At 52.7% G+C, this 130,246-nt stretch overlaps 2 protein-coding genes and 1 pseudogene across 2 annotated transcripts; 2 read left to right on the top strand and 1 right to left on the bottom strand.

Annotated features, from left to right (window-relative positions):
• The first annotated feature begins 30,536 nt into the window (after positions 1-30,536).
• Positions 30,537-45,764, top strand: LOC143696418 (serine/threonine-protein kinase pim-1-like). Its single transcript, XM_077192548.1, has 7 exons — positions 30,537-30,582; positions 35,528-35,634; positions 35,742-35,792; positions 35,996-36,362; positions 37,007-37,183; positions 45,366-45,607; positions 45,741-45,764. The coding sequence occupies exons 1-7, from the start codon at positions 30,537-30,539 to the stop codon at positions 45,762-45,764; spliced, it is 1,014 nt and encodes a 337-aa protein (XP_077048663.1).
• Positions 45,765-45,851: 87 nt separating this feature from the next.
• Positions 45,852-67,702, top strand: LOC143696417 (synaptonemal complex protein 1-like; annotated as a pseudogene).
• A 10,836-nt stretch (positions 67,703-78,538) lies between these two features.
• LOC143696416 (serine/threonine-protein kinase pim-1-like) lies at positions 78,539-95,936 on the bottom strand. Its single transcript, XM_077192547.1, has 6 exons — positions 95,924-95,936; positions 91,894-92,000; positions 91,724-91,774; positions 91,154-91,520; positions 90,331-90,507; positions 78,539-78,561 (listed from the first exon to the last, which is right to left on the bottom strand). Exons 1-6 carry the CDS (start codon positions 95,934-95,936, stop codon positions 78,539-78,541), a joined length of 738 nt encoding a protein of 245 aa, XP_077048662.1.
• Between the last annotated feature and the right edge of the window lie 34,310 nt (positions 95,937-130,246).

Genomic DNA, 130,246 nt, shown 5'->3' with positions numbered 1-130,246 from the left:
GGTCTCAGTGCCAGTCCTTGGAAAGAGTGTGGGGGGGCCTTTTCACATAGGGATTTCATGTCTCGGTCTTTGATGGAGAGGCCTTGTACATCTCAGTCTGTCTGTCACGGCGGTTGTAAGACAAGTGAGGGGTCTTCTGTGGGGGACCACCCAAAACTCAGGAGAAGTCCAGCCAGGCCGAGTGGTGGGACAACTTCCAAGGCTATTGTTGCAAAAAAGCAAGGGGCCCCCTTCTTCCTTTCACTGGGTTCAGTGTAGCATACAGCAAACACACCTGTGAACAATAGTTTAGCAATGCCAGGAGCTGTGCTCAGGTCTTGGGGCCCTTGGCATGTAACTTTCTCCACCAGGGCCAGAAACTTCAGACAAGGGGCTTTTCTTCAGTGGTCCCCAATGACAATCGTGAGGCAGATGAGAGAAACTTTGGACAGAGTCTCACACCTGCATTACATGGACGACGTACTAATCTGTGCTTCCACCAAGTCTTACTCAGACGCAGCACTTTCCAAGGCTGTCGCAGCTGTCGAAAGCGCGGGGTTTCAGATAGCTCAGGAAAAAATCCAGCTATGGAGCCCATGGAAGTACCTCGGGTTTTTAATCACAGGAAGGACCATCGTGCCTCAACCTCTGTCCATCAACGAGCACCCCCAGACATTAAGAGACACGCAACAGCTGTGCGGCGTCATCACGTGGATCCGACCTCTCCTGGGCCTCACCACAGAAGAACTGGCACCGCTCTTCGACCTTCTACGAGGAGACGGCGACCTGGCTTCCCCACGCTCGCTAACGCCAGAAGCCTGGGAGGCTTTGGAGAGAGTCGCCAGCGCCATCAAACACCGCCAGGCACATCGGACAGACCGGTCCCTTCCCCTCAGCCTCGGTGTTTTTGGTAAGTGCCCAAACTTCCATGTGCTGCCCTTTCAGTGGGATGACACTTCAAAAACCCCACTCATCATCATCGAGTGGCTTTTTCTGCTGCACCAACCACATCAAACAGTTACCACCCCACCAGAACCTGTAGCCAAACTTATTATTAAAGGCCGCCATTGGCGTCTCTGGGTCCACCCCTGAGTATTACTGAAAACTCTTCCTTAATCCTTCCAACCATTCAGTGGGGGTCTCATCTTTTCCTTGGCACTCTTTGAATGCCTTGCTTATACTTTGTCCCCGGGGCACAGCCTCTCGTATGCCCTGGGTTATGATGGTTCTTAAGTCCTGCATATGACCACGATGGTTGGGGTCCTGCTTGTTCCAGTTGGCATTTTGCAAGGGCCATTTCACATCAGCCGCAGGACCTTGAACATGTTGGGTGTCCCAAATCCTCATTCCTGCCCTTCTAATCATCCCTCTCTCCTCTGTTGTAAATAGGATGCCTAGAATGGATTGCATCTCTACCCAAGTATATATGTTTGGCCCTAGGAACTGATCCACCCTTTCTGCTACTCCTATGGGGTCTTCTAATAATTTTCCCATCTCTTTCTTAAACTCGCGGACATCTCCCGAGTTCAAGGGAACAGTGACAAACCCCATCCCAGCTTGAGGTCCTCCTAATGCTATTTCCCTGAGAGGGAACAGCCCACTGCTCTCTCCTTCCTCAGTTACTGTCCTCATCTGACTCCGAGTACACCTTCTGCAATCCGGGGAGTCCGTGACCTGCTGTCTATTAGGGGCCGATACCAGGGGTGCGTTTGGGAGGGGTTCAGGGGGAGCTGGTGGTATATACGGGGGAGGATGAATAGGAGCATATTCCTCTGGTCGAGACTTTTTCTTTTTGTCTTCCTCCCCTTGACTTCCCTTAAGGGGGAACAACCTAGCCGTTTGCTCATTACTTCCTACCAACCATAATTTAGCATATGCACTCTCCTCCGGGTTCACTGGCTCTATAGAATTCACATAAATGTTCAGGGCTTGACAGACCCAATCCTCAAAGGATCCGAAAATGGGCCAGTATATACTTCCTGAATCCAGATTCTTACCTCCCCACACTACCATGCAATAATTTATCATTTTTGCCTTATCCTTCACCTTTCTGGAAGGAAAGTCATCCCAAGACTTGATCATTAATCCTAACGGACTGTCCTTAGGTATTGGGGGTAACTGGGGACCCTCTCCCATGGGATCAGAAGGCTTGCTCTTCTTCTGCCCCATCTTCCAAGGCACCTACACACACACACACACACACACACACACAAAACCCCTCGGTCGTGGCTCGCTCCCTCGCGGGCTACGAGAACCGCACTACTAGAGGGTCCCTCTCACGTCGTCCGCAGGTGGACGTCTCATTCACCGTGCCCTGGGATCCCAACCCCAACCGAGCGGTTCACCTCGTATACTCACGCGTCCTGCGTCGTCGCTCGGATCTTCGTGCACAAAGTTTACAGGGTTACCGGTGTTTTCCTCGCTTATTCCCGAATTTAGGTTCGTCAGTCCAGATGAGGGGTCGGGTGAGAAGGCCAGGGCCACCAGGTGGTGGGGCGCCCCCCCAGGATTCTCAAACCAACCCCGTTTTCTGGATCCGAGTCACGGCACCAAATTGTGATAAACGAGTCCACTGGATTTAAGGATCATATCATTATTTTTATTATTATGCAAGCGAGAATAAGCAAAGTTCAGCGCTGGGCGGCCGGGAGTCTCCGCTCCTCTAGGCTCGCGCTGTTCCTATCCCCAAGGTTCGCCTTTTATTGCCTTCTTCTCCTGGGTTCAGGGATGACGTGGTCTGTCTTTTGCACTTGCTCGTTCACTTTCTAGGGGGTCTTTTTCTGCCTTCTGGTGGTCGTGGGATGAAGGCTCCAAGTCTTCCTCTTTAACCGCTGAGTGAACTTTCCCTTATAAGGCATATCTAGACAGTGGAATTTTCAGAACACTATATGATTCCTGCAAGCCTAAGCAATTCTTGCAAGTTTAAGGACTGTTGTTACAGCCTTCCTCTGTGACCGCTGGGTGAACTTTCCCTTATAAGGTATATCTTTACCATGGAATTCCCAAAGCACTATATATAGGATTCCTGCAAGCCAAGCAACCATGTGTGGCTGCACATATAAGAATCAAGCGGTTTTAGCTATTTAGTTATTGCTTTTATATTGTATAATTATTTAGCTATTGATTTAATTAATGAACAAACATATTGCTACTTATTACATCCAATTTGTGTAGAATTGGAGCTGGGTTGGGAATTGTTGTTTTGGGGTGAGTTGATGGGTGTTTGTTGTGGGTCCTGGGGAGGGGAGGTCCAGGGTTTGGTGGGGGTGATAGTCAGAGGGGGGCGGGAGGTGATTGGACAGGGGACTTGACCAATCATTCGATGCCCTGAGAAAATGATTGGTCCAGAATGAATATCGATAAGGACCAATGAGAACACCGGAAAATGACCAATCAACGTGCGGATCCAAACCCCACCAATCCTGGACCTGAGAGGGGTTATAAAATGAGGGTTTTGATTGGGTTGGGGTTCTTCTCCTTCTGGGGGATGTACTATATGGGGGAGAACCCAGCGTGTTTGGGACACATCATTATCTTTGGGTTGTTGCGTGGGAATTTGGGTTTATCTCAAACTCCCTGTCCCCTGTAGTTTGTTTTGATAAAAAAGAGCTTTTTTCCTTCTCATAATCTGGCCTCGTTCGAATTCATAACAGCATGGTTTTTCACCAGCAGTGAGTGGGTTCTTCCTTGTCATGGTTGGGCCTTGCCAGGGTTTCCTCTGCCCTCTTCTAACACCAGTGGCTTCTTTCCCAACCCTAAGTCTGTGCACAAGTCCCAGGTGCTGGCGAGAGGGCAGTGGTCACCCTGTGTGCCACTGATGCAGCCCCTGCAGGCCCAGGGATGCTGGGGCCAGGCTCTGGGAGCAGCAGCATCCCCCTGCTGAACTCCATCTGTATTCCATAGGAACACTGTCCTACAGCCCCCCGGAATGGACCCACTTTGGCTGGTACCATGGCGAGGCAGCAACGATCTGGTCCCTGGGCATCCTGCTGCACCAGATGGTCTGCGGGGAGCACCCTTTCAGGAGGGGCCGGAACCTCAGCTGGGGCCAGCTCCCGCTGCCACAAGGGCTCTCTCAAGGTGGATCCTCTTCTCTGGGCACGGGGGGAATCCCAGGGCTGGGAGCCAGCAGCGGGCTCGTGAGCATCCCGCTCTGGCAGCTGCTGAGGAGGTGGCACATGTCCTGCTCTCCTCCAAAACAGGGAATTGATGGGAAAGTTTAGGCCCAGCTCTGAGCACATCCAGCAAGGCCTGGGCATGGGAATAGTGGGGCAAAGCAGACAGGAGCCTTCTCCAGCTGTCCGGCGGTCTCTGGTTTCTCTGCCCAGAGTGCCAAGATCTGATCAGGCGGTGTTTATCCATGCTGGACTTGGAAAGGCCCTCATTAGAAGAGCTGTTCTGTCATCCTTGGGTGCAGGATATTCCTCTGCCGTAGAAGAAGGGAGAGAGCCACAGGCACACTTTGATCCAGGGCCCTGGTAAGTTACAGCTCCACACATGCCTTGGCAATGAGTAGCAAAGGAACCCAGACTTTTTTGTGTTGCCTGTGTCACTGCCCAGGGCTCATCAGATGGGAACACACAGCCCTTGTGCTGGAGCTGAGCTGCTCTGCCCAGCACTGGTGGCCGCCATCCAAGCTGGTTTTGCTTGTGCTGGTTCCCTGACAGCTGGGGCCCTGGGCAGAGCCCTGAGAGCCTGGTCTCCCCCCAGGGAAGGAGAAGGAGCCCCTGGAGAAGCTGTACCGGGTGGGGATGCTGCTGCTGGAGACAGGGAAGATGACATCAAGGATGAGAAGCTCTTCCTGGACCTGGCTACTGGCCAGCTGAAGATGCTGGACTTGGATTGGGGCACCTTCTTCAAAGCCAGGCTCTACAGGGAATTTGCAGATGAGTCCACACACAGGGGGATGCTCCCAGATTTGGGCATTGCACAGCCTTGCCAGGAACCAAAGGTTCCCCCTTTGCTGGGGCAGATGCAACTCATCCTTCAGTCGCTGCCCAGCTGCTTTTGGCAGGGCTGGGGCATGGGCTGGGCTGGGTACAAATGGGAGTGGGCTCCTGGCCCTGCCAACAGCCCCCAGCAGCCACCGTGGCCTGGGCTGGGGCTGGGGCTGGGGCAGCCAGCCCGACACAAACAAAGCCCCATGGTGGGAGCAGAGGTGGGACTCCAGAAGCTGTGCAGGGGCTGCTTTGCTCTGCAGGCAAGGAAGGGCTGGGCTGCTGCACTGCCCTTGTTTGCTTTGGGATCACCGTGATTTTGGGGGGCAGTGCAGGGGGGAAGGGAGAGAGACTGGGCCTCCCTCACCCATGGCTGGGTTTTTCCCTGGAATGCAGGGGTTGGGCCTTCCTCAAGGCCCTGGCAGAGATAAGATTTTTGACCTTGTTTCCCCCTTTTGTCTGTAATCTATTTTCCATAATTTGTTGTTTGTTTTTCCAGAGGAAGCGTTCCAGGTGGGCTCTAGTCTGGATGGGGAAGTGCTTGGGAGCAGCTGTGGCGTGGATGGGCGGTGGCCTTGGAGAAGGCTGAGGCCATGGTTTGGGAGCAGCTTTTCTTGCAGCCGTGGCTGGCGTGAGGTGGGTCCCTGTGTGCTTGGCAGGGTGGGATCAGAGCTTTTGGGAGATGGCAGCGAGCACAGGAGCATCCTGCTCTGGGCAGCTGCTGAGGGCTGGATGTGCCGTGGCTGGCTGCAGGCTGGGCACATGTCCTGCCCTCCTGCTCTGCTGCCAAAGGCAGCAGGGATGGGCAGCTCTGGGCACAGCTCTGGGCACAGCCAGCATGGCCTGGGCCCCGCAGGCCTTGGCACAAGGGCACAGGAGCCCTCAGCTGATGGGCACTTTCTGCTTTCTCTCCTTGCAGCCGGGCTCTGCGGCTGCTGAGGCTGCTCTGGGCTCTGCCAGGGCTCTGCTGGGCTCAGCACTGGGCTGGAATCAGCCAAAGAAGAAATGGTGTGACCTGCAGCACAGACTTGCTTGAGCATTTTGGCAGCACAGCCCAAGTTTGCAGAGTGTACACTTCCAAGGGAAAACATGACACCCCCCAAAAAATAAACTTGTTCACTAACTTGTGAAATGAAATCAATCTGGGATGACCCCAAATGACATTTTTCAGCTTGCTCAAGCTGTAGCTCAGCCCTTCTCTGAACAGTTCTCTCCCCCACCTGCCTTTTACTTCCCAACTGCTCCCTCTTTTCCCCCAGTGAGTTCCCAGCCCATTGCAGTCTCCATCACCCTGTTGCCTTCCTTGGTGCCCCTCACCATGAGGAAGGCAGAGCCCCAGGCTTAGGGACTCATCTTGTGACTGGCTGAGGAGCAGCAATGTCTCAGAGGTCCAGTGGGATTTTAGTGTCATTCAGAGCCACTCTCCAGCCCTCAGCTCTCCTCACTGCTGAGCTCCCTCTCCCTTTTCCTCGTCCTTGCAGCAGGATGAGCTCTGTGAATCCCCTTGAGCCTCCCCACTCTTCCCAGCCCACACACCCACCTCAGTTAGGCTGAAGCTGAAGCTTCTCTGTCTCCTGTGGCACACCAGCCCAGTGCCCTGTGTGGGGAGCCCCAGCCCCAGAGCACAGCACACAACAGTGCAGTCCGGGCTGCAGCAGCTGCCCTGCAGCCCTGGCTTGGCTGTTTGTGGCAAGGGAATGCTCCCTGTGTCCAGCTGTCCCTGCAGGATGGCCCCAGGGCAGAGCCCAGCCGGGCTCGCACTGCAGCCCCTGGAGCTTGGGGCAGACAGCGCTCCCAGAGCTGAGGTTCCTGGGGAGCACCCGGAGCTGTGCCTTGCACTCTGTTGCCGTGTGTCACAGTGCAGGCTGGCTCGTGCTGTGTGAATGGACCAGCCCTGGTTTGACTGCCAGGGGCCTCGCCCAGTCACATCTCTCCCAGGGCTGCAGCATTTCACTGGCCAGATTCTGACAGGGCATAGAGATCAGAGCAATGAAATTATCCAGACTGGGTTTTTCAAAGGCGTGTTAGAAGGAAGGGCGTGAGAATAAACGTTTTCAGTTTGCCAAATGAACATCGGGGTGAGTGCTCTCTCTGTCTCCAACCCACTCCCCCTCCAGCCAAAGTTACAGCCACCCACTCCCTCACACATCCCCCTCGTGCCTTCACACTGCCGTGTCCTGTCAGAGCTTCCCAGCCCCTCATCCCTTCATGGCCCCATCCCCTCAGGGGCTGCCCCAGCCCGGCCAAGCTGCCCAGCAGCAGCGCCGCAGCCCCACAGCAGCTCCAGAGGAGCCCCATCCAGAGGCAGCCGGGAGCCCTCAGCAAGGCAGGCAGCAGCAGACGGGCAGGAGGACACAGAGGGCGCTTCCTGCCTGGCCCAGGGCTTGTGGCCATCTCCAGGCACCGCTCTCACAGGGATCCCCGCAGCTCCGGGCCCTGCCCAGCCGCTCTGTCACCAGCACAAAGGCTTCAGCAGAACCACCAAAGGCCAAGGGGCTTCTGGCCATTTTCCCTGCAACACTGCATGCCTGGACAGCTGGCTGAGCCCAGGCACCCTTCTCCCCCTCTTCCCCTATGCCCTGCAGAGCCTGGGTAGCAAAAGAAAGCTCCTGGGAGTCTGGGTATTAAAACACACTTTATATTCATATAGGAAAGAAAAAAACAAAAGAAGAAGAGAATAATCTTAGGGAAATGGAAAGTTCCTGCTGGCTGAGGTGGCCCCAGCAGACAGAGCCTCTGGGATCAGCTCTCTGCAGAGCTGCAGCAGCGCAGCCAGCCGAGCCTGGACAGATGAGGCCGAGTCCTCCATGCCCTGCGGAGCTGATCTTGCAGCCTCTGGAAGATGGAATATGGCTCACTCTGCAGTGCCTGGAGGACATCCAATGTTGGAAGTGCCACGTCTGACACGGCACTGCTGGTGTCCTCTGTCAGGTGTTGAAGGGCTGAAAGAGAGAGGGACAGAGCCATGGTCAGATCCCAAATCTGCGGGGAGTCGAGGAGAGCCCCCTGGCAGGGCCATGGCAGCCGGCTCTAGCAATGGGCAGGAGGGAGCAGGGAGCAAGGGGACCAGCCCGACGCTGCTGGCCACGAATGCCCCGGGTGGCCCTGAAATCTCGGTGTGCTCTGGCCACGCCGCCCCTGGTGCGCACAGGGAGCAGAGCCCTCGGCAGCCGGGGCAGGGCTTGCAGCTGCCCCTGCAGCCCCCGCTGGCCTCACTCACCGCTGCAGATGAGCCGGAGCTCTTCCTTCTTCCCCCTCAGGTGCCGCGCAGCCGTGCCTGTGAACACAGAGCCTGTCACGGCGCCAGCGGCAGAGCTCCCTGCCAGCGGCGCTGCCGGCGCTGCGGCCACACGGGCTGCTGGCCCGGCAGGGCTCAGCCCGGCCCTTGGCGCACGCTGCCGCCCCAGGGCACGGCTGCCAGAGGGCGGCAGCAGCAATGCCCAGGCCAGGCGGGCCTCCACGGCGCCGGGCCCGGCTGGCGCTGCCAGGGCAGCAGGCAGGGCTGGGGCCGAGCTGCGGCGGGCCGGGCCGGGGAGGGAGCCGGGGCTCGTGGCTCACCCATGAAGCTGATGGCCGCTGCTCGCAGGGACTCCTGTGGGCTCTGCAGGTAGGGCAGGGCCCGGCGCAGGTGCTCGGCCGCTCTGCTGCTGTTCTCTGCCAGCTGGAGAGAGCGGCAGGAGGGAAGGCTTGGCGCGGGCTCAGCCCCTGGGCCGGGCGCTGCCTGCGCCCAGCCCCGGCCTCCCCTGGCCCCACAGCCCTGAGGCGCGGCCAGCAGCCGCCGGCGCCGGGCTCCCGAGGGGAGAGGGCAGAGCGCCGGCTGCTGCCCGGGGAGCCACGGGGCCGGCCCGCCCCGCAGCAACGCCGGGCCCACGGGAGCCTGGAGAAGAGCCCGCGCGGCCTCTGGCTGCAGCAGCGGGCAGGGGCACAGCTGCCATCCCCGCACTCTGAGCACCACCCTCAGGGGGCTTCTCCGGACTGAGGCTGGGGCTTGCAGGCCATCCTTACCAGGCACTTGCTGAACTTCCACAGATTCTGGCTCTTCAGCAGTCTTTCAAGATCCCTCCTCTTCAGGAACTTGGCCACACAAAGCAGCGTTTCCTGAGAAGCCTGGAGAGCAGCAGAGCCGCGCAGATGGCCCCGCAGCCCAGGGCGCAGGACTCGCGTCCCTGTGCCAAGGCCTGCAGGAGGCTGCAGCCCGGCAGGCGCCAGGGCAGGAGGCAGCCGAGCCCCCTGCCAGGGGGACAGCAGCAGCCCACAAGTCCTCACCTGTGCCACAAGCCGATTGTCATCATGGCAGTGGAAGAAGAGGGGCAGCAGGCTCTGGCGCAGGGGTGTCTTCAGGGTCTTTTTTTCCCTTTCCTGTGCAAGAGTCACCAATGTTCGGAAGAGCAGGATGGAGATCAGCTGAACCTGCCAATTGTTCTGGATGGAAGCAAGAAGACAAGAGCTCAGCATTGCGGCTGCACGGGGCTCAGCTTGGCGCAGGCCTGCAAATGCACAGGGCACCAAGTGTCCGGGCAGCAGCCAGTGGCCGTGGCTGGGGGCAGTGAGCCTTACGTGGTCAAAGAGTGGCAGGAGCGCCTCAAGCAGCTGCAGTGTGATGGGGCCGGGCATCAGCGTGGCATTGTCCTAGATGATGAAGCTGAGTAGCATGACTGTCATGAAAACTATCTCTCCATCTGCATCCCACAGGAAGTGCACAAGACTTTCAGTCAGGCTCCACATTTTTTTGGTCTGTGCGAAAGACAAGTTGGTGAAATGCCATCCTGCTGCTGCAGGGCCCAGAGGCCAAAGGCCTGTCGCCAAGCACTGGGGCAGCTGAAGTGGGAGGCAGGAGAGCTGGGAGCAGCTGCCGCAGCGCCCAAAGCCCTGCCAAGCCCAAGCGACTGCATTGCCCAGCTCAGCCTCAGCCCCTGCCTCCTTCTCACCATGAAGGGCTCCTCAATGAGCTCAAGAAGGGCCCTGAGCGCCAGGCGACGCCTCTCTCTGCACTCGCTCTGCAGCTGCCTTGACAAGATTTGCAGGACTCTTTTAGCACCACGTTCACTCAAGTCCAGGAACTGGAGGACCTGAAAGGCACAGGCCAGTGACAGGGGAGCCGGCCGGCAGCAGCCCGGAGCCGCACAGGGCTGGGCCCAGGCAGCAGCACAGGGCGCGGGCACCGTCCCAGGCAGCGGCGGCTGCGAGAGGGCAGAGAGCTGGCAGGCAGCTCAGCCAGGTGGCGCTGGCCATCAGGCTCACCTCCACAAGGAAGGCCAGGGCGGGCAGCTGCCAGCGTGGCTCCTGTGTGCTGAGCAGCCGCAGCAGGTAGCGAGCGATGCGGGAGCACAAGGGGATGGAGACACAGCACATCTCCCTGGCAGGAGAAAAAGGAGCCAAGGCTGTGGGCCAGGGGGACAAACCTCTGCCAGGAGTGACTCACAGAGCTCTGCTCTTTGCCCAGCATCCTGCAAGAGGCCCTGGGCTATTTGAGAGGCAGCTCTTCTGGGCACCCTCCTCTGCCAGCCTTTTCCAGTCTGCTTGGCCATCCCTCGGTGACAAGGCCCTCTGGCCCACGACTCGGGGACTCTGTGGAGCTCCCTGGGCACACATGTCAGAGTCTGTGGGGAGAAGAGGCTCTCACCTGGCCAGCAGAGCCACGGCATAGTGGTGGGTGTCAGCACATAGCAGCGTGTCCCAGCCACAATGGCTTTCCATTGCCACCACCACATCCTTGTGCTGCATTCGGCAGAGCAGGGACTTCAGGGTCTGCACTGCAAACCTGCGTGCACAGCAAAGGCCAGGTCATGCTGGGAGCACTGGCTCCTGGCCAGGGACATGGCAGGGACAGGAGGAGTGGGATGGAGCACCTGTTGGGGCTGGTGGCAAGGCCGTATTCCTCCTGGCATATCCCCTTCCAGAAGGCATCGACCTCCTCTGGCATATCCAGAGTGCTGAGGAACACTTGGGAGAGCAGATGCACAAAGAGGCGGGGGAAATACACCGTCACCATATGTGGCACACAGGGCACCTGGAGGATCTTCCACATCACCACGGTTGCCTGCAAAGGACAAAGCCCCCCGAGAGAGCGCTCAGTGCCCAGGTGTCTGTGTGGCAGGGCCTGAGCTTGTCAGGGAGAGGCCCGGAGAGAGGCAGCAGGAGCACGGGGCCTGCTGGGCCTGGAGCTGCCCCTGGGCCAGGTTTCAGGCCAGCGCCTGCAGCAGGGAGATGCAGTGAGGGAAGGGGGATGGAGAGCTGCTGGAGAGGCGGCCTTGGGGCCAGCAAAGGCCAGTTAGAGAAACTCACAGCCAGGCCAAAGACACCCGTTTTGTCCCCATCGGCGGTGCACGTGCTGTGCTTGGGCCAGCTCCCCAGCACGTGCAGCAGTATCAGCAGCGCCGGCTCTGCAGTCCTGGGCGAGCACATGATGCTCTTCCACATGGTGAAAGCAGCTCTGTGGGGTTAGAGCTCTGTCTCAGGGGGGTCTCAGACACAGCAGCAGGGCCTGGGCAGCAGTGGGGAGCTGAGCTGGCTGCCAGCTCTGCCTCTGCCCAATGCCACTGGCCAGCAGCAGCCAGGCAGCCCAGGCCTGTGGGGACAGGCCCCTGAGGGGCAGCGAGGGAGCATGGCAGCAGGCTCGGGGGCTGACGTGCCAGGGCTGGCAAAGGGAGCAGCCAGAGGGCCCTGGAACTCTCTGTTGCTCACGCCAGGCTACAACCTGTCCAACCTGGGCCAGGCTGTACAGGCTGATGGGCTGGGGAGCCCTGAGCCCCTCTGGGCACGTGGGCCCCATACCTGTCACAGGACGGGGCCACACGCAGGAGCGTCATGACTACGTCAGCGGGCTGTGCTTCCGTCAGATCCAGCAGGCTCCTGTTCAGCCTGTGCTCAGCAAACTGATTGGCCAGGAGCCACTGGTGGATGTACCTGACCATGGCGGGCACCTGGAGAAGGCACGGGGAGACTTGGAAAGCTGCCAGAGGGAGGAATGTCCCCAGCATCTCCAGACAAGTGCTTCCCTTGCCACCACGCTGCCATGGCCTCCAAGAGTTCCAGTGAGCAGCAGGCATGGCTTGGGAGAGCAAGCAATTCCTGGCAGGATCAAAGCCTGGCCACAGGCTGCTTACTTGCTTTGACTTGGAAAAGCCCTCCTCGACAAGCATATCCAGCAGAGCAGCACTGGTCTTGGTTTTGAAGATGTGCCAATAGGCTCTGAGCCCAGTGCCCATGGTGCTGGTCTCTTCCGCCCGAATTTTCTTGATGAATTTGCAAACCAGCTGTAGGAGAAGGGCAAGAAGCCAGGCATGTTGCAGGCAATGCTCCAAGCACGGTGCCAGCAGGCCCAGCCCAGGTGGGGATGGCTGCAGCTACTTGCGCTGTTCTGCGGAAGAGGCCACGGGCGGGCTCCTGCTCTTGTGTGCGCTCCAGGGCTGCACCTGGCAAAGAGCGAGCGCAGCCAGAGCTGAGGGGCTGCGGGAGAGGCCGGAGAACACGGCCCAGCCCTGCGCTGCCCAGGCAGGGAGAGCCCCGGGATGCCCCAGGGGATGGAGCACAGCCTCTGCGGGGTGTCTGCCCAGCCCCTTTTCTGTCCTGTCCATGGGCATGGCCCAGCGGATGGCATGGGATGGGATGGGATGGGATGGGATGGGATGGGATGGGATGGGATGGGATGGGATGGGATGGGATGCAAAGGCGCCAAGCTGGCTGCAGGCACCAAGCCTGTGGCCCAGCTCTGCCACTCACCCTCCTGCAGCTGCTCAAATGGCAGCACCTCTTTGGTCTCCTGTGCTGGGGCAGCTGCAGGGCCTTCTTCCTCCTCTTCCCCCCAGGGCACCTTGGGCACTCTCAGGGGTCTCTGCTCCATGTTAGTGCCTGGATTTGTGGCTACTTGCAGGAGAGATGCCTCGGAAAAGCTCTGAGTCAGCAAGTCCTGCAGTTGTGCCTGGAAGGCACCTTCAAGACAGAAGCCTCCGCAAGGCTACAGGACAGCAAGTCCTGCACTCTGCTCTCGAGGGCTCCTGCTACAAGGACAGGAGACTCCTGTCAACAATTGTGTTCGGGCCTCGAGGGCACTGGTGGCAGGGATGGGAGATGCCTCTGGGGCACCAAGTCCCACACCCTGCCCTCGAGAGCACCTGCAGAAGAGAAGTCTCGGCAAGGCCACGTGTCACCAAGTCCTGTGGCCTGGCCTGGAGCTCAGCTGCAGGAATAAGGCCTCGCAAAGGCTGCGGGTCAGAGAGGAACGAGTGCGCTCTGCGGGGGCTCCTCACGGCACCGCTCTGTCCTGTTCTGCCCCGTTGCGTGCTCCCAGCAGCCGGGCAAGCTTCTATTTCCCACGTGTCACAAAGGGGCCTTGGTCACCGGGTTCCGTTCCATGGCACGCTGAGCGTGCTGCAGCGTGCCAGCCAGGGCCCTTGCACACACTGCCTTCTGCCCTGGGGCCGCCCCCAGCCCAGCCCAAGTGGCCCAGCTTGGAAGGAATCCCTGGCACCAGGTGTCTAAGACAGCTCGCACAGGATCTTTAGCAAGGGCTCAGACCATCAGCAAACGCTGCCCGGCTCTGGGGGCTCAGGGCAGCAGAAGGAGCCCCAGGGCTGCTGACGCAGCTGTGCCTGGAAGGTCAACGGACCTTCCAGAGAAGCTGCCACAGCCTCCTTGGGAGATGTCCCAGCTGGTGGCCGTCCTAAACCCGCGGGTATGACATGGACAGGGAACGTGTGGGCCAGGGCATGAATGCTGCTGTGACCCCTGGGGCCCAGGGAGTGCTGACATCAGCAGGTGTGGCAGAGTCCCTGCCCAAGCAGAGCTGCCACCCCCCGAGCCCTAGTGCCCATCTCCTGCCCCAGAGACCTGTGCCCCTGGGGGACTTCTGTGCCACAGGGAGCCAAAGCCCACGTGCATTGGGGGCTGTGCTCCTTCCTGCAGGGGCTGTTGGCAGCAGCACCTGGAGCAACTGCTGGCAACACTTGGTCTCTGCCAGAAGGTCTCACTCCCTGCTGAAATTATTTTCTCATTGAAGTCATTTCCTTCAGCACAAAAACACCTTACTGAAGGCACAGAAGAATCGGGCGTTTAAGACTCCTCAATTCAGAAAAGCTTTACTTCCCATTGCTCAACTCAAGGAGTTCCAAAATGTTGCAAACTTCCCAAATCCATTGGGATGGCCTGAGAAGGTGAAGAGTTGGAATTTTGCTTTCCATTGTTATAAATGATCAAATCGTGAGCCAAAATTATCAAAAATTTAGCAAAGATTTACTAATTTGTCTGCGAGACCGAATTCCGATGTTCAAAACCACCACAGCCAAAGAGACAGCGTCGAGCCCGAGTTTGGCGCTGGGTGAACCTGGACCTGACCCCTCGAGTGTCAGAGTCTCCCCCATTCATGCACGCTGCTTCTTGCAGCGAGGTTTTATACAGTTCATTGTGCCCGAGGCAAAGATGACCAAATTTCCTTTGTAACTCTTCACACGCATCGCTGTTTCTTTCCATGTGCGGAGCTGGACAAAAGCCGGGTCCAGGTGGGCCATTGGTGTCAAGCGGCTCCGGGGAAGCCGTGTATGCAGATGTATCAGTTTGGCGCCGCTGACTGTCTTGAGAGATGCAATTGGCAAGGCGATAATCGCTCTTGGGTGGCTCCTGAGGACTCGGGAAACCGGTGATCATCGCCCTGGATGCTTCTATCCTTACGTTAAGGCATCGATCGTTATCTTAACATGTGTCCGGGAACTAGTTGAATCTAAATAGACAGCTGCTCCCGGCTGGCATGGTCAAAGACATGCTTTTGGATTTCATAATATTTTTTACCATACATTAATAGCATGAATTATCCCTACCATATATTACAATCCCTCCCCTTTTATATCACTAATTTAATTCATGCTTCTTTTATAGCCCAAATTGCTAAATTCTTTTTATATCTACTTCTATTTGCCACCATTAAGGGTCTTTCACAAAGAGAGTAACCTCTATTAAACTATTCGGTACTCCCCTTGTGGAATACCCTGATACTCAGTATTGTTTACACTAGTTTTCGCTCGTTTCTTAAATTTTGCCAATACTTTGGCAGCATTGCTGGCATACTTCTTTTCTCCCAGGCTGATGATCTTAGGTGTGTTGCTTCCGGAAGCCAACTCCGGGTCCACGGGCACTATTGCTATCTGCATCCCCTGTACGACGGAGTGGATCAGTCTAATAAAACAAGGAATTACACATGGCAGGAATAGGATTATTCAGAATAGCTACTGAACACAGCACAAAGAACATAATTGTATTCCACCAGGCCCCATCAAACAATTTGTCCCACCATGAAGATTGCAAAATTGAATTCCATATTTGAACAGGGACATGGTGATACACGACAAAGATCGATTCAGTTTTTCCCCCAACCCACATGGTTCGATTGCATTGGTTACAAACGGGGATTGACATTATTTCTGCACTCTGTTTCCGTATCTGATGCTTGTGCTCATCTGACTGCCCGTTCCTTGACCCTGCCTCAGAATTGATACAGCAAATCTCCTTGTCCAATTTACATAATTTGACCCTTGTGCCGTTCACCCAACAGTACCTGCCAGGCTCCTTGATGCATTCTTCCGGGGCTTGGTATGCTGAGGGTTTCCCATCCCCTTGCACAACTGGGACCACCTGAGTGCAACTTCCGCACTCATCTGCAGAGCTCTCGTTTCCGCCTCTCATTGGGACCTCAATGTGCAGCCTGCGTCCTGCACATGGCCAGGCTCAGGCCAATCAGGATTCCCACCAGGCGTACTCCTCTGCCTTTGCCTCCTCCCCCTGGGGTGCCACCAGCGGTGGGGCAGACCATCTTCGCAGCAGCAGGAGTATTCTTCAGGGAACACATTTTCTGACCTAGCCGCATACCTCCTTTTAAAGGCGCCTCACCGTGAAACCTTGACGGCATCTGAACTGCACGGTACCTTGATTGATTTCCGGCACTCCACACCCAGAATCTCTGCCTTTGATCTAAGCTTTCCACGCACGCCGTTCTGAAAAATCTGAAACCATTCCTGTGAATCTAATTCAATGATTCCTAGATTTGTGGCTAGGGTTAGGATTTGGTCAGTCAGCTCAAGCTCCTCCTCCAGACACTGAGTGCACAACCCCTTTGGCCTCTGTCCCCTTCTACAGTGTACAACAAACACCCCCTGACAGTATTCACATTTGAAATGTACAAACAGATAGCATACACAGTCAGACAGTATACGACCTGTCCGATCACTGTTGGTCATTTACAAGGATGTTGGAGTCTGAGTTTCAAGTCGCCTGGGGAAGAAGTGACCTTCCACTCGGGCGCTTCCTCCTGATGTTGGACTTTCTTCACCCTAGATGCGTGCGTCCAGCCTTTCTCCGCCATCCGAATGGCTGTGTCTGTTGTCAGGAGCACAAGAAAGGGGCCTTCCCAGTGAGGGGAGAGGGGTACATCTTTCCACACTTTCACAAGCACTCTGTCACCCGGTTGGATTTTGTGGATAGTGAATCCCAGAGAAGCACTCTGAGATATTATCCCTTGTTTCCTGAGTTCTTGCAAATTTTTGTTGATTGTAACCAAATATGGTTGAATCTGACAGTCTCAAGCCTGGCGTGTCCCACCGGCATTCCATGTCTATATGGCATCCCATACAGCATTTCAAACTGTGAGAGTCCCGTCTCTGAATGAGGCATCATCCTGATATTAAGCAATGCTAGAGGCAGGCATTTCAACCAATCCGAGTTTCTAAAGTTAATTTAGACAACTGCACTTTCCAAGTCGGATTCATCCTTTCCACTTGTCCTGAGCTCTGGGGATGCCACAGAGTGTGGTATTCCCACCGAATGCCTCGCACATCAGCCATCTGCTTAATAATCTTTGATGTAAAATGTGTTCCTTGGTCTGAATCAATGCAATTCACCACCCCATATTGGGGTACAATTTCCTCGAGTAATTTTCTGGACACTGTCTGAGCCCTTGCCCATGGGCTAGGAAAAGCCTCCACCCAATGGGTCAATTTGTCCACGATCACAAGCACAAATTTGAATCTCCCCACTTTTGGCAATTCTGTGAAATCAACTTGAATTCTTTCAAATGGTCAGTACGCTACGGGGCGATTCTCCAGGATGGCCTGTTTTGCCCTTGTCTTGTTGACTTTCTGGCAAATCAGGCATCCTTGTACCTCTTGTTTGGCCAATTCATAAATTCCCTTGCACCCGAAAAATTTCAAAAATTGCTCTGCCAGGGCCTGTGCCCCCAGTGTGTTCGCTGGTGCAGTTTCCACAAAATCCTCCTGGTAAAACCTTTAGAAACTAGTTCTCTCCCATCAGGTAATCTCCGCTTACCTTCTTTCAATTTTCCTTCAATCTTTTCATAACATTCAATCTCCTCTTGAGAGGGCTGTGGAGGATCATCTGGGACCTCAGTCCCTTTGATCTCCGGGGGATTCACCGTCATCAGTGCCATGGTCTTGGCTTCCTGGTCCGCCAAATTGTTTCCCCTGGTTCGGAACTGAATTCCTGCCTGGTGTCCCTTTACATGGAGCACTGCAGTTTCCTCCGGCCCCCTTAGAGCTTCTAAGATTTGCTGGATCGATTCTCCGTGCATCAGTCCCTTCCCCCTTGTGTTGATCAGCCCCCTTTCCTCTCAGATTTTCCCAAAAGTGTGAACCACTCCAAAGGCATACCTAGAATCTGTAAAAATTGTTCCCTTTCTCCCTTTCAGTCCCTTCAAGGCTCTCAGAACTGCATACAGTTCTCATGGCTGTGCTGACCAACTCGCACTCAGGGGACCTGCTTTAATCACTTTTCCTGTCTGTCCATCCACGACTGCGTATCCTGATTTCCTTTTCCCATCAACTACCCTGCTTGATCCATCCACAAACCACTTCTCTCCTTCATCCAACTCTTCCTCTTCTAAATCCTCTCTGATCTTTGTTTGTAATTCAACCACCTCCATGCAATCGTGAACAAGCTCCTCTGAAGCTTCCCCAAACAAAAACTGTGCAGGGTTCTGTGCGGTTGTTGTTCTCCATTCCAAATCCTGCGAGTGAATCAAAATGGCCTCATCCTTCAGCAATCTAGCATCAGTGAGCCATTTCTCTGCCTTCTGCTGTAGTATGTCCCGCACGTTGTGCGGTGCAAATACTGCCAACGGTGCGCCGGAGGTTGCCTTCTTGGCTTCCTCCACCAGCAATGCTACAGCGACAATCGCCTGCACGCAGGTGGGCCAGCCCTGCTGACCGGATCCAAAAGCCTCGACAAGTAACCCACCGGTGTCCTGACCCCTGCCCAGTCCTGTGTCAGCACCCCATGTGCTGCGTGACTGCTCACGTCCACAAACAACTGAAAGGGTTTCTTCACATCAGGGAGGCTCAGCACTGGTGCTGCTGTGAGTGCTTCCTTGACTCCCCTGAATTCTTCTTTGTCTTTCTCCATCCATTTGATTTGTTCTGTGGTGAGTTTCTCGTATAGAAACTTCACCTTTTCGCTGTACCCTTCAATCCACTGCTGGCAATATCCCAACAACCCCAAAAGCTGTCTGACCTCCCTTTTTGAGGGGTGGTAAGGCAATGATCCCTGCCACCCTCTCTGGATCCAATTTCTTTTTTCCCCTGGTTAACCAGTGTCCCAAGTACCTGACATCAGGCTCTGTGAACTGCAACTTCAACACCTTCAACCCCTTTTCCCCTAAAAAGTTTAAAAGCTCAATGGTGCTCACCCTTACAACCTTCTCCCTTGGGCCTGCAACCAACAAATCATCTACATATTGTAGCAATTTTGTCCCCTCTGTTGGTACAAAATGACTCAACACCTGCTCAAGTGCATGCCTGAATAAATCCAGGGAATCCACGAAGCCCTGAGGCAACGATGTCCACCTGAACTGCTGCTTTCTGTTCGTCTCCGGGTCTTCCCACTGAAATGCAAAATAATCTCTGCTGCCCTCTGCTAAAGGACAGGTCCAAAAAGCATCCTTCAAGTCAATCATGCTGTACCACGTGTCCTCAGGAGAAATGTTATTCAACAAAGTGTAAGGATTTGAGACCACGGGGAACAAAGTCTTAGTGCTCTGATTCACAGCCCTTAATTTTTGCACCAGCCTAATGCTCCCATCTGTCTTTTTCACAGCCAAAATTGGGGTGTTGTGCTGAGACATGCATGGCTCCAAGGTTTCTTTCTTTATCAATTCGTCAATCACTGGTTTCAATCGCTTTCTCTCCTCCATGGCGGTGGGATATTTTTTGACCCGTATATTGTTTGACCCGTATAGGGTCTTCTGGTCTCCCAATTTCGACACAAATCCGCTCTATGTCCAACCTCCCAGCTTCCCCTTCGACATACCACACCTTCGGGTCTATTTTCTCCTCTTCCTGAACAGTGAGTTTATACATTCTCACCCTGAGCCGGGAATTCTCCACTGTCAAGCCGATTTCTAGGGCTACCATCATGTCCCGCCCCAGTAAATTAAAATCCGTATCCCGTATCATTAATATATGTCCTGTACATCTTTTGTTTTCCGTTTCTATTTTTACATCTTTTATGATCAGAACCTCAAAGGGTTCCCCTTTTGCCCCGATTACCATCAGTGAGTCGTCACTCAGAGAGCACCCTTGTGGCAGCTGCTGCACCGCTGTCCGTTCCGCCCCAGAGTCTACCATAAACCACATCTCCTGCCTGTGGGGTCCTACTTTTAATTTTATCAAGGGCTCCCTCGGTGTTCCGGACCCCAAACTGAGAAGCCCCTGACACCCCTAAACTTCTTGAAACATTGCCTGGTCCTTGGCTTTGCTGGGACAATTCCTTTGGATGTGTCCCTTTTGCTTGCAGTAATAGCACTCGAAATCTCTCCTCTGATCATTTGATCCTTTTCCTTGGGAAGAGTTCTGTTTCTTTGCCAGCGCCTTCTTCACCGTGTCTCTGACCTGCTCCTGTTTTTGTGCTTCCCTTACCACAGCTACCAATACCTGCGCTTGGATCTTCTGTTTCTCTTCGTCTCATCTCATGTAGACTTTCTGGGCTTCCTGAAGCAGCTCCTGCAACCCCTTTTCCTGCCACCCATGTATCTTTTCTAACTTTTTCCAAATGTCTTCCCAGGAGTTTGCTACAAACTGAGTTTTTAGCAAAACCGCCCTGATCGGAGAATCGGGATCCATGCCCAAATACATTCTCAAGCCCTTGTGGAGCCTCTCCAACCATTCCGTGGGAGTTTCATCTTTTCCCTGGCACTCTCTGAGTACCTTCCTCATGTTCTGTCCCTTGGGTACCGCTTCCCTGATACCCTGAATTATCATATTTCTGAAAATTATCATTTTCTGCCTCCCCTCCTCCGTCTGGGCATTCCAGGACAATTTTTGGTTTGGCCATCTCTCATCCCCGCTTTCCCTGTTGGGGTTTCTCTTTTCCCAGTCTTTGATCACGGCTAGTCTGATCATGTCCCTCTCCTCATTGTTGAACAGCAATCTCATGATCCCTTGGAGATTCTCCTCGGTGTAGGTGCTGGTCCCTAGAAATTCATCTAGCCTTTCTGCCACCCACAAAGGATCATCCATTAATTTTCCCATCTCTTTCTTGAACGCTCGCACAACACTGGTGTCTATCGGGGCGTGTACAAAGCCAATAACTCCAGGAGCCGTCGGCACCTGCCGTAAAGGGAAGAAACGGGGCTTCTCTTCCTCATCCTCACGGTCTCCCGTGGTTGCCCTCCTCATTCGCTGCCTCGTTCAATAGGCCATGGGAGATCTGACTTTTGGGATGGTGATCTGTTTTTCTTCAGTTTTGGGAAGGGTCGGCAGCAGCGGTTGCTCACATGGGAGCGGAGTCGCCGCCGCTTGTTCACGTGGAGGGGAAGGCGCCACAGCCTGCTCTGGTGGGAGCCTGGAGGAGTGGGGGGATCGGCCCAGGTTCTGTGCTTGTTCAGGATCCCCAAGTGCAGCAAACGGGAGAGTTCCCGGCTGGGAGAGGCCCCGCTCAGAGGGAGTCGCTGGCCCAGGAGAGCTCCAAGGGCTCCTTTTGGAGCGCTGTTTGCAGGGCCCCAAGAGAGGGGCTTCAGTCCCAGCAATGCTTCATCCTGGCCGCACTGGGCACCAACAGCTTTCTTTGGCAGGGTGAGAACAGGGATCTTGTGCCACTGAGGGAACAAAACCAGTTCCCAGGGCTGCTGCTAAAGGAACCAGGAGCTGGTTGGGCAGCAGCAGTGCCTGGAGCAGACAGTGTTTGTGATGAGCTGCAGAGGAGCTGAGCCCAGGGGCTGTTGGCCAAGGCCGAGGCCCAAGGAGCATTTCTCAGCTGGCAGGGCGGCCTGAGAAGGGCAGGAGGGAATGCACCAGCAAAGGGCCATGGAACCAAGGCACCATTGTGACACTGTGGGGCCCTGTGAGACCAAGGGACCATTGTGACACTGTGGGGCCCTGTGAGACCAAGGGACCATTGTGACACTGTGGGGCCTAGTGAGACCAAGGGACCATTGTGACATTGCTGGGCCTCATGGAACCAAGGGGACCGTACTGACACTGTGTGGCTCCATGAATTGGAGGGATCATTGCGAAACACAGAGGCCTCATCAAACCAAGGGTCCATTGTGACATTGCAAGGCCTCATGGCACCATGGAGACCATTATGACACTTTGGGGTGTCATGGAACCAAGGGGCCATTGTGACACTGCAAGACTCCATGGAACCAAAGGTTCATTGTGACATTGCTGGGCCTCATGGAACCGTGCAAAGACAATTAAGACACTTTACAGCCTTATGGAACCAAGGAGCCATTGTGACACTGAGGGGCACCATGGAATCATGGAGACCATTGTGACACTGAGGGGCACCATGGAATCATGGAGACCATTGTGACACTGGGGGTCCCCAGAGAACCAAGGGCCCATTGTGATTTTGTGGGGCCTCGTGAAACCAAGAGGCCTTTGTGACACTGCAGGGCTGCGTGGAACCAAAGGTCCATTGTGACACTGCAGGGCCTCATGTCATCACTGGTCCATTGTGACACTGGGCAACCAAAGGAGACCATTGTGACACTGCAGGGCTGCATGGAACCAAAGGTCCAGGGTGACACAGAGTGGCCTCCTGTCATCAATGGTCCATTGTGGCACTGTGGAGCCAGAGGAGACCATTGTGACACAGCAAAGCCCCAGCGTCCAAAGGTCCATTGTGACATTGCAGGGCTCATGGAACAGAGGAGTCACACGACATTGTGGGGCCTGGGGAACCACGGAGACCATTGTGACACTGCAAGGCCTCATGGAATCCTTGGGACCATTGTGACACTGCGGGGCCATATGACACCTGGGGGCCACTATGACATTGTGGGACCCCATCGAACCAAGGGGCCACTGTGGCACTGCAGGTCTTGTAATAAAGGGGCCATTGTGACACTGCTGGAACCCATAGAATCAAGTCACCATTATGACACTCTGGAGCCCCATAAAACCAAGGGAACACAGAACAGCTCTGGCTGGTTTGGCCTCCCATGGCCTGCCTGACTGGTCCAAGGGACCTTTGCATGTTGAGGGTCACTTCTCATCTGCTCCTGAAACACTGGGGCTCTGTGCTTTCCTTCCCAATGGAAAGAACTGTCCTTCTGCTTCAGGCAGCCATGGCCAGAATTGGGATTTCACCTCCAAATTTCCTTCAGCCCAGGGATTCTTCCCATAGGAATATCGCCAGGACAAGTCAGTCTAGCAGTGGTTTCACCTCTCATCTGTCCCCAAAACACTGGGGAGGCTCCATGCTTCACTTCCATGGGAAAGAACTGTCCTGCTTCTCCAGGTGCCCTTGGCCGAGATTGGGCTTCCACCTCCAAAATTCCCTAAACCCACAATCTGCTATTATTGACAAGTCTGGCTGGCCTTGGCCTACTGAGGCTCTCACCTGCCTTCCAAAACTTTGGAGCTCTGTGCTTTCCTTCCTATGGAAAAGAACTGTCCTTCTCAGCCAGGTGCCCATGGCCCCAGTTGGGATTTCACCTCCAATACTGCCTGTTGTGACAGACTGGAGGAGATTGTTGGCTACAAACATTTTGTGTGTGGGGGCAGAAGGGGCAGGTCGGGTCTTGCCCTGCCCTGTAAGCCCAGCCCTGCCCTGCCCTGTGACCCCAATGCCCCCAGGGGCCTCCAGTGGGTTTACGGTTTCTACCTGAACCGCGGCACACTGAACCCCCAGCACCGCCGTCCGAGCCTGGGCACTGGGGCCCTCTTGGCTCTACTCAGTGCTGCTGCTGTACTCGGGGCACCCCAAATCCCGGTAGGGACCCGTGTCCCCCCACTCCAGGGATTGTGCGCGACTCACACTGCCCCGATCCTCCCCGCACCCGGAGCTCCGTTCGGGGTTTGCGTGCCAACTCACCAATTCCTCTGCCACCCTCAGCACGCCCTGAGGGCGCCTACCAAGCCTGAAGGGGGAAGGCCGACCCCTTGCGTGCCACTCACATTTCTATTCCTCCCACGCCCGGAGGGGGGCCCACCTTATCCCCCTGGGAGGCGTCTCACTCACTCAGGCTTCTCCTGCTTCCCTCCGTTTCTGGCCCGTCCCCTCGCAGGAGTCCGGAACCGCGGTACTTGGAGGCCCACAGCTGCTTCGGGGCTCCGAGCTGCCGGGCCCCGTCTCACACACACTTCTTTCCCTTGCCTCCTACTCCTGACACCGCCTTCACTTACCCATGCTCCTCCACACTCTTTGCTCCTAGGCTGCTGCCGACCGCTCCAGATAGGGCCAGATATCCCGCAGGCCCTCAGTCCTCTTCGGGTGTGGCCTGTCCTGGACCAGTCCCCCAGACTGTTATGAATGGCACGTGAGCATCTCTTTAGTGATTTCAGCTTTACTGGAAACAGTCTAGGCAGGGAACCCATGGGGTGTGCGCACACCACCGCTCCTCCCCAGACGGCGTGGAGGAGGAGGAGGTCAGCTCCGTCCTCCAGCAGAGCTGGGTCTTCTTTCCTCACAAGAGTCTATGAGTAGACGCCTGTTGGTTTCAGGTTCATAATGAAGTAGTGCGGGCATTTGGGGAGGGGCAGATTGTTCCTAAGAGGCACAGCTTAGCAACAGCTGAGCTCCAATCCAGTTCCAAGAAAGCAGTCTGCACCAATGGACAGCGACAAAGAGTCAAGAGACAGCCTTTGGGAGGAGCTAGGGCTGCCTGTTGCAACAGCAAGGATATAAAAGGGAGAGCAGCCATTGTGTGGATGAGCCAGCCACGTGGTTACCAGCAACAAAGTGGGGGAGGCTCCCAGCACTGTCACTTTTTCCTTATTTAGTCCCTTTGTTGTAAGTTTTCTTAAGTTTTTAATAGACCTTTCAAAAATTTGAGACGTGAACAGTCATTTCTCACAGGGAGAAAAGGTTTTAAAAGAAAGGGGTTTTTTTAAATTATTTTTTTTCTTTTAAACCCAGGCCATGCCGACTTCTCTCACAGTGAACCACAGCCTTTCTCACCACCTGCACAGCCACCCCTCCACTCAACCCACTCCCCCTGGACTCTGCACAACTCCCAACACACCATTTGTCTGGGGGAAAGCACAGAGTGTGTCGAAGCAGCAGAGCCCAGACCTGGCCTGACTTCCCCGGGTCACTGGAAAGGAGGAAATCCAGACCCATGGACACACACACAGACACAGAGCAAAGCTTTCCTCAAAGGGTTTATTGACTATTGATTGATTGATTATTCTTCAGGGGAAATGGCCCAGGGCTCAAAGGGTTCAGGGGGTTCCTGCAGGGATGATCATCTCCTCATGCCACTGGAGAGGAAAAAGGACACTGGTCCTTGCAAGCCTAAAAGACAAAGCCCAGAAGGTGACCTCTGGAGCCCACTGGGCCATGGCTGGGCTTTGTCCCCAGCCCTGTCCCTGCAGGCACGGCTCACCTAGGCATCCAGAGAGGCAGCCAGGCGCTTCTGCCGCAGGAGAGCCCGCAGCTCTTCAGCCACAGGGGGCTGGGGACAAAGGCAGCGTTAGAGACACACTGGGGGCACTGGGCTGCACTGGGAGGCAGGGGAGAGCAGGGGCGCCTTGGGGAAGGGGCTGTGGGAGCAGAGGGGTGCAGGAGCTGCTGTGCTGCTGCCCAGAAGCACTGGGCTCCTGGCCAAGAGGCACAGCTGGGGCAGGGGCTGCGTCCTGGCTCATCCAGGGGCTCCTGGGCTGACAGGGATGGGAATGCAGCAGGGCCCTGGGCAAAGGCTTCCCTGGGGAGCAGCCCTGGGGCAGGGCATTGTCTGGGCTGTCAGGAGGGGTGCACTGGGCTCTGCTGGGACAGACTGGGATGGCCTGGGCTGTGCTGGCCAGGCAAGGGGAGGGTCTGACAGCAGCAGAACTCGTGGTACCCACCAGAGGCGTCTCCAGGACCGCGACATTGTCTAAATCCAACTGCAGAGAGATCAGGAGACCTCGCTGGTCACTGGGATGTCCCCGGTGCCAGCAAGGGATGGGGGGACACCACTGCCCCCCAATGCCCTGAGGGGATGCCCTCCCATGCCAGCAGCCCACTCACCTCCCGCAGATCATCTTGGGTTCCTTCCAGGAGTGCCTGGAAAGGAGAACAAAGGCTGGGTCTGGACTGGACCTTGTGGGGCTGGGGGGGACACGGGTGCAGGGAGCAGGGCGCAGGCAGAGGGATGGGAATTCAGGGCCTCCAAGGAGATCTGTTTGAGGTGGGGGGAGACCCAAAGACACTGATCTGGGGTCACTTGAGGGCCCAGGGGACAGGGCTGGGGGTGTGGAAGGAGCAGGGTGTGAGGTACAGGGGAGGAGAAAGGAACTGAGGTGTAGGGACATGGGTGGGCAAGGGAGGGACTTGGCAGGGACAGAAGAACAAGGACAGGTGGGGACAAAACCAACGGGACTGGAAGATGGTGTGGGAGTGGGGGTGAGTCAGGGAATTGTACAGGGGGACCCCTCTGCAGTGGCCAGGAAGAAAGGCAAAGGATTGAGGGGGGACATGGAAGCAAAGGCCTCAGGAATGGTCAGTGGGAGGGCGTTTGGGGACCCTGAATGGGACACAGAGGAGAGACCAAAAGGATGGGATGGGAGGCCAGAAAGGAGGACAGGATGTGGGGACAGCGTTTGGCTGGTGCCTCACCTTGGCCTGTGCCGGGGGCACAGCAGGATGGAGAAGAGCAGGGCCACGCTGAGCACAGCCACCTTCATCTTCCTCTGGCTCTGGGCAGCGCTGCCTGAGGCTGCAGCAGGTGAGGAGCACCTTTATCCCTGCCGGGACTCCTCCCTGCACCCTCCCTGCCAGCCCCCAGGCCAAAGCCCGGCTTGGCACAGCCCCCAGCCCTGGCCACAAGCCCAGCCCTGGCACAGAGTCCACCCCACCCCACCTGTGGCACGGATCCAGCCCCCTTGCCCGGCATCCCTCCAGCTTCCTGCACGGGGCAGCTGCCCCTGGAAGGGCCCAGGCACCTGGGGGGCCAAGGGGGGCAGGCAGGGAGCCAAAGGCACCTGGGGACCCTGTGGGCACAGCCCCCAGTCCAACACAATCCATCCTCCAACAGCCCCCAGTGCCAGATCCCCCATCTCCTGCTGCCCCTCCCCTCCCAGAGCTTTCCCTGGGGGACACCCCAGAGCTGAGCCCGGCCCCAAACCCAACATGTGGGAGAACAAGGGGAACAAGGGACATGGGATCAGGTGGCTGATTGGCATCTCAGTCACTGCAGACACTGGGGAGCACTGGGCACTGCTGAGCACCTGCAGACAAGGCTGAGGCCTGGGGAATGCCTCAGGAGTGACAATTCCCACATCCACACAACCCGATAGCCCTTTCCCTGCAGATGCCAAACCCCACCAAGCTCCATGCCCACAGCACTGTCCCGAGGGGAATATGCCCTGCCCTGCCCCTCATCCTGTCACACCTGCAGCCACGCAGCCCTCCCAGAGCACCTGGGTCATGGCCCTGGCTCTGGGCCCAGGCCAGCACTGGCCCTGAGCAGGATGTGCCCATCCCAGGCACATGGGGAAGTGGGCACCTGTCCCCAGGCAGCCACTCGGAGCTAATTGGGGTAACAGAGGTGCCCTCTGAGGAGGAGGGGTGTTGGTGCCCTGCCAGCCTCTCTGACAAGCCCTGTTTACCCAGGCCCTGAGGCACCAGGAGCACATTCAGACATCTTGGGCTTCCAGGAAGGAAAATCCACAGTGAAGTGGTTCCTGAGAGCTGTCCATGGCTGTGATTCCTGTTTGACATTCCAGGGCATTAGTGAAGGGTTCTGCACATCTCTTTCCCCAGGGACAATGTGCATCCATCAGAGAAGTGTTATGGCCCAGCTGGGAAAACATTTCAGGCCACTGCCTTGATTGTTTGCTCTGGAACTCACCCAAGGAGGCGCAGGGCCCAAGGGGGAAGATTTCCCTTGGGGGTTTTGATGCTTTGGGCCTTGGAGGAGACACCAGAGTGTCCCTGTGGGAGATTCTTGACCAGATGGACAAGAGCTGTGATGTCATTGGTTTTCTGAGGTCACCCTGGAGAGAAATTGAGGAAGTGTCTGCAAGACCCTAAACAGTGAATGAATGGATGAAGGAGATCCTCACTGTCCTGACCCACTATCCAGCAAAACCACAGCCAAGGGAAGAGGCCTGGTGGAATCAGGGGGGAAGGAGACCTTGTTGAGCCTGGTGCACACTGGGCACTGTGGGGTGATCCCCTGCTGGTGTCCCAGCTGTCAGTGCAATACCACTGCTCTGATAAGACTGGGTCCTTAAGAAACAAAAGAAGTGTTCAAGCTCAGGGGAGGGGGGGATCTGGTCGCACTTCTCTTCTCTGGCAGTTTCTCTCCCAGGGGGGACATTACATGAGAATTGGGATGCGGTAAAGGACAGGGCTGAGGGCAGCTGCTCCCTCTCTCTCGGGGCTTCGCAGGAGGACGCTGGGAGCTGCTGCCTGGGAAAAGGAATTGGTTGCTGCGGGTGGCCAGAGCAGCTTCCCCAGGCAGGCGCTGTCAGGCGCCTGCAGCACCGAAAGCGTCTCCACTTGGGGCTGCCTTGACAACTGCCCCAGCCCAGCAGGCGCCTGAGCCCGGATGGTGCAATCAAAGCCTCACCAGAGGGACGAGAGGACTCCTCGCAGAGCAGATCCAGCCGGGTTTATCAAGGGAAAATCCAAGGGCCCGGGTGAAGTGAGGGGGAAGAGAGAAACAGGAGCAAGCAGGAACACAACCTCTGCTGAAGGGAACCAGAGGCAAAGAGCCAGGAGCAGGGCTGGGGCCAGGGTATATAACTGGAGGAAGGCAGGAGGGCTCAGGGTACAAATTATCCAATGGGGAAGGGAGTCAGGGCTGGAGTTAAGGTGGGGTGACACGGGACACACCAATGGGGGAGCAGAGTGGGAGGGGTCTCTCAGGGAAAGCCAATGGAGGAACGGGGAGTACAGAACTTTCTGGAACTGGGGGACGAGCAGCAGTCGATTGACAACAGCACATTCACATTAACAAGCAAAGAACCATGGGGAATTGCACCAGTCTCTCACCTTAACTTAAACAGTGGTGTCCTCCAATGACATCCCAGGTTTGTCTTCTCCATGGCTGTGCCCCACATCTCCCCCTCTTTATTTATTAAATAAACATTTCTCAGTGTTTTGTCAATTCTTTTCTGAAAACACATCAGTGCTGCTGAAATGATAACAACTATGAGAAGGACACACAATAAACTTTTAAGAATGGGGGCACCCACACAGGAGCACTCCACTGCATGAGCCATTTGTCCATCATGTCCACAACTTTATTTTCAGTAAGAAGAGTCTTCATTTGCTCTTGCATTTGTTTGATGGTGGCCTGGATCGATGTGCTTTTCCATGACAGGTTAAAACAACAAAGTCCTTTGAAATCTTCACAACCATGGCCACGGGAGAGCAGCAGGAAGTCGATGGCCGCTCTGTTCTGAAGGGTGGCATGTCTGGTGGTTTCCTCGTCCGCTAGAAGGTCTGATAAGGCAGCGGATGTAGCCTTGGTCTGCTTACTAAGCCAGCACTCCAGGTGAGAAAGCTCACCGAGGGCCTTCACAGCTGCAACCCATGGTAGAAAGATGGAAACAGCGACCCTCTTCGTCTTCCCCCAATTATAAAGTTGGCCATCACAATTTTGATTGAATTGGGAGTACGATCTTTTCTGGGGCACCAATTGAGTTTCTTGTTTCCAATTTTTATTTTGGGTAGTGTTTGGGGTGAGGGTAGTAAGCTGACCAAGACTGCAGGGGCCCCCTTTGATCTTCGAGGGGATCCCTGCCCACACCCTGTCACCACAGATGAGAAACACTCCCTTGGGAAGCACTCTGGGAAACGGAGAGGACTTAGATAATGTTTTGGCAGTATAATTGCACCAGTCAACATCATTGTATCTCTTATCATTTGGTGATTTATCTTTTCTCACTATCATCTGTGGTTCAGATTTCTCATGCCAATTTTGTTGGGGTGGCTTGTAGAAAAAGTTGACACAAGAAGTCGCTTTGAGGAGCCCGGTAGGCCTAGTTCTTGGAGCTCCTGTGGTGCATGGGGTAAGATCTTCATCCACTCGTCCCAGGTGTCTACCAGGGTGGGCTTCTTACCTGCACAGGCATATTCATTTGGTGACAGGGGGATTCCCACCAGACATGTAGACAGCGGGTCTTTTGCACCTCCCATGGCCATGCAAAAGTTATCCTGCTTGAGAGATTTCCCCAGTGTGACCCATAGGTTTTCTGTTGGTTGTGGCACGACCCATCCAACCGCTGTTTGGAGGCACAGGAGCACAGTGACCGTGGCAGCAGCTGTTAAGGTATTTCGGGGTGTCCTGGGAGTGGCCATCTGGTCCTCCAGTGAGTCAGGTATCGACTGTTCGAGCACTGATAGAAACATGAATGGTCAAGTTAGTTGTCACTGTAATTTTCTTCATTTTGTCCCCATGGTAGGTAGGGCGAGGGATTGGCAATTGGGGCAGGTGGAGACAATTGCCTTGGCTTGGTCTCTGGAAATCTTAAATTGACCTACTAAAGCTGGAGCATTCTGAGGAAAGAATGCATGGCTTAGACGAGCCTGTTGAAAGACATGTGGTGCAGCGGGGGAAATGTGGGTGGCACTTGTTGCCATTGCTAACAAGTCTGCTCTCCGGCTGCCCTCAGTGATGTATCTTGGCAGCTCTGTGTGCGACCGGACGTGCAGGATGTGATAAGGTTGCTCTCTGTGGGAGATGAACCAAATTAATTCAGAGAGCAAGCTGTAGAATTTTTTATTTTGGACTTCCTTGATCAGGGCACGCTCTGCCCGCTCTGCTATCCCGGTGACATATGCAGAATCTGTGACTGAATTGAAGGGTTGTTGGAATGTTCGAAACGCCCTCACAGCTGCAGCAAGTTCTGCAGTCTGAGGGGAACCTTCAACAACATGGATATCAGACTCCCACTTCTGAGTGTCCGGGTCCCTCCAGGTGAACACTGACTGGTGAGATTTGCCTGAACCGTCAGTGAACTTCGTGATAGAGTTTTTGAATGGGGTTTTACTTTTATCTGATTTTGGGGCCAAATGCAGTGAATCTTGAAAAAGTCTGTGTTTAGGATAATGAATTGAAGTTTTTCCGGGATAGCTGTCAAAAGAAATTTGCAGATGATCATTTGTTTGTAATAGAGAATCCAATTGTTCCAAAGTATAAGGGAGGTAAATGCACGCCGGATCGCAAGCTGCGAGGGTCCGGAGGCGATGTCGGCCTTTAATAATAAGTTTGGCTACAGGTTCTGGTGGGGTGGTAACTGTTTGATGTGGTTGGTGCAGCAGAAAAAGCCACTCGATGATGATGAGTGGGGTTTTTGAAGTATCATCCCACTGAAAGAGCAGCACATGGAAGTTTGGGCACTTACCAAAAATACCGAGGCTGAGGGGAAGGGACCGGTCTGTCCGATGTGCCTGGCGGTGTTTGATGGCGCTGGCGACTCTCTCCAAAGCCTCCCAGGCTCCTGGCGTTAGCGAGCATGGGGAAGCCAGGTCGCCGTCTCCTCGTAGAAGGTCGAAGAGCGGTGCCAGTTCTTCTGTGGTGAGGCCCAGGAGAGGTCGGATCCACGTGATGACGCCGCACAGCTGTTGCGTGTCTCTTAATGTCTGGGGGTGCTCGTTGATGGACAGAGTTTGAGGCACGACGGTCCTTCCTGTGATTAAAAACCCGAGGTACTTCCATGGGCTCCATAGCTGGATTTTTTCCTGAGCTATCTGAAACCCCGCGCTTTCGACAGCTGCGACAGTCTTGGAAAGTGCTGCGTCTGAGTAAGACTTGGTGGAAGCACAGATTAGTACATCGTCCATGTAATGTAGGTGTGAGACTCTGTCCGAAGTTTCTCTCATCTGCCTCACGATCGTCATTGGGGACCACTGAAGAAAAGCCCCTTGTCTGAAGTTTCTGGCCCTGGTGGAGAAAGTTACATGCCAAGGGCTCCAAGACCTGAGCACAGCTGCTGGCATTGCTAAGCTATTGTTCACAGGTGTGTTTGCTGTGTGCTACACTGAACCCAATGAAAGGAAGAAGGGGGCCCCTTGCCTTTTTTTAACAATAGCCTTGGAAGTTGTCCCACCTCTCGGCCTGGCTGGACTTCTCCTGAGTTTTGGGTGGTCCCCCACAGAAGACCCCTCACTTGTCTTACAACCGCCGTGACAGACAGACTGAGATGTACAAGGCCTCTCCATCAAAGACCGAGACATGAAATCCCTATGTGAAAAGGCCCCCCCACACTCTTTCCAAGGACTGGCACTGAGACCCCTAACCTGGGGGAGGTGTGTGGGGGAGGCAAGCTAACCAAAGCAAGATGGATGTTGCAGGTGCGAGCAGTGGACCAAGAAGACGATGGCTCTCACCCACTGCAGAGAACATGGACTGTGTGTACCCTTCTCTAAATGCCATTTTTTCCCCAAAAAATACAATAGACTACCTTTGATATGGTTTCAAGTTTTACCCCTTCCCCCATCAACAAAAAGAGTATAATAAGAGTTCGGATGAACTGCAACCCTGAGATCTCCCCAGACGTGACCTGGTGAACTCCATTGGCTGGACATCAAAGGACTTTGCCATTTCTACGTTTGGTAGCTCTATACCTTCCTTTCTCTTCCTCCCCCTTTTTCCCTTTTCCCCAATTCCTCCCCAGTGCATTTTCTTGTGGTTATTCAATAAAGGTACATTTGTTTTGATTATCACTGCAGCCCCCTGTACCGTGTCGGTGTTTTTTGCACTCTGAGATCAACCCACGAACCATCACAAAACCCGTTCGTATGGATGGATGGTGACACTTGCATACATACTATAGAAACCTTCTATCAAACCTTAAAAATTCTCTACAAATTCATTTCCAACATTACTGGGTCTGGCACTGCCCAGATCTGGTGTTTGCTGCCACCTCCAGTGCCCAGATCTGGAAATTCCCTTGTTCCGGCAGAGCCAAGTCCAGCAATTTTCTGGTAAAGAAAGCCAAAATCTGGCAATTTCCCACTGCTGACACTGGCAATGCCAAGATCTGGTGTTTCCTGCCACCTCCCGTACCCCAATCTGGAAATACTCGGTTCCAACACAGCCCATGTGCAGCAGTTTTTTGGAAAAAGAAGACAAAACGCAGCAATTTCCTGGTGCCAAGACTGTCACCACCCAGACCTGGTGTTTGATGGCACCGCCCATGCCCAGATCTGAACATTTCCCTGTGCCACCACAGCCCAAGTCCAGCAATTGGCTGGCAAAGAAAGCCAAAACCAGGCAAATACCTGGTGCCTACACTACTCCGAACTCGTGTGTGCTGACACCGCCAGTGCCCAGATCCGGAATTTTTCAGATGCCTGCACAGCACAATTCCAGCAGTTTGCTGGCACAGAAAGGTCACATTTGGCAATTTCCTGGTGGTGGCAAATACCCCACCAAGATCTGGTGTGCGCTGGCACTGCCAGTGCCCTCATCTGGCAATTTCCTGGTGCCAGCACAGCCCAAATGCAGCAATTTTCTGGCAGAGAAAGCCAAAACCCGGCACCACCCAGATCTGGTGTGTTGGGCTTGGTTTAAAAGAAGAGGGAGACCTCAGCTTAAGGCCGTGGGAAAACCCTCTTTAGTTGGGGTCAGCAGGAGCTCCCGCCCATAATCCTCTTGTTCAGTTATGCAGATTGTTACTAGAAAGTTCTGAGTTCTCTTTGCTACCGTTGGTTACATTTTACTGCAAAAATTGTAATATTCATAATCCTTCCTTCCTCTTGGATCCTTCCCTCAGATCCCACCTTAACCCCTCCCCATATATAAATGGATAAATATCCCTGCAGGATCCTGGGCCCAGGCTTTTTTCTGCTTTGCTCTCTGTACTGTGCACGCTGTCCTGTTTGTTTTTGCCTGCATTAAAGTTCTGTTTCCAGACAAGCAGATGAAAGCAGTCTCTGTCTGTAAAGTGGCCAGAGCTGGTTCTCAGGGAAACCACTGGCCAATGGTCCGGACGAGGACCAGAAGGTTTCACTGGTGTTTGCTGGCACCGCCAGTGCCCAGATCTGGAAATTTCCCTATTCTGACACAGCCCAAGGGCAGCAATTTGCTGGCACAGAAATCCAAAACCCCGCAACTTTCTGCTACTGGGTCTGGCACTGCCCACATCTTGTGTTTGCAGTGCCAGTACCCAGATTTGGAAATTTCCCGGTGCCAGCAGAGCCCAAATCCGGCAGATTTCTGTCGCTGCCAACGACACCACCCAGATCTGGTGTTTGCTGCCAGTGCCAGTGCCCAGATCTGAAAACTTCCTGGTGCCAGCACAGCCCAAGTGCAGTGATTTGCTAACACAGAAAGCCAAAAGTTGGAAATTTCCAGGTTCTGGCTCCAGCACCATCCAGATCTGGTGTTTGCTGGCAGTGCCAGTGCCCAGATTTGGAAATTTCCCGGTGCCTTCACAGCCCAGGTCCAGCAATTTGGTTTTAGCTAGCTTAGGCAGAGAAGTTCCTGGGACTGTGACTTTCCTTTTTCTTGGAACTGTTTAAACCTGCTCTGGACTGAAAACCCAGAAAAACACCTGCAGCTCACACCTGTGGCCCACCGAGGTCTGGGACGCTGCATTCCAGCACCAGAGGGACTTAGAAGAGACCGAGTGAGCCAACTACAACCCACAAAAAGCACCTTCTGAATGTGCCAACTCTTCAGTACTGTCAGAGGTTTCATTTAATATTATTCGTTTTTCATGCTTGGGAATACTTTACTTGTTAAATAAACTAGTTTCTCCACTTTTCTCCAGGGAAGTTTTTTCCAGAACTAGTAGGTGGAGGAGCCTCTTGAACTTGCTTTCTAGACGGACCCCTTTTGGAGGTTTCCTCCCAAAATTTGCCCTAAAGCAGCACAAACAGTCACAATGGAAAATTTCACCAGTGGCATAATTTCCTGGGAGCAAATCTTGTGACAGAAGCTTGACCTTGTTCTCCAGGAGAGATTCTTGGCAAGAGCAGACAGGAGAAGATTCCCGGAAAACTGAAACAGCTTTCCAGAAGGGAAATTAAAATGAAAGAAACAATCCAAGATGTTTTCCTCTATTTATTTCTATGCTCCCCTTTTCCATGTTGCACTACTTCTCCATCCCAGGAATTCCAGATGCATTGCACCTCTAAGATCGGTGGCTTAGTCATTTTTAGACACTCTAAAATACCATGAGCCACACACAGTTTTCCTTCCCCTGTTTTTACTGGAAGGCAACACTGGAGATGTAAGTGCAGTGCTGGGCTCAGGTAGGAATCCTAGCCCAAGGGAAGGTGTCCCGCCAGTGTTTGCCCCTCAGCCAGGCCAATGCAGAGCAGCAAGCGAGGGGATTGCTGTGCCAGTGTGCAGGAGTCAGGGCTCTGCACCTGGGCTCAAGGCTGCAAAGTTCCCGTGTTTGGACAGACTCAGGGGCTGTGCCCGGGGCGCGCGGGGCTCGAACGTGGGGCTCGTGGGGCGAGCGGGGAACGGACACGGGGACGAACGGCCCCGGTGCTTCAGTTGCAGCGGCGGCAGCAGCAGCGGCGGCAACAGCGGCAGAAGCAGCAAAGAAAATAATCGATAAGGATCTTTCTCTTTCTCTCTTTCTTTCGCTGTCTCTCTTTCTTGGTCTTTCTCTCTTTCTGTCTCTGAGTCTCACTTTCCCGCCGTCGGGCACCCTTCTCCCGGGGTCCCTTGCCCGGCGTCTCTCTCCTCTCCCCGCCTCCCTCTCCTCTCCCCGCCTCCCTCTCCTCTCCCCGCCTCCCTCTCCCCCTGCCGGGCCGGGCCATGCCCCCGGCCCGCCCCCGGCCCCGGGCGGGGCTGCCCCGTGCCCGGCCCCGCCCGTCCCGCCGCGGTCTCGCCTCCGCCCGGCTCTGGCCCTACTGGCGGTGGCGCTGCTGGGCGGGCATCAGTGCCGTGTGCGGGGGCGGCATCGCCGCCCTTTGCCTCCGCCTGGCCCGAGCCCGGCCCCGGCCCTGAGGCAGGCTCCAGCTCCGAGCCCGGCCCCGGCCCCAGCTCCTCCCGGGGCCCGCGGAGGACACAGGCGGCGCGGCCGCTGCCGCCGCCTCCGCTGCGGCTTCCCCGGCCCGAGCTCCGCCGCTCGGCAGCGCGGCCGCCGGCCCCGAGCCTCCCGTGCCGCGTTGCGAGGAGCGAAGGCCTGGGCATGGCCGGCCCGGGGCGGCTGAGGGGCGCTCGGGGGCCCTTGCTGGCCCCGGGCCGAGCGCTGACAGCCGCGTCCCGCCCGCAGGGACGGCGCCCGAGGCCCTGCAGGAGCGCTACCGCCTGGGTTCGCTGCTGGGGCGCGGAGGATTCGGCAGCGTCTTCGCGGCCACGCGGCTCTCGGACGGCGCCCCGGTGAGCGGCGGGGCCGGCGGCGGGCGCAGGAGGAGGGGGCGGAGGAGGAGGATGGGGCTGGGCAGGGCGGGCGGGGAGCTGAGCCCGCTGCTGTCCTTGGCTTGCAGGTGGCTATCAAGAGGGTGCCACGGAACCGCGTCCGGCACTGGGGCGAGCTGGTGAGTGAGCGGGGCCAGCGGCAGCAGCCGGGGCTGCCGGGCGGGGATGAGCCGAGGCCCGGCACGGTGGAAGCCGCCAGGACGCCTCGAGGGGGAGCGGGCGTGGGCGCAGCGCAGGGCGCAGAGCATCCCGGGCTGGCTCAGGGCTTGCCCAGGCCTGGCACGGCATCGGCCCCACTGAGGGCATCGTGCTCCTCCCTCAGCCCGACGGCAGCAGGGCCCCGCTGGAGATCGTGCTGCAGACCAAGGTGTCCACTGGCTTCCCCGGCGTGGTGCAGCTCCTGGAGTGGTTTGAGCTGCCCAACCACATCGTGATGGTGATGGAGCGGCCAGAGCGGTGTCAGGACCTGCATCGTGTCATTCGGGCACGGCAGTTCGTGCCCGAGGAGGTGGCGCGGGAGCTGTTCCGCCAGGTGCTGGAGGCCGTGCGGCACTGCACCAGCTGCGGGGTCCTGCACAGGGACATCAAGCCAGAGAACATCGTGCTTGACCTGGCCACCGGGCAGGCCAAACTGATTGACTTTGGCTGTGGCACCTACCTGCAAGAGACAGCCTACACCCACTTTGCAGGTGAGCCCACATAAGGGTGTACTCCTGGTCCCGGGATCTCATGGCCCAACATCTCCCAGCCCAAGGTGGCTGTGGCAGCGGGGATTCTCCCTTTTGCTGCCAGTCAGGGGAATGAGTCTTCAGCTGAGTTGCTTTAGAGCGGGGCTGGGTGGGGAGCCATCTTCCAGCCCTGCTGGCAGCCTTTGCCAGCCACTCTGCCCAGGACTGGGGCTGGGCTGGGGCAGCCAGCCCGACCAAAACCCCCGTGGGTGGGGGTAGCAGAGAGGGGGGGGAACCTGTGCCCCAGCCAGTTTGGTGTGCAGGCGAGAGGAAGGGCTTGCACTGCTCCACTCGCCCTGTTTGCCTTTGCTTCCTAATATTTTTGGGGCAATGCAGACAGGGAGGATAAGGGCATGTTTTCCCCAGCACAGAGAGGGTTTTTCCTTTGCTTGTCATGGTCAGGCTTAGCCAGGGCTTCCTCTGCCCTCTTCTGACACCAGTGGCTTCTTTTCCAAGCCTTAGTTTGTGCACAAGTCCCAGGTGCTGGCGAGAGGGCAGTGGTCACCCTGTGTGCCACTGGGGCAGCCCCTGCAGGCCCAGGGATGCTGGGGCCAGGCTCTGGGAGCAGCAGCATCCCCCTGCTGAACTCCATCTGTATTCCATAGGAACACCATCCTACAGCCCCCCGGAATGGACCCACTTTGGCTGGTACCATGGCGAGGCAGCAACGATCTGGTCCCTGGGCATCCTGCTGCACCAGATGGTCTGCGGGGAGCACCCTTTCAGGAGGGGCCGGAACCTCAGCTGGGGCCAGCTCCCGCTGCCACAAGGGCTCTCTCAAGGTGGATCCTCTTCTCTGGGCACGGGGGGAATCCCAGTGCTGGGAGCCAGCAGCGGGCTCGTGAGCATCCCGCTCTGGCAGCTGCTGAGGAGGTGGCACATGTCCTGCTCTCCTCCAAAACAGGGAATTGATGGGAAAGTTTAGGCCCAGCCCTGAGCGCATCCAGCAAGGCCTGGGCATGGCAATAGTGGGGCAAAGCAGACAGGAGCCTTCTCTGGCTGACCGGCACTTTCTGCTTTCTCTGCCCAGAGTGCAAAGATCTGATCAGGTGGTGTTTATCCGTGAACTCCTTGGAAAGACCCACATTAGAAGACCTGTTCTGTGATCCTTGGGTGCAGGATATTCCTCAGCCGTAGAAGAAGGGAGAGAGCCACAGGCACACTTTGATGCAGGGCCCTGGTAAGTTGCAGCTCCACACATGCCTTGGCAATCAGAAGCAAAGGAACCCAGACCTTTTTGTGCTGCCTGTGTCACTGCACAGGGTCATGGGATGGGCACACGCAGCCCTTGTGCTGCAGCTGAGCTGCTCTGCCCAGCACTGGTGGCCGCCATCCAAGCTGGTTTTGCTTGTGCTGGTTCCCTGACAGCTGGGGCCCTGGGCAGAGCCCTGAGAGCCTGGTCTGCCCCCAGGGAAGGAGAAGGAGCCCCTGGAGAAGCTGTACCGGGTGGGGCTGCTGCTGCTGCTGCTGCTGCTGCTGGAGACAGCCAGGATGGCACCAAGGATGAGAAGCTCTTCCTCAGCCTGGCCACTGGAGGCTGAAGGTGATGGACTTTGATTCTGGCACCTTCTTCAAAGCCAAACTCCACAGGGAATTTGCAGGTGAGTCCCCACCCGGGGAAATGCTGCCAGATTTGGGCATGGCCCAGCCTGGCTGGGAAGCAAAGGTTCCCCCTCTGCTGGGGCAGATGCAGCTCATTCTTCAGTCGCTGCCCAGCTGCTTTTGGCAGGGCTGGGGCATGGGCTGGGCTGGGTACAAATGGGAGTGGGCTCCTGGCCCTGCCAACAGCCCCCAGCAGCCACCGTGGCCTGGGCTGGGGCTGGGGCTGGGGCAGCCAGCCCGACACAAGCAAAGCCCCATGCTGGGAGCAGAGGTGGGACTCCAGAAGCTGTGCAGGGGCTGCTTTGCTCTGCTGGCAAGGAAGGGCTGGGCTGCTGCACTGCCCTTGTTTGCTTTGGGATCACCGTGATTTTGGGGGACAGTGCAGGGTGGAAGGGAGAAAGTGTGGGCTTCCCTCAGCCATGGCTGGGTTTTTCCCTACCATGTAGGAGTTGGGCCTTCCTCAAGGCCCTGCCAGAGATGAGATTTTTTCCTGTTTTTCTTGTTTTCCCTTTTTGTCTCTAATCTCTTTTCAAGAATGTGTTGTTTGTTTTTCCAGAGGAAGCGTTCCAGGTGGTCCAGTGCAGATGGGGAAGTGCTTGGGAGCAGCTGTGGCGTGGATGGGCGGTGGCCTTGGAGAAGGCTGAGGCCGTGGTTTGGGAGCAGCTTTTCTTGCAGCCGTGGCTGGCGTGAGGTGGGTCCGTGTGTGCTTGGCAGGGTGGGATCAGAGCTTTTGGGAGATGGCAGCGAGCACAGGAGCATCCTGCTCTGGGCAGCTGCTGAGGGCTGGATGTGCCGTGGCTGGCTGCAGGCTGGGCACATGTCCTGCCCTCCTGCTCTGCTGCCAAAGGCAGCAGGGATGGGCAGCTCTGGGCACAGCTCTGGGCACAGCCAGCATGGCCTGGGCCCCGCAGGCCTTGGCACAAGGGCACAGGAGCCCTCAGCTGACGGGCACTTTCTGCTTTCTCTCCTTGCAGCCGGGCTCTGAGGCTGCTGAGGCTGCTCTGGGCTCTGCCAGGGCTCTGCTGGGCTCAGCCCTGGGCCCAGCTGGGCTGGCTCTGCCCTCCCATTGCTCTGACAGCTTTGCATCAGACGAGCCCCTTGCGAGCACAGCGCCTGAGCTTTCTGCTTTGGCAGCTGAGTGAGACTCTGCTGCAGGCCCAGAGATTGCAGCTGGGGACACACATCCAATTGGCAAGAACCCAAACCCTCCACAGTCCCAGCTGAACGCCTGGATCTGCACAGGGTGTTTGTCTGTCCCATTCTTCCTTCTTGATTGCCTGGAATTGTGCAATTGCACTTTCTTCCTCCTCTAGAAGTGCCTGAGTGGGCCAAAGCTGGCGAGTGGGCCGTGTTCCTGAGGCAGTGCAGTCTGGAGCTGATGGATGGAGAATTGCCCTTCTGCACTGCCAAACCAGAGCAAAAAGCCCTAAGTGGCACTTTGTGTCTCTAAGAAATCCCTGACAGTTTCAAAGGGAATGTGCAGCTCCTTGCCAGGCTGAGAAGGAAGGGCATCTTCTAAAGGATTTGGGCTTTGACAGAGTTTCCATTCCCAGTCCTGCTTGGAGCTGGAAGGGCACAAAGCAATTTCCTCTTGCTTTGAGCACAATTTCAAATGGCAATGTTGGAAACAAAGCCCAGAATCTTTTCAAAGGCTGCTGAGGCCAGTAAGATCCACGCCATCAGCACATTTACAATGTAAATAACTGAGTTCCCCTTTAAAAAAGATCATTTACCTCTTAATGCAAAGTTTCAGAACTTTTTCACTAACACTTGGGTTTTGTTTTCATCTTTCTCATTTTATATAGCTTTTTTCTTTTTCCTTTTTTTCCTTTAAATAGAAAACATGTCCTACAGAAGGAATGTCCTTTGTTCCTGGTTCCTGTGTGGAGCAGCTCCCTTGCTGCTGGCTGAGCTGCTCAGGCAGAGCCCGGCAGCTCCTGGCCCTGCAGGGCTGAGGCTTTTCCCCGTTGCTGGGCACAGACTGATGGAGCAGCACTGCTGAACACGGGCACACACAGAGGGCCCAGCAGCAGCTGCCTTTGGCCACCTGAGGCTCCAAGGCCCAACCTCTGAGCAGCCAGGGCTGGAAGAGACTGGCAGCATCTGATCCCTGACTCTGGGCCAGGGCTGCACAAATGACCCCACAGCAGCAGCAGCAGCAGCAGCAGCAGCAGCAGCAGATGGAGCTGACTTTCAGCACAGCCCCTGGCCCTGTTCCCTCCCGTGTGCAGCGGTGTCAGAGCAGCCTGAGGCACCTGGGAGCCCCCAGTGCCAGCAGGGACTTGAGATGGCAGCCATGGGCTCCTGGAGGCTGTGCAAGGAACGGAGCTGGGCACTCCCTGTCCATGGGGAGCTTGCAGATGGAAAAGGCTGCTGTGCCCAGGCAGCTCCAAGGGCACAGAAAGGAGGCTCTGGAGCACTGGAGCTGTGCCAGTGCCACAGTCCTGGGCAGCAGCCAGCCAGCCCTGGGGGAACAGAGGGCACAGCAAGAGGGACAGAAGCAGGCAAGGGCAGAGACTGGGAAGAGCCAGGCCCGCGAGCAGGAACAGCTGCTCCATTGCACTCTTGGAGAAAGCTCTTGGCTGCTTCAAAGCGCTGAAAGGCGTGAAGGGCAGAGAGGAGGCCACAGCAAACAATGCCCCTGTTTGCACAGCCTCCCCTCTGCGTGTCCCAGAAGGAATTGGATGGACTGGATTCATCTCTCCGAGTGGTCTCGTTCAGCATGAGCAGCTCAGCACCAGGAGCTGAAGGAGCTGAAGCCTCAGGCCACAGGAGCTGGGCAAGAGGGAACTTCTGGAGCAAAGTAATGCTGCTGAAATAGCCCCAGCTGAATGCAGCGGATCTCATCATGGAAACACAGAATCCTTTCTGTTGGAAAAGCCCTCTGAGCTCACCCAGTGCAGCCGCTCAGCCAGCAGTGCCAAGCCCAGCACTAAAGCACGTCCCTGAAGTGCCAAGGCCTGGACAGCAGCCCTGAGTGAGGCCTGGACAGCAGGCCCTGAGCCCAAGGTGGCCTCTGGAGGAACCTTCCAAGCAAAGGTTATCTTTGTATGTGCTCCCTGCTGAGATATGCATGGTCATTAGCACTGTGATAGATGTAGCCACTCCTTAGTGAAACATGGATGGACCTTTGTGTATTTAGGAGCCAGACAAGGCCATGAAATCTGACATCTGGCCTTGTGTGGAGCTGAAGGGTCAAAGTCAGCTGCCTTGGCTCCTCCTTGAGGCCTGGCCAGGCTTTGGGAGGGAGCCAAGGGGAGGATGAAAGCAGATGTTGGCACACTAGCAGTGCTGTCAGTTTGTTCATTCAGCACTGTCAGAGCTGGGCCCTCTCCCAGCGGGCCTGGAGCCTCAGCTGGGGCTGGAGGCACCTGCAGGAATTGCCAGTGCCCAGGAGTGGCTCTGCAGCCCTTGGCTGTGACAGCTTCCCCAGCTGCTGTGTGCATCTGGGGGATGGCAAAGGCTGAGGGTAAATACTGCTGCATCTTTCCTAATCAGTGCAGGCAATCTTTGGTGGGGATGATTGGGTGCATTGCTGAGCTGCTCCTTTTGTGATTCTTTGCTGCTCTGAACTGCAGGAAATGACGCTGATTCCTTCAGTTGGAGTCTGTGTCTTTGGTGCTGACTTTGGCCACTGGTCAAACCAAACTGGCCCAGTCTGGCCAGATCCCAACCAAATGTCACTTGTTCAATGTCAATGTGAGGCATCAGTGCCATCAGAAATTCCCAGATGGGAAGCCCTTCCCTGGAGTTCCCTGGCTCTGGAGTGGGCTGAGGTGGGAGCCCCATGGGAGCAGTGGGGCAGTCGGGTAAAAGAAGCTGCAGCCCTGGATGTCTTCAAATGCATCCAAAAACTGCACATGGAAAAGGAAAAGGACTTGTGGGTTTGGGCAGACAAAGATGAATTTGTTAAGAGTCCATTGGAAACAGCACCTTCAGAAGGAACAATTATTGTTGGAATGCTCCCACATGGAGCAAGAGCAGAAGGTTTTAATCTTGAGCTCAGCTGCATTTGTACCAGTGAAATATCAATATGATAAATAACTATATGTATTTATTGTATAATAAGACCTTAATATGTATATATATATTTGTATATATATATATACATATATATTATATATATATGTCTGTATCTATCTGTCTATATGTATATCAATATGTATATCTACATATGAAATAATAATAATGTGAAATAGTGCTGACAATACTAATTTGGTAGCTTTGGCTGCTCAGGGATGTAACTCTAAATACCCTACAGAACAGGATTGGCCAGGACCCTACTGTCAGTGGTCAACTATGTGAGATTGTAGACAATGAAAAAAGGAGGAAGGGAGGAAATTGGCTATTTTCCCAGGGTTTGGTGATACTGTAATGCAGAGGGCTTTGTCTGTTGCTGTGAAAAATACAGGGATGAAGCCTGCAGGGTTTTTCATGTCCCAGACTATGCACAAGCTGCAGGATTGGTTGAACGGGTGAAGGGGTTGTTAAAAGAGCAGTTGAAAAAATGAGGAGATGGGAACCTTTGCCCATGGAGAACCCATCTCCCAGATGTGCTCCATGCCCTGAACAATGGCCCACGGGGGAAATGGAAACCCCCTGGCTGTGCACGGCTGCCCCCAATTTGCAAATCCAACCATGGGCAGTGAGACTTGGACTGCCTGGGAAATTGTTCTGGCTGTGATGGCCCCTGGCAGGGCCAGCCCAGAGGCTGCAGGGCTGGGCCTTCATGCATTGGAATTAATGAGGATGAATTCAAAGCAAATGAGAGCCATCAGTACTGAAACAGGAATTCAGATTCCTCCAGGACACTTTGCTTTGGTAACTGCTCCCTTGGAGCTTGGCCTTGCAAAGTGTTCATGTCATGGCAGGAGGAATTGATGCAGAATATCCAGGAGAAATTACAGTAATTCTGTGAAACAATAGTGACCAGGATTGGATTATTCAACCCCATGACAGGGTAGCACAATTATTGATATTGCAATTTTGAGAACGATTGTGAAAAAAGGAGCTCCAGCTCCAGTCACCACCGTTTGTGGAGATAAAGAGTTTGGATGCAGCAGTCCTAATAATGGAGCCAGAGTGTGGGTCCGGAGGCCAAATGGCCCTCCCGAGGCAGCTGAAGGAGCAGCTCCTGGAAAAGCCAACTCTGAGTCCTGAAAGCTGGGCAGGAACAATGGGAATGTGTCCCTGCAGCCAAGGATTGTGTGTGAGAACAAGTAGATCTGACAGGATATTGTTTTACACATGCTGCCAGACCAAATCTCCCTGTTTGCCCCAAGGGCCCCTTTGGCAAATGCTCTGATCCACGGGGCTCCATGGGAAGGCTGCTGTGACACTGAGGGACTTGCACAGGAATTGCATCCAGGAGCCTGGGAGCCCCTCAGGGACTGGGACCGGGCCCCTTCCAGCCCTAGGGGAAAGGGCCCCCCAAGCCTTGTTAGCCCCAGACAACATGGTAAAGCTGAACAGCAAAGGGCCTGGGGGCATTATTCTGGAATTAAAAAGGCGCCAGCTCCATGGACAACAGAATTCTTGTTCCTAACTCCAATGAGATTGAGAAAAAAGAATGAAGAATGGTGTCACTAAAGTACTGCTGATGTCTGTAAGGTGTACCTTGATAGTCAGCCAGAATCTTTGTCTGCCACAAACACCTCTAGTGTTTGACCAAGGGGTTAGTCATCAAAATGTAATGATGAGTTCTGATGGATTGCTGAGCTTATCCTTTTGTAATTCTTTGCTAATGATGATGTGCTTTGCTGAGCTTATCCTTTTGTAATTCTTTGCAGCTGTGCATGATATAAATGCCACAATTCCTTCAGTTGGTCTCTGTGTCTTTGGTAGTGACCCTGCCCACTGGTGAAACAGGACCCCCTCTTGCCTAAGTGTTAGCTGGGAAGGCAAAAAGCCTCCCTCTAAAATTCCCCCCTTGCTCCTTGTTCCCCCCCTTCATAGCCTGAGCATGATGTGCTCTGGTCTGGGCTGTGCCCGGGGTCAGTTGGGGTCACCTGTCCTGGCTGTGTCCCCTGCCAAGCTCCCCCGCAGCCCCAGCCCCTCCCCAGCGTGGCTGGACGAGGGGCAGGACAGGCCTTGGCTGTGCTGCAGCTCAGCAAGAACAAAACCATCTCTGCGTGCTCAGCGCTGTGCTCAGCACCCGGCCCAGCAGTGTCTCAGTGCCAGGGGCTGTGCCCTCAGTGCCTGCCAGGGCTCTCCATGGCAACTGCCAGGCCAGGTGCCCCAGGTGTCCCCCCCAGTGCCGGTTGCCATGGAAACAGTGCCCAGCCCTGCCCCTTTCTGTCTGGCTGACCTGGCCTTTGGCCCTGGCAGTGCCCTTGGCTGCTGGTTCCTGGTGCCTGAGCGGCCAGCGCGGCACAGGGCAGGTGGCCATGGCACAGCCCCAGCAAGGGATCCCCTCTGGCTCTGGGCACTGACACCAGCCCTGAGCAAGGGGCCTAGGGCAGCTTTCCATGCCCACCAACCATCACAAGGCTTTTGCCCAGAAAAAGGTACTTGGACATCCATAACTCTTTGTTCTTATTGTCTCGGATTCTCCTAAATCCTAATTGTCCAAATTTTTATTACTTTAATTATATTACTGTTTTTATAACAATTTAATTACTATTGAAATTTTAAAAGTTTAAAAACAAGTGATTGGTGTTTTTCACACAGTGCCCAACACACAACATCCCATGTACTGATGTTTCTGGGGGTGCCATTTACAACACCGCGGGGTCACAGGATGTGAAAAACGCCAATCACTTGTTTTTTAAATTTTTAAAAGTTTAATAGTAATAAAATGGTTAGAAAATAGCAATATAATTTGAGTAATAATAACTTGGATAATTTGGGTTAGGACAATATGAGGCAATACCAAGAAAAAGTTATGGACATCTGGGTACCTTTTTCTGGGCAAAAGAAGCCTGAAAAAAGACACACTTTAAGAGAGGATTCACCCTTAAAAACAATAACCTCTTGCATATTCATACACTTCATACATGATGCATAAATTCCATTCAAACCAAGGAGTCTGTTCAGTGTCAACTTCTTCCTCTGAATCCTGACGGCGTCTTCAGGGCTGAGCAGGCAGGAAGAAGTTTGTTTCCTCTGATAGGAAAGCAATAAATTCTCTTTCTCTGAAAGATTTAGGTGTCCTGTGGCTGCTATCTCGCTGCAAGTCCTTTCTTTAAAAAAAAAGTATCTCACATAGCATAGTTTTCATTTTAACATTATGTTATACCCTAAAACTAGATTTAACACACTACTTAAGAAAATTAATACAGCATAACTTTCTGACATAACACATATAATAATCATTTGAATATTTGCGAAAAGCCAATCATAAAATACGCATTTTTCACACAGGAGGACTGGGCTCCACCAGTTATTCCCTGTACAGGCGGGACCCCCCCTTCCCCTCAGACCTCTCCCGCCTTCCCCGCGACGGCCAAAGTCCCGCTGTGCTGCCCCCGGCCGGCGACCACGGCGACATCGCCAACCCGCCCGGGCCCCCGGGCTGCCCCGAGACCTCTCTGGCGTCCACGGGCGACGAGCAAGCCCCGCCGATGGCCCCGATGGTGCCGATGGCCCCGCCGGTGGCCCCGATGGTGCCGATGGCCCCGCCGATGGCCCCGCCGATGGCCCCGCCGATGGCCCCGCCGATGGCCCCGCCGATGGCCCCGCGGCCGCCGCTCTGTCCGGCCGGGCCGTGCCCGGGCCGTGCCCCGCGAGCTCCGCTAGGCGGCGCCCCCGCCCCCGCGCTGAGGGGCCGCTGCCGCTTCCCGTCCTTCGCGCCCGCCCTCAGCGGCCGCCGGGAGCTGGGGCCGCTCCGCCCGCCCTTTTATCGGAGCCATGGAGAAGGAAAACGGCTTCAAATTGTTCATGCCGCCGCGCCTGAGCGCTGGGCAGGTGTCTGCGGGCAGATCCCAGGTGAGCGCTCGGCCGCGGGGCCGCTGAGGGCGGCCCCAAACCCCCCCTCCCCGGCCGCCCCCTCGGGCTGTGCTGCTCTGGAGGCCGCGGCTGAGGAGAGGACGGGGGGAAAGCGCTGGGGCCCTTCCCCGGGGACACGGGGACAGTGCTGGGCCCGGGGAGTGCCCGGCAGAGCCCCGGGCTGGAGCACACACACACCTGCCCCTTGCCCCGGCAGAGCCCCGGGCTGGAGCACACACACACCTGCCCCTTGCCCCGGCACAGCCCCGGCCTGGAGCACACACACACCTGCCCCTTGCCCCGGCACAGCCCCGGCCTGGAGCACACACACACCTGCCCCTGCGTGGGCCGGGACGGCTCCTGCCTACTCGTTTCTGGCATATGCACAGACATCTTCGGTTTGAATTTCAAAGACTTCTGTTGTTGTTTTCTATCAAAACTGAAGGGAATCATCTTCTCGAGCATCCGCTCTGTGCTGTAAGTCCGTGTTTGATGTGGGTAATTGAGCCCAGAGAGCGAGCAGGGCTCTATCGCCGGCCGGGCTCTGTGTACAAATCACAAATGGGACGGGACTGCTGAGGAACTGCCTTGAGCTGTTTTCTTTTCCAGCATCAGTCGCATTACGTGGTGATGACAATGGGAAGATGCCAGCAGCTCACATGCCAGGCAGCAGACCAAGAACTTAATGTTACAACTTACTTTCAAAGTTTTTTGACCAATCACACAAAGCAAAAGCATATTGACAGTAGTTCTTGTAGTACCACTGTAAGCACAGGTACCTTTGGTTCAAACAATGCTTGCCTTTTTTGAATACAATACCTGCTGCTTGTAAGCCTTAAAACACAATGCACAGAGCTCCATTATTAAGCTTAGAACTTCCTAATATCTCCCTAGATAAACTTTTCTGTAATTTAGGGAGTTATTCTAGACAAACGTTAATACACAGACCATTGTTCTATTTGCCCTTACTTTTCTACTTTTTAAATAATTTTTCTGCTGACCTATCTCATGGCTACTGCTTGGCTCTAATCACAGTTCTGCTGTCTCTGAGGCTGCCTTTTGCAGCTTTCCCAAACCCCTCTGATTTGATGGATTCCCACAGGCCCCACTCAGATGCTCGCACTGGTGTTGGTGTCTTGGTCTCACCAGATCAGGTGTGCAGTGAAAATGTTCTGCCCCCACACTGAGTTATAGGAATGCAACAAGTTATTTTTTCATGTTGAAGCTCCTTATGAAATATGTTGAGATTCAACAGGATATTCTGACAGCAGATGAGTTAGCTGTTTACAGGATGAACTTCTGTGACTTAAAAACCTTGTGAAAGGGTATTTTCATGCTGAAACATAATCAGATATAGTTTAGAAGTGCCCTTGGAAGCAAAGCAAGAAAGAAATATCAACTACTGGTCTTCAAAAAAGTAATTTGTCTCCTTGAGTCCTTTGCCATGCACCAGGGCCCAGCCAGGCAGGAGCTGCTGAGTTCCCTGCATTGAAAGCTCCCCTTTGGCCACAGTCTATAAATCAAACTGCAGGACACCAACAGTTTGATCAACCACTGGGCAGGAAGAAGTGAGTTCCAAAGCCATTACCAATACCTTGGGCTTTGAAATTTGTAGGCAGTTGTTTTATTAATGACCAATTCTATTTTCACATCATCTGTAGGGATTTTTTATAATTCTTTCTTTACAAATCTACCCATAAGGAACTAATGTTTAAATTTGTGCAGGGTTTGAACAGATGCTCAGATGATGACTTTAAGCTGCCATTTGATGTGTCAAACCGTAGCGAAATCACTGATTCAGGTACGATTGGAACATTTGCCATGCACCTTCTTTAGATATTTATGTATTGTCAAGGTTTAATTTTCATAAGTAGTCTCACAGTTTCATATCTGTAACTGTTAAATACAGTTTCACTGTTACTTTTATTAGAAAGACATTGATCAAAATCTCTTCATGTTTCAGATACAATTTCACAGCAAGTGAAACTTTGCTCTGAAGTAGATGAAGAGGTCAGCTAAGTATCAACTCTGCACATCTAATTCCTTGGGGTCTTTTGAATTTGTTCCCAAACAGTGCCTAAAGCATCATTCAGTAGATATTTCAGGGCTAAAGGAAGTAGGTAAAAGGGAATAATATTTTTTGTCTCCTGTTTAAAGCTGAATCACTTAGAGGAGATATTTGTGATTTAGTGAACATGACTGGAAACAAATCTTTAAAAATTAAGGTGATTGCAATATTGCTGTTGTTCTTTCTTTGTTTCTTTGTCCATGAGCTTTAATTAGAGTAAGATTTAAACACTTAAGTATCCTTGTGGAACTGGTTCTGAATATTCTGTTGAGGGGCAGAAGGGTTGAAGTCAGAGTATTCTTTGGAAAACTGAAGTAGATTATCCCCATTGCCTTGTCTGGCTTTGTTTTATCTGTAAAACAATGAATTCAGTGGTTTCCAGCCTTGTCTGGCTTTGTTTTATCTGTAAAACAATGAATTCAGTGGTTTCCTCAAGCACTGGATTCTTTTGACAGTGTCTTTACCAGCAGATCTCTGCTTTAGCACAACTCAGTCCAGATCATTTTTTTTGCAATAGCTTCTGTACTTTGCAGCTACAAAACACTCTTTGCTACCACAAAATAAAACCCATTTCTAGCACTCTCCCTGCTGATTTTCATATCCCTGACAACTTTTTAGACTTTTTTAATCCTAAGCTATTAAAGCACCATCAGGACTGTAACAAAACTGTGATGCAGCCAAAACAAGGATGGTGTTTGGGGGTGTTGTAAGTGAACCAAAGGGCCCTTTGGGCTCGTGTGTTGCTCTCCCTGCCTCGACCACTGGCCCAGCACTGCTTGTAGGACACTTTCAAGGTGTTCTAAGGGCACAAGGGTGGTGGTTTTCCTTCCTGCTGCGTGTGTGAGCAGAGAACTGCTGGGACACTTGGGTATTTGTAAATCCCGGTGTCCAGATGGGATCCATGCCAGGGTGAGGAGGGAGCTGGCAGATGAGCTTGCCAAGCCTCTCTCCATCATTTATCAAGAGTTGTGGCTCACTGCTGAGGTTCCAGATGATTGGACACTGGCCAGTGTGACACCCATTTACAAAAAAGGTAGGAAGGAGGATGCTGGTAATCACAGGCCAGTTAGCCTGGCCTCAGTGCCAGGTGAGATAATGGAGCAGTTCATACTGAGTGCTATCCCACAGCACTCACAGGATGGCCAGGCTATCAGACCCAGCCAGCGTGGCTCTACGAAGGGTAGGGCATGTCTGACCAACCTGGTCTCCTTCTGTGACCAGGTGACCGCCTGGTGCATGCAGGAAAGGCTGTGGATGTTGTGTATCTGGACTCCAGCAGGGCCTTTGGCACTGTCTCCCCCAGCACACTCCTGGAGAAGCTGCAGCCCATGGCTTGGACAGGAGCACTCTGTGCTGGGCTCAGAACTGGCTGCATGGCCGGGCCAGAGAGTGATGGTGAATGGTGCTGCATGCAGCTGGCAGCCAGGCACCAGTGCTGTCCCTCAGGGCTCTGTACTGGGACCAGTTCTGTTCAATGTTTTTATAGACGACGGGGATGAGGGCATCGAGTCCTTCATTAGTAAATTTGCAGAGGGCACTAAGCTGGGAGCTTGTGTTGATCTATTGGAAGGAAGGAAGGAAGGAGGGCTCTGCAGAGAGACTTAGATCAGTTGGATGGATGGGCAGAGTGCAGCAGCATGAAGTTCAATAAGTCCAAGTGCTGAGTTCCACATTTTGGCCACAAAAATCCCCCACAACGTTCCAAGCTGGGGACAGTGTGGCTGGACAGTGTTGAGGCAGAAAGGGCCCTGGGGGTGCTGCTGACAGCCGGTTGAATATGAGCCAGCAATGTGCCCTGGTGGCCAAGAAGGCCAATGGCTCCTGGCCTGCATCAGGAATGGTGTGGGCAGCAGGAGCAGGGAGGTCATTCTGCCCCTGTGCTGGGCACTGGTGAGGCTGCACCTTGAGTGCTGGGTCCAGTTCTGGGCCCTCAGTTTAGGAAGGATGTTGAGGTGCTTGAGCACATCCAGAGGAGGGCAACAAGGCTGCTGAGGGGTTTGGAGCACAAGCCCTGTGAGGAACGTTGGAAGGAGCTGGGCTTGTTTAGCCTGGAGAAGAGGAGGCTTAGGGGTGACCTTATTGCTCTCTCCAACTGCCTGAAGGGAGGTTGTAGCCAGGTGGGGTCGGTCTCTTCCACCGGGCAGCACTTACAGAACCAGAGGACACAGTCTCAGGCTACAGCAGGGGAGGGATAGGTTGGATATTTGGAGGAAATTTTTCACCAAAAGAATAATGAAGCACTGGAATGCTCTTCCCAGGGAGGTGGTAGAATCACCATCTCTGGACGTGTTTATAAAAAGACTGGACATGGCACTTGGTGCTATAGCCCAGGTGTTGGGGCAGAGGTTGGACTCGATGATCTGAGAGGTCTCTTCCAACCTCATTATTCTGTGACTCTGTGATTCTGTGTGTGTTCATGGCAAGATCACAGGTACTCTTGGGCAAAGTCTCTGAAGCTGCTTTTACTTAACTCAGCAGTGTCTGTCAGAAGGAGAGGACTGAAATGGTGTGAAGAACCTGCTAGAAGGAATTTTGGCTTCACTGATAATTCTGACAAAACTTTATTGATTTTGGTGGACTGCAGTTATCCATGTCTTTAAGCCCATCTATTTGGTGATGTCTGAAGGAGGTTTGGGATATTTCATTGTATTTGTTTCTCCTGTGTGCTCTGTAAAGCCTTTTGATACATACATAGAGGATGCACAAAGATTTGTGCATCCTGTGCATAAACTTGGGCTCCTGATCATATATCAACTTATATCACCATCTGTAGAAAAATATTACTCTTGTGATGTTTCTAAGAGATAAATACATTATCTACAACAGTATTAATTAGATATTATGTACTATTAATTAGATAGTATTTGAGATTAAATTGTGGAACCTGTTTCAATAGAATACAGAAACAATGAATGAATTGTTCTCAAAACTCTACAAAGAGGCTGAGAAGATCAAGCAGTGGAAACTGACTGTGGAAACTGAATTAAACCAGAAAGAAAGAAAGCTCCAGGAAAATAAAAAGACTATTGAAGCACAGAATAAAGCCATTCAAGAACTGCAGGCCAGTATTGTATAGTATACATTAAATAAACAAAGTTAAGCGCTTCCTGATTCAGTATGACACTATTATTGATACAATTAAATCGTAAAGACTGTTGCAGTTTGGTTGTGCCTTGAGAAAATGATTATTTTGAGAAGTTGCAGGCACCTGTCCTGTGTGAGTGTTTGTCTGAAGAATATACCTGTAAGTGTCTCATTTGCTGCTAAATTATTGTTCATTAATTATTGCATCTTTCATGCAAAAGATGTCTCAGCATGTAATACCAGCTAAAACAGACTTCTGTCTACTGATGCCCCAAATTACATTTTCATGAGGGATTTGAGAAGTCAAAGTGCATTTCTAATCTATTTTTCAATAACAGTGTCTTTTTGCATTTGTTCCCTATGAAATTAGTTTGAAAATGAAAAACTCCATTTGAAACTGGAAGAAGAGATATGTGAAAATAAAGATCTCTTGAAAGAGTAAGTAATAGAACCAAGTATATATTCTTGTGGTGGAAATGATCAGTTTCCATGTGGGCAGTTTTATGTAGCTGTTAAATTTTGAAGGTCATTTCCATTGTTACTCCTTAGGCACACAAAGTACTGTGCACTCCTGTGCAAACAGGATATTTTTTCCCTCCTTTAGAGCTGCTGCTTCGAGGCATCTGTGTAATGTGCTCAAGGAAACCTGCACTCGCTTCACAGAGAAGACCAGCAAACGTAAATGCTTTTTTAGCTTTTATTGATCAGAGTAAATGTACTTCTAGCTTGCTCTAAATTCACAAACAGAAGAAAGAAGAAGAAATTTCTCGTGCTGTTCAGAGAAGTTCTCCAGTTGGGATCGACTGGATGTGGCTCTCAGAGTGAAAAGTGAATTTTAAGTGGCTCACAAAATTGGAAGTGAAGCCCCAGGTCTAACAGACTTTTGGTGTGTAATGCTGAATGCAGAGGGCTTTTGAAGCCAGTGAAATTGTTTGCTGAAAGGTGCCAGCCTGGGAGCTCTTTGGGTGCCCAAACAGTGACCCAGGGTTGAGACCGTGCCCACAGCCCTGACTGGCCCTGGCAGCCGCTCCAGAGCAGGGCAGGGCTCCTCAAGGCTGCTCAGCCCATTGAAGGTTTGCAGGGCCACCCACACACTGGGAATATATTAAGACATAAGAAGTGACCCTTCATGCCTGTTTTTAGGCAGTAGAATCTACTCTAAATTCCCAGCACTCTCTAACAAATTTCCAGAGCTGACATTTCCTGTTTTCAGCCATCACACATTTATGGGGAGAAAAGGTCTTAACCCCAAGGTACAATGAGTAACTGGAATTCTTCTCATGCCACTGAACAAGCCAAGACAGTTGGATAACTTAATGCAGTTTAAATTCTTGAGGTTTTAAAAGATGTTCTTGATTGGAAGTTCTACTTTATATGCAATTTAGAATTGTTATTCTAATCATTAGAATTTTACTAACTTGATCCTGGATACTTAAGAAGTGTCTATTTCTTTTTAGCCTTAATTCTAGAAACACTTGTATATGAATGTACTGTTCTTTTTTGATAGCTGTTTCTTTTACTGTTCTCTTTTTAATTGTTTTCTTGGGGAAAAATAGTATCAATTACAAAAGTGAAAGAAGGAAAATATGGACATGGAGTGTTGCAATTTTCTAATGACAGCTCTGTGGTTATAGGTATCTGCTGATAGGAAGAAATTCAGTGCTAAACCCTAGATTACAGTTTAGAAATACTAACAGTCTTGATACATTATTATTCAACAGCATTAATACTATAATAATTAATATGGTCACATCAACTGATCCAGAATTACACTTTTCACAGAAAAAAATATCTTAGGAAGGAAATTTAAAAGCTGAGCTTGCTTAATGTTTCAATGAACTACACATTTTCCCTAAATCCTGTGACTTTTGGCACCATGTTTCATAAGGACTTATTTAATAAGAATGGAGCTGGTAATTCCTTTTTTAATTCATTTTGCTGATTAAGTATAATGACTTGGACAGCTGGCATTCTTGTTCAAAAGAAAAACTTTCTCATATGTTCTTGCTTTGATAGATGAACAGGAAAAGGCAGAAACAATACAATTGTATGAGGAACTTCATAGCAACATAGAAGTAAGTGACCGAGCTTGATGAAAGGAATGTGAGTTATGTGAGCTGAGCTGAGTTCCATGTTTATGTTGGGATACTGTTTGTATCCATCATGTGTGGGTATCATGTCGTGTGTGATGCAGGAAGTTGGGTTTTCAATCCCTTTTCAAGAATGATTTTTGTGTTCCATAAAACACATTCAATGGAGAAAGTGCAGCAGTGTGTGGGATGTGGATCCCTGTGATCTGTGGGATGGGTGCTTAGTGCTGGGTCACTGCCACAACTTCTGGCTTCTTTCTGGGCTCTGTTTCACCCACCTGCTGGTTCCTCAGAATGGCTGAGGTGGGCAGCAGCCCCTGGAGAAGTTCCAGGGTTTCCAGGATTGAACTTCAGATATTAAATTTTGTTTTTAGAGAATGACAGCGGCATTTGAAGAGCTTCGTGTGCAAGCAGAGAACGACAGATCGGAAATGAGTTTCAAATGTGAGAATTCTGTTTATTGTGTTTATGCAGCTGGCTCAATTTTGTACTTCATAGCTTGTGTTCCACATGCAGGGTCAGGGCAGACAGATGTGAAGGGCTGGAATGGTGAGCAGGTCACCCTGAGACACTGGGACCCTTCTTTTATTCATGCAGCCTTTGTTCACTGCCTGGCCCCTTCTGTTGCTGTTCCACTGGGCCAAATTGGGAACTTTATTTTTCAAACTGTCACTCAACATTGAAGTTTTGTCTGTGAAGTACAGTCTAGAGATCAGTGCTTATTTCACATAGTTGGTTTATTTAAATGATAATGCACTAGTGTATAGCTACAGAAACTTTAGCTAAATGCTCTCTCTCTGTATGTATAGCCTGGTGTGTTCCTGTTTCATTTTCACATGCTCTTTTCTGTTTGTATTTTGATTATAAAATCAAACATTGCCTCAACAATTACTCTTGGGAAACAAAAGGTACAGCTGTACAATTCCAAGCAATCTTAAAGTGGAAGTTGTATTGAACTTGGAGTATATTTCAGCTAGAATGTTAACTGTGGATGTTACTGTATCTCAAAAGTAAAAGAAGAAGCAGAAAAAGTGGACAAGTTTGAAAAAGAATGCAAACTGGAAGTCAGTCAAAAGGAAAAGCAGGTTTGCTCATTTTACCATCTCATATGTAGAGCTTTGTTTGTGACTAAAGGGGCAATGCAAGAGCCAAGAAGTGTTTCTGGGTATTAGTAAAAAAGACAAAATAACACCTGAAGCTGCATTTAAGTCAAATTCTGCTAAGTTTAGTGATCTTTCAGTACCTTTAGTCTACTGGAATTTATGGTTTGATTTTGAATTGGAGAACTTTTTTCTTTAGAGTAATGTGACTTGATCAATATTTGGCTAAGATTATATCTAGCCAAATATTTTCTATCTGTCTGTCTATCTATCTATCTATCTAATCTAACTTGAATGACAGCAAAATGTCTGCTTATCATACCTGGGGTACAAATGAAAATTAGCATCTGTCCCTTTTCCAGACTTCATGATGATATTTCTTGCATTTTTCTAGATTTCAGCTCTCACCATAGAGAGAGATGAAAAAGATGATGTCATAAAAGACATCAAGGCTCAGCTGCAGACGTCACAAAATAAGATTGCTGACTTAATGGAAGCAAACTGTAAGAGTTCTGCCTGCTGTGTTCAAATGTAATTGTTTATAGAATTTAAATGTAATTGTTTATGATTGTTTATTTATGAGATGTAATTGTTCATAGAAGCATAGGAAACAGGGTCATGATGGTTTTATTCTGTTGCTGGTTGGCAGCAGAATTTTGGGGCCTTGAAGGCCTTATTTTTGTTTGGAGCAGGAGCTGCTCCTGTGGGAGCAGGACTGGCAGGGTCGTTTTTAGGGTGAGTCAAGCACTGAGAGCTTTGGAAGATTGCAAAGGGAAAATATGTTGCTTCAGTTTTGCAAATTTACAGTCAGGCAGATGTCACTGAGGAAACTTACTTTTCAGAACTTGATTTTCAATATGTTTAAGCCATCTATATTCAAATTTTATCTATTATTTTATAGTATATGATGTCAGTACCATTGGTCTTTGTTAAATTCTTTAAATGTATGTAATTTTCCATTTTTAGCAGTACTTTTTAGTAAATATCCTCTTTTTAAAAATATTAACATCTTTTTTTGTTTAGTACATCATGAAGAAATGTTAAAGGAATCCCAGGTCAGTAAAGAACATTTGAGGGCAGAGCTGGAAGAGGCTAAAATGTCATTGCAAAAGGCAGAGGTACCCCTTGCTTATAGTTTTACAGTAGAAATAGACTAGAGGAGTATTTGCATCAATAATTATGGATACTTTAGACATGAAACAGCTGTCGCTGTTTGTGCAAAACATGTTTAGAAATGATATCATGTCTTGAAGGTTACTCAAAAGAACTTGGAAACTGAGTTCCAGACTAGAGTGAAAACATTAATTCAGGTTACTGGAGAAAAGGAAGAGCAGGAGGAAGAATGTAAAACAATGAAGGCTTTGCTTGCAGCCCTGACAGAGGAGTTTGAGACTTCTGTTGCCAATTTGAAAAGCTTGCTGCAATAAGAGCAAAATAGGTAAATTAATGAGTTTCAATTCCAAGAGTGATCTTGCAGGTTGCAGTCTATGACAAAATCAAGAACAATTGGAAATGAAGCTGAAATTTGGAGGTTTTTTCCACACAGTGGTCTAAATGCAGAGAATTGAATGTAAATTTTTTTGTTGGTGATAGTTGATACTGGTCTATAAAAAGTAAATTTTTGCCTCCTCCAACTTTCATAACTCTGTCTTTAAGAAATAGAGATTTCTGTAGGTATATATTTGTTTACTTTTATGTCGAGTGTTCTGAGGTTGTAAAAGTGCAATTTGATATGTGTTGCAGGCAGATAGATCATCTGCCTGTTGAAAGGTAAATGTTCTTAAAGTGCTTGTGCTAAGACTTTGTCTTATTGTCCTTGAAGTTTCAAATGCAGTGAGTGCTTTGTACCCTACATTTGGGGTTTTTAATTTACCATTTTCTTAGATTAAAGAAATATGAAGATGATTCAAAGCTGCTTACCTTGGAGCTCCAAAAGAAATCTGCTGAACTGGGTAAGGCTTGTAGAAAGGCAGAAAATGAGCCAGGCAGTAATAAAAATGCTTTCTGCTGTTGTCTGGAAATGGACTGTCTCTAGTAGGTGGAGAAATGATTTTACAGTACCTGTACCTATCAGGAATGCCTGAATTTATTTTGACTCAGCTGATCCCTTTTCTTTGGGGGTCATTGGTACTGGCAGCAGCCAAAGGGCAGTGCTGTGCAGAGCTCCAATAGTGAGACCATTCCTGCATGAATTCTTCTGGAGGTAATTTTGGTTTCCAGCTAAGAGCAGCAGCACTGCAGGTGCCAGGAGTGACTTCTGCAGCAGAGATAAAACCCTCCCATTGAGGTTTCTGGGACCCTGCCCGTGCTGGAAGTGGAATGATGCTGGCAGGGGTTGTCTTTAAATATCATCAATTTGATATCCTGTGCTTTCTAGGGATGTGCTCCTTAGTCCCCAGAGTGAGAGCTCTGCCTTGCTGCTGAGAACTTGCAAAAAATACCAGCACTGTCAATGTGCACATAGAAACCATTTGGAAGTCAGTTATAACTGGTTTCCTTTCTCAGCATATCCATGTGGTACCTTCAGCAGTTCAGATTTTTTTCTGGAACAATGCAGGTGCATCAATACTTGCAGAATACTCTAGTCTAACAGTCCATGGTTATTTGAAGTTATAATTGTGGAAAACATAGAAAGGCTCTAAATTTTATTTAAGATAAATATTTAGTTTCTCTTCAGATAGAGATTTGCTAATGTCTGAATCATTTTTTCAAGTCTACATTTAGATTAAGTCATAAATTAGCTTTTCAGCTTCTTAACTTAATCCAACAAGTTTTGAGAACTGGGTATTGCAAAGGGGTAAATGTTTTATACTGCCTGCTAAATCTGAAAAATCATTTCTGTTCCATTAATTTTACATTCCATGTGCTGTAGAAGAGATGACTAAAGTAAAATGTGATAAAGAAGTGCACCTTGAAGAGCTGTCAGAAACTCTGGTAAATATTCATTTTATTAATCTCATGGCATTTGCTCTTCATATGAAATTCCTCTTGCTTTGTAAGTATCTTAAATGTCATAAATAAACACCATCCAGTCTACCTTAACATTTCTACTAAACTTTCTCACACACAATTTCAGTGTTCTCTTTGAAGAACTTTTTTATTGCCACTGTTTTTCTTGTCTCCTGTGCTTTTGGTTTTTCTTGTCTCCCATGGTTTTGGTTTTCCTTCTCAAGGTTTTTGTTATTTCCTTCTTTGTTCATGCCCATTCAAATGCCACTCCCTGTGGATATAAAGTTTTCCCGTTTGTTCTTCCTTACAGGAAGGTAATTAGCTCTGGCCTCTGTGAACCCTGCTGTACTGTGACACAGGCCCATTTTCTGTCACAGAAGTCTCAGCTATATGAAATACACTCTGAACAGAGGTTTCATTATGATTTTAGATTTACAAGCCTAACAAGAATCCATATCAACTCAAGTTCAGATAGTGGGAAATCAGGTGTGCATTTCACTGTGTTTGCTTGTTGTTCTAATCTGTGCATTGAGTGTTCTGAACTGAGTTTCACTCATTTTCTAAAATGGGCAAATTGGAGGACTTTGACTGAAGAAGAGTCTTGAGGCTACTGTAGAAAATATGCAGAGAGAGAAAAACGTGGAGAGAGCAATGAAAATGCTCTCCAGATGAGAGAGGTCTGAAGTAGGGCAATAGTAACATGTTTTTAGAAATAGTGAAGTTGCACATCATGACTTGTACACAAGTTTATGCATAAGAAACAGCACCCAGAGCAGTGTCCCACCCTAATTTTGCAGCCCAGGTAATTGAACTCACAGCAGGGGACAGACATGAACAGCACTGGTGTCACAGTTCACTGTCTCACAGCACTTCCAGATCCCAGCAGAGACTGGAAAGATCCAACCTGGATAATCCATGCCATGGATGTTGTTGGGTTCTTCTGAAAGCCTTGTGCTCTTAGTTCATGTCTGATAACCTCCAGCAGTTGGAGTTTGCACATGGATACTCAAAACTCTTCCTTTTCATTTTGCAGAAAGAATTCCAGGATTTGAAAGCACAGCTGACAAGTACAGCTGAGAAGGAACAAGATTATTTAAAGCAGCTTGTGACTCTGAAAACAGATCTTGAACAAGAGGCGTATGACCATTTTGAAAATATAATATTTAATTAGTTTTGGTGGAGCTGCTTTAATCCACAGGGAAATGAACTAGGATTGTTTTCTAATGAAAGTTTTGAACCACATATATGCCATTAATTCTAGACTTACATTTCTAAATTCCACTTTCTCTATTTGTATGTATTCTATGGCATATGTAGTTGTTCCATATCTCTTTGACTTATTTAACAAGAAGAGAAAGTTTCTGAATTCATGGTTAATCTTGCTTTGAACTACATCATCTTCACTAACCATTAGATTTATATAAAAGTTGACTCTGATTTTCTTTCCTTCTTCTGTCACCTTTTTACATCTCTCTGACTCTGCTGCAAAGCTTATATTTGTAGATAAAGGCCTGGACTTCTTTCAGCATGGAATAAGACTTGATAACGGGTATGTTTAATTTAAAAGGAGATTTCAAAAGGCATCTTCTTATTCCTCTTGGCCATTTGTTTGAAATTAGGTTAAGGAATGAACAACTAACAGTGTATCTCAGTAAGCTTTCACTAGAGAAAGAACAAACAGCACAAGAGAAAAATGCTGTGGCTGCAGAAGTCAAGAAACTGCAAGAACAGCAAGAGGCAAGTTGTAAACTTCCAGGTTTCATGAAAGGGCAATACTCAATTTGACAAATTACTCAGGTTTACAAATTAGATGATGAGCTGCAACATGACTTGGGTCTGTAGAGTACCTGAGCTGGTTTTTGTGTTTGAGTTGGAAAGGAAGTGTATTTACACTTGTGAGCAAGGCAGCTCAGTGTGCTTTGGATGTCTTTGAATTTTTTAAGAAGTCACTTTGAATTTTATTTCTTTGCTGACACATGGGTCTTTATTTAGGATAGTAAGAAAAAAGAAGAAAATACAAAGCAGTTAGTTGAAAATCTAGAAGAGGCAAATAGCCAGCTAAGGCAAGTAAAAACAAATATTAATAACTGATATTGTTAAAGGAAGTAGACTCAAATAGTTAGTTGTGTACAAATGCTGCTTTCTGGGATTTTTTGATTAATGTTTTTTCTAGATTATATAGCTAAACAGAAACTATTCAGAATTGCTGTTAGCCAAGTAGAAATTTTCTCAGATCAGAAATACCAATTGCTGCAGGAACAGTGTTTGCCATCATTTTGTATTACATAGTAGGAGCTGTCTTGTTGTGCATTAGACACCTCAGGTGAGAAGGCAATGAAAATGGAAGGTGAAGGTTATGGATTAAATGTGACAAGGCAAAACTGGGTAAGAGTTACTCTCTGTATCATCAGTTCAATAGACAGGCAGCTCCCATGTTTCACAGCTGCATTGCAATAGTCCAGGTGAGGATGTATTTTCCTTGGCTTAGCTGGTACATCTTTTCCTACTTCAAAAAAGTATGGACAGTTCACATATTGACTTACTGGGCATGCTGCTGCATTTTAAGAACATTTTCATTGAGCAGCTTATGAAGTTCCCATCAGCATTAGCAGCTCTTTTTAGAAAATAAAAGAAGGGTTTCTTAGAAGTACTGAAAATAAGTTAAAGGCAAGAAGGAAATATTTACTAATGCTTGTTAATTTGGCACTTAGAAATGAACTGGAGTCTTGGAAGGAGAAAATGGCAAAGACAGGTGAAGAGATGAGAAGTACACTGGATGAAAGAGAAGAAAATGTATGTCATGTGTCATGCAAATATCTTACAGAACCTGTAGGACAGCATTAAATGTAAAATCTGTGTTGGGATTTTTCTGCAAAGCTCTGCCTGGGGGATGTGATCTCTGCCAGAGGTTTCTTCTCTCTCAGCTGCTGCCAGCTGTGCCATTGTGTGTGCCCATGCTGAGCCCTGGTATTTCAAAAGACAAGCACAGTCACGGGGATCTTCACTCTTTGCTGCAAGTTTCATATTAAAGATTTGGTTCTTTTCAGGCAAACAGAGAACCTGCTTTTCTGATTTTTCATATACCCACACAGTGATGGATGGGCTCTGGATTAGCTTTTTATATGTAGTGTGAGTTTTAGCTTAAATAGATTCAAACATTTTTACTTTCTTTCTATTGGTTCAAAGCAACCTGGGGTTTTTAGCAAATTTCAAAATTTCATTGTAACAGTCAAAGATTTACAATTGTCATTTCAGGTTAAGAGTTCTGAAAATGAAATTTCAAGAAAGGAAAAACCATTGAAGATTCTAGAAAATAATTGGGACAATTCATTTTTTCATGGATGTAGGGAACTTCATACAAGTGTATTTTTAAATTGTGAAGATATTGGGGATTTTTCTTCTTCTTTCTTAAGTCTCTAACAACTAAGGAACTGGTTCACTGCTATTGATTAACATCTCGTGGTACTTTATGGCTAAAACTCTGATTATTCTAACATGTCAGCTGGTGTTGCAGTCCCATTGGAACAAACCAGACTGGTGCAAGTGCAGGTTTGAGAACATTTACAGGAATTGCTCACATAGGGAGTCATTTGTAGAATTTACTAATGAATGTCTGAAATCTCTCTTTCAGATGAACAATTTAAAGAAGCAGGTGGAAAATAAAACCAAATGCATTGAAGAGTTGCAGCAGGAGGTGGGTAGAGATTTTCATTTCACAAATACATAAACACATTATATTTTGGGTTGCCTTTTCAGCAGGTTTGTGTCTGCTGTGATATCTTTAGATACACCTATGTAATTTAAAAATTCTCCTTTCTTATCCTAACCCTGAGCAAATTAGGGAGTCATCTCAGGAATCACTTGATTTGTTAAATGTGCCTTGATTTGAAAAGAGCAATTACAAAAATAATATCTTTAATAAACTTCATTTTTCATTTAGTGCATGGTGTTATTTTTGTACTTGTAATAAGTATCTCAGTTACCACTTGTAGAAAATAATTCTGCACTGGCACAAACTGTAGTAACTTCACTGTAAAAATAAAGAACTTGTATTTTTTGTCATGACATCTTCACACCTTCTGTCAGCAGCATCTTAGTTGTAATTCCCATTCTGCACCTCATTTGTTATTCCCTGCTCTTGCTCAGGAGGAGCCTTTCTTAAGGTCCTGAAGAAACAGTAATTATCACAGAAATGAGTTGAACATTCATTTGTTTGAAGAATTGTTCTGGAACCTGAGCTGCACAACAGAGAGTTATTTGCCTGATGAAAGCTGGAATTTCTTGATGCAGTTAAACCATTACATAATTCTATTTACTTATTAAGGTACAGTGCTTGTTTTGTTTTATTTCAACAGAATAAGGTGCTGAAAAAGAAACTGACTGCAGAAAGCAAGAAAAGCAATACTTATGAAGGGAAGGTAGGTTTAAATAACATCCTGTAGAAGATGAGGTGAGTGTTTTTAAGTGCCACTGTAAGTAATGATAATACTTGTTCAATACGTTCTGAGCTGCTTTGGGATCTGGGATACAGACTTTGCAGGAATGAGCTCACAGTTTTTAGAAGATGTTTCCATTTTTAATCATTGGGCACTGACTGTTGGACATTTAAGAGATGGATTCACGTTGCAATTAATGATGTTTCTAATCTGTTCCTTTTTTTTTTTTCCTTTTATTGATAGTGGACTGAACAGGGTTCAGCAACCTCATTGTAACAGAAAAGCATTTAAAAGACATATACATATATGTATATATATATATTACTTTTTTAAGGCTGTTCTTTAAATGTGTTCTGCAGTGGCAATCCCTCTGATGGGAATATTGTGTCCAGCTTTGGGTACTGCACTTGAAGAAAAGTGGACTTTTTTGAGGATATTCATATGATAAACTTAAAAGGAAAAACTGTAATCAAAATGCACAGCTGGGAGAAAAATGTACCATAAAAGCTGTGAAAATCTGATACAGATTTACAAGAGAGGGAATCAAATCTCCATCTGTATTTGTTTTTTTCTGAGGCATTCACAGCATTTAGGGTGACTGCTTAGGGCAGTCTTCCCCACTGGGCTGTTGCCATTCTTTCCTTGAGTATTTTCCAACTCACTTCAGGCCAAAGTTCAACTCTTTATTAAAAAAAAAAGCTGAACTTTTAAATAGGAAACACTTTAATCATATACCTGAACAGTAACAGTGTGTTTGTGCTCAAAAACAAGAGGTAAGAAAAAATCATTAACACAGTAATTCCTAAACAAATAACAGCAGCAATTCTGCATTCTCAAAAGGTGAATAAATTGCAGTTAGAGATGGAAAATAGGAACAAGCAACATAAGGAAGCAGTTGACATCTATCAAAAAGACATAGAAACAAGAAAAGGAAATGAAAATAAACTTCGTGAAGAGGTGAGAGGTGTTAATTTTTACTGCAATTTAATTTTTTTAATTTAAAATGTTTTTATGAAGCTTTATTGGCCAGAGTCCTTGCTCTTCCATTTCAGACATGAATGGAATTTGTGTATGCCTGTGAGCAAAGCTTTAGTACATGAGGTGCTTAGGCTGACGTATTTGAATATGTCTTTGAAAATAAGAACTCCATTAAAACTTCTTGCTTTCAAGATATAGTTCAAAGAAATTCCACCCTTGGTATAAAGTCAGCATAGTTAAATTAGATTATAACTTCTCCCATATTAGTATTTTTTCTGCCCACACTTTTTTTTTTGATGGCAATGCTAAGAAATGTTAGGGCAGAGTGCTTGAAATGGCCTTTTGGTTTGAAGTGAACTTGCCTGCCATGGCTGTACCTTTGATCCTGCCCATTTTAACAATCTGCAGAAAAGATGAGGGATTTGAAAGGGATCTGAAAAGCAAATAAAGCCCAAGTGGGACTGCAAACTTTGCACCCACAGGGGACAGAAGAAATTAAGATTAAAAAGAAATATATGGTTATGTTGATGAATGAAATGCAATTTATTACTGACAGGTAGAAAAGATGAGGTTGCTTTGTGATGAAACAGCAATGATACAGAGAGAAACTGATGCCAGATGTCAGCACAAGATAACTGAGATGATGGCACTGATGGAAAAGCACAAGGGAAGAGATTTTCCTGCTTGCTGTGGTTTGCAGTGTGTGATACCATGTTAACAGCATGTTTATAACTTGTGATACCACGTTCATGACCTTTCCAAAGCAGAAACAGGCCTGAATCTGGGAAAAGGAAGCTGAACACATGCTGGACTTTGCATCATCTGAAATCAAATTCATTTGAAGATTTTCAAAAGATTCCTATGGGCAGATAAATTCCATTCATCTAAACTTCTGGGATTTTTAGATTTTTTTCAATTCAGGCTTCCTTTGATACCATCTGAGTGCAATATTTTTCAGTATCAGTTTGGCTCTTTCTCTGAGATGCCTTAGTGACTGTCAGCAGTTTAGCCTGACACATTTTAGTTTTCCTTTCTGTTCCTCTATTTTGCAATATCTTTAGCAGATACATTAATAAAGATGGCACAGCTGCTCTTAGTGCTGAGCCCATATTGCTGCACAGAAATCAAGCACTCTCTGCCAGTCCACAAAATAATACTTGAATTGAGCATTTTCTGGTTTACAGTTTCTGCAGAAGCATCAATGAATCTTTTCTTTCTGAATCTTAAGAGCCTGGTTTGAAAGAAATGATGTTTTAAGACTGGATAACTCTATAATTGTAACATTTAGTCACATGTTTTGAGTTTGTTGTTGGTTTGGTTTTTTTTAACCCAGAATGAATATGATAAAATGGTTGAAGAAAAAGATGCAGAGTTAAAAGTCTATAAAATGAAACAGCAAAAGCAGTTCTCATCAGCAAGAGCACTGGTAAGGAGTACTTTCCAATGTTCAGTAATTCAGTGAAGGGGCTGATGTCCTTGTGTAGTGGTTTTATGCTGGCTAAGGGCCAGGCACACACAAAAAAACATTCACTCATTTTTCTCTGCTGTAGTTGAGCAGAGGAGGGGAAAGAAAAATTCAAGTTGAGATAAGGATTAGGAGAAAAACACTTTGAGGGTAAAGCAGATTCAAACTTAAATAGCATCAAAAATTTTATTATTAATAGGATTAAAAATGGGTAATGAGAATTAAAATAAACCTTTAAAACACCTTTTTTCCCAATCCCTGCCTCCTGCCCACCGACAGCACAGAGAGACAAAAGATGTGATCTTCAGTCAGTTTGTGACTTCTAAAAATCTTTTTTCAGGTTGCTTAGAGAGTTTCTTTTTCCTGCTGTGCTCTGGGGTCTTTCCCACCAGAGACAGTTCTCTGGGAACTTTTCCAGTGTGGTTTTAATTTTTACCAGTAGCAGTCCCACCCAAGCTGCTGCAGCAGATCTTATTCTGGGCACTAAAAACTCCAAATGTTTCTAGAAATGAATTGGAGTAGCAGTGTGTTTGTGTCTGCTCTTGCAGATAGTGTGTCATGCTCTGACTTCCCACTTGGAATAGGAAACTTTTGTTTTAAATATTTCGATTGTGCCCTCTCAGCCCTGTTCTCCCAAGTGTTTTAAGGTCTTACCTTGAACATTTCTGATCAAGTTCCTGTTTCTTATAGTGCTTCAGTCTTTTTTAAACAAGCTAAAGCAAAGCTTCAAGTATAGGGCTGAAAAGCAAATAGAATTCTCTTGTGTATCTAATGAGTGTCCCTGTTAATTACTGTCTCACTTGGGACTGTTTTCTTTTTTCTGGGCTGTGCATAGTTAACCTGTCCATTATTTAATGGTTTGTAGGAAAATGAGCTGTCACGTTTGAAAAGTGAACTGGCCTCCCTTAAGGAACAACTGAAAGCAGAAATTGAAGAGAAGGTGGAGTTTTTTATTCACTGAGCAGTGGGGGTGAGAGGTGTGGCCTGGGCTTGTGCTGTGGGAGGAGTTGGATAAGAAATGAAACTGAACAGAAAAACAGGGACTTTTGAATGCTGGGGTTGTGCTAAACCTGGTCATATATTTGTGTGAACTTTGTAACAGGCTGTGATTATAGATTATATATAAATTAACAAACAACAAAACAAAACTCTCCTTTAGTTTAGTTAATTTTAACTAGCTAAAGCAAAAAAGTTCCCTAAACTGTAGGGGTTTTTTCAGTGACTTTTGAATGCTGAGGTTGTGCTAAACCTGGTCCTATTTTTGTGTGAGCTTTGTAACAGTCTGTGATTATAGACTGTGCTCTGTAATTACACCAAGAAGACTTTTAACAACTGAATTCAAAGAAATATTTCCTTGCTGTCACATAACTCTTTTATAGGAGAATCTTGTAAAAGAGCACTCTCACAGTATGATTCCTGAAAGTGAAAAGAAACACAAGGTAACTTCAACTTTTTAATTGCTTTTAGAATTTGGTAGTGTTCATATGTGTAGAATCAATTGAAGTGCCATGATAATTTATTTGCATTCAACAAAAGACATTGGAATGCTTTTGACTTCAAACTTTTTAAAGATAATAAAAATTTATGTTCCTGGGACTCCTAAACCTTGTATAGATCTATACAGTGAATCTACTCATGTAAAAATAGAAAGTCTCCAAATTATATTCCTAAAATAAAAAAGATAAAAATAAAAAAATATCTCCTTCAGTGCAGGAAGCCCCTTGGGCAGTCCAACACTGAAGTTTTGTAACTCCTAACAGTGAATTTTTCTTGTTGCATTTTTCTGCCTGTATTTCTTACTTCTCTGTAGATGATTTTTTTTTCCCCCTGGGATAAGAAGGGATTTTAAAGGGTCCTACCATTCCATGGAGATATTAGACAGCAGTTTCTGGAAGGGCTCCCACTGTGTAATTTTTCTTGCTCAGTTGTTGATTTTTTTATGTCTCTGGAATTGTTTTACTCAGTCTTAAAAGTGTCCATTTGTAAAGGCACTTTTCCTCTATGGAAGAGAACAAAGCTGATCTAGCTGTAAAAATGGTCAAAGTATCAAAGTAGTCCTGACTGCAGAACTTACCCTTCTTCCCTGTCAGGAGTTCACTTGTGGGTTTCATATTGGAGCAATGGAATCCAGCACCACTTTGATGTTATCTGTCTGAAAAAGGACTGCACTGGACCATTCAAGGCTTCTCAGTTTAACTTCTAGTGAAAAGACTATTTTAAGTAACACCAGTCTTGATATAGCTATCAATCTTTCTCTGAAAGCCTTTCCCTGCAGTTTTGTTTGTCCCCATTTTCTTTGATGTTTGATATGGTCCACATGTAGTGGCTACAGTTCAGAATAACCTGAATTTCTGCAGATAAGCATGAAGAACTGAAATACAATGTGCCATGAAACTCAGCTCTTCCATAGCTTCCCCTTCATTCTCCTCATTTGGCAACAAAAATAATATAAAAAATGCTATTTCCACCCCACCCCACTTTGTTTGGGTCATTGCTTCGTGTTTGGATGGAAAGAGAAGAGTTCCACCATTTCTCTCAGGTGAATTCTTGGACACTCAGACTGTAAACTGGCTCCTGAGTTGGGCTTTAGATTCCATTCTTGCCCCATAAAATAAAATCTAAAAATAGAAACGTTTTCTTTCCCAGACATATGCTATAAAGACTCCTCCAATGGATAAAATGCACAGTGGAAGAAGCACAAACCTGCCTTCAGAGCAGAGCAGCAGGAAAAAGCAGAAAGTGCTTGTGCAGCTGGACACTCAGTCAGACAGCTCTGAGCACACTGACCTCCTGGTAAGAGTCAGAGAGCAAATCATGTGCTGAGCACTTCTTTGTGCTCACTGCTGGCTCTGAGAATGATAATAAACAGTTTGGGCTTCCACATTCAAGCCAATATTTATGGGTATATTTTTAATTGATTGGTTCTTTCTGGAATTGTATGTACATAATTAACATGCTTTTTATTGAACTGTTTTGCCTCATAACGACATCCTAATTTTTTTATTTTTCATAATTTAATATCCTTAGGGGGAAAGAAAAAGTAGTTTTTAATATAGTGTGAGTAAGTAACTTTTTCATTTATTAGAGCATAGTTTTGGAAGAAGAAATGTTTAAAAATTTGTACAAAGATTATCCACAAGCTTCACAATTACATTCCACAGCAGCAAAAAAGGTATGTTAGCCTTTCCTAAGATTAAAGCAAGCAGTTAATCAGATTGTTTACAGAAACTAAAGGATGGCTTTATTTTCCTTCCTGGACCCCAGCTCCATCCAGTGTGAAATCTCCAGGCTCTGCTCTGAAACTCAAAACCATGAGGAGAATGCGCGAGGCGGGCTGGGCTGCGCTCTCCAAAATGGACAGGAAAAGGAAAATTAAAGATGTTGTAAAGTTCTTTGCTTAAAATGCAGAAACACCCAGCGCCCTGGCATTGCTTGCAGGGTTGTTTTTCTCTCAGAGTTAGTGCTTTGTTGCATTTTTCTGTCATACTCAGTGTGTTCAATACTGTGTTCATTCCTTTACACATATGAACTTTATAGATCTATAACTGCAACCCCTGCAGAGCCTTTTCCACCTTTCCTCCCTTGTGCTTCAAAATGTTGGGACAACAATTGGCCAATTTTAAATTTTGAAATAAATAGAACTGCATAGAAAGTTGTTTCAAAGCTGTTTCTGGCATTAGAAAGTCTGGTTTTAAAGAACTTCTGTTCTTTTAAATTTACTCCATTTTTCTTAACACATAAATCATAGTGGAAGAAATGTTGCTGTTCAATGTATGTTCTTTTACCTGAAGTCCTCTTGCTTTTTCCTGCATTTTAATGGCTGTTAGACCTGTCTTTTTAGACTGTTTTGTTTTCAGTATGTTAAAATGGTTTTGAAACTTCTAAAATTGCAGTAGAATTGCTTGTATTTAAAAAGATTTCAGCTTCACAAGAAGTAAAAGATGCACGTTATAAGATTGTGAAAACAATGTTAAGATGCCATTAAATTGTTTATCTGAAATATCAAGTATGGGACTATTTGTTATTGCTTTAAATATTTGAACACAGACAGAAATCACCCACCAGCCTTCCTAGGGACCAGCAGAAGTCCAAGGATAGATTAGAACATCTATTTCTGTATTAATCCTTGATTAATCTTGGTTTCACAACAACGACAAACCCTACTTCAGAGCCTAGACATAACAAGAAAACTACAAGTACATGTTAAAATATAATGAAAAATCAAAAATCCCAAATGCAGGTGAAGTGGGAAGCAAAATAGATTTGTTTTCTTCTTTTTGTGTAGTCTTAGGGATAGGCCAGTAGTTTGGGTTCCTTATGTTGAGCTGTTGAGCAGCGATGTAAATGAGATTTGTTATTGTATGTAGCTAACAAATATTGTGCAGAGATCTGGAAGAATCTGCTGTGCTTTCCCCATGAGCACTTGAAAGTGAAAAATGGAAGTTTGTACTGCCCACTTCTGGACTCAAACAGTAACTAATCAACTAGAGCCTTGGTATTTCCTAGGGACATGAATCCATGGGATATCACAGAATTCTCCTGATCCTGTGAGTGTGTCCTGTGAGGTGCTGTGTAAATCACCTGAAAAAGTACAAAAATATTGCCAGCAACACTGCAGAAAGCTTGCAGGAAATGCAAGCAGCAGGGAAGGGTGTAAAATCCCATCTGCCCGTTTCTGTGTCTGATTTTATTTATGGGCTGAGGGTGCCCTGCTTGCTGCCATGGCCACAGTGCACAGCTCCATCTCTCCTGTCTCCTTCTCTGGCCTCAGGCCCAGTTCCTGGGAGCACCCCATGGGGGAGAATCCAGGCAGGGAAAGAGACAAAGAGCCCCAACTCCTGGGCTCAGACTCAGACAGGTCCATGGGGGAAGGAAAAGCTGTGCAAGGAAGCAAAACCAGGAATTCATTCCCTGCTTCCCACGGGCAGGTGGGTGTTCATCCGTGCCCAGGTGAGCAGGGCTCCAGCCCAGGCAATGGTGACCTGGGGACACAAATGCCATCACTGCCAGCATCCCCCCCTTTCTGCTTCTTCCCCCTCTTTCCAGACTGATTCTTCTTCCACATGGTCTGGGAATGCCCTGGGGTCAAGTCAGGTCACTGTCCCAGCTGCGTCTCTGCCCCTTTCTGGTGCTCCCCAAGCCCTCGCTGCCAGGGCAGGATGAGGAACAGGAAAGGCCTCGGCTCTGGGCAGGAACAAAACCCTCCTGGAACCTTCCCTCTGTTTCCAGGCCAAATCCAAGCCCTGCCCCAGAGAAGCCCCTGGAAGGAAGTTCAGTCTCCCCAGCCCAAAGCAGTCCCCAGTGCCCATCCCCAGCACCAGGCACTGCCTTCCCCAGGGCGTCTCCTCTAGGAAAGGGATGGCTCAGCGAGCACCAGGCCGATGGCGATTGCAGCTCGGGGGGAAAACAGGCGGGAGGGGATCCCTGCTTGGAGTTCCAGGGGTGCTTTATGGGCCAACACACCCGAGGGGTCCAGGCACCAAGAACCAAGAACAAAGCAGGGTCCAGGCTTTTATATGGGACAAGGGAGGGGGAGCTTTGGTGTCGCCATGATATTTTCTGAAACTGAGAAGCTGAGAAGCCTCACAGCAAAAGAAAAACAAGAATTATCTGCTGCTGTGGAATGCAACAGGTGCATCTTTGATTGGTCCATGTTGGTTGTTTCTAATTAATGGCCAATCACAGTCAGCTGGCTCGGACTCTCAGAGAGTCATGAGCTTTTGTTATCATTCTTTTCTATTCCTGCTTGCCTTCTGATGAAATCCTCTCTTCAATTCTTTTAGTATAGTTTTAATATATCATTTTCTTTTAAGATAATATAGATCATCAATAATAAATCAGCCTTCTGAAACATGGAGTCAAGATTCTCGTCTCTTCCCTCGTCCTGGGACCCCTGCAAACACCAGCGCACTTTGGGCCTGAGGGCCAATGGGCAGAGGGAACAAGGGTGGTGCAAAGGTGGGACAAAAGGGCAGCAACCAACTGGGATTCAGGGGAGGAGCTGCAGGGAACGGGAACCAATAGGAAAGCGGGAGTGGGGAACATTCTAGAACTGGGGAGGAGAACAAGGATGATGTAACTTGGGTCATCAAGATGTAAGGGACACGATGCCACCAGGACACACACCAGGGGACAATGTCACCACACCTGTGGGGACGCTGCCACCAGGACGCCTCCAGTGACACCCAGCATGGGCCCACATGGCCCCTGTGGGTGACACTGACCCTTGCCCTGTCCCCAGGGGTGGTTGGGGTCCCCTGAGCGCGGTGGCCCTGGGACACCCTGGTGGCTGTCACTCACTCCTGGGCCACTTGTCACCAGCTGAACAAGTTCCCATCCTGCCCTGGTGGGTGGTGACATTTGGCTGGGACACCACAATGGTGGCAGGGGGGACGTGGTGGCAGGAACTGCATCAGGCAGCACCATGGGTGAGATGAAGGTGCTGGTGGCACTGTGGTGGCACAGGTGGTGGCCTTGATGCTGTCCCTGTTCATGTCCCCATCCATGATCATGTCCTCCCATGTCACCATCCATGGCTGTGTCCCCCCATGTCCCTGTCCATGGCCACTTCCAACTCAGGTCCCCACCCAGGGCTGTGTCCCCACGTGTGCCCATCCAAGCCTTAGTTCAATGTCTTGATTTTTACCCCAATTTCAGGGCTTTCAAAGGTATGAACAGAAACCTTTGTGTTTGAAGGCAAAACCAAAAGGATTTATGTGTCCCTGCCAGAAGAGCATCCACGTGCTTGGGTGGGTGAGAAGAACCTTTTTTGGAGGAGTTTCCACCCCACTGTCTCCAAAATCATGGGTTTTGCCCCAGTCTGACCCGATTTGGTTGTAGAAGATGCCTGTGGGGCAGAGAGAATTAAAATGATGGATTTGTATTGGAGAAGACCTCCAAGGCCATCCAGTGTTACTTGATGCCACCAGGAAGACGCAAGAAGTGAGATTTTTCTGGGGTCAGAAGTCGACAAATCTGCTCCATGTCGCTATAGGACATGAAACAACATGAGCGCACACACCACTGTTCTCAAGGGGAAAAAAGGGAAGTTTATTTCCTGACTCCAACATTTATAGTTTTCCAAAAGTGACAGTGGATTGGAGGGTGACAGTGCCACCTCTCCAATGACACCGGACAAACCAACAGTCCATCAGATTTCTTCTCCTCCATAAAAGAATGCAAAACAGTAAGTTATTTACAGGAAGTATGTGAGAAAGTTTGCTACAAGAATGTAAACATCAGAAGGCTTAGAAAAATCTTCAAAAGTCAGGGCGACAGCTCTCCACAATGGATTTCTGATGTTGGTCTGTGGGTGTGTCCAGGTGCTCACGGGGAGCCAGGAGCCAGCCAGGTGTCTTCCTAACACAAATCAGCAGCACCACGGATCACCAGGGCTCTGCCCAACGGGGTCACTGGGGATCATCCAGTGCTGATCCTCCAATGAGGGATGGAGCTGTGGAGCTGGAGCAGCACACAAAGCTCTTCCCGCCCTGGGAGCACTCCCACAGCTTCCCTCAGTGCTGGATGAGGCGGTCCAGCTGGAGAAAGATTGATTGATTGTCCTTCTCGGATGTCCCGGCCGGCTGTCCAGCACCGCTAGCAGTAGGGGGGCACTATCCCGATCTCCGTGGTTCGGGACAGCACCTAAGGCAAACGCTCTGTGCCGTGACAGCAGTGTTACCTTGTGGCAGGACGTGGCTTGGCTTATGGCTACAGTCAGCAGAAATGAGAGAGCGCTCTCCAGCTGTGGTGAATCCAGGTTTATTGGGTCCCAGGGGAAACCGACAACCAAAGAGAGCGAGGGGGAAGTTGCAACAGCTTATAAGGAGGGAGGGACACAGGGGAGGAGTCAGTCCTTGGACGAATAGGGTTTCAGAGGGGAGTGGGATACAAAAGATTGACTTAGGGAAAACCCCAATGGGGATAACTTGAGGGTGGGGCCCCGGCCCCTGAGCCAATCACTCGATGCTCCAGCTGAAAGTTTCTAGAGAGTTCTAGAGAGAAGGGTGGGAGCGCCGAGTGACGGACAGGGCACCGGGGAGGGATTTGAGAAAGGGTACATTAATCTCCAAGGCAACTGGGGAGGAGTTGGGATAACTGGCAGTAAAGGAGGAAAGGGAGAACCAGGGCAGAACCATTGCATGATAGGGGGAACAGAACAGTCCAACTTATACAGACAACACAACAGCTGGATGCGTTGGTGTTGGGTCAAGGCTGACCTCTGGGAGAAGCTCTTCCCACACCAGGCACACTCATAGGGCCTCTCCCCGCTGTGGATGTGCTGGTGGGCACTCAGGTGGGAGCTCGTCCTGAAGCTCTTCCCACACTCCCCACACTCGTAGGGCCTCTCCCCGGAGTGGATGAGCTGGTGCCTGAGGAGGCTGCACTTGTCCCTGAAGCCCTTCCTGCAGTCGGGGCAGCGGAAGGGCCTCTCCTCTGTGTGAGTGCGCTGGTGATGGAGGAGATTGGAGCTGATCTGAAACCTCTTGCTGCATTCATCACACTCGTAGGGCCGTTCCCCGTGTGGCTCCTCTGGTGGAAAATCAGGCTGCATCTGGCTCTGAAGCTCTTCCCACACTCAGGACATCCGTAGGGCCTCTCCCGGTGTGGACGCGCTGGTGGCGGATCAGGTTGGAGTTGTGGCTGGAGCTCTTCCCACACTGCCCACACTCATAGGGCCTCCCCCTGGTGTGGATTCCCATGTGGGAGTTCAGGCAGGAGCTCCACCTGAAGCTCTTCCCACACTGCCCACACTCATAGGGCCATTCCTCTGTGTGGATTCTCCAATGGTTGATCAGGGACGATCTCCACCTGAAGCTCTCCTCACATTCCGAGGACTTGAGGGGCTTCTCCCCATCCTGAAGCTGCTCAGGGACCCCCAACTCTGACCTGTGGTCACCTTCCCGACCCAAGGTCGGTCTTTCCTCCTCGGATCCCCGGGTTCTGCGTTTGCAGCCCCTCCTTGTGTGGGATCTCTGGGACTTTTCCTCCCCGTTGGATTCCTGTGCCCTGGAGCCACTCCAAACGGCCTCAGCCACCAGGTTCTGCTGTGGGGATTTGTCCTCCCTGCTCTCCATGCTCAGCTCCTTCCCTGGGGGAGGAAGGACAAGGAGAGGATGGGATTTGCCTCCGTGCCACAGGGAAGGGGAAGGAGATCCCCCCAGTGCATCCCTGGCTGGACAGCATCAGCAGTGGGGCTGTCCTGCAGCCGGGGGCCGTGCTGGGCTGGGAGATGGAGCAGGACAGAGGGGGAAAGGGGCACTGACTTCCTCCTCACCTGTCTGGGTGTCCTGGGGCATCTTCTTCCTCCTCGCAGCCTCCTACTCCACCTGGCCAAGGTTTGGGAATGGGAAATCCTGGTTTGGGGGGCAAAACAAGGGCTGAGCGTGTCGGGTTTGATGGTCCCGGTGCCCAAGTGCAGCTGGAGAAGTCAGCGCCCCTTTCAGCCTCGGGGGGCCCGGACCCCGCTCATCCCCAGCCTCCCCCACCCCTCCAGGCTGCCGGGGGTCCCTCTGCACCGGGATCGCCCCTCTCCGCCATGGATTTGGGGCGACTCCCCCTCCCCGCCCACCTGCGGCTTCCGGAGGGGGCGGAACCGGGGCAGCCGCGGCCCGAGCGGGGGAACCGCGTGGGGTTGGTGCTGCGGCTCCTCCTCCCGCTGCTCCTCTTCCTCCTCCTCTGGCCCTCCTCTTCCTCTTCTTCCCGCTCCTCTCTCTCTCTTTCCCTTTCCTTTTCCTCCTCCTCTGTCCCTCCTCTCCCTCCCGCTCCTCCTCCGCTCCCAGCCCGGCCCGGGCAGTGCCGGCACCCAAAAGCAGCCGCGCTCTGCCCTGGGGGGGTTCCAAAGCGGCCCCGCCACGCCCGGCACTGGGAGCGATACTGGGAGCACTGGGAACGATGGTGAGAGCAGCGGGCGGGAACTGGGAGCGCTCTCCCTGCCGGTCCCGCTCTTACTGGGAGCACTGGGAGGGAACTGGGAGCAAACAGCGCCCGGACGCGGCTGCAGCCGGCGGGGGCGGGGCCTAATCTGAGGGCGTGGTTATGCAAATCAGGGAGCGATCGCGCGCTGGGATTGGTGGGCGGGAGCAGGGCGGGATTTGCACGGTCACGTGAGGGCCGAGGGGGGCTGGAGCGATGGCGACGGCGTCCGGGGAGAGGGAACCGGGAATGGGGACAGGGAATAGGGAATGGGGAATGGGGACAGGGAATAGGGAATGGGGACAGGGAATACGGAATGGGGACGGGGAATGGGGATGGGAGATGGGGAATGGGGAATGGGGATGGGAGATGGGGAATGGGGAATGGGAGTGGGGACCGGGAATGGGGAATGGGGAATAGGAATGGGAATGGGGACGGGGAATGGGGAATGGAATGGGGACAGGGAATGGGAATGGGGACCGGGAATGGGAATGAGGAATGGGAACGGGGACAGGGAATGGGAATGGGGTCCATACTGGGAATGGAGCAGGACGGGACTGAGAGTGGGGTGACACGGGAACAGGCAGAGGAAAGGGGAGTGACAGCAGGGAGGGGGGTATCCGCTACAGGGGACACCAGGAAGCGGGACAAGGGGACACAGGGACAGTTCCAGGCCAGGAGGTCCTTGATCAGCAGCCCCAGAATCTCCACCAGCATCTTCCAAAGCACCCGGAGCCGCTCGGCCTCGTGTCCCCAAAGCCCTGAGCAAGCCCCAAGTCCTTCCCAGGAACTCTCAGCTCCCTCGGACCCAGCATCCCCCACACCTCTGGAACAGCCCCCCACTTCTCTAGCCCCATCTTAGTTCAACATCTTTATTTTTACTCAGGTTTTGGGTGTTTGGAAAGAATGAAGAAATGTGAAAAGAAGACCCAGGCCATGAGGAGCCAGGAGGATGTGGAGCCCTCAGCCAGGTGTCTTCCCACCAGGGATCACCGGCACCACGGATCACCGGGGCTCTGCCCACCGGGGTCACTGGGGATCATCCAGCGCGGATCCTCCCGTGGGGATGGAGCTGGAGCAGCGCACGGAGCTCTTCCCACACTGGGGGCACTGGCAGGGCTTCCCTCAGTGCTGGCTGCGTTGGTGTTGGGTCAAGGCTGACCTCTGGGAGAAGCTCTTCCCACACCCGGTACACTTGTAGGGGCTGTGACATCCCAGGAACAGGGCTGGGATGGGCTCTGGTGCCTGGGACATCCCCAGCAGCAGCGGGGCTGGGATGGGCTCTGGTGCCTGGGACATCCCCAGCAGCAGCAGGGCTGGGATGGGCTCTGGTGCCTGGGACATCCCCAGCAGCAGCTGGGCTGGGATGGGCTCTGGTGCCTGGGACATCCCCAGCAGCAGCGGGGCTGGGATGGGCTCTGGTGCCTGGGACATCCCCAGGAGCAGCGGGGCTGGGATGGGCTCTGGTGCCTGGGACATCCCCAGCAGCAGCAGGGCTGGGATGGGCTCTGGTGCCTGGGACATCCCCAGCAGCAGCAGGGCTGGGATGGGCTCTGGTGCCTGGGACATCCCCAGGAGCAGCGGGGCTGGGATGGGCTCTGGTGCCTGGGACATCCCCAGCAGCAGCGGGGCTGGGATGGGCTCTGGTGCCTGGGACATCCCCAGCAGCAGCAGGGCTGGCTGTGATGCTCTCCAGTGCCTGGGCCGTGCCCAGGGGTGCTGCTGGCTGGGGTTGGGTTGGTGCCTGTGCAGTGCCCAGGGCAGGGTCACAGCGGGGCAGCTCTCAGTGTCCCCAGCAGGCCACGCTGTCCAGGGTAGCCGTGCCAGCGCTCGCTGCGCACTCGGGGCAGGCTGGGCTGGACGGGGCTCGGGGCACAAACGCCGCCCCCGGGGCTGGGCTCTGCCCCTGCCTCTGGGGCCCAGCCCCTGCTGGCAGCGCCTTGGGCAGGGCACGGGGCTGCTGCTGGCCCAGGGGGACAGGCCTTGCCCCCTGCCAGCTGCCCGGGCCCCTCGGGTGCCTGTGCCACAGCCCTGTGCCTCCTGTCCCCGCTACTCCCCCCCACCTCCACTGCCTCCATCAAAGCCCCACTCAACCTCTGCACTGTGACCTCTGGAAAGAGCAAAAGAACAGGAAAGAAAGAATGAGAGAGGGAAAGGAAAAAGGAAAGGAAAGAAAAAAGGAAAGGAAAGGAAAGGAAAGGAAAGGAAAGGAAAGGAAAGGAAAGGAAAGGAAAGGAAAGGAAAGGAAAGGAAAGGAAAGGAAAGGAGAAAGGAAAAAGAGTAAAAGAGTAAAAAGAAAAGAGAAACATGTAGCCATTTGGCCCTGCCTGGATGCCAGGCACCCACCAAAGCTGCTCTCTCACTCCCCTCCAGAGATGGACAGGAGAAAAAACAGAATGAAGGCTTCATGGCTTGAGTTAAGGACTGGGACAGATCATTCAGCAAATGCCATCATAGGCAAAACATTTTTGAAATTACAGGTATTAATTGAATTTCTTTCTATCCAGATCAGGGCAGGATAGTGAGAAGTAAAATAAAGCTTCACAAACACCTTCTGCCTGTTCCTCCCTCCTTCCCAGCTCTGCTCCTCCCCCAGTGGTGCAGGCAGACAGGCACTGGGGGCTCTGCTCCGTTCATCACCCGTTGTTTCTCTGCTGCTCGGGGAGAGGAGTCGTTCCCCTGCTGTGCCAGGGGTCCCTCCTGAGACACTTCTCCATGAACTTCTGCAGGGTGAGTTCATCTCACGGACAGCAGCTCTTCACAAACTGCTGCAGCTGCCTCACTCTCCCAGGGGCTCACAAGTCCTGCCAGGACCCTGCTCCAGCGTGGGCTCCTCTCTCCACGGCTTTGCAGGTCCCTGCTGGGTCCCTGCTCCAGCACAGGTTTCTCATGGGGTCCCAGCCCCTGCTCAGGCACCCCCTGCTCCAGCACGGGCTCCTCCAGGCGCTGCAGGTGCATCTCTGCTCTCCGGGCCCTCCATGGGCTGCAGGGGCCCAGCTGCCTCCCCAGGGGCTGCCCAGGGAATCTCAGGGCAATCAGCTCCAGCCCCTGGAGCAGCTCCTGCCCCTCCTCCTGCCCTGCCCTGGGGTGTGCAGAGTTGTTCCTCTCACGTGTTCTCACCCTGCTCTTCCCTGCTCACAGTTACACCTACACCATCACCCATTTTCCTAAATCTCTTGCCCCAAAGGTGTTACCACCATTTCCAAGTGGCCCAGCCTTGGCCAGCGGCCGGTGCATCCTGGAGCTGGCTGGAATTGACTCTGTGGGACACAGAGGAGCAGCTGCTTCCAGCAGCCTCTCACAGAAGGTGCTCCTAGAGCCCCCCCTTACCAAAACCTGGCCATGCAAACCAAGTATAAGCATGGCAGGGTTTTTATTACCATTATTAATTCTTCTTTTTGCTATTGTCACTATTATTGCCCCTGTGATGTCACACTTTCCCTGTGATGTCACGCTGCCCCTGTGATGTCATAGAGCCAACTCTATGTCACCTTGTGATGTCATACAGCAGTGCTGTGAAATCACAGAAGACTGATATCCCAAAGTCACCCTGTCATGTCACAATCTGTTTTGTGACGTCACAGCCTGCTCTATGATGTCACACAGCCACCAGGTGATGTCACAACCCACTCTCTGATGCCACACAGCCACCCTCTGTGATGGCAGACTCTTCTCTATGGCCTCATATCCTGCTCTATGATGTCACAGCCAGCTCTGTGATGTCACAGCCAGTTCTGTGATGTCACCACCCCCTCAGTGATGTCACAAAACCCTCAAGAACTCAGCTATAATAAAACACTGAAGTTTCTTGTACTTTGAAGAGATCCCTGTCAGGGACACAGATGAGAAAGTGTTCCCCGGTTCCAGCTAGAGCAGAACACTGCAGGCGGTGATGCCAGGTGGGCACAAGCAAGGCAAAGGTGGCTCTGGCGCTGAGCACACCTGGATGTGTTTCAGGAATGCAAAGGGCCAAGGCCTGAGCCCCAGGGCCTGGCCAGGCAGATCCTGTCCCTCCCTCCTTGCTCAGGGCTCTTCCCGGGATGGGCACTGGCATGTGGGGATGTGCAATGCCAGGGGCAGGAGCGTGGGGCGGCCCCTGCCAGGCTGCTGAGCAGGGACAAGGAGGCCATGAGGCCCCAGGCCTGCAAGGGTCACTTGTCCCCTCCTGGCCCCAGGCCCAGCAGCCATGGCCAAAGTGCTGCCCAAGCTGGCTCTGGCAGGGCTGTCTTGCAGCTGCTGCCCATCCCTGTGCCCTGTGCAGCCCAGGCTGTCCCACGGTGTCCCTGCCCTGGCCTCTGTCCCTGCAGGCTGTGGGCATCCCCCGGCTGCCCCACCTGGCTGGGCCCTTCCTTTGCTGACAGCTCTGCCTGGCCACTGCATGGTGTTTGCAGGGATTGAGCAATTAGGGCAAAGCTGTATCGCACTGTCTGTAAGGGGAGGAGTTCCTTAATAAGTACAGTAGGATATGATATAATATAGTAGAATAAAGCCATGGATCAGCCTTCTGCAATCATGGAGACAATGCTAATTATTACCTGGCTGGGAGCCTGCAACAACAGGCAAACACTGCAGTACTGATAAACAGAGGTACAGCCAGGGGAGGGAGGTAGGTGGAAAAGGCTTTGTGCTGCCCCTGCTCTGAGGGGATGCCCAGCACGGCCTGAAGGTCTGCACATAGGAGAAAACAATGAACACAGAACAGCCAAATGATAAACAGGCACAAACAGCAAGAAGCCCAAGTTCCCTGGGGTTGGAAGTTTGAGGATCTGGGGGATTTCACAGAAGAGCTGGCCCAGGGCATTGCCATGGCACAGGGGCAGGGAAAATGTATTGGCCATGTGCAGCAGAGCAGTGAGAAAGCCCCTGGCCCAGGCAGCTGCTGCCATGTGGGCACAAGCTCTGCTGCCCAGCAGGGTCCCATGGTGCAGGGCTTTGCAGATGGACACGTAGCAGTCGGAGCACGTGAGGGTCAGGAATGAAAGCTCTGCTGTGATAAAGAACAAAAAGAAAAAGACCTGTGCAGCACATGCAGTGTAGGAGATGGTGCTGGTGTCCCAGAGGGAATTGTGCATGGCTCTGGGCACAGTGGTGCAGATGGAGCCCAGGTCAGGGAGGGCCAGGCTGAGCAGCAAGAAGAACATGGGCGTGTGCAGGTGGTGGCCGCAGGCTCCGGCGCTGATGATGAGGCCGTTGCCCAGGAGGGCAGCCAGGGAGATGCCCAGCAAGAGGCAGAAGTGCAGGAGCTGCAGCTGCTGTGTGTCTGCCAATGCCAGCAGGAGGAAGTGGCTGATGCAGCTGCTGTTGGACATTTGCTGTGGCTGCACATGGGGACCTGTTCATGGAGAAAAGGACAGTGAAGGGTTAGAGGAGATACCTGTAACCAAAATCAAAGCCATTTCCCACACACCCTCCTTTGTAACACACATGGACATGCTCTTGTGTTTCAGAGTTCTGATGTTTTCTTTTTAAGCTCCTTCCATGGACTTCCTGGTACTCTTGGATATCAGAAACCCTGAGCATTTCTGCTGCCCTCTGGTAGAACAGAGTGATTTCCCTGAGCCAAGATAATGAGTGCAGACTGGGGGCAGATGATCTGTCACTTCATTCTGTTTGCAGTTCCTCTGGGCTTTCACTTTGCTCAGCTGGAGGATGTTCACACTCCCACGTTCCTCTTACAAACCCCAGGTACTGTGAGAGCAGATGGATCCAGCAGAGCCCAGCTCCACTTCTGTACCCAAGGACTCACGTTGCTCATTCCACCAACCCAGCAGCATTTTCAGTGTCACAACACCTCTGTCTTTGCCCATGGATCTTATCACTCAGAGATGCTCCAGGACAGGTTTGCATGCTGGAGTGAAGCTCCCAGCCTGGACTGAAATCTCAGAGGGACTTGCAAGTGTCCTTCTGCTGGCATTGGCTGAAGGGAGATGCAGCTCCTTCCCTGGCTGCCCTGACAGCATTGCCCAGAGCCGGGCCCTGGGGACAGCGTCACCCTGAGCCAGCTGTGCCCCTCCAGAGCCCCCAGGGCCGGGCAGCTGCTCCCAGCCCTGTGCTCTGCAGAGGGAACTGGGCCCGGGGCTGCAGAGCTGCCCCACGGCTCTGCTGCAGCTCTGCCTGCACAGGAGGGGCTGCACACCTTGGAGCCCCGGGCCTGAGGGCAGAGGCTTGGCTGGGGCACAGGAGGGAGGGGGCTTGTTCAGAGGGAGGGGCTGCACTGCAGGGGATCCTGTGCACATCTCTCAACTCTCCCTGCCACAGCATTGCTGGGTTCTGTTTTCTCTCCTTCCCTGATCTTCTCTCTGCTTCCTGGAGATTTTCCTCCTGCAGGGGTTTCCCTGTGCCTGATCTCTCTGTGCCAGCACTCACAGAGCCCAAAGCTCTGTGCACTCTCCTTGGCCTGACAGAACCCTGCCTGTTTGCAGGGCACTGCCTGGGGGCAGCTTCTCTTTGCAGCTTGGAGAAAGGACAGCTCAGACTGAGCCTGATGGCTCCAGCAAAGCTGCTGCTGCTGCTGTCCATGGGCACAGTGGCTGAAGGCACATTAGGGATCTCCTGTGAACCTGCTGGTCACTAGAAGGAACAGTTTGGTGATCTCAGGCACCACTTGCCAAAATTCAGAACTAATAATTCATAATCATCCTTTAATAATTATCCCCCCTCCCTGCCACTCTCCAGTAGTAGGAATCTGAAGACAAAGTCTTAGGAAATTGCCTCATTTCCATCAAAATCCTTGTCTTGGAAATATTCTGAGACTGCTCAGCATGTGAGAGCTTCATGAGCATTTCAGCTCCCCTGCAGCAGAAATCCTCAGAGATGCACTGCCAGAGTCTGCAGGCATTGGGATGTTGCAGCTTTAGGAGATCAGTGCAGGAGCTGCAGCTGCATTGTCCTGCAGCCAGAGGTTGCTGTGCCAAGGGCTGGCAGTGATTGTGCCCCAGGCACTTCCCAGCCCCTTCCCAGCCCTGCCTGCTTGAAGCTCTCTGTGCCTCTGTGCTGTGCCCGGGCTGGCTGCAGGCAGTGCCCCAGCCCTGCTGGGCTGTGCACAGGAGCTGCTCCTGCCCAGAGCTGTCTCTCTGCAGCTCTGCTGCCCTTGCCAGGAGCTGCCTCTGGGCCAGGAGCCCGGCCCAGCTCAGCAGCACAGACACAGCACAAGGACTTTAGGAGCCTCTGGGCCTTTGTGCTCAGGCCCTGAACATCAGGCCCTGAGAGGGAGCTGAAGAAGCCTCTGCAGAACTCCAAGTCACAATCCAACTCCAAAGTTTCTGGGACTTGTAGTGGCTCCCACTGAGGGACACGACAGAGAAAGTGTCCCCAGGCCCCAGGCAGAGCAGAGAACTGGAGGCACTGATGGCAGCTGGGGACAAAGAGAAGCCAAGGCTTGGTGCCCTGGGGCACAGCAGGGTCTGTGCCAGCAAGGGCTGGGAGGAGACACCTTGTGCTGAGGCCCTGGGGCCTCCTGGCCCAGCCCCAGCCAGGCTGGGCACTGCCAGCCCCTTGTGCTGCCCTCTGCATCCCCCCCTGGCCCACATCCCAGGGGCCTCAAGGATCTGCTGCAAGGAGTCCCTGGGGAGCCTTGCTCAGCAATGGCCCTGGCGGCTCCTGAATGCTCCCTGCAGGGGCTGCAGCTTTTTCAAAGGACTTGGGGTTTGCCTTTGGCCTTGCAGTCTCTGAGAGCTTTGTGCAATCATGGCCTCCAATTACCTGCTGTAATTAGTCCCTGCAGAGGCTCTGTCAGTAACACCACTCAGTGGGGCTCATGAATGCTTCAAGGTACTTCAGTTCTTTTAAGGTACTTGGTGTTTCCCCTTGGATCCAGACTCTGGGAGAGCTTTGTGCAATCATGGCCCCAATTATCTGCGTTAATGAGTCCCTGGAGAGCTTTGTACTGACACTCAGTGGGGCTCATTCATGCTCTGAGACACTCAAGGTGTTGAAGGTACTTTGGATTTTCCTTTCCACACTGAGTGTCTGAGAGGTTTTTGTGCCATCCTGGCCACCAATTCTCTCCTCCAAGGAGTCCATGAGGAGCCTGTGTTGGACAGGGACCTCAGTGGGAGCCATGAATGCCTGGAGACACTTTGGGTGTTTCCTCTGACTCTGACTCCTGGCAAGGTTTGTGCAATCTCCTCCCAGGCCCTGAGGTTCAAGGGCTCAGCTCCAAATGCACAGTGAGGCTCATGAGGATCAAGCAAGTCCTGACAAACCATGGCTCTGCCTTGATTTCCCTCTGCTCCTGTGCAGTTCATTAGGAGGGTTATGGAGAAATAGTTATGGAGAAATAGTTCAAAGAGCTTCTAGGAAATATGTATTCCTATTTTCAAGGGTGTCTTTTATGCTTTTCTTATTACACAAGAAGTGATTGCAGCATTCCAGGTCTGATATTGATGCAGGGACTGTCCTAAGGAGGTCTGGCCTGCTCAGAGAAGCTGTGCCTTGAGCTCTGAGCCAGTGTGGACAACCTTGCTCCACATTCCCCAAGCCCATGGTGTCTCTCCTCACTCACCTGGGAGCTGCTTTGCTTGGAGAAGTGGCTGCACTCAGGCAAAGAGGGATTTTCCTTCTTTGAGTTTTGAAGCCATCTAAAACTCCTGAGTTTCCCCATTGCAAACAGACATCCTCCTCAAGTGTGTGCCAAGCCCAAGGTGGCACCAAGAGCACTCCAGCCCTGTCCTGGGCCAGCTGTGAGGGTGGATCATCATCCCAACAGGCAGTGGGCCATTGCAAGGGGCTGTTGCCATGGACACTGCAGGGACCCCAGTGCTGGGTTTGGGTGCCATGGCAACCGCCATCAATTCAGGTTTCCTTGGAAAGCAGCCCCAGGAGCCATTTCTGCAGCCAGGTTCCATGGCCCCTTGCCTGCAGAGCTGCTGCTGCCCTGGGCTGCCATGGCAACCCTGAGGACAAAGCGGTGGCAGGGCTGTTCCAGGCACAATTGCAGTGACACTGGTTGGTGCCAGCAGGTGCCATGGCAACGGCCACGGGGACCCGTTCCTTGGTTTGGTGCCATGGCAAGCAATGCCCGGAGCCGTTGTGATGGTTGGTGGGCATGGAAAGCTGCCCTGGGCCCCTTGCTCAGGGCTGGTGTCAGTGCCCAGAGCCAGAGGGGATCCCTTGCTGGGGGCTGTGCCATGGCCACCTGCCCTGTGCCGCGCTGGCCGCTCGGGCACCAGGAACCAGCAGCCAAGGGCACTGCCAGGGCCAAAGGCCAGGTCAGCCAGACAGAAAGGGGCAGGGCTGGGCACTGTTTCCATGGCAACCGGCACTGGGGGGGACACCTGGGGCACCTGGCCGGGCAGTTGCCATGGAAAGCCCTGGCAGGCACTGAGGGCACAGCCCCTGGCACTGAGACACTGCTGGGCCGGGTGCTGAGCACAGCGCTGAGCACGCAGAGATGGTTTTGTTCTTGCTGAGCTGCAGCACAGCCAAGGCCTGTCCTGCCCCTCGTCCAGCCACGCTGGGGAGGGGCTGGGGCTGCGGGGGAGCTTGGCAGGGGACACAGCCAGGACAGGTGACCCCAGCTGACCCCGGGCACAGCCCAGACCAGAGCACATCATGCTCAGGGTATGAAGGGGGGGAACAAGGAGCAAGGGGGCAATTTTGGAGGGAGGCTTTTTGCCTTCCCAGCTAACACTTAGGCAAGAGGGGGCCCTGTTTCACCAGGGGGCAGGGTCACTACCAAAGACACAGACACCAACTGAAGGAATTGTGGCATTTATATCATGCACAGCTGCAAAGCATTACAAAAGGATGAGCTCAGCAAAGCACATCATCATTAGCAAAGAATTACAAAAGGATAAGCTCAGCAATCCATCAGAACTCATCATTACATTTTGATGACTAACCCCTTGGTCAAACACTAGAGGTGTTTGTGGCAGACAAAGATTCTGGCTGACTATCAAGGTACACCTTACACACATCAGCAGTACTTCAGTGACACCGTTCTTCATTCTTTTTTCTCAATCTCCTTGGAGTTAGGAACAAGAATTCCGTTGTCCATGGAGCTGGCGCCTTTTTAATTCCAGAATAATGCCCCCAGGCCCTTTGCTGTTCAGCTTTACCATGTTGTCTGGGGCTAACAAGGCTTGGGGGGCCCTTTCCCCTCTGGCTGGAAGGGGCCGGGTCCCAGTCCCTGAGGGGCACCCAGGCTCCTGGATGCAATTCCTGTGCAAGTCCCTCAGTGTCACAGCAGCCTTCCCATGGAGCCCCGTGGATCAGAGCATTTGCCAAAGGGGCCCTTGGGGCAAACAGGGAGATTTGGTCTGGCAGCATGTGTAAAACAATATCCTGTCACATCTACTTGTCCTCACACACAATCCTTGGCTGCAGGGACACATTCCCATTGCTCCTGCCCAGCTTTCAGGACTCAGAGTTGTCTTTCCCAGGAGCTGCTCCTTCAGCTGCCTCGGGAGGGCCATTTGGCCTCCGGACCCACACTCTGGCTCCATTATTAGCACTGCTGCATCCAAACCCTTTATCTCCACAAACGGTGGTGATTGCAGCTGGAGCTCCTTTTTTCACAATCGTTCTCAAAATTGCAATATCAATAATTGTGCTACCCTGTCATGGGGTTGAATAATCCAATCCTGGTCACTATTGTTTCACAGAATTACTGTAATTTCTCCTGGATATTCTGCATCAATTCCTCCTGCCATGACATGAACACTTTGCAAGGCCAAGCTCCAAGGGAGCAGTCACCAAAGGAAAGTGTCCTGGAGGAATCTGAATTCCTGTTTCAGTACTGATAGCTCTCATTTGCTTTGAATTCATCCTCATTAATTCCAATGCATGAAGGCCCAGCCCTGCAGCCTCTGGGCTGGCCCTGCCAGGGGCCATCACAGCCAGAACAATTTCCCAGGCAGTCCAAGTCTCACTGCCCATGGTTGGATTTGCAAATTGGGGGCAGCCGTGCACAGCCAGGGGGTTTCCATTTCCCCCGTGGGCCATTGTTCAGGGCATGGAGCACATCTGGGAGATGGGTTCTCCATGGGCAAAGGTTCCCATCTCCTCATTTTTTCAACTGCTCTTTTAACAACCCCTTCACCCGTTCAACCAATCCTGCAGCTTGTGCATAGTCTGGTACATGAAAAACCCTGCAGGCTTCATCCCTGTATTTTTCACAGCAACAGACAAAGCACTCTGCATCACAGTATCAGCAAACCCTGGGAAAATAGGCAATTTCCTCCCTTCCTCCTTTTTACATTGTCTACAATCTCACAAAGTTGACCACTGACAGTAGGGTCCTGGCCAATCCTGTTCTGTAGAGTATTTAGTGTTACATCCCTGAGCAGCCAAAGCTACCAAATTAGTATTGTCAGCACTATTTCACATTATTATTATTTCATATGTAGATATACATATTGATATACATATAGACAGATAGATACAGACATATATATATAAATATACAGATATATATATATATTAAGGTCTTAATATACAAAAAATACATATAGTTAGTTATTATATTGATATTTCACTGGTACAAATGCAGCTGAGCTCAAGATTAAAACCTTCTTCTCTTGCTCCATGTGGGAGCATTCCAAGAATAATTGTTCCTTCTGAAGGTGCTGTTTCCAATGGACTCTTAACAAATTCATCTTTGTCTGCCCAAACCCACAAGTCCTTTTCCTTTTCCATGTGCAGTTTTTGGATGCATTTGAAGACATCCAGGGCTGCAGCTTCTTTTACCCGACTGCCCCACTGCTCCCACGGGGCTCCCACCTCAGCCCACTCCAGAGCCAGGGAACTCCAGGGAAGGGCTTCCCATCTGGGAATTTCTGATGGCACTGATGCCTCACATTGACACTGAACAAGTGACATTTGGTTGGGATCTGGCCAGACTGGGCCAGTTTGGTTTGACCAGTGGCCAAAGTCAGCACCAAAGACACAGACTCCAACTGGAGGAATCAGTGTCATTTCCTGCAGTTCAGAGCAGCAAAGAATCACAAAAGGAGCAGCTCAGCAATGCACCCAATCATCCCCACCAAAGATTGCCTGCAGTGATTAAGAAAGATGCAGCAGCATTTCCCCTCAGCCTTTGCCATCCCCCAGATGCACACAGCAGCTGGGGAAGCTGTCACAGCCAAGGGCTGCAGAGCCACTCCTGGGCACTGGCAATTCCTGCAGGTGCCTCCAGCCCCAGCTGAGGCTCCAAGCCCGCTGGGAGAGGGCCCAGCTCTGACAGTGCTGCATGAACAAACTGACAGCACTGCTAGTGTGCCAACATCTGCTTTCATCCTCCTCTTGGCTCCCTCCCAAAGCCTGGCCAGGCCTCAAGGAGGAGCCAAGGCAGCTGACTTTGATCCTTCAGCCCCACACAAGGCCAGATGTCAGATTTCATGGCCTTGTCTGGCTTCTAAATACACAAAGGTCCATCCATGTTTCACTAAGGAGTGGCTACATCTATCACAGTGCTAATGACCATGCATATCTCAGCAGGGAGCAGATACAAAGATAACCTTTGCTTGGAAGGTTCCTCCAGAGGCCACCTTTGGCTCAGGGCCTGCTGTCCAGGCCTCACTCAGGGCTGCTGTCCAGGCCTTGGCACTTCAGGGACGTGCTTTAGTGCTGGGCTTGGCACTGCTGGCTGAGCGGCTGCACTGGGTGAGCTCAGAGGGCTTTTCCAACAGAAAGGATTCTGTGATTCCATGATGATATCCGCTACATTCAGCTGGGGCTATTTCAGCAGCATTACTTTGCTCCAGAAGTTCCCTCTTGCCCAGCTCCTGTGGCCTGAGGCTTCAGCTCCTTCAGCTCCTGGTGCTGAGCTGCTCATGCTGAACGAGAGCACTCGGAGAGACGAATCCAGTCCATCCAATTCCTTCTGGGACACGCAGAGGGGAGGCTGTGCAAACAGGAGCATTGTTTGCTGTGGCCTCCTCTCTGCCCTTCACGCCTTCCAGCGCTTTGAAGCAGCCAAGAGCTTTCTCCAAGAGTGCAATGGAGCAGCTGTTCCTGCTCGCGGGCCGGGCTCTTCCCAGTCTCTGCCCTTGCCTGCTTCTGTCCCTCTTGCTGTGCCCTCTGTTCCCCCAGGGCTGCCTGGCTGCTGCCCAGGACTGTGGCACTGGCACAGATCCAGTGCTCCAGAGCCTCCTTTCTGTGCCCCTGGAGCTGCCTGGGCACAGCAGCCTTTTCCATCTGCAAGCTCCCCATGGACAGGGAGTGCCCAGCTCCGTTCCTTGCACAGCCTCCAGGAGCCCAGGGCTGCCATCTCAAGCCCCTGCTGGCACTGGGGGCTCCCAGGTGCCTCAGGCTGCTGTGACACCGCTGCACACGGGAGGGAACAGGGCCAGGGACTGTGCTGAAAGTCAGCTCCATCTGCTGCTGCTGCTGCTGCTGCTGTGGGGTCATTTGTGCAGCCCTGGCCCAGAGTCAGGGATCAGATGCTGCCAGTCTCTTCCAGCCCTGGCTGCTCAGAGATTGGGCCTTGGAGCCTCAGGTGGCCAAAGGCAGCTGCTGCTGGGCCCTCTGTGTGTGCCCGTGTTCAGCAGTGCTGCTCCATCAGTCTGTGCCCAGCAACGGGGAAAAGCCTCAGCCCTGCAGGGCCAGGAGCTGCCGGGCTCTGCCTGAGCAGCTCAGCCAGCAGCAAGGGAGCTGCTCCACACAGGAACCAGGAGCAAAGGACACTCCTTTTGTAGGACATGTTTTCTATATAAAGGAAAAAAAGGAAAAAGAAAAAAACTATATAAAATGTGAAAGATGAAAACAAAACCCAAGTGTTAGTGAAAAAGTTCTGAAACTTTGCATTAAGAGGTAAATGATCTTTTTTAAAGAGGAACTCAGTCATTTACATTGTAAATGTGCTGATGGCATGGATCCATCTTACTGATCCCAGCAGCCTTTTAAAAGATTTTGGGCTTTGTTTCCAACATTGCCATTTGAAATTGTGCTCAAAGTAAGAGGAAATTGCTTTGTGCCCTTCCGGCTCCAAGCAGGACTGGGAATGGAAACTCTGTCAAAGCCCAAATCCTTGAGAAGATGCCCTTCCTTCTCAGCCTGGGAAGGAGCTGCACATTCCCTTTGAAACTGTCAGGGATTTCTTAGAGACACAAAGTGCCACTTAGGGCTTTTTGCTCTGGTTTGGCAGTGCAGAAGGGCAATTCTCCATCCATCAGCTCCAGACTGCACTGCCTCAGGAACACGGCCCACTCGCCAGCTTTGGCCCACTCAGGCACTTCTAGAGGAGGAAGAAAGTGCAATTGCACAATTCCAGCCAATCAAGAAGGAAGAATGGGACAGACAAACACCCTGTGCAGATCCAGGCGTTCAGCTGGGACTGTGGAGAGTTTGGGTTCTTGCCAATTGGATGCGTGTCCCCAGCTGCAATCTCTGGGCCTGCAGCAGAGTCTCACTCAGCTGCCAAAGCAGAAAGCTCAGGCGCTGTGCTCGCAAGGGGCTCGTCTGATGCAAAGCTGTCAGAGCAATGGGAGGGCAGAGCCAGCCCAGCTGGGCCCAGGGCTGAGCCCAGCAGAGCCCTGGCAGAGCCCAGAGCAGCCTCAGCAGCCGCAGAGCCCGGCTGCAAGGAGAGAAAGCAGAAAGTGCCCCTCAGCTGAGGGCTCCTGTGCCCTTGTGCCAAGGCCTGCGGTGCCCAGGCCATGCTGGCTGTGCCCAGAGCTGTGCCCAGAGCTGCCCATCCCTGCTGCCTTTGGCAGCAGAGCAGGAGGGCAGGACATGTGCCCAGCCTGCAGCCAGCCACGGCACATCCAGCCCTCAGCAGCTGCCCAGAGCAGGATGCTCCTGTGCTCGCTGCCATCTCCCAAAAGCTCTGATCCCACCCTGCCAAGCACACAGGGACCCACCTCACGCCAGCCACGGCTGCAAGAAAAGCTGCTCCCAAACCACGTCCTCAGCCTTCTCCAAGGCCACTGCCCATCCACGCCACAGCTGCTCCCAAGCACTTCCCCATCCACACTGGACCACCTGGAACGCTTCCTGTGGAAAAACAAACAACACATTCTTGAAAAGAGATTAGAGACAAAAAGGGAAAACAAGAAAAACGGGAAAAACTCTTATCTCTGTCAGGGCCTTGAGGAAGGCCCAACTCCTACATGGTAGGGAAAAACCCACCCACGGGTGAGGGAAGCCCACACTTTCTCACTTCCACCCAGCACTGCCCCCCAAAATCACGGTGATCCCAAAGCAAACAAGGGCAGTGCAGCAGCCCAGCCCTTCCTTGCCTGCAGAGCAAAGCAGCCCCTGCACAGCTTCTGGAGTCCCACCTCTGCTCCCAGCATGGGGCTTTGTTTGTGTCGGGCTGGCTGCCCCAGCCCCAGCCCCAGCCCAGGCCACGGTGGCTGCTGGGGGCTGTTGGCAGGGCCAGGAGCCCACTCCCATTTGTACCCAGCCCAGCCCATGCCCCAGCCCTGCCAAAAGCAGCTGGGCAGCGACTGAAGGATGAGTTGCATCTGCCCCAGCACAGGGGGAACCTTTGCTTCCCAGCCAGGCTGGGCCATGCCCAAATCTGGCAGCATTTCCCCGCGTGGGGACTCACCTGCAAATTCCCTGTGGAGTTTGGCTATGAAGAAGGTGCCAGAATCAAAGTCCATCACCTTCAGCCTCCAGTGGCCAGGCTGAGGAAGAGCTTCTCATCCTTGATGTCATCCTGGCTGTCTCCAGCAGCAGCAGCAGCAGCAGCAGCAGCAGCATCCCCACCCGGTACAGCTTCTCCAGGGGCTCCTTCTCCTTCCCTGGGGGGAGACCAGGCTCTCAGGGCTCTGCCCAGGGCCCCAGCTGTCAGGGAACCAGCACAAGCAAAACCAGCTTGGATGGCGGCCACCAGTGCTGGGCAGAGCAGCTCAGCTGCAGCACAAGGGCTGCGTGTGCCCATCCCATGACCCCGGTGCAGTGACACAGGCAGCACAAAAAAGTCTGGGTTCCTTTGCTACTCATTGCCAAGGCATGTGTGGAGCTGCAACTTACCAGGGCCCTGGATCAAAGTGTGCCTGTGGCTCTCTCCCTTCTTCTATGGCCGAGGAATATCCTGCACCCAAGGATCACAGAACAGGTCTTCTAATGTGGGTCTTTCCAAGGAGTTCACGGATAAACACCACCTGATCAGATCTTTGCACTCTGGGCAGAGAAAGCAGAAATTGCCGGTCAGCCAGAGAAGGCTCCTGTTGGCTTTGCCCCACTATTGCCATGCCCAGGCCTTGCTGGATGCACTCAGGGCTGGGCCTAAACTTTCCCATCAATTCCCTGTTTTGGAGGAGAGCAGGACATGTGCCACCTCCTCAGCAGCTGCCAGAGCGGGATGCTCACGAGCCTGCTGCTGGCTCCCAGCACTGGGATTCCCCCCGTGCCCAGAGAAGAGGATCCACCTTGAGAGAGCCCTTGTGGCAGCGGGAGCTGGCCCCAGCTGAGGTTCCGGCCCCTCCTGAAAGGGTGCTCCCCGCAGACCATCTGGTGCAGCAGGATGCCCAGGGACCAGATCGTTGCTGCCTCGCCATGGTACCAGCCAAAGTCGTTCCATTCCGGGGGGCTGTAGGACGGTGTTCCTATGGAATACAGATGGAGTTCAGCAGGGGGATGCTGCTGCTCCCAGAGCCTGGCCCCAGCATCCCTGGGCCTGCGGGGACTGCATCAGTGGCACACAGGGTGACCACTGCCCTCTCGCCAGCACCTGGGACTTGTGCACAAACTAAGGCTTGGAAAAGAAGCCACTGGTGTCAGAAGAGGGCAGAGGAAGCCCTGGCTAAGCCTGACCATGACAAGCAAAGGAAAAACCCTCTCTGTGCTGGGGAAAACATGCCCTTATCCTCCCTGCCTGCATTGCCCCAAAAATATTAGGAAGCCAAGGCAAACAGGGCGAGTGGAGCAGTGCAAGCCCTTCCTCTCGCCTGCACACCAAACTGGCTGGGGCACAGGTTCCACCCCCCTCTCTGCTACCCCCACCCATGCGGGTTTTTGGTCGGGCTGGCTGCCCCAGCCCAGCCCCAGTCCTGGGCAGAGTGGCTGGCAAAGGCTGCCAGCAGGGCTGGAAGATGGCTCCCCACCCAGCCCCACACTAAAGCAACTCAGCTGAAGACTCAGTCCCCTGACTGGCAGCAAAAGGGAGAATCCCCGCTGCCACAGCCAGCTTGGGCTGGGAGATGCTGGGCCATGAGATCCCGGGACCAGGAGTACACCCTTACGTGGGCTCACCTGCAAAGTGGGTGTAGGCTGTCTCTTGCAGGTAGGTGCCACAGCCAAAGTCAATCAGTTTGGCCTGCCCGGTGGCCAGGTCAAGCACGATGTTCTCTGGCTTGATGTCGCGGTGCAGGACCCCGCAGCTGGTGCAGTGCCACACGGCCTCCAGCACCTGGCGGAACAGCTCCCGCGCCACCTCCTCGGGCACGAACCGCCGTGCCCGAATGACACGATGCAGGTCCTGACACCGCTCTGGCCGCTCCATCACCATCACGATGTGGTTGGGCAGCTCGAACCATTCCAGGAGCTGCACCACGCCGGGGAAGCCAGTGGACACCTTGGCCTGCAGCACGATCTCCAGCGGGGCCCTGCTGCCGTCGGGCTGCGGGAGGAGCACGATGCCCTCAGTGGGGCCGATGCCGTGCCAGGCCTGGGCAAGCCCTGAGCCAGCCCGGGACGCTCTGCGCCCTGCGCTGCGCCCACGCCCGCTCCCCCTCGAGGCATCCTGGCGGCTTCCACCGTGCCGGGCCTCGGCTCATCCCCGCCCGGCAGCCCCGGCTGCTGCCGCTGGCCCCGCTCACTCACCAGCTCGCCCCAGTGCCGGACGCGGTTCCGTGGCACCCTCTTGATGGCCACCTGCAAGCCAAGGACAGCAGCGGGCTCAGCTCGCCGCCCGCTCTGCCCAGCCCCATCCTCCTCCTCCTCCTCCTCCTCCGTCCCCTCCTCCTGCGCCCGCCGCCGGCCCCGCCGCTCACCGGGGCGCCGTCCGAGAGCCGCGTGGCCGCGAAGACGCTGCCGAATCCTCCGCGCCCCAGCAGCGAACCCAGGCGGTAGCGCTCCTGCAGGGCCTCGGGCGCCGTCCCTGCGGGCGGGACGCGGCTGTCAGCGCTCGGCCCGGGGCCAGCAACGGCCCCCGAGCGCCCCTCAGCCGCCCCGGGCCGGCCATGCCCAGGCGTTCGCTCTTTGGAACGCGGCACGGGAGGCTCGGGGCCGGCGGCCGCGCTGCCGAGCGGCGGAGCTCGGGCCGGGGAAGCCGCAGCGGAGGCGGCGGCAGCGGCCGCGCCGCCTGTGTCCTCCGCGGGCCCCGGCAGGAGCTGGGGCCGGGGCCGGGCTCGGGGCTGGAGCCTGCCTCGGGGCCGGGGCCGGGCTCGGGCCAGGCGGAGGCGAAGGGCGGCGATGCCGCCCCCGCACACGGCACTGATGCCCGCCCAGCAGCGCCACCGCCAGTAGGGCCAGAGCCGGGCGGAGGCGAGACCGCGGCGGGACGGGCGGGGCCGGGCACGGGGCAGCCCCGCCCGGGGCCGGGGGCGGGCCGGGGGCATGGCCCGGCCCGGCAGGGGGAGAGGGAGGCGGGGACACGAGAGGGAGGCGGGGAGAGGAGAGGGACGCCGGGCAAGGGACCCCGGGAGAAGGGTGCCCGACGGCGGGAAAGGGAGACACAGAGACAGAAGGAGAGAAAGACCAAGAAAGAGAGAAAGAGAAAGAAAGAGAGAAAGAGAAAGGTCGTTATCGATTATATGCTTTGCTGCTTCTGCCGCTGCTGCCGCCGCTGCTGCTGCCGCCGCTGCCGCCGCTGCAACTGAAGCACCGGGGCCGTTCGTCCCCGTGTCCGTTCCCCGCTCGCCCCACGAGCCCCACGTTCGAGCCCCGCGCGGCCCGGGCACAGCCCCTGAGTCTGTCCAAACACGGCAACTTTGCAGCCTTGAGCCCAGGTGCAGAGCCCTGACTCCTGCACACTGGCACAGCAATCCCCTCGCTTGCTGCTCTGCATTGGCCTGGCTGAGGGGCAAACACTGGCGGGACACCTTCCCTTGGGCTAGGATTCCTACCTGAGCCCAGCACTGCACTTACATCTCCAGTGTTGCCTTCCAGTAAAAACAGGGGAAGCAAAACTGTGTGTGGCTCATGGTATTTTAGAGTGTCTAAAAATCACTAAGCCACTGATCTTAGAGGTACAGTGCATCTGGAATTACTGGGATGGAGAAGTAGTGCCCCATGGAAAAGGGGAGCATAAAAATAAATAGAGGAAAACATCTTGGATTGTTTCTTTCATTTACATTTCACTTCTGGAAAGCTGTTTCAGTTTTCCAGGAATCTTCTCCTCTCTGCTCTTGCCAAGAATCTCTCCTGGAGAACAAGGTCAAGCTTCTGTCCCAAGATTTGCCACCAGCTGCAGCTTCTCTTGGCTTTCCACACTGCACAGTGTCTGCAGCAGGACTTTTGCAGCAAAGCAGGACAAATGTTTGGAGAACTTTACATGTCCTTTCTTTTCCTGGTGGGCTGGGGTGTTGTGCCACTGGTGAAGTTTCCATTGTGACTGTTTGTGCTGCTTTAGGGCAAATTTTGGGAGGAAGCCTCCAAAAGGGGTCCATCTAGAAATCAAGTTCCAGTGGCCTCTCCCCCTACTAGTTCAGAAAAAGAGTTCCCTTGGGAAAAGTAATTAAACCCCAGTTTATTTATCAAGTAAAGTATTCACAAGCATGAAAAATGAATAATATTAAATAAAACCTCTGACAGTGCTGAAGGGATGGCAAATTCAGAAAGTCCTTTTTGTGGGTTGTATTTGGCTCACTCGGTCTCTTCTAAGTCCCTCTGGTGCTGGAATGCAGCATCCCAGACCTCAGTGGGCCACGGGTGTGAGGTGCTGGTGTTTTTCTGGGTTTTCAGTCCAGAGCAGGTTTCAACAGTTCCAAGAAAAAGGAAAGTCCCAGTCCCAGGAACTTCTCTGCCTAAGCTAGCTAAAACCAAATTGCTGGACCTGGGCTGTGAAGGCACCGGGAAATTTCCAAATCTGGGCACTGGTGGTCCCAGCAAACACCAGATCTGGATGGTGCTGGAGCCAGAACCTGGCAATTTCCAACTTTTGGCTTTCTGTGCCAGCAAATCACTGCACTTGGGCTGTGCTGGCACCAGGAAGTTTTCAGATCTGGGTGCTGGCACTGCCAGGAAACACCAGATCTGGGTGGGGCCAGCACCAGGTATTTGCAAGGTTTTGGCTTTCTTTACCAGAAAATTACTCGACTCGGGCTGTGCCGGCACTGGGAAATTCCCGCATCTGGGCACTGGTGGTGCCAGCAAACACCGGATCTTGGCATTGCCAATGACAGTAGCAGGGAATTGCCAGATTTTGGCTTTCTTTGCCAGAAAATTGCTGGACTTGCCTCTGCCAGAACGGGGAAATATCCAGATGTGAGCACTGGCAGTGGCAGCAAACACCAGGTCTGGGCGCCTGTATTGGCATCGGGAAATTGCCGGATTTTGGTTTTCTGTGCCAGAAAAATGCGGGACTTGGGCTGTGCCAGCACTGGGAAATTTCCGGATCTGGGCACTTGTGCAGCAGGCACCAGATCTGGGTGGTGTGTTGTAGTGTGTTTTCATACATTGTAATACTTTGCGATAGTTTAGGTTTTGTATCCCCATATTCTTCCCAAATGGTTCATCCCAGATGGTACCCCCCTCCCTTTCCCTGTGTAATCCTTTGCCCTTGCTGAGATCATCCCCAAATCCCCACCCTGGCTCTCTGTCAATCACTCAGCATCCCATCCCCTCCCTCTAGAAGCTTCGGTCCAGGATGTCGAGTGATCAGCCAGAGGCCAGGGGTCAGCCCCCCAAGCCTTGCCCCATACGCTGTCCTAAATGTCCATCCCCCAGGACCCATCCCTTAGGGTCACTTCTTGGTTAGTCAAATGTTCTCTACTTTGGCTTTCCACCTCCCTTTAAATGCAACCTTGGCACATCTCCCGGGCTCTCGGCAGGAGGCCTCTGAGGTGTAGGGGCTCCTTTGGGACACCTGGAATGAAACCTTGGATTAACCCCTGCTAAGAGTCGGCCCTTTCTCTTCTACCGCTGTCTCTGGTGTCTCTTGTGCTGCAAAGGCGGCCAGCCCAGGTGCCCTCAGTACCCTCGGGGCACAGAGAGTGTCTCCCCGCTGTCGGCCGTGTCGGGGCTGCCCCCGGTGTCTGCCGACTCGGGACTGGCCCAGGGTTCCTGAGAGGCTCCCAGAGAGACAGAGACAGTGGTGCTGGTGGCAGCACTGGGAAGCTGCCGGGTTTGGCTTTCTTTGCCAGACAATTGCTGCATTTGGGTGATGCCAGCACTGGGAAATTGCCAGATGTGGGCACTGGCAGTGCCAGCGCACACCAGATCTTGGTGGGGAATGTGCTGGCACTGGAAAATTGCCAAATGTGACCTTTCTGTGCCAGCAAACTGCTGGAATTGTGCTGTGCAGGCATCTGAAAAATTCCGGATCTGGGCACTGGCGGTGTCAGCACACACGAGATCGGAGTAGTGTAGGCACCAGGTATTTGCCTGGTTTTGGCTTTCTTTGCCAGCAAATTGCTGGACTTGGGCTGTGTGGCACAGGGAAATATTCAGATCTGGGCATGGGCGGTGCCATCAAACACCAGGTCTGGGTGGTGACAGTCTTGGCACCAGGAAATTGCTGCGTTTTGTCTTCTTTTTCCAAAAAACTGCTGCACTTGGGCTGTGTTAGAACCAATAAATGTCCAGACTGGGGCACGGGTGGTGGCAGCAAACACCAGATCATGGCATTGCCAGTGTCAGCAGTGGGAAATTGCCAGATTTTGGCTTTCTTTACCAGAAAATTGCTGGACTTGGCTCTGCCGGAACAAGGGAATTTCCAGATCTGGGCACTGGAGGTGGCAGCAAACACCAGATCTGGGCGGTGCCAGACCCAGTAATGTTGGAAATGAATTTGTAGAGAATTTTTAAGGTTTGATAGAAGGTTTCTATAGTATGTATGCAAGTGTCATGATCCATCCTTACGAACGGGTTTCATGATGGTTTGTGGGTTGATCTCAGAGTGCAAAAAACACCGACACGATACAGGGGGCTGCAGTGATAATCAAAACAAATGTACCTTTATTGAATAACCACAAGAAAATGCATTGGGGAGGAATTAGGGAAAAGGGAAAAAGAGGGAGGAAGAGAAAGGAAGGTATAAAGCTACCAAACGTAGAACGGCACAGTCCTTTGATGTCCAGCCAATGGAGTTCACCAGGTCACGTCTGGGGAGATCTCAGGGTTGCAGTTCATCCGAACTCTTATTATACTCTTTTTGTTGATGGGGGAAGGGGTAAAACTTGAAACCGAATCAAAGGTAGTCTATTGTATTTTTGGGAGAAAAAATGGCATTTAGAGAAGGGTACACACAGTCCATGTTCTCTGCAGTGGGTGAGAGCCATTGTCTTCTTGGTCCACTGCTCGCACCTGCAACATCCATCTTGCTTTGGTTAGCTTGCCTCCCCCACACACCTCCCCCAGGTTAGGGGTCTCAGTGCCAGTCCTTGGAAAGAGTGTGGGGGGGCCTTTTCACACAGGGATTTCATGTCTCGGTCTTTGATGGAGAGGCCTTGTACATCTCAGTCTGTCTGTCACGGCCGTTGTAAGACAAGTGAGGGGTCTTCTGTGGGGGACCACCCAAAACTCAGGAGAAGTCCAGCCAGGCTGAGAGGTGGGACAACTTCCAAGGCTATTGTTGCAAAAAGGCAAGGGGCCCCCTTCTTCCTTTCACTGGGTTCAGTGTAGCATACAGCAAACACACCTGTGAACAATAGCTTAGCAATGCCAGCAGCTGTGCTCGGGTCTCGGGGCCCTTGGCATGTAACTTTCTCCAACAGGGCCAGAAACTTCAGACAAGGGGCTTTTCTTCAGTGGTCCCCAATGACGATCGTGAGGCAGATGAGAGAAACTTTGGACAGAGTCTCACACCTACATTACATGGACGACGTACTAATCTGTGCTTCCACCAAGTCTTACTCAGACGCAGCACTTTCCAAGACTGTCACAGCTGTCGAAAGCGCGGGGTTTCAGATAGCTCAGGCAAAAATCCAGCTATGGAGCCCATGGAAGTACCTTGGGTTTTTAATCACAGGAAGGACCATCGTGCCTCAAACTCTGTCCATCAACGAGCACCCCCAGACATTAAGAGACACGCAACAGCTGTGTGGCGTCATCACGTGGATCCGACCTCTCCTGGGCCTCACCACAGAAGAACTGGCACCGCTCTTCGACCTTCTACGAGGAGACGGCGACCTGGCTTCCCCACGCTCGCTAACGCCAGAAGCCTGGGAGGCTTTGGAGAGAGTCGCCAGCGCCATCAAACACCGCCAGGCACATCGGACAGACCGGTCCCTTCCCCTCAGCCTCGGTATTTTTGGTAAGTGCCCAAACTTCCATGTGCTGCTCTTTCAGTGGGATGACACTTGAAAAACCCCACTCATCATCATCGAGTGGCTTTTTCTGCCGCACCAACCACATCAAACAGTTACCACCCCACCAGAACTTGTATCCAAACTTATTATTAAAGGCCGACATCACCTCCGGACCCTCGCAGCTTGTGATCCGGTGTGCATTTACCTCCCTTATACTTTGGAACAACTGGATTCTCTATTACAAACAGATGAACATCTGCAAATTCCATTAGACAGCTATCCTGGAAAAACTTCAATTCATTATCCTAAACACAGACTTTTTAAAGATTCACTGCATTTGGCCCCAAAATCAGATAAAAGTAAAACTCCACTCAAAAACTCTATCACGGAGTTCATTGACGGTTCAGGCAAATCTCACCAGTCAGTGTTCACCTGGAGGGACCCAGACACTCAGAAGTGGGAGTCTGATATCCAGGTTGTTGAAGGTTCCCCCCAGACTGCAGAACTTGCTGCAGCTGTGAGGGCGTTTCGAACATTCCAAGAACCCTTCAATTCAGTCACAGGTTCTGCATATGTCACCGGGATAGCAGAGCGGGCAGAGCGTGCCCTGATCAAGGAAGTCCAAAATAAAAAATTCTACAGCTTGCTCTCTGAATTAATTTGGTTCATCTCCCACAGAGAGCAACCTTATCACATCCTGCACGTCCGGTCGCACACAGAGCTGCCAAGATACATCACTGAGGGCAACCGGAGAGCAGACTTGTTAGCAATGGCAGCAAGTGCCACCCACATTTCCCCCGCTGCACCACATGTCTTTCAACAGGCTCGTCTAAGCCATGCATTCTTCCCTCAGAATGCTCCAGCTTTAGTAGGTCAATTTAAGATTTCCAGAGACCAAGCCAAGGCTATTCTCTCCACCTGCCCCAATTGCCAATCCCTCGCCCTCCCTTCCATAGGGACAAAACGAAGAAAGTTACAGTGACAACTAACTTGACCATTCATGTTTCTATCAGTGCTCGAACAGTCGATACCTGACTCACTGGAGGACCAGATGGCCAATCCCAGGACACCCCGAAATACCTTAACAGCTGCTGCCACCGTCACTGTGCTCCTGTGCATCCAAACAGCGGTTGGATGGGTCGTGCCACAACCAACAGAAAACCTATGGGTCACACTGGGGAAATCTCTCAAGCAGGATAACTTTTGCATGGCCATGGCAGGTGCAAAAGACCTGCTGTCTACATGTCTGGTGGGAATCCCCCTGTCACCAAATGAATATGCCTGTGCAGGTAAGAAGCCCACCCTGGTCGACACCTGGGACGAGTGGATGAAGATCTTACCCCATGCACCTCAGGAGCTCCAAGAACTAGACCTACCGGGCTCCTCAAAGCGACTTCTTGTGTCAACTTTTTCAACAAGCCACCCCAACAAAATTGGCATGAGAAATCTGAACCACAGATGATAGTGAGAAAAGATATATCACCAAATGATAAGAGATACAATGATGTTGACTGGTGCAATTATACTGCCAAAACATTATCTAAGTCCTCTCCATTTCCCAGAGTGCTTCCCAAGGGAGTGTTTCTCATCTGTGGTGACAGGGTGTGGGCAGGGATCCCCTCGAAGATCAAAGGGGGCCCCTGCAGTCTTGGCCAGCTTACTACCCTTACCCCAAACACTACCCAAATTAAAAATTGGAAACAAGAAACTCAATTGGCGCACCAGAAAAGATCGTACTCCCAATTCAATCAAAATTGTGATGGCCAACTTTATAATTGGGGCAAGATGAAGAGGGTCGCTGTTTCCATCTTTCTACCATGGGTTGCAGCTCGAAGGCCCTCGGTGAGCTTTCTCACCTGGAGTGCTGGCTTAGTAAGCAGACCAAGGCTACATCCGCTGCCTTATCAGACCTTCTAGCGGACGAGGAAACCACCAGACATGCCACCCTTCAGAACAGAGTGGCCATCGACTTCCTGCTGCTCTCCCGTGGCCATGGTTGTGAAGATTTCAAAGGACTTTGTTGTTTTAACCTGTCATGGAAAAGCACATCGATCCAGGCCACCATCAAACAAATGCAAGAGCAAATGAAGACCCTTACTGAAAATAAAGTTGTGGACATGATGGACAAAATTCTCATGCATTGGAGCCTCCCTGTGTGGGTGCCCCCATTCTTAAAAGTTTATTGTGCGTCCTTCTCATAGTTGTTATCGTTTGAGCAGCACTGATGTGTTTTAAGAAAAGAATTCACAAAAGACTGGGAAATGTTTATTTAATAAATAAAAAAAGGGGGAGATGTGAGACATAGGCATGGAGAAGACAAACCTGGGATGTCATTGGAGAACACCACTGTTTAAGTTAAGGTGAGAGACTGGTGCAATTCCCCATGGTTCTTTGCTTGTTAATGTGAATGTGCTTTTATGAATTGACTGCTGCTCGTCCCCCAGTTCCAGAAAGTTCTGTACTCCCCGTTCCTCCATTGGCTTTCCCTGAGAGACCCCTCCCACTCTGCTCCCCCATTGGTGCGTCCCGTGTCACCCCACCTTAACTCCAGCCCTGACTCCCTTCCCCATTGGATAATTTGTACCCTGAGCCCTCCTGCCTTCCTCCAGTTATATACCCTGGCCCCAGCCCTGCTCCTGGCCCTTCGCCTCTGGTTCCCTTCCGCAGAGGTTGTGTTCCTGCTTGCTCCTGTTTCCCTCTTCCCCCTCACTTCAGCTGGGCCCTTGGATTTTCCCTTGATAAACCCGGCTGGATCTGCTCTGCGAGGAGTCCTCTCGTCCCTCTGGTGAGGCTTTGATTGCACCATCCGGGCTCAGGCGTCTGCTGGGCTGGGGCAGTTGTCAAGGCAGCCCCAAGTGGAGACGCTTTCGGTGCTGCAGGCGCCTGACAGCGCCTGCCTGGGGAAGCTGCTCTGGCCACCCGCAGCAACCAATTCCTTTTCCCAGGCAGCAGCTCCCAGCGTCCTCCTGCGAAGCCCAGAGAGAGAGGGAGCAGCTGCCCTCAGCCCTGTCCTTTACCGCATCCCAATTCTCATGTAATGTCCCCCCTGGGAGAGAAACTGCCAGAGAAGAGAAGTGCGACCAGATCCCCCCCTCCCCTGAGCTTGAACACTTCTTTTGTTTCTTAAGGACCCAGTCTTATCAGAGCAGTGGTATTGCACTGACAGCTGGGACACCAGCAGGGGATCACCCCACACTGCCCAGTGTGCACCAGGCTCAACAAGGTCTCCTTCCCCCCTGATTCCACCAGGCCGCTTCCCTTGGCTGTGGTTTTGCTGGATAGTGGGTCAGGACAGTGAGAATCTCCTTCATCCATTCATTCACTGTTGAGGGTCCTGCAGACACTTCCTCAATTTCTCTCCAAGGTGACCTCAGAAAACCAATGACATCACAGCTCTTGTCCATCTGGTCAAGAATCCCCCATGAGGACACTCTGGTCTCTCCTCCAAGGGCACAAAGCAGCAAAATCCCTGAGGAAAATTTTTCCCCATGGGCCCTGCGCCTCCTTGGGTGAGTTCCAGAGCAAACAATCAAGGCAGTGGCGTGAAATGTTTTCCCAGCTGGGCCATAACACTTCTCTGATGGATGCACATTGTCCCTGGGGAAAGAGATGTGCAGAACCCTTCACTAATGCCCTGGAATGTCAAACAGGAATCACAGCCTTGGACAGCTCTCAGGAACCACTTCAGTGTGGATTTTCCTTCCTGGAAGCCCAAGATGTCTGAATGTGCTCCTGGTGCCTCAGGGCCTGGGTAAACAGGGCTTGTCAGAGAGGCTGGCAGGGCACCAACACCCCTCCTCCTCCTCACAGGGCACCTCTGTTACCCCAATTAGCTCCGAGTGGCTGCCTGGGGACAGGTGCCCACTTCCCCCTGTGCCTGGGATGGGCACATCCTGCTCAGGCCAGTGCTGGCCTGGGCCCAGAGCCGGGGCCATGACCCAGGTGCTCTGGGAGGGCTCGGTGGCTGCAGGTGTGACAGGATGAGGGGCAGGGCAGGGCATATTCCCCTCGGGACAGTGCTGTGGGCATGGAGCTTGGTGGGGTTTGGCATCTGCAGGGAAAGGGCTATCGGGTTGTGTGGATGTGGGAATTGTCACTCCTGAGGCATTCCCCAGGCCTCAGCCTTGTCTGCAGGTGTTCAGCATTGCCCAGTGCTGCCCAGTGTCTGCAGTGACTGAGATGCCAATCAGCCACCTGATCCCATGTGCCTTGTTCCCCTTGTTCTCCCACATGTTGGGTTTGAGGCCGGGCTCAGCTCTGGGGTGTCCCCCAGGGAAAGCTCTGGGAGGGGAGGGGCAGCAGGAGATGGGGGATCTGGCACTGGGGGCTGTTGGAGGATGGATTGTGTTGGACTGGGGGCTGTCCCCACAGGGTCCCCAGGTGCCTTTGGCTCCCTGCCTGCCCCCCTTGGCCCCCCAGGTGCCTGGGCCCTTCCAGGGGCAGCTGCCCCGTGCAGGAAGCTGGAGGGATGCCGGGCAAGGGGGCTGGATCCGTGCCACAGGTGGGGTGGGGTGGACTCTGTGCCAGGGCTGGGCTTGTGGCCAGGGCTGGGGGCTGTGCCAAGCCGGGCTTTGGCCTGGGGGCTGGCAGGGAGGGTGCAGGGAGGAGTCCCGGCAGGGATAAAGGTGCTCCTCACCTGCTGCAGCCTCAGGCAGCGCTGCCCAGAGCCAGAGGAAGATGAAGGTGGCTGTGCTCAGCGTGGCTCTGCTCTTCTCCATCCTGCTGTGCCCCCCGGCACAGGCCAAGGTGAGGCACCAGCCAAACGCTGTCCCCACATCCTGCCCTTTCTGGCCTCCCATCCCACTCTTTTGGTCCCTCCTCTGTGTCCCATTCAGGGTCCTCAAACGCCCTCCCACTGACCATTCCTGAGGCCTTTCCTTCCATGTCCCCCCTCAATCCTTTGCTTTTCTTCCTGGCCACTGCAGAGGGGTCCCCCTGTACAATTCCCTGACTCACCCCCACTCCCACACCATCTCCCAGTCCCGTTGGTTTTGTCCCCACCTGTCCTTGTTCTCCTGTCACCACCAAGTCCCTCCCTTGCCCACCCATGTCCCTACACCTCAGTTTCTTTCTCCTCCCCTGTACCTCACACCTGCTCCTTCCACACCCCCATCCCTGTCCCCTGAGCCCTCAAGTGACCCCAGATCAGTGTCTTTGGGTCTCCCCCCAGCTCAAACAGATCTCCTTGGAGGCCCTGAATTCCCATCCCTCTGCCTGCGCCCTGCTCCCTGCACCCGTGTCCCCCCCAGCCCCACAAGGTCCAGTCCAGACCCAGCCTTTGTTCTCCTTTCCAGGCACTCCTGGAAGGAACCCAAGATGATCTGCGGGAGGTGAGTGGGCTGCTGGCATGGGAGGGCATCCCCTCAGGGCATTGGGGGGCAGTGGTGTCCCCCCATCCCTTGCTGGCACCGGGGACATCCCAGTGACCAGCGAGGTCTCCTGGTCTCTCTGCAGTTGGATTTAGACAATGTCGCGGTCCTGGAGACGCCTCTGGTGGGTACCACGAGTTCTGCCGCTGTCAGAGCCTCCCCTTGCCTGGCCAGCACAGCCCAGGCCATCCCAGTCTGTCCCAGCAGAGCCCAGTGCACCCCTCCTGACAGCCCAGACAATGCCCTGCCCCAGGGCTGCTCCCCAGGGAAGCCTTTGCCCAGGGCCCTGCTGCATTCCCATCCCTGTCAGCCCAGGAGCCCCTGGATGAGCCAGGACGCAGCCCCTGCCCCAGCTGTGCCTCTTGGCCAGGAGCCCAGTGCTTCTGGGCAGCAGCACAGCAGCTCCTGCACCCCATTGCTCCCACAGCCCCTTCCCCAAGGCGCCCCTGCTCTCCCCTGCCTCCCAGTGCAGCCCAGTGCCCCCAGTGTGTCTCTAACGCTGCCTTTGTCCCCAGCCCCCTGTGGCTGAAGAGCTGCGGGCTCTCCTGCGGCAGAAGCGCCTGGCTGCCTCTCTGGATGCCTAGGTGAGCCGTGCCTGCAGGGACAGGGCTGGGGACAAAGCCCAGCCATGGCCCAGTGGGCTCCAGAGGTCACCTTCTGGGCTTTGTCTTTTAGGCTTGCAAGGACCAGTGTCCTTTTTCCTCTCCAGTGGCATGAGGAGATGATCATCCCTGCAGGAACCCCCTGAACCCTTTGAGCCCTGGGCCATTTCCCCTGAAGAATAATCAATCAATAGTCAATAAACCCTTTGAGCAAAGCTTTGCTCTGTGTCTGTGTGTGTGTCCGTGGGTCTGGATTTCCTCCTTTCCAGTGACCCGGGGAAGTCAGGCCAGGTCTGGGCTCTGCTGCCTTGACACAGTCTGTGCTTTCCCCCAGACAAATGGTGTGTTGGGAGTTGTGCAGAGTCCAGGGGGAATGGGTTGAGTGGAGGGGGGCTGTGCTGGTGGGGAAAGGCTGTGGTTCACTGTGAGAGAAGTTGGCATGGCCAGGGTTTTAAAGAAAAAAAATAATTTAAAAAAACCCCTTTCTTTTAAAACCTTTTCTCCCTGTGAGAAATGACTGTTCACGTCTCAAAATTTTGAAAGGTCTATTAAAAACTTAACAAAACTTACAACAAAGGGACTAAATAAGGAAAAAGTGACAGTGCTGGGAGCCTCCCCCACTTTGTGGCTGGTAACCACGTGGCTGGCTCATCCACACAAGGGCTGCTCTCCCTTTTATATCCTTGCTGTTGCAACAGGCAGCCCTAGCTCCTCCCAAAGGCTGTCTCTTGACTCTTGGTCGCTGTCCATTGGTGCAGACTGCTTTCCTGGAACTGGATTGGAGCTCAGCTGTTGCTAAGCCGTGCCTCTTAGGAACAATCTGCCCCTCCCCAAATGCCCGCACTACCAAGATCATCCCGGGATAACAATGCTGGGCAGGGGGGACACATTGCAGTAACAGAACTCTACATCTGTACAACTTCTCTTAACATACTGATCATGTTCACCCTTTAATTGGGAGAGCCAACCATCTCATTACTCATCTCTAACACTGGGGCATTCACATTCTCTGAAAAAATCCCTCCGCCCACGATTTTTCTCCTGGGAAGCTGAGAAGCCTCAGAGGAAAAGGAAAACAATGCTTATCTCATTTGCTTCTCCTGTGTTGGGCTGATGTGCAGAATGTGTTTGGAGATGGTTTACCCACAGGTGATTGATTGGTCACTCAAACCCCTGGTGTGTAAGTGCAGGAAAAGTTGTTTGTGAGAGATAGTTTGCATTTTTCTATCTAAGAGTGAAAAAACAGTTTATGCAGGTGGCCAGTGTTTATCACAGTCCTAGAGCTCTTTTTCAGGGAAAGTCGGTTGTTTTGCACAGTCCTAGAGCTCTTTCTCAGGAAAAACAAGTTGTTTTTCACTGCTGCACAACTCTGTTCTCACAAAGAGTTGTCAGCTTTCTCATGGCTTCTGTCGGCTCAGGTCAGGATTCAGTTTGTCGGCCTTTGGCTGCTGTTTCACCACCACAGAAAACATCATTCCTGTCCCAAAAAATAAAAGCAGCTGAGATGCAAATTACTGCCTTCTAGAAGGTGAAAAGGGATGCAGGTGCCTGGAGGCCCAGCAGAGAAATAGCAGTATTGGAAATATGAGAAGCAAAGTTTTATCCATAGAGGCAGTGCCTGACCTCAAGGAAGACCTTTCCTACCAATCAAGACTTCCTTAGGGAACACCCTGCTTCAATATCAATTAGAAAATAATGTTATATTGCTTCTTATGGAAAGAAAACTAAGGAGAGAAAATCCTGAAAATGGGGGAAAAAAATTTAATGTAATTGCTCATTGAAATCTTTTTCATTAATTCCACTCCTGACAAAACTAATTCTTGAAGCTAATTCTGGTCGAGGTGCAGCTCCTTTGGGCTTTGTGCACTCTGAGGAGCCCCATGGGAGATTTGGTGGCAACTCCATGAGCCTCAGTTCCTCAAAGGAGATGTCACAAATGTCCAAGGAAAGGAAGTGCAAAGCAAAGGCAGAACACACCTTCCAGGGCCCAAGATAATGTTCTCCTCCCCACTGGATTTTTGCCCTGGTCAGATGGGACTGTGCGAGGGTGAGGGAGACTTCCTGAGCAATCCTTTGCTCTGCGGGCACTGATCAGCTTGATGCCTGGAGAGGCTCCCTGGAACAGAGGCTGGGCAGAGTTAAAGGAATAAAGTAGGGATTTATTACAAGGCCTTCAAAGGATTCCCCTTGAGCAGGACAAGAGCCCAGCCAAGGCTGCACTCAAAATGGATGACTGGTCAGGAGTTTTCCCACTTTTATAAGGTTTGGTCCATTTAAATATTGGGGTTAAATGTCCAATTCCAGCCTCAGGTGATGCAGTCCCATCCTCCCAGTTTGCTCTCCTCAATTTGCTATTGTTTGCACTTTTGGGGCCTGAAGCTGCAACAGCATCTGGTTCTGGGGCTGGAAAAGGATTGTTTTGTCTGACTACACTGTGAAGAGAACTTGCTAACACTCTGTATGAAGTCCAGAGTTACAGACTAATGCAGTACAGAATCTGGAGATATGACAGCTAAAACTGAAGGCATCAGCCTGTTCCATGTTCCCTTGGTTCCATGGGGATCCACAGCGTCACAATGGCCACTTGTTCCCATGAGGTTCCCCAGTGTCACCGTGGTGTCCTTGGACCCACCTGGTCACAACCGACCCATGGTTCCATGAGGTTCCACGGTGTCACCATGGTCACTGTCAGAGGCTGGATGAGATCAATGTCCTGAGACACCGTGGGATGAGCTGTCAGTCAGTCACACAGTGGGGACAGTGCTAACCCAGCCCTGATTGCCTGAGCGATCAGAAATCCCACCTGGGGGCAGGCCCACAAAGGCCCCGGGGCTTAAAAACACGGAGCACAAGGTCAGCCCCTGGTATGGACTCTGCCTTCTCCTGGGGTTTGTGTCTCACCCACACTGGAACCCTAGGAACTGATAGTCATATGTGTGTCTTTCTATAGAGCTTCTGTCTTTCTGTCTCTCTCTCTTTCTTCTCCTTCTAATGCTCTTTATATGCAACATTTTTTGGGCACCTCAGCAGTTTACGTGTTCAATGATTTCTAGGTTAAATGAGCTAAGTTAATGAAGTTACTGCTATGATAAGTGTTTTCTGTGTAATTGGATGTTGCATTTAATCCTCTTCCAAAGTTTCTTGTGTTTTTGTACTTTGCCAGCAAAATTCTGTGTCCTTTTGACCTCTTGAGAATATCTGGCTGGTGTTCCTGCTGTGCACCAAACTCGAGTAAAGGAGCCTTTGGTTACCTGCAGCATTTCAGTGTTCTGGGCTGTTACACCCCACAGGCTCACAATGGCCTCTTGTTTGCACACTGGCCCCTTGGTTCCATGGGCCCCAACAGTGCCACAATGATCCCCTTGGTTCCACAACTTCCCAGAGTGTTGTAGAGAATACATTGTTAAAGGAGTTAATAGAAAGTTCCAATGATAGGTATAGATTGTTTGTTTAATGTTTTATAGTTATGTAAAGTGCCGGTGTTAGTTTTAATTGCTTTTTAAAGGTTTTATAATTATGTAAATCCCCTTACTGTTGGGTATTCCCCCCGCTGCTTCCACTCTCATCTAAAATGGCAAACCACCCGAGACCATAAAGAGGATGATAAGCAAATAGGATACTCCCATAAGACTTAGCAGAAAAGGATTACATAACAAAAACTCCTAGAACAACGAACCACCATGCAAATAAAGAATCAAAATAACACCTCTAAACAAAGAGAACCTAAGATAATATCAAATATCCTGGTCAGAACTTTTTGCCTTCATCAATCTAACCAGAGTGGGCCAAGAGCAGTATAAAGATTATGAACCTGAAACCAACAGGTGTCTACTCAGAGACTCTTGTGAGGAAAGAAGACCCAGCTCTTCAGGACAATGGAGCTGACCTCCTTCTCCTCCACGCCGTCTGGGGAGGAGCGGTGGTGTGCGCACAATCCCTGGAGTGGGGGGACACGGGTCCCTACCGGGGTTTGGGGTGCCCCGAGTACAGCAGCAGCACTGAGTAGAGCCAAGAGGGCCCCAGTGCCCAGGCTCGGACAGCGGTGCTGGGGGTTCAGTGTGCCGCGGTTCAGGTAGAAACCGTAAACCCACTGGAGGCCCCTGGGGGCATTGGGGTCACAGGGCAGGGCAGGGCTGGGCTTACAGGGCAAGGCCAGACCTGCCCCTTCCTCCCCCACACACAAAATGTTTGGAGCCAACAATCTCCTCCAGTCTGTCACAACAGGCAATGTTGGAGGTGCAATCCCAATTGTGGCCATGGGCACCTGCCCGAGAAGGACAGTTCTTTTCCACAGGAAGGAAAGCACAGAGCTCGAAAGTTTTGGAAGGCAGGTGAGAGCCTTAGTAGGCCAAGGCCAGACAGACTTGTCTGTAATAGCAGATTTTGGATTTAGGGAATTTTGGAGGTGGAAGCCCAATCTCGGCCATGGGCACCTGGAGAAGCAGGACAGTTCTTTCCCATGGGAAGGAGAGCATGGAGCCTCCCCAGTGTTTTGGGGACAGATGAGAGGTGAAACCACTGCTAGACAGACTTGTCCTGGCAATATTCCTATGGGAACAATCCCTGGGCTGAAGGAAATTTGGAGGTGAAATCCCAATTCTGGCCATGGCTGCCTGAAGCAGAAGGACAGTTCTTTCCATTGGGAAGGAAAGCACAGAGCCCCAGTGTTTCAGCAGCAGATGAGAAGTGACCCTCAACATGCAAAGGTCCCTTGGAGCAGTCAGGCAGCCCATGGGAGGCCAAACCAGCCAGAGCTGTTCTGTGTTCCCTTGGTTTTATGGGGCTCCAGAGTGTCACAATGGTGCCTTGGATCCATGGGGCCCCGCAGTGTCATAATGGTGACTTGATTCCATGGGTTCCAGCAGTGTCACAATGGCCCCTTGATTACAAGAAGACCTGCAGTGTCACACTGGCCCCCAGGTTCGATGGGGGTCCCACAATGTCACAGTGGCCCCCAGGTGTCATAAGGCCCTGCAGTGTCACAATGGTCCCAAGGATTCCATGAGGCCTTGCAGTGTCACAATGGTCTCCGTGGTTCCCCAGGCCCCACAATGTCGTGTGACTCCTCTGTTCCATGAGCCCTGCAATGTCACAATGGACCTTTGGACCCTGGGGCTCTGCTGTGTCACAATGGTCTCCTCTGGCTCCACAGTGTCACAATGGACCATTGATGACAGGAGGCCACTCTGTGTCGCCCTGGAGTTTTGGTTCCATGCAGCCCTGCAGTGTCACAATGGTTTCCTTTGGTTGCCCAGTGTTACAATGGACCATTGATGAAATGAGGCCCTGCAGTGTCACAATGGACCTTTGGTTCCATGCAGCCCTGCAGCGTCACAAAGGCCTCTTGGTTTCACGAGGCCCCACAAAATCACTATGGGCCCTTGGTTCTCTAGGGACCCCCAGTGTCACAATGGTCTCCATGATTCCATGGTGCCCCTCAGTGTCACAATGGCTCCTTGGTTCCATGAGGCTGTAAAGTGTCTTAATTGTCTTTTCATGGTTCCATGAGGCCTTGCAATGTCCCAATGAACCTTTGCTTCCATGGAGTCTTGCAGTGTCACAATGGCCCCTTGGTTCCATGACACCCCAAAGTGTCATAATGGTCTCCATGGTGCCATGAGGCCCCCTGGTCTCACAATGGACCCTTGGTTTGATGAGGCCTCTGTGTTTCACAATGATCCCTCCATTTCATGGAGCTACACAGTGTCAGTACAGTCCCGTTGGTTCCATGAGGCCCAGCAATATCACAGTGGTCCCTTGGTCTCACTAGGCCCCACAGTGTCACAATGGTCCCTTGGTTCCATGGCCCTGTGCTGGTGCATTCCCCCCTGCCCTTCTCAGGCCGCCCTGCCAGCTGAAAAATGCTCCTTGGGCCTCGGCCTTGGCCAACAGCCCCTGGGCTCAGCTCCTCTGCAGCTCATCACAAACACTGTCTGCTCCAGGCACTGCTGCTGCCCAACCAGCTCCTGGTTCCTTTAGCAGCAGCCCTGGGAACTGGTTTTGTTCCCTCAGTGGCACAAGATCCCTGTTCTCACCCTGCCAAAGAAAGCTGTTGGTGCCCAGTGCGGCCAGGATGAGCCATTGCTGGGACTGAAGCCCCTCTCTTGGGGCCCTGCAAACAGCGCTCCAAAAGGAGCCCTTGGAGCTCTCCTGGGCCAGCGACTCCCTCTGAGCGGGGCCTCTCCCAGCCGGGAACTCTCCCGTTTGCTGCACTCGGGGATCCTGAACAAGCACAGAGCCTGGGCCGATCCCCCCACTCCTCCAGGCTCCCACCGGAGCAGGCTGTGGCGCCTTCCCCTCCACGTGAACAAGCGGCGGCGACTCCACTCCCATGTGAGCAACCGCTGCTGCCGACCCTTCCCAAAACTGAAGAAAAACAGGTCACCATCCCCAAAGTCAGATCTCCCTTGGCCTATTGAACGAGGCAGTGAATGAGGAGAGCAACCACAGGAGACAGTGACGATGAGGAAGAGAAGCCCTGTTTCTTCCCTTTACGGGAGGTGCCGACAGCTCCTGGAGTTATTGGCTTTGTACACGCCCCGATAGACACCAGTGATGTGCGAGCGTTCAAGAAGGAGATGGGAAAATTAATGGATGATCCTTTGGGGGTGGCAGAAAGGCTAGATGAATTTCTAGGGACCAGCACCTACACCTAGGAGGATCTCCAAGCGATCATGAGATCTCTGTTCAACAATGAGGAGAGGGACATGATCAGACTAGCTGTGATCAAAGACTGCACATTGAGGTCCCGATGAGAGGCAGAAACGAGAGCTCTGCAGATGAGTGCGGAAGTTGCACTCAGGTGGTCCCAGTTGTGCAAGGGGATGGGAAACCCTCAGCATACCAAGCCCCGGAAGAATGCATCAAGGAGCCTGGCAGGTACTGTTGGGTGAACGGCACAAGGGTCAAATTATGTAAATTGGACAAGGAGATTTGGTGTATCAATTCTGAGGCAGGGTCAAGGAACGGGCAGTCAGATGAGCACACGCATCAGATATGGAAACGGAGTGCAGAAATAATGTCAATCCCCATTTGTAACCAATGCAATCGAACCATGTGGGTTGGGGGAAAAACTGAATCGATCTTTGTCGTGTATCACCATGTGAATCCATTGTGTTATGACAATGCGAGGCTGGGGAAATGCACGATGAATGGGAAAATGTATTGGATGGGAAGAATTGTTAAATTTGATAGCAAGTTTACCTTAAGCAGAGAACCAATCATATTGGATTTGGCACAGGTGAATGATGATAGGGTGTGCCTGCAATATGACCAGGTTGTCTGTTTCATGAAAAATCAAGATGGTGAGGATCCTGAGGGAAGAATGAGAGAGATCACTCAGGAATTGAAGAGAAAGGAGTCAGAACTAAGGAAGAAAAGAATTGAACAAGAGAGATTAAAAACTCTGGAAGAACAGTATGAATTACTTGAGAAAAAATATGCTGATGGGGAATTGCCTTCCCCGGACAGAAATCTATTGATTTGATGCAAGAAATTGCAACTGAACTGGGATTGTCAAATTGCTGGATTTGTGAGGGGCTGAAGTCAGCAGAGAAATGGCCATGAAAAGGGGAAGGTTTGGCTCCGGAACAGCTTCTGAAATGGGACAATCCAAAAGTCTCAAAGTTGGCACAGAGGCCTGAGGGGTAGATTTTGGACCAGAGGGTAATTGGAACTATTTGCATCAGTTGGGAAGGAAAGGAATATACTGAGATGGTGGGATACACTCCGTGTGTAACTACCCTGATGGTAGATTCAAACAACAAGGGCAAGGTCTGGCAACCAGAACCCCTACGGGGTACTGGAGCTGGAAGAATGAGACCGATTGCGAATGGAACAAAAGGATAGGACTGTGCTGAGTCAAAAATCCTGGAGCCAACCCTTTCCAATCCTTGGAGGGCCTGAGAGAATACTGGGGAGACCCAGGGAGGACGAATATCAGATGGAAAGCCCCAGATGGAATTGATTGAATTTGCGGGAAAAAGGCAGACAGTGAGTTACCCCCGAGGTGGAAGGGATCATGCACTCTGGGCATGATCCAGCCAGTCTTCTTTACTCTCCCTCGAATGAAAAGTAACCTACTAGGGGCTCCTCTGTATGAGACCCTGAGGAGGGACAGGAGAAGCTTGAAAAAGATGATACCTGTAACAAGTGGTAAACAAACCTGGGGGGAGGAAGAGTGGCCGGCTGCAAGAATGATTGATTATTATGGACCAAGCACGTGGGCTCAAGATGGAAGCTACGGGTATAGGACTCCGATTTACCTACTGAGCCGGCTGATTCGGCTGCAGGCAGTGGTGGAAATTGTATCAAATCACCCCTCTGAGGCCCTGGATTTACTTAGTCAGCAGCACACCCAGGTATGGGCATTTGTGTACCAAAATCGAATAGCTTTAGACTATTTGCTGGCCGAAGAAGGGGGAGTGTGTGGAAAGTTCAATGAATCAGAATGCTGTATTGAGATTGACAGTTATGGGGAGACCATTAGAGGATTGGCAGCCGAAATCAAGAAAGTGGCCCATGTCCCTGTTCAAATATGGAATTTAATTTTGCAGTCTTCATGGTGGGACAAATTGTTTGATGGGGCCTGGTGGAATACAATTATGTTCTTCGTGCTGTGTTCAGTAGCTGGAATCCTATTCCTGCCATGTGTAATTCCTTGTTTTATTAGACTGATCCACTCTGTCGTACAGGGGATGCAGATAGCAATAGTGCCCGTGGACCCGGAGTTGGCTTCCGGAAGCAACACACCTAAGATCATGAGCCTGGGAGAAAAGAAGTATGCCAGCAATGCTGCCAAAGTATTGGCAAAATTTAAGAAACGAGCGAAAACAAGTGTAAACAATACTGAGTATCAGGGTATTCCACAGTACAGAATAGTTGAATAAAGGTTACTCTCTTTGTGAAAGACCCTTAATGGTGGCAAATAGAAGTAGATATAAAAAGAATTTAGCAATTTGGGCTATAAAAGAAGCATGAATTAAATTAGTGATATAAAAGGGGAGGGATTGTAATATATGGTAGGGATAATTCATGCTATGAATGTATGGTAAAAAATATTATGAAATCCAAAAGCATGTCTTTGACCATCCCAGCCGGGAGCAGCTGTCTATTTAGATTCAACTAGTTCCTGGACACACGTTAAGATAACGATCGATGCCTTAATGTAAGAATAGAAGCGTCCAGGGTGATGATCACCGGTTTCCCGAGTCCTCAGGAGCCACCCAAGAGCGATTATCGCCTTGCCAATTGCATCTCTCAAGACAGTCAGCGGCACCAAACTGATACATCTGCATACACGGCTTCCCCGGAGCCGATTGACACCAATGGCACACCTGGACCCGGCTTTTGTCCAGCTCTGCACATGGAAAGAAACAGCGATGCGTGTGAAGAGTTACAAAGGAAATTTGGTCATCTTTGCCTCGGGCACAATGAACTGTATAAAACCTCACTGCAAGAAGCAGCGTGCGTGAATGGGGGAGACTCTGACACTCGAGGGGTCAGGTCCAGGTTCACCCAGCGCCAAACTCGGGCTCGACGCTGTCTCTTTGGCTGTGGTGGTTTCGAACATCAGAATTCGGTCTCGCAGACAAATTAATAAATCTTTGCTAAATTTTTGATAATTTTGGCTCACAATTTGATCATTTATAACAATGGGAAGCAAAATTCCAACTCTTCACCTTCTCAGGCCATCCCAATGAATTTGGGAAGTTTGCAACTTTTTGGAACTCCTTGAGTTGAGCAATGGAAAGTAAAGCTTTTCTGAATTGAGAAGTCTTAAACCCCCGATTCTCCTCTGCCTTCAGTAAGGTGTTTTTGTGCTGAAGGAAATGACTTCAATGAGAAAATAATTTCAGCAGGGAGTGAGACCTTCTGGCAGAGACCAAGTGTTGCCAGCAGTTGCTCCAGGTGCTGCTGCCAACAGCCCCTGCAGGAAGGAGCACAGCCCCCAATGCACGTGGGCTTTGGCTCCCTGTGGCACAGAAGCCCCCCGGGGGCACAGGTCTCTGGGGCAGGAGATGGGCACCAGCGCTGCCAGGGCTCGGGGGGTGGCAGCTCTGCTTGGGCAGGGACTCTGCCACACCTGCTGATGTCAGCACTCCCTGGGCCCCAGGGGTCAGAGCAGCATTCATGCCCTGGCCCACACGTTCCCTGTCCATGTCATACCCGCAGGTTTAGGATGGCCACCAGCTGGGACGTGTCCCAAGGAGGCTGTGCCAGCTTCTCTGGAAGGTCCTGTGACCTTCCCAGCGCGGCTGCGTCGGCAGCCCTGGGGCTCCTTCTGCTGCCCTGAGCCCCCAGAGCCGGGCAGAATTTGCTGATGGTCTGAGCCAGTCCTAAGGACCCTGTTGGGCTGTCTTAGACACCTGGTGCCAGGGATTCCTTCCAAGCTGGGCCACTTGGGCTGGGCTGGGGGCAGCCCCAGGGCAGAAGGCAGTGTGTGCAAGGGCCCTGGCTGGCACGCTGCAGCACGGTCAGCGTGCCATGGAACGGAACCCGGTGACCAAGGCCCCTTTGTGACACGTGGGAAATAGAAGCTTGCCCGGCTGCTGGGAGCACGCAACGGGGCAGAACAGGACAGAGCGGTGCCGTGAGGAGCCCCCGCAGAGTGCACTCGTTCCCGTCTGACCCGCAGCCTTTGCGAGGCCTTATTCCTGCAGCTGAGCTCCAGGCCAGGCCACAGGACTTGGTGACGCGTGGCCTTGCCGAGACTTCTGTTCTGCAGGTGCTCTCGAGGGCAGGGTGTGGGACTTAGTGCCCCAGAGGCATCTCCCATCCCTGCCACCAGTGCCCTCGAGGCCCGAGCACAATCGTTGACAGGAGTCTCCTGTCCTTGTGGCAGGAGCCCTCGAGAGCAGAGTGCAGGACTTGCTGTCCTGTAGCCTTGCCGAGGCTTCTGTCTTGAAGGTGCCTTCCAGGCACAACTGCAGGACTTGCTGACTCGGAGCTTTTCCGAGGCATCTCTCCTGCAAGTAGCCACAAATCCAGGCACTAACATGGAGCAGAGACCCCTGAGAGCGCCCAAGGTGGCCTGGGGGGAAGAGGAGGAAGAAGGCCCTGCAGCTGCCCCAGCACAGGAGACCAAAGAGGTGCTGCCATTTGAGCTGCCGCAGGAGGGTGAGTGGCAGAGCTGGGCCACAGGCTTGGTGCCTGCAGCCAGCTTGGCGCCTTTGCATCCCATCCCATCCCATCCCATCCCATCCCATCCCATCCCATCCCATCCCATCCCATGCCATCCCCTGGGCCATGCCCATGGACAGGACAAAAAAGGGGCCGGGCAGACACCCCGCAGAGGCTGTGCTCCATCCCCTGGGGCATCCCGGGGCTCTCCCTGCCTGGGCAGCGCAGGGCTGGGCCGTGTGTTCTCCGGCCTCTCCCGCAGCCCCTCAGCTCTGGCTGCGCTCGCTCTTTGCCAGGTGCAGCCCTGGAGCGCACACAAGAGCAGGAGCCCGCCCGTGGCCTCTTCCGCAGAACAGCGCAGGTAGCTGCAGCCATCCCCACCTGGGCTGGGCCTGCTGGCACCGTGCTTGGAGCATTGCCTGCAACATGCCTGGCTTCTTGCCCTTCTCCTACAGCTGGTTTGCAAATTCATCAAGAAAATTCGGGCGGAAGAGACCAGCACCATGGGCACTGGGCTCAGAGCCTATTCGCACATCTTCAAAACCAAGACCAGTGCTGCTCTGCTGGATATGCTCGTAGAGGAGGGCTTTTCCAAGCCAAAGCAAGTAAGCAGCCTGTGGCCAGGCTTTGATCCTGCCAGGAATTGCTTGCTCTCCCAAGCCATGCCTGCTGCTCACTGCAACTCTTGGAGGCCATGGCAGCGTGGTGGCAAGGGAAGCACTTGTCTGGAGAAGCTGGGGACATTCCTCCCTCTGGCAGCTTTCCAAGTCTCCCCGTGCCTTCTCCAGGTGCCCGCCATGGTCAGGTACATCCACCAGTGGCTCCTGGCCAATCAGTTTGCTGAGCACAGGCTGAACAGGAGCCTGCTGGATCTGACGGAAGCACAGCCCGCTGACGTAGTCGTGACGCTCCTGCGTGTGGCCCCATCCTGTGACAGGTATGGGGCCCACGTGCCCAGAGGGGCTCAGGGCTCCCCAGCCCATCAGCCTGTACAGCCTGGCCCAGGTTGGACAGGTTGTAGCCTGGCCTGAGCAACAGAGAGTTCCAGGGCCCTCTGGCTGCTCCCTTTGCCAGCCCTGGCACGTCAGCCCCCGAGCCTGCTGCCATGCTCCCTCGCTGCCCCTCAGGGGCCTGTCCCCACAGGCCTGGGCTGCCTGGCTGCTGCTGGCCAGTGGCATTGGGCAGAGGCAGAGCTGGCAGCCAGCTCAGCTCCCCACTGCTGCCCAGGCCCTGCTGCTGTGTCTGAGACCCCCCTGAGACAGAGCTCTAACCCCACAGAGCTGCTTTCACCATGTGGAAGAGCATCATGTGCTCGCCCAGGACTGCAGAGCCGGCGCTGCTGATACTGCTGCACGTGCTGGAGAGCTGGCCCAAGCACAGCACGGGCACCGCCGATGGGGACAAAACGGGTGTCTTTGGCCTGGCTGTGAGTTTCTCTAACTGGCCTTTGCTGGCCCCAAGTCTTCCTCTCCATCCCCCTTCCCCCAGTGCATCTCCCTGCCGCAGGCGCTGGCCTGAAACCTGGCCCAGGGGCAGCCCCAGGCCCAGCAGGCCCCGTGCTCCTGCTGCCTCTCTCCGGGCCTCTCCCTGCCAAGCTCGGGCCCTGCAACACGGACACCTGGGCACTGAGCGCTCTCTCGGGGGGCTTTGTCCTTTGCAGGCAACCGTGGTGATGTGGAAGATCCTCCAGGTGCCCTGTGTCCCACATACGGTGACGGTGTATTTCCCCCGCCTCTTTGTGCATCTGCTCTCCCAAGTGTTCCTCAGCACTCTGGATATGCCAGAGGAGGTCGATGCCTTCTGGAAGGGGATATGCCAGGAGGAATACGGCCTTGCCACCAGCCCCAACAGGTGCTCCATCCCACTCCTCCTGTCCCTGCCACGTCCCTGGCCAGGAGCCAGTGCTCCCAGCATGACCTGGCCTTTGCTGTGCACGCAGGTTTGCAGTGCAGACCCTGAAGTCCCTGCTCTGCCGAATGCAGCACGAGGATGTGGTGGTGGCAATGGAAAGCCATTGTGGCTGGGACACGCTGCTATGTGCTGACAGCCACCACTATGCCGTGGCTCTGCTGGCCAGGTGAGAGCCCCTTTTCCCCACAGCCTCTGACATGTGTGCCCAGGGAGCTCCACAGAGTCCCCGAGTCGTGGGCCAGAGGGCCTTGTCACCGAGGGATGGCCAAGCAGACTGGAAAAGGCTGGCAGAGGAGGGTGCCCAGAAGAGCTGCCTCCCAAATAGCCCAGGGCCTCTTGCAGGATGCTGGGCAAAGAGCAGAGCTCTGTGAGTCACTCCTGGCAGAGGTTTGTCCCCCTGGCCCACAGCCTTGGCTCCTTTTCCTCCTGCCAGGGAGATGTGCTGTGTCTCCATCCCCTTGTGCTCCCGCATCGCTCGCTACCTGCTGCGGCTGCTCAGCACACAGGAGCCACGCTGGCAGCTGCCTGCCCTGGCCTTCCTTGTGGAGGTGAGCCTGATGGCCAGCGCCGCCTGGCTGAGCTGCCTGCCAGCTCTCTGCCCTCTCGCAGCCGCCGCTGCCTGGGACGGTGCCCGCGCCCTGTGCTGCTGTCTGGGCCCAGCCCTGTGCGGCTCCGGGCTGCTGCCGGCCGGCTCCCCTGTCACTGGCCTGTGCCTTTCAGGTCCTCCAGTTCCTGGACTTGAGTGAACGTGGTGCTAAAAGAGTCCTGCAAATCTTGTCAAGGCAGCTGCAGAGCCAGTGCAGAGAGAGGCATCGCCTGGCGCTCAGGGCCCTTCTTGAGCTCATTGAGGAGCCCTTCATGGTGAGAAGGAGGCAGGGGCTGAGGCTGAGCTGGGCAATGCAGTCGCTTGGGCTTGGCAGGGCTTTGGGCGCTGCGGCAGCTGCTCCCAGCTCTCCTGCCTCCCACTTCAGCTGCCCCAGTGCTTGGCGACAGGCCTTTGGCCTCTGGGCCCTGCGGCAGCAGGATGGCATTTCACCAACTTGTCTTCCGCACAGACCAAAAAAATGTGGAGCCTGACTGAAAGTCTTGTGCACTTCCTGTGGCATGCAGATGGAGAGATAGTTTTCATGACAGTCATGCTACTCAGCTTCATCATCTTGGACAATGCCACGCTGATGCCAGGCCCCATCACACTGCAGCTGCTTGAGGCGCTCCTGCCACTCTTTGACCACGTAAGGCTCACTGCCCCCAGCCACGGCCACTGGCTGCTGCCCGGACACTTTGTGCCCTGTGCATTTGCAGGCCTGCGCCAAGCTGAGCCCCGTGCAGCCGCAATGCTGAGCTCTTGTCTTCTTGCTTCCATACAGAACAATTGGCAGGTTCAGCTGATCTCCATCCTGCTCTTCCGAACATTGGTGACTCTTGCACAGGAAAGGGAAAAAAAGGCCCTGAAGACACCCCTGCGCCAGAGCCTGCTGCCCCTCTTCTTCCACTGCCATGATGACAATCGGCTTGTGGCACAGGTGAGGACTCGTGGGCTGCTGCTGTCCCCCTGGCAGGGGGCTCGGCTGCCTCCTGCCCTGGCGCCTGCTGGGCTGCAGCCTCCTGCAGGCCTTGGCACAGGGACGCGGGTCCTGCGCCCTGGGCTGCGGGGCCATCTGCGCGGCTCTGCTGCTCTCCAGGCTTCTCAGGAAACGCTGCTTTGTGTGGCCAAGTTCCTGAACAGGAGGGATCTTGAAAGACTGCTGAAGAGCCAGAATCTGTGGAAGTTCAGCAAGTGCCTGGTAAGGACGGCCTGCAAGCCCCAGCCTCAGTCCGGAGAAGCCCCCTGAGGGTGGTGCTCAGAGTGTGGTGCTGGCAGCTGTGCCCCTGCCCGCTGCTGCAGCCAGAGGCCGCGCGGGCTCTTCTCCAGGCTCCCGTGGGCCCGGCGTTGCTGCGGGGCGGGCCGGCCCCGCGTCTCCCCGGGCAGCAGCCGGCGCTCTGCCCTCTCCCCTCGGGAGCCCGGCGCCGGCGGCTGCTGGCCGCGCCTCAGGGCTGTGGGGCCAGGGGAGGCCGGGGCTGGGCGCAGGAAGCGCCCGGCCCAGGGGCTGAGCCAGCGCCAAGCCTTCCCTCCTGCCGCTCTCTCCAGCTGGCAGAGAACAGCAGCAGAGCGGCCGAGCACCTGCGCCGGGCCCTGCCCTACCTGCAGAGCCCACAGGAGTCCCTGCGAACAGCGGCCATCAGCTTCATGGGTGAGCCACGAGCCCGGGCTCCCTCCCCGGCCCGGCCCGCCACCGCTCGGCCCCAGCCCTGCCTGCTGCCCTGGCAGCGCCAGCCGGGCCCGGCGCCGTGGAGCCCCGCCCGGCCTGGGCATTGCTGCTGCCGCCCTCTGGCAGCCGTGCCCTGGGGCGGCAGCGTGCGCCAAGGGCCGGGCTGAGCCCTGCCGGGCCAGCAGCCCGTGTGGCCGCAGCGCCGGCAGCGCCGCTGGCAGGGAGCTCTGCCGCTGGCGCCGTGACAGGCTCTGTGTTCACAGGCACGGCTGCGCGGCACCTGAGGGGGAAGAAGGAAGAGCTCCGGCTCATCTGCAGCGGTGAGTGAGGCCAGCGGGGGCTGCCGGGGGAGCTGCAAGCCCTGCCCCGGCTGCCGAGGGCTCTGCTCCCTGTGCGCACCAGGGGCGGCGTGGCCAGAGTACACCGAGATTTCAGGGCCACCCGGGGCATTCGTGGCCAGCAGTTTCGGGCTGGTCCCCTTGCTCCCCGCTCCCTCCTGCCCATGGCTAGAGCTGGCTGGGATGGCCCTGCCAGGGGGCTCTCCTCGACTCCCCGCAGATCCGGGATCTGACCATGGCTCTGACCCTCTCTCTTTCAGCCCTTCAACACCTGACAGAGGACACCAGCAGTGCCGTGTCAGACGTGGCACTTCCAACATTGGATGTCCTCCAGGCACTGCAGAGTGAGCCATATTCCATCTTCCAGAGGCTGCAAGATCAGCTCCGCAGGGCATGGAGGACTCGGCCTCATCTGTCCAGGCTCGGCTGGCTGCGCTGCTGCAGTTCTGCAGAGAGCTGATCCCAGAGGCTCTGTCTGCTGGGGCCACCTGAGCCAGCAGGAACTTTCCATTTCCCTAAGATTATTCTCTTCTTCTTTTGTTTTTTTCTTTCCTATATGAATATATAGTGTGTTTTAATACCCAGACTCCCAGCAGCTTTCTTTTGCTACCCAGGCTCTGCAGGGCATAGGGGAAGAGGGGGAGAAGGGTGCCTAGGCTCAGCCACTGTCCAGGTGTGCAGTGTTGCAGGGAAAATGGCCAGAAGCCCCTTGGCCTTTGGTGGTTGTGCTGAAGCCTTTGTGCTGGTGACAGAGCGGCTGGGCAGGGCCCGGAGCTGCGGGGATCCCTGTGAGAGCGGTGCCTGGAGATGGCCACAAGCCCTGGGCCAGGCAGGAAGCGCCCTCTGTGTCCTCCTGCCCGTCTGCTGCTGGCTGCATTGCTGAGGGCTCCCGGCTGCCTCTGGATGGGGCTCCTCTGGAGCTGCTGTGGGGCTGCGGCACTGCTGCCGGGCAGCTTGGCCGGGCTGGGGCAGCCCCTGAGGGGCTGGGCCGCTGGCAAGCCCTGAGGAATGGGGCTGTCAGAGGCCACAAGCAGCCCCCTGGCAGCCGCCTTCTTCCTGCCAGAGTTGACATGCAAGAGGGATCCTGGGCACCGTGCAACTAACAGCATCAGTGTTGTTGGAAAGCCAAAGGCAGGGAAATCTCAGACCTTTGGTCTTGTCGGCAAAGCTTAGAATTAAACACAGCATTTGATCGGAGACCTTGGAAAGGGCTTCCAAACTTAGGTGCTTGAAGCGAGCATGCCGATTTCTAGTTTATTAGAGCAGAGACACGGGGAGGAAAGTTGAAGTGGGGGACAGTTTTGAGTTTTAGGGCTGAAGATCTAGAAAAAATCAAAGGAGTTCCAATGGTAAACAAGAAGCTTGGGATGCAGTGCTGTAGGTTTGTGTGTCCTAACATGATTGGCTAAGGAAGCTTCCACTGTAGCATGAGTCCATCAGAGGAAATATTGAAGCATTGGCTCCAAAACATAAATATCCTTGTTGGCAGTGTCTTCTTGGCCAAGAAATCCTTCAAAGCTCTTGCAACTACCTCTTGCGGCCATGTGAGCCATAAAGTGGAGATGTGAGCCAAACTCACCCTTCCTGGCTATGTAGAAGAGAAGAAAAAGCAATGGCATCATCTAAAAAACTCCGAGGTCCGCCCTCTAGCTCCTTCCAAACTCCTTCAAATCCCCCAAAGTGGGATTTAGCTCCAAATAGATGACAAGGACTCTTAGTACTGGCTCTTGGACTCCAGAGCAGCTGCTTTAGGATCTTTCCCATAAGCCTGTGGAGTTGTGTGCCAGAAATGTGTCATTTGAAGAAACTTTCCCAAGTGACTTGCATGGAGGTTTGTTTGGAGGGAGTTTGAGGAGAAAGGCTCCCAGCAGAGGTCTGGCCTTTGGCCTAGCTGTGTCCCCTGCTGCTGCTTTTGAAGTGTGCCATCAGCTGCAGGGCTTTCTGGGCTCAAAATATCATCAAGTCACCTGGACTTGCTCTTTTTGGCCTCTAAGAGCTGGAGCAAAATTCGGGGCAAATTTGGAGACCTCATCTATGGGTGGATGGACCAGCTCGGATTTTCCCACTTGCTGGGAATGGTTCTCCAGGTGCCTGGTATAAAACGGGGCTCCCCAGCAACTGCGGATCTGCAAGATGATAAACAATTGTCTTGCTTTGAAGAGAGAGGCGTCTGCTAATGAAGGCAGAAGGCTTCTCTGAAATGGAAAATGGAAATCCCCTCCCTTCCAATGATTCTAATTTAGAAATTCAAATGCTCTCAGTGAAAGATATGGGGATAGGAATGAGCCCGCAGAGCCGGGCAGCGTTTGCTGATGCTCTGAGCCCTTGCTAAAGATCCTGTGCGGGCTGTCTTAGACACCTGGGGCCAGGCATTCCTTCCAAGCTGGGCCACTTGGGCTGGGCTGGGGGCAGCCCCAGGGCAGAAGGCAGTGTGTGCAAGGGCCCTGGCTGGCACGCTGCAGCACGGTCAGCGTGTCATGGAAGGGAACCCGGTGACCAAGGCCTCTTTGTGACATGTGGGAAATAGAAGCTTGCCCGGCTGCTGGGAGCACGCAACGGGGCAGAACAGGACAGAGCGGTGCCGTGAGGAGCCCCCGCACAGCGCACTCGTTCCTGTCTGACCCGCAGCCTTTGCGAGGCCTTATTCCTGCAGCTGAGCTCCAGGCCAGGCCACAGGACTCGGTGACGCGTGGCCTTGCCGAGACTTCTCTTCTGCAGGTGCTCTCGAGAGCAGGGTGTGGGACTTGGTGCCCCAGAGGCATCTCCCATCCCTGCCACCAGTGCCCTCGAGGCCCGAGCACAATCGTTGACAGGAGTCTCCTGTCCTTGTGGCAGGAGCCCTCGAGACCAGAGTGCAGGACTTGCTGTCCTGTAGCCTTGCCGAGGCTTCTGTCTTGAAGGTGCCTTCCAGGCACAACTGCAGGACTTGCTGACTCGGAGCTTTTCCGAGGCATCTCTCCTGCAAGTAGCCACAAATCCAGGCACTAACATGGAGCAGAGACCCCTGAGAGCGCCCAAGGTGGCCTGGGGGGAAGAGGAGGAAGAAGGCCCTGCAGCTGCCCCAGCACAGGAGACCAAAGAGGTGCTGCCATTTGAGCTGCCGCAGGAGGGTGAGTGGCAGAGCTGGGCCACAGGCTTGGTGCCTGCAGCCAGCTTGGCGCCTTTGCATCCCATCCCATCCCATCCCATCCCATCCCATCCCATCCCATCCCATCCCATCCCATCCCATGCCATCCCATCCCCTGGGCCATGCCCATGGACAGGACAAAAAAGGGGCCGGGCAGACACCCCGCAGAGGCTGTGCTCCATCCCCTGGGGCATCCCGGGGCTCTCCCTGCCTGGGCAGCGCAGGGCTGGGCCGTGTTCTCCGGCCTCTCCCGCAGCCCCTCAGCTCTGGCTGCTCTCGCTCTTTGCCAGGTGCAGCCCTGGAGCGCACACAAGAGCAGGAGCCCGCCCGTGGCCTCTTCCGCAGAACAGCGCAGGTAGCTGCAGCCATCCCCACCTGGGCTGGGCCTGCTGGCACCGCACTTGCAGCATTGCCTGCAACATGCCTGGCTTCTTGCCCTTCTCCTACAGCTGGTTTGCAAATTCATCAAGAAAATTCGGGCGGAAGAGACCAGCACCATGGGCACTGGGCTCAGAGCCTATTCGCACATCTTCAAAACCAAGACCAGTGCTGCTCTGCTGGATATGCTCGTAGAGGAGGGCTTTTCCAAGCCAAAGCAAGTAAGCAGCCTGTGGCCAGGCTTTGATCCTGCCAGGAATTGCTTGCTCTCCCAAGCCTGCTGCTCACTGCAACTCTTGGAGGCCATGGCAGCATGGTGGCAAGGGAAGCACTTGTCTGGAGAAGCTGGGGACATTCCTCCCTCTGGCAGCTTTCCAAGTCTCCCCGTGCCTTCTCCAGGTGCCCGCCATGGTCAGGTACATCCACCAGTGGCTCCTGGCCAATCAGTTTGCTGAGCACAGGCTGAACAGGAGCCTGCTGGATCTGACGGAAGCACAGCCCGCTGACGTAGTCGTGACGCTCCTGCGTGTGGCCCCGTCCTGTGACAGGTATGGGGCCCACGTGCCCAGAGGGGCTCAGGGCTCCCCAGCCCATCAGCCTGTACAGCCTGGCCCAGGTTGGACAGGTTGTAGCCTGGCGTGAGCAACAGAGAGTTCCAGGGCCCTCTGGCTGCTCCCTTTGCCAGCCCTGGCGCGTTAGCCCCCGAGCCTGCTGCCATGCTCCCTCGCTGCCCCTCAGGGGCCTGTCCCCACAGGCCTGGGCTGCCTGGCTGCTGCTGGCCAGTGGCATTGGGCAGAGGCAGAGCTGGCAGCCAGCTCAGCTCCCCACTGCTGCCCAGGCCCTGCTGCTGTGTCTGAGACCCCCCTGAGACAGAGCTCTAACCCCACAGAGCTGCTTTCACCATGTGGAAGAGCATCATGTGCTCGCCCAGGACTGCAGAGCCGGCGCTGCTGATACTGCTGCACGTGCTGGGGAGCTGGCCCAAGCACAGCACGTGCACCGCCGATGGGGACAAAACGGGTGTCTTTGGCCTGGCTGTGAGTTTCTCTAACTGGCCTTTGCTGGCCCCAAGGCCGCCTCTCCATCCCCCTTCCCCCACTGCATCTCCCTGCCGCAGGCCCTGGCTTGAAACCTGGCCCAGGGGCAGCTCCAGGCCCAGCAGCTGGAACCTGGGGACACTTTCTCAGTTGTGTCCCTGATAGGGATCTCTTCAAAGTACAAGAAACTTCAGAGTTTCAATAGAACTGAGTTCTTGATGGTTTTGTGACATCACTGAGGGGGTGGTGGCATCACAGAACTGTCTGTGATGTCACAGAGCTGGCTGTGACATCACAGAGCAGGATATGAAGCACAGAGCAGAGTCTGCATTAGAGGGTGGCTGTGTGGCATCAGAGAGTGGGTTGTGACATCACCTGGTGGCTCTGTGACATCATAGAGCAGGCGGTGACATCACAGGGTGACATTGTGACATCACAGCACTGCTGTATGACATCACAAGGTGACGTAGAGTTAACTCTGTGACATCACAGGGGCAGTGTGACATCACAGAGGCTGTATGACATCACTGTGATAGCTGTGTGCCATCACAGGGGCTTTGTGACATCACAGGGTTTGTGTGACATCACGGGGGCTGTGTGAGGTCCCTGGGGAGGTCACTCTGCCCCGGCCCCCTCACAGTTCCCCCCAGAGCAGTCCAACCCTGCTCGTGCACAGCGGGGTCCCCTGTCCCCCGGGTCCCCCCGCCCCCAGCCCCGCAGCCTCCCCCAGAGGATGTTCCACGAGATCGACCCCAGAGCCTGACACGGGGACGGGGGGCCGGGGCCCTGGGGGTGGTACAGGGGGACAGGGACCCCCCGGCAGCGTCCCCGTGTCCCCCAGGGCCAGAGCCTGGGCCAGGGCTCCCTCACCCTGCTACCAACGAGGCCTTGAGAGCGCTGAAAAAATCCCCAGCAAGGGAGCAGCAAAAACCAGATTTAATCTTAAGGGACAGCAGCACAGAATTCCTTGGCAAGAGTCACTCTGCTCCTGACTGGACACTTCAGGCACACCAGGGAAACAAAGCAACCACAAAACCAAACAGAATCCAGGCAATCAAACCAGAAATTAACCGAGAACTGTCCCTGTGTGTGTGTGTGTGACACAAGGACAGTGAGGACAAGGATAAAAGGAATACGGCGTAAAAGCTTAACAGAGCTCAAACTTAACAGGACTTAACTTTAACTGATACTTTCAACCTCACAATTTAGCAAAAGAGCAGAGCGTAACAGCATTTAACCTAATTTAAATCTATGACTTTGCAATTTAACAGAGGAATAACGCTTTACAATATTTAACTTAGCTTATAATTATATTAAAGGTAACAACTTAGCAACTAAGAACAACTCTTAGCAGCAGGTAACTTCACTTAGACCTTGTGATTTAAGCTTCCCTACAGGCCTGACTGACTCAGCTATCCAAGGCACTCCAAGCCCTCAGAGAGCAGCATTTCTGCCACATTTCCCCAGCACAGGCACTCCTGTGTGCACACAGCCACAAAGAGTCAGTGCAAGGCACCTGGGAGCAATTCCCCAGAGGGCAGGGAATGCTCACTGCTGATGCTTTGGCATCTCCCCAGCAGGCAAAGGGTTGAGCCTGGAGGAGTGGGGGGATCGGCCCAGGCTCTGTGCTTGTTCAGGATCCCCGAGTGCAGCAAACGGGAGAGTTCCCAGCTGGGAGAGGCCCCGCTCAGAGGGAGTCGCTGGCCCAGGAGAGCTCCAAGGGCTCCTTTTGGAGCGCTGTTTGCAGGGCCCCAAGAGAGGGGCTTCAGTCCCAGCAATGGCTCATCCTGGCCGCACTGGGCACCAACAGCTTTCTTTGGCAGGGTGAGAACAGGGATCTTGTGCCACTGAGGGAACAAAACCAGTTCCCAGGGCTGCTGCTAAAGGAACCAGGAGCTGGTTGGGCAGCAGCAGTGCCTGGAGCAGACAGTGTTTGTGATGAGCTGCAGAGGAGCTGAGCCCAGGGGCTGTTGGCCAAGGCCGAGGCCCAAGGAGCATTTCTCAGCTGGCAGGGCGGCCTGAGAAGGGCAGGGGGGAATGCACCAGCACAGGGCCATGGAACCAAGGGACCATTGTGACACTGTGGGGCCCTGTGACACCAAGGCACCATTGTGACACTGTGGAGCCCTGTGACACCAATGGACCATTGTGACACTGTGGGGCCTCAAGGAACCAAGGGACCATTGTGACACGGGTGGGCCTAATGGAACCAAGGGGACGGTACTGACATTGTGTGGCTCCATGGAATGTAGGGATCATTGTGACACTGAGAGGTCTCATCGAACCAAGGGTCCATTGTGACACCAGGGGGCCTCATGGCACCATGGAGACCATTATGACACTTTGGGGTGTCATGGAACCAAGGGGCCATTGTGACACTGCAAGACTCCATGGAAGCAAAGGTTCATTGGGACATTGCAAGGCCTCATGGAACCATGAAAAGACAATTAAGACACTTTACAGCCTCATGGAACCAAGGGGCCATAGTGACACTGAGAGGCACCATGGAATCATGGAGACCATTGTGCCCCTGGGGGTCCCCACAGAACCAAGAGGACCATTGTGATATTGTGGGGCCTTGTGAAACCAAGAGGCCTTTGTGACACTGCAGGGCTGCATGGAACCAAAGCTCCAGGGCGACACAGAGTGGCCTCCTGTCATCAATGGTCCATTGTGACACTGTGGAGCCAGAGGAGACCATTGTGACACAGCAAAGCCCCAGGGTCCAAAGGTCCATTGTGACATTGCAGGGCTCATGGAACAGAGGAGTCACACGACATTGTGGGGCCTGGGGAACCACGGAGACCATTGTGACACTGCAAGGCCTCATGGAATCCTTGGGACCATTGTGACACTGCGGGGCCTTATGACACCTGGGGGCCACTGTGACATTGTGGGACCCCATCGAACCTGGGGGCCAGTGTGACACTGCAGGTCTTCTTGTAATCAAGGGGCCACTGTGACACTGCTGGAACCCATGGAATCAAGTCACCATTATGACACTGCGGGGCCCCATGGGTCCAAGGCACCATTGTGACACTCTGGAGCCCCATAAAACCAAGGGAACACAGAACAGCTCTGGCTGGTTTGGCCTCCCATGGGCTGCCTTACTGCTCCAAGGGACCTTTGCATGTTGAGGGTCACTTCTCATCTGCTGCTGAAACACTGGGGGTCTGTCCTTTCCTTCCCAATAGATATGAACTGTCCTTCTGCTCCAGGCATCCTGGCCAGAATTGGGATTTCACCTCCAAATTTCCTTCAGCCCAGGGATTGTTCCCATAGGAATATTGCCAGGACAAGTCTGTCTAGCAGTGGTTTCACAATGGTCACCTCTCATCTGTCTCCAAAACACTGGGGGAGGCTCCATGCTGTTCTTCCCATGGGAAAGAACTGTCCTGTTTCTCCAGGTGCCCATGGCCGAGATTGGGTTTCCACCTCCAAAATTCCCTAAATCCAAAATCTGCTATTACTGACAAGTCTGGCTGGCCTTGGCCTACTGAGGCTCTCACCTGCCTTCCAAACCGTGGAGCTCTGTGCTTTCCTTCCTATGGAAAAGAACTGTCCTTCTCAGCCAGGTGCCCATGGCCACAATTGGGATTTCACCTCCAACATTGCCTGTTGTGACAGACTGGAGGAGATTGTTGGCTCCAAACATTTTGTGTGGGGGGGAGGAAGGGGCAGGTCCGGCCTTGCTCTGCCCTGTAAGCCCAGCCCTGCCCTGCCCTGTGACCCCAATGCCCCCAGGGGCCTCCAGTGGGTTTACGGTTTCTACCTGAACCGCGGCACACTGAACCCCCAGCACCGCCGTCCGAGCCTGGGCACTGGGGCCCTCTTGGCTCTACTCAGTGCTGCTGCTGTACTCGGGGCACCCCAAACCCCGGTAGGGACCCGTGTCCCCCCACTCCAGGGATTGTGCGCGACTCACACTGCCCCGATCCTCCCCGCACCCGGAGCTCCGTTCGGGGTTTGCGTGCCAACTCACCAATTCCTCTGCCACCCTCAGCATGTCCTGAGGGCGCCTACCAAGCCTGAAGGGGGAAGGTCGACCCCTTGCCTGCCACTCACATTTCTATTCCTCCCACGCCCGGAGGGGGCCCACCTTATCCCCCTGGGAGGTGTCTCACACACTCAGGCTTCTCCTGCTTCCCTCCGTTTCTGGCCGGTCCCCTCGCAGGAGTCCGGAACCGCGGTACTCGGAGGCCCACAGCTGCTTCGGGGCTCCGAGCTGCCGGGCCCTGTCTCACACACACTTCTTTCGCTTGCCTCATACTCCTGACACCGCCTTTACTTACCCATGCTCCTCCACACTCTTTGCTCCTAGGCTGCTGCCGACCGCCCCAGATAGGGCCAGATATCCCGCAGGCCCTCAGTCCTCTTCGGGTGTGGCCTGTCCCGGACCAGTCCCCAAGACTGTTATGAATGGCCCGTGAGCAGCTCTTTAGTGATTTCAGCTTTACTGGAAACAGTCTAGGCAGGGGACCCATGGGGTGTGCGCACACCACCGCTCCTCCCCAGACGGCGTGGAGGAGGAGGAGGTCAGCTCCGTCCTCCAGCAGAGTTGGGTCTTCTTTCCTCACGAGAGTCTCTGAGTAGACACCTGTTGGTTTCAGGTTCATAATATTTATACTGCTCGTGTCTCGCTCTGGTTAGGTTGATGAAAGCAAAAAGTTGTGACCAGGGTCTTTGACATTGTCTTATGTTCTCTTTGTTTAGAGGTGGTATTTTGATTCTGTATTTGCATGGTGGTTGGTTGTTCTAGGGGTTTTTGTTATGTAATCCTTTTCTTCTAAGTCTTATTTTCATATTTGAGAGTTTCATATTTGCTTATTAGCTGACGTAATCATCTTCTTTATGGTCTCGGGTGGTTTGCTATTTTAGATGAGAGTGGGAGCACTGGGGGTAACACCCAACAGTAAGGGGATTTACATGATTATAAAAACCTTAAAAAAAAAATTAAATCTAACACCGGCACTTTACATAACTAGAAATCATTAAACAAACAATCTATACCTATCATTGGAACTTTCTATTAACTCCTTTAACAATGTATTCTCTACAACACTCTGGGAGGTTGTGGAACCAAGGGGATCATTGTGGCACTGTTGGGGCCCATGGAACCAAGGGGCCAGTGTGGAAACAAGAGGCCATTGTGAGCCTGTGGGGTGTAACAGCCCAGAACACTGAAATGCTGCAGGTAACCAAAGGCTCCTTTACTTGAGTTTGGTGCACAGCAGGAACACCAGCCAGATATTCTCAAGAGGTCAACATGACACAAAATTTTACTTGCAAAGTACAAAAACACAAGAAACTTTGGAAGAGGATTTAATGCAACATCCAATTACACAGAAAACACTTATCATAGCAGTAACTTCATTAACTTAGCTCATTTAACCTAGAAATCATTGAACACGTAAGCTGCTGAGGTGCCCAAAAAATGTTGCATATAAAGAGCATTAGAAGGAGAAGAAAGAGAGAGAGACAGAAAGACAGAAGCTCTATAGAAAGACACGCATATGACTATCACTTCCTAGGGTTCCAGTGTGGGTGAGACACAAACCCCAGGAGAAGGCAGAGTCCATACCAGGGGCTGACCTTGTGCTCCGTGTTTTTAAGCCCCCGGGCCTTTGTGGGCCTGCCCCCAGGTGGGATTTCTGATCGCTCAGGCAATCAGGGCTGGGTTAGCACTGTCCCCACTGTGTGACTGATTGACAGCTCATCCCACGGTGTCTCAGGACATTGATCTCACCCAGCCTCTGACAGTGACCATGGTGACACCGCGGAACCTCATGGAACCATGGGTCGGTTGTGACCAGGTGGGTCCAAGGACACCACGGTGACACTGGGGAACCTCATGGGAACAAGTGGCCATTGTGACGCTGTGGATCCCCATGGAACCAAGGGAACATGGAACAGGCTGATGCCTTCAGTTTTAGCTGTCATATCTCCAGATTCTGTACTGCATTAGTCTGTAACTCTGGACTTCATACAGAGTGTTAGCAAGTTCTCTTCACAGTGTAGTCAGACAAAACAATCCTTTTCCAGCCCCACAACCAGATGCTGTTGCAGCTTCAGGCCCCAAAAGGGCAAACAACAGCAAATTGAGGACAGCAAACTGGGAGGATGGGACTGCATCACCTGAGGCTGGAATTGGACATTTAACCCCAATATTTAAATGGACCAAACCTTATAAAAGTGTGAAAACTCCTGACCAGTCATCCATTTTGAGTCTAGCCTTGGCTGGGCTCTTGTCCTGCTCAAGGGGAATCCTTTGAAGGCCTTGTAATAAATCCCTACTTTATTCCTTTAACTCTGCCCAGCCTCTGTTCCAGGGAGCCTCTCCAGGCATCAAGCTGATCAGTGCCTGGAGAGCAAAGGATTGCTCAGGAAGTCTCCCTCACCCTCGGACAGTCCCATCTGACCAGGGCAAAAATCCAGTGGGGAGGAGAACATTATCCTGGGCCCTGGAAGGTGTGTTCTGCCTTTGCTTTGCACTTCCTTTCCTTGGACATTTGTGACATCTCCTTTGAGGAACTGAGGCTCATGGAGTTTCCACCAAATCTCCCATGGGGCTCCTCAGAGTGCACAAAGCCCAAAGGAGCTGCACCTCGACCAGAATTAGCTTCAAGAATTAGTTTTGTCAGGAGTGGAATTAATGAAAAAGATTTCAATGAGCAATTACCTCAAATTATTTTTTTCCCCCATTTTCAAGATTTTCTCTCCTTAATTTTCTTTTCATAAGAAGCAATATAACATTATTTTCTAATTGATATTGAAGCAGGGTGTTCCCTAAGGAAGTCTTGATT

Source organism: Agelaius phoeniceus, chromosome 34 (assembly GCF_051311805.1).
Source record: "Agelaius phoeniceus isolate bAgePho1 chromosome 34, bAgePho1.hap1, whole genome shotgun sequence".
In the NCBI taxonomy this organism is placed as follows: domain Eukaryota; kingdom Metazoa; phylum Chordata; class Aves; order Passeriformes; family Icteridae; genus Agelaius; species Agelaius phoeniceus.
This window is presented reverse-complemented; position numbering and strand designations above follow the sequence as displayed.

Coding starts and splice junctions, on each gene's coding strand:
- LOC143696418 (XM_077192548.1), top strand. CDS start 30,537: ATGTCGGCCTTTAATAATAAGTTTGGCTACAGGTTCTGGTGGGGTG. Junction 36,363..37,006: donor AGCCTACACCCACTTTGCAG/GTGAGCCCACAT, acceptor TGTATTCCATAG/GAACACCATCCTACAGCCCC. Junction 37,184..45,365: donor GCCACAAGGGCTCTCTCAAG/GTGGATCCTCTT, acceptor TTTTTCACACAG/GAGGACTGGGCTCCACCAGT.
- LOC143696416 (XM_077192547.1), bottom strand. Junction 91,775..91,893: donor GGCTCTCGGACGGCGCCCCG/GTGAGCGGCGGG, acceptor CTTGGCTTGCAG/GTGGCCATCAAGAGGGTGCC. Junction 90,508..91,153: donor AGCCTACACCCACTTTGCAG/GTGAGCCCACGT, acceptor TGTATTCCATAG/GAACACCGTCCTACAGCCCC.